The sequence below is a fragment of the Mauremys reevesii genome, linkage group 13, assembly GCF_016161935.1.
Source record: "Mauremys reevesii isolate NIE-2019 linkage group 13, ASM1616193v1, whole genome shotgun sequence".
In the NCBI taxonomy this organism is placed as follows: Eukaryota; Metazoa; Chordata; order Testudines; family Geoemydidae; genus Mauremys; species Mauremys reevesii.
The window spans coordinates 22,286,943-22,431,121 of record NC_052635.1 but is presented as its reverse complement, the minus strand read 5'-3'; the positions used below and the strand labels follow the sequence as shown (position 1 = coordinate 22,431,121).

The following is a 144,179-nucleotide window of genomic DNA, read 5'->3' as shown; positions in this document are numbered from 1 at the left end:
GATGGGGAGAGAGAGTCTTTGCCCCAAGAGCTTTCAGTCTAAACAGACAAGGGATGGGAGAATAGAAGCACTAATAGCCCATTTTACAAATGGGAAATTGAGGAAGAGAGAGACTAAAGGCCAGCTCCTCAAAGGTATATGGGCATCTAACTCCCGTCGATTTCAGTTGGAGTTGGGCACCTGAAAACCTTTGAGGAGCTGGGACTGGTGCAAAGTCAGACAGCGAGTGTGTGACAAAACCAGGACCTGAACCCTGAGTCTCTGTCCAGTGTCTTAACCACCAAACCATGCTTCTCCCTTGCAACTCCTGTATTTGTCATGAGATACATGGAATGACACAGACTGTCATATATGTGACCACTGGAGGAGAAGAGGGCAGCAAAGAGCTCACTGCACCAGTGGAAATTCTGGAAGGGGTTTTGTCTCAGGAAGGCTCACAGCATGTCTACATTACAGTGGCACAGTGCTGCAGCGGTGGCACCATAGTGTAGCCGCGGCGTATGTCAACAGAAGGTTTTTCGGTCAGTGTGGTTAATCCATCTCTCCAAGAGGTGATAGCGAGGTTGATGGAAGTATCAAACTACGGCACTCAAGGTGCAAAATTTTTCACAGCCCTGAGTGATATAGCCAAGTGGATCTCGTTTTTAAGTGTAGACCAGGCCTCTGGCTCTCTGAGCTCCCCAGCATCCAAGGAACGCTTGCCCACTACACAGTTGTTTCATTTGCAATGAAAGAGGTGCCCATGCTCAAGCACCTTTTTTACTTTCATGAGTAATGTGGCAAGCCCAAAGGTGCCGGGGCTCAGCCCTGCAAGCCCAAGCCCAAATTAAGCACTGCCAGTGCGCCATCGTTGAAAGGGGTGCAGCCTGTGCTCCCTCACATAGCTGGCTGGCCAGCCATAGGGAAGGATTATAAATTCACCCTTCCCAAGCCCCAGCCCTTCTGGGGTAAGAACATAGCTAGAGAACTCATTATGTTTGCAGGGAGCACTCCCTACACACAGGAGAGCACAGAGATTTTAATATGTTCCTGCACTGAAATCTATCAACTTCTTATGGAGATATTAGCTACAATACACACCTTGTGCCCTGCCTGCACAGAGCTGAGTAGCTTCTGAATGATGCTGAGCTCCCATTGACTTTGTAGGTCTTGCTGTAGCTACCTTTGCAGCTCCGATCATTAACAAAATTATTACTCCGCATGCATGAAATGCAGTTGTTTAATGCGAATAACTCAACATTTATTCCTTTTTTTCCCTGCAAAGACTGAAAGGCCTCAGTGAGGACTAGCCAGCTTCACCATTTTAAATGTTCATGTTTATCCACTGCTAAATTGTTTATGGGTTAAAAGTTACCTAAAATGGGGGAAATGTATTTGTCCCAATTTTTGCTTCTCTCCAAACATGGCTGATGGGATTTTTCACAAGATTTCCAAAGAAAGTTTCTCTCTGGGCTGAGGCTAAGCATGGGAAAGTCAGTGTGAGACCAGGACTGCTCCGGAAATGGTGAGCATATGAAAACAAAGGGTTGTCTATCTTCACTATAGAAAGCACTACCAGGTGCCTGCCATAATATATATATAATCATGTCATGAGATACATGTAACCACGAATGGAGACAGCCACCCCATAATTCATTTATTTCCAAAACCCTGGTACTTAGCATGGGCCTGAGCCAGAAAATTCTGATTCAACTTGAATTTCCTCAGAGTTCTGGCATGTTGTTACAGTGACAGGTTAGAGTCACAATGTTCAGTTCAGGTCCGACTCAGAACCTTAATTCTCCAAAAGCTCATTACTCATCTTTGCTGTGTGTGGCACTTACGGATTTCTGCCTATTCTGGCAACTTGATTATTTCCTTAGCAACTAATGTACTGAGATGGAGTAGAAGTAAAGTGAGGCTGGAAAAAGGACAAAGACTGAACAGAATAAACAGCATAAATAAAAAAAATAAAATGAGACAATGTAGAGTGTTGTAAAGCTTTTATTGCCACTTCTTTGGGAAGCCCAGCTCAGCACGCATGCAGCCATCCCAGCAAAGCGGTGCTAAAAACTTTATTGTATTGACTCACCAGCAGATACTTGTCTCTTTCCTCTCGCTGTCTTCACCTCTCAGCCCCCCCCATCTCTATCTCCCTCTCTCTTCTGTATTCATCCCTCTTTCCATCTTTCCATTCATCTCCCTCTCCTACTCCTCCCTGGTGTGACCAGGTTTGGTTCTCTCTGAACTTGGAGATAAATAAAAGTGAGGACATCCACAAGTACGCAACCCACCTGCCCTCAGATGCTCAGGTAACACCCACACTCATGGAAGGTTCCACTACAGGCAGACACCCACAAGAAGCTGGCCAAGGTTTTGGATTGAGTTAGATTCCCCTCTTGAGCTGCGTGACGAAGTGACCCTGTAATCCATTGGTGAGTGTCTGTTAAAAGCAGGGGCACCAGCGCACCAAGCGCTTGGCTGAGGAGGCAAGCTGTGGGGGGGGGGGTGGCCTGCCGGTCGCTGTGAGGGTGGCAGTCAGGCAATGTTTGGCGGCATGTCTGCAGGAGGTCCGCTGGTCCCGCAGCTTCGGCGACAATTCGGCGGTGGATACACTGAAGGCACGGGACCGGCAGATCACCCGCCGAAACGCAGCAGAATCGGTGTGATCAGCGGACCGCCCGCTTGGGGTGCTGCCGAAGACCCCCTGACTGCCATGCTTGGGGGCGGCAAAAAACACAGAGCTGCCCCTGTTTAAAAGTTCCCCTTTCCACCTGATCCACAGAGGATATGATTTGTTATGGTCAGTGCTTCACGTGGTCTGAAAAAAGTAGGGGAGGGGGAGTGGATCTGTCATAATCTGGGAGCAGCAACTTTGCTAAAACAGTGCTTAAAGTGTATCCCTCAACCACACGGCTCAATGGTTAAATTTTATTTCCACTGGCCCAGCTATACAGGCTTGGCTTTTTAGTTCAAGCTGTAGCGGTGCATGGTCTTATTCTGGAGGTCCCACAGTTCCATCCCCAGTGCGTGGCTGTCACATCCTCACTACGGCTTTCCCCAGTAGCCATTTCCATTCAGCTCAGATTACGAGAAATGTAAACTCTTGTGGCCACTTTATAAAAAAGGCCATAAAAATAATACAAGAAAATGGGAAAGATTCCCCATTGAAACCCTATTAAAATGGGGGGTTCCTAAGAAGAATTATGTAATTGATTTGGTCAACGTTCATGGAGAGGAAATGTTACTGGTGAGGAAGGATCTTGCTCTTCCCCCCACCCCCAGCAGCCCAGCCAGGTGGTTCAACCTTTGATGTGATCCTGGCCTCCCCGCTGAGTGAGCTGTTCCCGCAGATAACACAACACAGCTCCAATCACAAATGCATTCCCAGCTGCTGCAGCCGGCTTCAGACAGTTCGGGAAAGGCAGGGCTCTGGCGTGACTGTTTGGTAACCCCAGAGGGGCTGGGCATTGCCTGCCACAGAACCGTAACAAGGAATTTTTGTGCCTGAGGCAAGGGCTGGCTCTTCAATGATGGGTCCCTGAGTCCCTGTCCGAGGGAAGGACCTGCCACCGAATTGCCGCTGCTTCATTCATTCTTCAGCTGCAATTTGGCGGCGGGTCCTTCCCTCCGACAGGGACTCAGGGACCCGCCGCGGTAGAGCTGCGCCCCTCCGCTTTGCACGCCCGAGGCAAGTGCCACACTCGCCTCGCCCTTGTTACGGCACTGACCTGCCAGCCACTCCTCGCTCACTGGCCTGTGCTGACGGGCTGCCACTGGCGTCATTTCACTTGTAACTAACAAGAAGGGCAGGGCAGGGAGGAGAGGGGCGTTTTTTTTCATAGCAATGGAGTTCTCACTGCTAAGCCCTTTGGTCACTAATTTTCACTGCACTGGCGTGAGGTCATTTATCTCCCAGCTTGGGCCATGTCTTTATTTAATGCTCATCAAGCAGCCTCCCACTGAAATCAGTTGGAGTTTCTTCAAGACCTGCTGGCCAGATCCACATGCCAGTTACCGGGACAGCTGAGCTGTGCACTGTGGGGATCTCAGAACAAGCTGTGGGAAGAGGGATCCTCCCAGCCTAGTGACTCTACAGTTGGTACTTCAGACTCTGAGCTCCAGCAGTCCCCACTACTAATCGAATCCTCCCTCCCCAAGGGGAAATAATGACAGGTGGATCCACATAGTCACAGATCCAGGGGTCTCCCTGCCTCTCCCCCACCCCCGCGCGCACACACACTGTGATGGAAGGAGTCTCTGCATAGCTCCATCATGCAAAGGACAGGGAACCATAGCTTTGCTATGAATGGGCTTTTTTGAGAACTCACCTTATTGTTACAATCCTCAGCGAGGCACAAACCTCAGCCTAACAGCACCACAACACCCAGCACCTGTCCTGCCTCCTCCCAGGGCAGAATTGCCAGCCATGTTCCTGGACCAGAGAAGAGGCCAGATTTGGCCAGAAGGAGTGGCTCCATGGAGAGATTAAGAGTGATGGAATAAAACTTTCCCTGCAATATTCCATAGCCTCCAGGCCCCTCTGCAGATCCTTAGTTCAGTCCTCTGCCCCTCACAGACCCCGTGCGAGAAGAATCTCCCTGATATGTCAAAGGCAGCAAGCTACCGGTCCTGTGTGTGAGGCTCTGTATCTTCTTTCTCATGCCGGATTATGGAGGCAATCATGTTGCTCTGTGGGACACATGGGTTACTTTGCGCTGGTCTCCCCCCACCCCAGCAAACTGGAGTAAACACAAGATAGCAGCAAAACTGATGGAAGGATCAGAGCGGCTCTGGGGGGCATATTTAGGGGGTCTAGAAAGGAGCAGTCCAGGGGGCTGTCTATAAATCCCTACAATGGAGTAATATCTTTGGATTAATCAATGTCAGAAGGGACTGAGAGAGAGAGCGGCTCCGTATCCATACCTGGGAGTAAAACCATCCCATGTCAAAGACAAAGAACTCTAAACATCCTCGGACAAAAACATTGCAAAGACTAAATGAAAGTGAACACTGCTTAGCATGTTCATAGGTTGTGCCGCCCAGCCCAACCCATGCAAAATGCTGCTCGTGAGAATATCTAGTAACTCAAGCGTTTACTGAATTATTAAAACATCACAAAGGTTAAAAGCATTTAAATTCCCGTTTCATTTTACATATATTTTAAACTGTTCATTTATTTGTGCAATTACTTCACTCACTGTAATATGCAGTTAAGAACTGTGGTGGAATGTTTTCACCTTCTAATCTTTGAGCAGAGGGGAGTGGGACAGCTAACAATGTTAATAGGAATTAAAAAATTATTAGTAATAGTTTTACAAACATAGGAAAAATGTGTTTCTGGACACTAGGGCCCAAAATTTCAAACTAAAGTTAAGCACTTACAATAAAGTTTTCAAAATGCGTAAGACCCAGATTAGCAACGGTATTTAGGCCCCTAAAAATATAGCTAGGCGCATTTTTGAAAACTGCAGTGGAGACTCAAACAGGTCCTGGCTCATGGCCTAGCTAGACCCCCCACTCACATGTTCCCATCCTCCTCCTTGTCCTCCTTGTTGTTTGCACAAGGGGTTTGTGACTCAAGCTCCTCAGAGGTATCCACGGTAGTGTGTGTGGTGGTGGAGGGGGTCTCTGTTAAGTATGGCATGCTGCTCTTTGTGAAAGCAAGAGATCTGCGGCTTGGCACTGGATTGACTGCTGGCCTTCTGATATGCCTGCTGCCATTTCTTCGCTTTCACGCGGCACAGCTAGTGGTCCCTGTCGTACCCCGTCTCTTGCATCCCACATGCAACCTTCTTGCAAGCGTCAACATTCTGCAGCTGGTCTGTAGCTCTGCCTGCACAGCTTCTTCTCCCTGCAGGCCCAGCGAATCTAATGTCTCCTGTCTACTCCGAGCCAGAGTGTGTCTGGATCGTGTAGCCAGCATAGTCAGCTGGGCAGTTGCACTCAACAATGGAGAGCTGCTAGGTGTGCTCACCAAGCCAGGCAATCTGGAAAAGGCATTTAAAAAATATGTGAGGTTTTAAAGAGGTGTGTATAGGGAAGAGGGTGTGCGTTTCCGGTCTCTGTCACCCTGAGCAGTGGCGTTCATTATCTGTAACCAGAGCGGTCAGTGTTGGGCATTGTGGGACAGCTGCTGGAGGACTGTTAGAGTCAACAAAAAGAATGCCATGTCTACACTCGTTCTGTGTCAACCTCAGTACATCAACCTTGGCTCAACCTCGCTTGGGGAGCTGGTGTTACTATGATGCTGTAACGGGGTGCTTACATCGATTGGCGGGAGACAAATTTAAGTAAGGACGGGTGCACAACTAGGTTGACAGAAGGCTGCTTACAGTGACTTTACTTTGTAGTGTAGATCAGGCTTAATCTGAAACATTCTCAATGGCAATCCGCTGGTCGGGAAAGAAAGTCCCTGCTTGTAGCTTTCTGAACAGTTCTGTGTTCATACAGGGCTGCCCAGAGGATTCAGGGGGCCTGGGGCAAAGCAATTTCGAGGGCCCGTTCCATAAAAAAAAAATACAATACTATATTCTCGTGGGGGCCCCTGCAGGGCCTGGCGCAAATTGCCCCACTTGCTCCCCCGCCATGGGCGGCCCTGGGAAAAATAAACCTTCTGCATCTCGGCACAAATCCAGTTTTGAGAAGACTTCTTTACAAGGTATCACTGGTTCTCAGCATCAGCTAGTGCTAAAAGGCACTAAAGCTCATTAAAAGGGTTGGACAAATATGTGCCATCAAAACTGTTTCTGGATCAAAAACTAGGGGTTTTAAAAAAGTAGAAAAAAATCACGGACAACGTCTGCTTTCCTTCAAAATTTGTTGTGGTTTTTTTAATTGAAAAGCTGAAATTAGTCTGCCATAACCTGAATATGGTTTGGGGTTTCAGAAGTGTGTGGCCAAATATTTGCTGCTTGCTGTGTTTGATTGTTTAAAGAAACAATAAAAAAAATTCTGCTTAAAAAAAAAACCAAAACTTTTTGAACCACCTCAGCTTGTGACCAAACGCCTGAGCCCATCCAGTCAGAGATTTTTCCAGGTTTCTGATACTCTGCTGGCTTCCTTGACTCATATCTGTCTCCATAACTTCGAGTTCATTTAGGTTAGAACATAAGAACAGCCATACTGGGTCAAACCAAAGGTCCATCCAGCCCAGTATCCTGTCTACCGAGAATGGCCAATGCCAAGTGCCCCAGAGGGAGTGAACCTAACAGGCAATGATCAAGTGAACTCTCTCCTGCCATCCATCTCCACCCTCTGATAAACAGAGGCTAGGGACACCATTCCTTACCCATCCTGGCTAATAGCCATTGATGGACTTAACCTCCATGCATTTATCTGTTTCCTAGAGACTGGCTCCATGGGGGTCCCTCACAAACTGGAGACGGTTACTGTGGGTTTGTCTTTAGTATATCTTGTGTACATACTCCATGAACTGAGCATTTGAGCTTGTTCCAAATCTGGGATGAGCCTATGCTGTGAAAACTGAAATGCTCAAAATAGCACATGCATGTGAATGGACATAGGGTGTTAAAATTAAATTAACCCAGGGGTTCTCAAACTGGGGGTCGGGACCCCTCAGGGGGTCATGAGGTTATTACTGGGGGCCGCGAGCTGTCAGCCTCCACCTCAGACCCTGCTTTGCCTCCAGCATTTATAACAGTGTTAAATATATAAAAAAGTGTTTTTAATTTATAAGGGGGGGTCACACTCACAGGTTTGCTATGTGAAAGGGGTCATCAGGACAAAAGTTTGAGAACCACTGAATTAACCCCTCTGGAGCCTCAGGAAATGTAGGGGGGGGATCTCCCTTGGTAGGGTTGGGAAGGAGGTAGGTGGTGTAGGATATCGCTCTTCTCATGTGATCCCTCCCCCAGTGGCTAATTTTAAATGAAGCTACCCTCCCCTGACATGAATCTCCCTATGGCACTGAAATTAAATAGAGACTATAATTTGGCATTTGAGAAGTGAAAGGGATGGGAGCCCTAATGGAAAATCTAACAGCTTGGCTCTTCTGCAAGCCTCAAACTGCTGAATGAGCTTTAGGGTAGGGAAGGCTGTGCCTCCCAAACAGCCTGGCCCTGCCCCCTATGTGACCCCCCCACTTCCTGCCCCCCGACTGCCCACCCCCCTCAGAATCCCCAACCCATCCTGGTCCTTGCCCCCTCACCATCCCCCAGAGACCCCCACCACCACCCCGGAACCCCCCCCCTGCTCCCTGGCCCCTGACTGCCCTGACCCCTATCCACCCCACGCTGAGTCCTGACAGACCCCTGGAACGCCCACAATCCAACCCTCCCATTCCCTGTCCCCTGATGCCCCCCCAACCTCTGCCCCCTCCCTGTCCCCGGGACTCCCGGCCCTGGCCCTTTACCCCTGGCTCCCCTCTCACCTGGAGCCTCAGCGCATCCAGGAGCTTCGCTCAACAGCAGCAGCGCATCTCCGGCGGGGCCTGAGCTCCGCCCCACTCAGAGCCGCGTGGTCAGGGGGCGGGGCCCGAGCCCCTCCCCGCTCAGAGCCGCGTGGTCAGGGGGCGGGGCTGGGAGCTCCACACTGAGCTCAGCTCCCTCCGCTCAGCCTGGAGCTCGCAGCCCCGCCCCCTCACCACGCGGCTCTGAGCGGGGCGGGGCTCAGGGGCCCCGCCGGAGCTGTCCGAGACGCTGCTGGATGGGCCAAGGCTCTGGGAGGAGACGGGGCCGGGGAGGGAGCTTCAGCCATGCTCGTGGGGGCCCCTGCAGAGCTCGGGGCCTGGGGCAAATTGCCCCACTTGCCCCCCCCCCGGGTGGCCCTGTGTTCATAAAGATGCAGGCATCATGCATCTTCCCTGACCAACCAACACTGATGTTGATGAAGCGTCCCCGGTGATGCACCAACACTTGCATAACCATAGAAAAATAGCCCTTCCAGTGGATGTATCTGTGGCAAGGTAGTCTAGTGCCAAAATAGAGTTATGTGTGCTGTCTATTGCTCCAACACTGTTCAGGAACCCTATTCCTGCAGATCCAACCACTATGTCCTGCTAATCCTACTGGGCACCTCTCTGCATCTTTAGAAACCTGAAAACCTTGCCAGGGTGGGGTAAAGGAGCTTTAAGTTATGTCTTCACTGCAACAGATAGGTGTGTTTTTACATCCAGATAACTAACTCGAGTCAGCCAAATCCTCATGGAAAAAAGGCAATGTAGTTTTTACCTCAATGTAGTTAGTGGAGTCTAACCCTAGGTGGGGGGGTTATACAATTAACCTCAACAAGCTACATGAAGGTAAAAACTGCCTCTACCTTTCTTCTATGAGGATTTTACACTGATTTAGCTTTCTTACCTTCCTGCAGTGAAAACGTAGCTTTTGTGTAAAGGAGAATCTGGCCCCATATAGAGCCATAGAGTTTAAGGCCAGAAGGGATCCCTAGATCATCCAGTCCCATGTATCACCCTCCCATGTATCACAAGCCATCAACAGCACCCAACCACCCACTCACTAAACCCAACAATTGAAATGAGAGCAAAGTATTACAGCCCTCAAGAGACTAGACTTGTGTGCCACAAGCACCGAGGTGCACTAGTGCCCAAGGCACCTGCTATGGCATGGAAATTATTAAGTGATATATATTCAGCTATTCCTGGGAAGTGACCCACCCCCACACACTACAGAGGAAGATGCAACACCCCCACCCCCAAGGTCACTGCCAATTTGACATGGGGGGAAATTCCTTCTCAACCCCACCTATGGAGATCAGTTAGACCCTGAGCACGTGAGCAAGAACCAGCCAGCCAGGCACCTGAAAGAGAGAGAAAATGCACCTCAGAGCCCTGGCCCACCATCTCCAGCCATGACCATCCGTGTTGCTAGAAAGAAAAACATTGATGGGTGGTCATCCCTTCCTGATTCCTACTGGAAGCCATCTGAAACTGTGAACCATGAACTTTTAGGACCATTGGCCACAAACCAGAAAGAAAACAAGGATGCCAGGCCCTGCTCCCCCACCATCACGAGCAAACCCATCATACAATCCCATTCATAAATTTTTCCAGCTCTCTTTTAAAACTAATTAAGTTGGTTGCCTCCACAACTCTTATTGGGAGGTTGCTCCAGAACCTCATCCTTCTGCTGGTGAGGTTACACTGCAAATTAAGGTGTAATTGTAGCATGGGTTGGCTCTAATCTAGGTAGCAGGGGCAACAATAGTTGTGAAGACATGGCCGCACAGCCTTCAGCATGGGCTAGCAACCTGATTATGTACCCAGGTTCCTCAGCAGGCTTGTACCAGGGAGGCTGGCCCACACTGCAGTTGCCATGTCTTCACTGCTATCATTACGCACGCTAGCTACATTAAAGCTGACACAGGTCTGCCTATCCACACTACAATCACACCTTCAGCTGCAGTGTAGATATACCCATCATCTCTTTTGCTCCCTGTAACAAGCACACTGGTTGCCCCAATAAAGCTCAGAGAGGCTTCTAGTTATGCGGCACCCGTGGCTTTATTTACACAATGTTCTCCTACCACCAGTGTTATGCTATGTACAGAGCTTGCAGGCCTGATGATCTCCTCTCCCACAGAGTCTGCCCTCAGCCTAGAGACTGACCTTCCCCTGACCATTCCCCCTTCTTTTGGCTGCCAGCCAGTCTTTATCGCCCTTGACTCCTCAGGCCCACAGGTGCAGCCAGTTCTAAAGGCCAGGCACCAGGCTTCTCCCCAGCCCCAATCTATGTCCCCTGATTGGGGCTGGCTGAGCAGGGGCTAATTAGGTGCCTTTGCACCAGCACCCTGCTACACTCCCCTACATGTAAACTACCTGACTTCGCCCACCTCTAGTGGAAACATCTTCCTCCTTTCCACCACTGTGAAACACATCCTTACTACTCACATGTGCAACTCCAATTAGCTATTGAGATTGTATCTATTCAATGGCATTTTGTTTCCTGGATACATGTTACCTGTACCTTCTGCCCCCTCACACAGCATCTCTGCAAGCTCCACGCTATGGCCAGTTAGTGTGCCAACATTCCAACTCGCCAGTCTGAGCTTACTTTTCTGGGTAGCGCCTTTAACTGCATGCATCCAAAGTCGCACCATAGCGCTCACCTACTTCGCACAACACTTGGATGGGGGCACTGTACAGGATTTCTAGCTTACCCCTTATTTTCTTGATTCATTTCAGGATGCAGAGTATCTGTTTGTTGCCAATTTTTATGGCTGTTTGCCAGCCTGACACCAACCCACCTTTTTCAACCAGGCTTGGGACCAGCTATGGTGGATTTAGAGGACAAAATTAGAGCAAGAATCATAAACGCCTGGCTCAAATGGAAAGAGACATGTTGTGTAGTATGAGACAGGAAGATACCAATAAGGTTAAAAGGAAAAAATCTTGAAAATGGTGATCCATCCAGTTTTAATGTATGGCACTGAGTGTTGGGCAGCAAAGAAGAAACATGAGCAAATGATCCTTTCACAGAAATCGGAATGTTGAAACGGATGAGTGGTGAGTGGGAAAAAAGACCACACAAGGAAGGTGTATGTCAGAGACAAGCACAAAATACCGGTAACACCCATCACTGAAAAAATGAGGGAGTACAGGCGCAGGTGGTTTGGTCATGTTCAGGCCTGTCCACTGCATGGGTAAGAGAGTCCAACGATGTGACTGAAGGAAAAAGACAGCCAAGCCAAGCCAAGAAGAAGTGGTGGGATGTCACAAAGGAAGACATGGGAACATGTGGTGGATAGAGGACAGGGCGCTGAATTTTGGAGGGAGAGGACTAGTAGAGCAGAAGTTGATGGGATTAATGCAAGGAGGAAGACGATCTGGCCAATGGCAATCTCTGCACATTTTCTGTGAGCAGACACAAGCAGATTGCTCCTTTTCCATACGGGACTTACAACTCAGCCAAATCAACTGCAATTCTCACCCAGCCACCAAGAGTCACAGCTGCAGCCCATGCACGTTCTACCACATTTCTGCCACTGCCTGCTGGAGCGCTGCACTTCAAGAAAAGGCTGGGTTTTTCCTCCCCTAATAGCCACTTTTTTGTTTGCTTGCTCCCCGGTCCCTTCTCAACAATGGCTGAGCTAGTTTTGCTCACACTTAAAACAAAAAATCCACTCCCAGGCTGAGGAAACAGGTCAGACCCAGCCTCACAAGGATAAGCCTGTGGAAATGACCCTTCCCAGTGACAATGCTTGTGCCAGCTCTTGCAGGCCCACGCAGTGTCCCACTAGAGTCACCCACTCTGCGCAGTAGTAAAAGACGACACAAGTGGTGAGGCTGGGGAGAATCAAGCGCCTGGCTTCCACGTCTGTATGGCTCCAATTCAGGAACCATCCCCATTTACGACAGCACTTAAGCACATTCTGGCCTGAACAGAGCTGGACTTAAGCATGTGTCTAAGTGCTTTCCTGAATCGGGACTTAAGAGAGGGCAATGCTATTGATCTATTTCACAGCACCATAGGGAGCCTGACCTAAACAGCCAGAGAAATTCAGAGCTGGAGGCTGGATTAACTTTTCTGCTGCCACCACCATCCTTGCACTGTGGAACTTCCTTTATAAGGGCACGCCGGGGCAGCTCTCTGTCCAGGAGACCTTGACAACACCACTGCAGCGCCTCTGCTGACTGGGAGTGGAAGCAGAGGCAGGCAGCTTGGGAACGATCTCCAGCCAGTAGATCTCCCAAGACCCACAGGGCTTGGGGGCTGGTCTCCCTTCTCTGTTACAGGAGAAGCACTTCCCTGAATGAAGACTTTAGAGTCACTTCCACTACGGGAACCTCATGGAGTTTATCTCCCTCCTGCAGGAGGACACTATTCAGCCCACGTTCTTGAAGGAGACAGGTGAACAAGGGGGAAAATAGGAGCCTCTCCATTAAAGGACCCCTCCCACCTCCCAAGAAATTACTGATGCTCAAAGAAGGAAAAGGCTCAGGCAGGATATTCCAAAAATCAGTTTGGGCTTTAGGTGAACCATTCCACGTGGTCCAGACAAGGCAGCAGGCGCGACATCAGTAATATGCGGCTGCAATAAATGACTATGATTTCTCAAGGGCGCAGGATAAAAGGAATGCTCAGGCTCAGCAGTCCTCCTCCAAGCGTGCTAATGGCCTGAAGCAAAATGTAGAGCTCTAGCTTCTTCCCACTTGTGGCAGCAGCATTTCAGCACCGCAAACCGATGGGGGAACCGGGGCAGGCACAGAGCAGCCACTAAAAACATGTCATTATTACGACCAGATCTAAAACAAAGTTATGGGCTGGGGCAGCAGGGAAACAGCAGCAGTCCTCCCAGCACTGAAGGAAGGAAAAGAGCTGAATGGATAAACAGCAGGAGGGGTTGGCAAGAGACTCTCCCAAAAAATCCTTTAGCTCTCCCATTGTCCCTGGTGCAACAGAGGCTTCTGTGCAGAGATGGGAAAGTGGATGTGTGTCAAAAGTGGTGTTTTTTTCAGTAGTTAAATTAGGACAAAATGGTGTTAGTGTTGTAGCCAAGCTTCTCCCCACATCCTGTGCTCCACCCAGAAACCCATAATCACTAACGTTGCTGCTAAAATGATCATCTCTGGAATAGCCAACAATATCATCATTTAAACTGCCATCAGTGGATTTCAGTATTAACACTGCATTCAGAAGAGTGGGGGACAGGCTCATGCTTCTTCCAGTGTGTCTATCTGCAGGCTCCCTTGCCCTCTTAACAGGGTCTATGAGCCTTGATGTGTTTCACATTCTATTTTGAACAGTCACACTCAGAATGGGCACCACTATTTTAATATCACTTAAAAAACTCAGTGATCAGCTTCCTTTGCTGACATTTAGAAACGAGGGAAAAAGCAGTGGACCTGTGTGACAGTCTGTACCCTTATGTTCATCCTTTTTACAAGACTTTGATAAATTTTGTACAAAGTATGCCTTGTGAGGTAGTATTGGAAAGCTCATAATCTGCTGAACAGTATTGTCCTAGTAAAATATCTGTGGCAACATTGTATTTAAAGTTATAAGATTCTACTGTACAATATTACTGAGACATATTCCAAGTCTTGAAAAACAGCTTCAAACCAGATCCACAGAAACAAAAGACTAGCCAGCTCCTCAGCCAAGTGTCAGCATAATCAAATGGACTATTACCTAATTAAGCGGCCACGCTTTGGCAAGAAGAAGGGTGTTAGTGAGAAATTTACATGTTTGCAATGGAATGGCGGGAAATTCCCATATAGACAGCCTCTCTGTCTCCTGAAGCTCAGCTGGAGATGATTTTCAAAGAAAAAGAGGTCTATAAGAAAGGAGAACAGAGGCCTCAAAATATTCCTTCTTTCTCTCTATCCACAGCAAACACAGCAACTAAGGAACAACAAAACAGTTTTGAACTGAGGGGGGAGGAATCCTGTCTGACTTAAGTTAAGCCAGTCAGACTGCTCACGCCTGTGGTGAGAGAAATCTTTGCTTTGAATTCTCTTAGTTTGTTAAGTTATTAGTTTTTGTTTTACCTTTTATTTCTTTGTAACTAATTCTGACTTTTATGCCTCATTACTTGTAATTAAGGCTAAGGTTTTGTCATGGATATTTGTAGTAAAAGTCAGGGACAGGTCATGGGCAATAAACAAAAAATCACGGAAATCGTGACCTGTCCCGGACTTTTACTAAAAACATCCCTGAAAAAATGGGGAGGGAGGAGGGTCCAGCACCCTCTTCCCCCCACCCCCCGTGCCCCACAGTGGCTGGGAGCTGCAGGGACCCCATTACCCAGTGGATGGGAGGGGTCTCCCTGCCACCCTGCAGGGCTAGGAGCTGTGGGGTACCACCTGGAAGGTTGCTTTGCCACCAGCAGTGAGGAGCTGCAAGGGGGGCAACTTGCTTGCTGCTCCCTGCCAGCTGCGGCGGCTAAGGAGCTGGGGGGGGCCCCCACCCATAGCCACTGAGCAGCTCTGGGGTCCCCCTGCTGCCAGTGGCAGCGGCTGGGAACTTCAGGGGGTGCAGGGGGCAGCTGCTCACAGTGGCTGAGCAGTTCAGGGATCACTGATGACGTCGGCGGCCAGTCAGTTGCAGGGTCAGTTGCTGGGCAGCTGTGGGAGGGTCCCCTGCCGCCTGCCGAGACTGGGTGGCTCCAGGGTCACCCACTGCCAGCAGCGGCTGGTTAGCTGTGGGGCCCCCAATGGCACGGAGGTCACTGGAAATCACGGATTCCGTGACATAATCTTAGCCTTACTTGTAATCACTTAAAATCTATCTTTCTGTAGTGAATAAACTTGTTTTGTTGTTTTATCTAAACCAGTGTGTGTTTGGATTGAAGTGTCTGGGAAACTCCATTTGAGATAACAAGGTTTGTGAATATCATTGTCTGTTAATGAAATGGCGGATTTTATATGAGTTTGTATTGTTCAGGAGGGGCTGGGCAGTACAAGACACACATTTCCGGGAGAAAGTCTGGAACTGGGAATTTGCTGGTGTCACTCTGCAATGTAATTCAAGGGTGGCAAGCTGGCTGGCTATGGCACTCATACAGTATAGCTGGGGGTGATTTACATGCTGGAGGCTGTGTAAGAGCAGGCCAGGAGTGGTTGCTCTCACAGCGCAGCAGTGTAAAAGGCACCCCAGGTTGGAGAACTGAGGGGACATAGCTGTCCAACAGTCCAGATTGTACCCTGGGGAATGCCACAACAGCATATTACACAGCACAGAGGTTTGAAAATCCCAGTGGCCGGACATCCAAAGGAAGCCTAAGCCAGCTTGTAAAGGGGTAATAATCCCCACCTCTGCAAAACTCTGTGAGATCTTTGGATAAAAAGGGTGATGGAAGTGCAATGTATTATTACATTGTTCCTACTCTTTGCCCCTTGTGTGCTCTATGGTCCCTTTGCACTTGGAAATACAACTGTACTAAAACCACGCTGCCCACCCTACCTAAAGGGGCAGATTTTCTGAAGAGCTCAGCATGTTGAGTGAATGGCAGGTGCTGAGCCTGTTTGAAAAGATGGTCTTTGTTTAGGTGCCTAACTGGGAGCTTAGCTCTTTGGAAAATCTGGACCTAGTTATGGGAGCTAAGCACTTGAAAAGCTGACCCAGAGCTCTGTGGAAAATCTGGCCCATAGTTTCTCTAAGTATAAAAATCATTCCTCTGGAAGATGCTGCGAATTGAAAGCCCAGATAAATTGGTGTGACCTTGTGAATGAGATTCATTTCTGTGCTGATTCAAACATCATGTGAAGGACAACATCATCTCAGACCAGATAATAGGGATGGCAAACAGATTTAGTTCTCCGGACAGAGCTTCCGCTATTTATTAAGTAGATTTAGGACTTAGTATAGGAGGTGAAATTTAAGCCTTTGAACACACATTGCTTAGACCAACTTCACCAGCAGGAATGAGCTCCTCATGAAAAAATAATTAGTAATAGTGTCTCCGGGAGATTCTCTGGCAACATCACACGCATAAAGGTCCATCTCTTTCTTTTTTTCTCTCTCTCTCTCTCTCTCTCTCTCTCTCACACACACACACACACACACAGAGTCATTTTTTATCTATTTTGAGGTTTTAAACACAGCTTTCCTGAGTAAATCCGCTGACTTCAATGAAGTTATTCTAGATTGACACACATGGAGCTGAGATCAGAACCTGGCCCTCATTGTTTAATTAACATAGCAAAAATGGAGGTTAAACCCTATGATCTGAGCAGGAAACAGGGGCATCTGGAGTCATTCCAGGGTCATAACCAAAATGCACAAATGCCTATATCTTGAATATTGCTCCAAGTAACACAGCAGGGAGTTTGTACTTGTCGGAGCACACCCTAAGGAGCCACAAACTGGGCTCTATCCCTGGTTCTGCCGCAGTCTTGCTGTATGGCCTGCAGCCGCTCAAATTAGCTGGCTGGACAGATGTCTAGGAATGTGTTTGCACAAAACTCACTCCAAATGTGTCCACCTTCACCACAGAGATTTCCTGCAGGATTACACCCCAGCAGTAATGGAAGCAAAGGGACCCTTCTGCTCCCCCCAGCCATCACAGCTGCAAAATCACAGCCACTAGTTGTATTCCATGTAGTGACCCAGCTAATCAACCTAGATTGGATAACCCTGACATTGGCCCCAGGCACCGACCCTCACAAGGAGCTCCCCTCCCACTTCATAGAATGGACCAACCATATAAGAGAAGAACTTCCCCAGAGGCAAACTTGAATCCAGATGCCCTTAATTGCCTCTGGAGGAATGGATCCAGGCCTCTCAGGCCTGGGAAAAGCCAGTGTGGAATAACTGTGCTCACAACTAAGAGAAATCATCACTGCTCTCAGCTAAGCAAATCTCCCTGTAGAATGTAACAGTCTGCACAATCCTCAGAAAGCCAACACCTGATGCAGAAAAGCTCCCTGCTTCTGCACTGATTCCAGACTCCTGGGCAATCTCAATGACTTACTCCTGATTCATACCAGGCTAAGTGAGAGGAACATCAGCCTCAGAGACTCCTGTTTGTAGGGTAGTTTTCATTTTCTTCTGAGATGTTTATACTCTCTATTCTCATTACAAACCTCAGGACTAATATTTCCTGTAATTAAATTGACAGACCTGAGGGTCCCAGGTGAAGTTTTTCTGTTGGCTTGGATTCTAAGTGAAGGGTTCGTGCCAATTCCAGCTTTTCCTCAGATATCTTCTTCGGGTTTGGTTTCATTTGAGAGGGTCTTGGGCTGCCATTGAGGGTCCTCTGCGTAATACAGCAGCACATCCAGGCAGACTCCGCTCGTGCATCACTGGGTAGGAAACTCATAAAATTTGTGCTCTCCAGACAGGATTACTGTGTTGCTCTTCATTACTAATTGAGCAGTGTACTTAGGAGACTCCGTGAAGCACAAAACATCACTTAGCGATTTAAATGTATTCAAGAAACACACGTGGCAGGAGCAGCTGTCTTTCAGGGTGTCCTTCCAGCCAACTTGGATGTGACTTTTTGTGTTAACAGGGAAAGCTCGAGCTGGTGCTGCACAATTCTAATCTGAAGACGTGTGATTACTGTCAGGAGTCACAACTCATTCCTAAGGACACGGTGGTCTAACGAGACGGCTAGATTTGCATTTACTTAGCAACGTTGTACATGCACGCATTGAGGGCTCGTGGCTCTGGGCTTCGGAAATAGGTCTCATGTTGGTGAGCTAAATAAGCTGCTCTGATACAGCATGCAACAGACAGGAACTGCCAGCAGATCAGATGACCTCTCCTACCCAGCAGAGGGCAGTGGCGCACACAAACCAGCCCATTAATTACTAAGGTCAATGTGGTTCTAAATTGTTCTCCCAGCTGTTCAGAGGAGGATGTGGCTGTCCCTGATGACTGCTTTCAGCCAGCCAACTGGGTACTCAGTTGGGAGTGGGGAAGCGAAAAGTAATTGTTATTCTGAGGATCTGTACAATAGCCATATTGTATCAGGAAACTGTCATTTCCAAACTGCCAAAGAGGGAGGGTGGGGAGGTAGTGCCTCTGCCCAGATTAAATCAAGTCACATTTCAACTGCCTGACGGTTTTATCATCAAGCAAGGATAGTTGTTTCCCTGAAGCAGAGGCCAGCCTTGCTCTAAGGCCATTAGAGACAGGACCGGCTTTAAGCCGATTCCCCCGATTCCCAGGAATCGGGCGCCATGCCTAAGAGGGCCCCGTGCCTTAAGCGTCTTTTTAATTATTTTTTTTTACTCACCCAGTGGCGGGGGGGTCTGCTCTGACTCTTCGGCGGCATTTTGGTGGTGGGGGGAGGGGGTCCGCTCCAGGGCTTCGGCGGGATGGGGGGTCCACTCCGGGGCTTTGGCGGCATTTCGGCAGCAGGGAGGGTCCGCTCTGGGGCTTCGGCAGCATTTTGGTGGCGGGGGGTCCTTCAATGCCACAGAAGACCCGGAGCGGACCCCTCGCTGCTGAAGTGCTGCCGAAGCCCTGGACCACCGCCGGGTATTCAAATCGGGCCCCGCCCTTCATAAAGCTGGCCCTGATCAGAGATGTTTATACAAACAATAGGGAAGATTTAGGGTTGTCGTGTGGAACAGCAGGAAGTGCCAAAGTTGGGAGGCACTTGTTTGCTCTCTGCTCCTCCTACCAGCACCCACTGGCATCAAAGGGAACCAACTCCTGCCATGGAACAGGGACTCACATTGCACAGTCTTCGCTGGGCTTGGTTTCCTGGCCCCCGTCAGGGCTATGCAGTGTTATTCCCACATGCTCCCCGCCCCGCTCCCCAGACATCCTGCTTGTGACTCCTCAAAACTGCCTCTAAGCCCCATTCTCCCCCAGATGCCCTGTTTATATGACACCTCCCACACGCATGCTGGTTCCATCTCCTAAGGGACCTTCCCTCCCGCTGACCTAAGCTCCCTCCTCAGCAGAGGAAACAGACAGCACCTGCTCCCTCACAAGGCCCTCTGCTGACCTAACACCATGCAGCTGACTCATCACAAAATCCTCTTCCCCCCAGCTATACTGACTCTCGTAGCCTGAGTTGCCTAATGGCAGCACACGGGGTCTCCCCAAGTCCCAGCGTGATCAATCACAGGCAGAACTGCTGACTGCATCACAGCTCCAAACTCCCTCACCCCCACAGAAGGTCTATCACTGGAGCGCCGGGGGAACAGGCTGCATAGGATTGGAAAAGGGTGAAGCAGGTAACCAGGTGCCCTCTGCAGCAGCATCCCCTGCTAACCTCATCAGTTGTGCCTGATGCAGCATTAGCTCATGTAAGACCCCTAAAGAGCACAGCAATGGGCGTGCCTGAATCCCTGCCTCTGGCTGTTTGTCCATCCCTTTCATCAAGAAGTTGATTGAAATGTAACGTTTGTGTTTTTTAAATTAACATACAAACGGGGGTTCCAAGCTCTGCCCCCACTGGCTCCGGACGCTCCCTTGCACCGTAGCAGCAGGAACCACGGTAGGACAGATGGTGGTAGGTTCTGCCCCTCCCTTTATCATCAGCCTTCTCCAAGAGGTGCAAGGCCGCTGTGCACGCTGGAAGCTCCCTTTCATCTTCTGAGCACGTCAGGGCGGCGGCTGTTTGGAAAACGAAACCTGATTGTGCTCTGCAATTAAAAGTGAGCATGCCCACTCCCCACAACGCCCACCAGCCTCTGTCTCTCGCACGGCACATTAACGCCAGCGGCCCTGAGCACTTCCCGCTTTGTGCTGGGTGAATTCCAACTGCATTGTAGAGGTGGAACTCTGAGGCGGAACTTGCCAACATTAATCAGATGCAACGCTTTGGACGTCAGCTCAGAAAATGATTCTCCAGCTGGAATTTCTTAGGGGAGAGAGCACAAGGAGGGCACGTTACCTGACACCCCTTCCTGGACGCTCAGAGCTCGTTCCAGAAAGAAGAGCCTTCTGGGAAAGGCGCACGTGCTACCTTCCGGGGGCTGTTTTCTAAATGTCATGCGACGAAGCAGCCCAGAATGTCATGGGCAATAACATTCCTTATCCATAATTGATGTCAGAGCTGGTGTACATTTAATAATAAAGAAAGTGGATATTTTATTGATGACGAAATGGACCTTCTTGCTCAGATCCTTTTTTTAAGAACAGGACAACCTTCTTCCCTGGAAGTAAAACTAATATAGTCTTGGAAAACCCATATTATGAGTTTAGCTGCTTTTGGGGGGGGGGAAGGGGGGGACGGGACATGTAGGTGTTTTATTACCACAGTTTTACTTTCCTTTGGGGATAGATGACACGTTCCTAGTGGGTTTATGGGCCTTGCCTAGAAGAAGAGGAAATGACATAAAGGGGCATGTTCTGATCTCATTTACAGCCAGTGTAAATCTGGAGAAAGTACATTGAATTCTGGTCTGGTTTTCTACAGACAAAGAACTACCATGTGCAGCACTTTCAATATAAATGCTGTTTTTAATCTTTTTTCTATGAAGGCAAAACAGCAATATGACCCAAAGCAGCATCTCAGTATGAGTATCTCGGCTGTAGCAGAACTTGGTCATGCTGAGAAACAGAATAGCTGGCAGCTGAACGCTGCAAGCAGGAAGAGTGCTTAGAAATGTAAAGGTATCACCAGAAAACAAAGGTATCACTGTTTTCTAGCGAATACATCCCAACCCCAGCAGAACTCAGAGCAAAATCTGGCCTGAACTCACTGCACATCAGAGCAGATTTGTGCTGTAAACCAGTACCCATCGGGAAGAAACCCCAAAAGACACAAGTATCTGGTATGAACTTTTATGCTAGTGGTGCAGGTGACAGCAGTAGGCTCAAGATTTGGGTTTGGTTTGGAAACACATTCAACAATGAGGATGCTAATCCATAATAGCTAAACCTCCTGGGTCTGCAAAATCAGCCTGGAAATCTCAGGAATGGAGAGTCTCTGTCAAACCCACACAGATGTCCCTTTGCTCAGTTTTAATTTGTAATGAAAGAAGTCCCAGGGGGGCTCAAGCAATTAGGTGCTGGGGCTCAAGCAATTTTTTTACTTTAATAACTGATGCAGAAAGCCCAGAGGTGCGGGGCTCTGAACTGCCAAGCCCAGAGGTGCCGGGGCTCTGAACTGCCAAGCCCAGAGGTGCCGGGGCTCTGAACTGCCAGGCCCAGAGGTGCCGGGGCTCTGAACTGCCAGGCCCAGAGGTGCCGGGGCTCTGAACTGCCGGGCCCAGACGTGCCGGGGCTCTGAACTGCCAAGCCCAGAGGTGCCGGGGCTCTGAACTGCCAGGCCCAGAGGTGCCGGGGCTATGAACTGCCGGGCCCAGAGGTGCCAGGGCTATGAACTGCCGGGCCCAGAGGTGCCAAGGCTATGAACTGCCGGGCCCAGAGGTGCCGGGGCTGTGAACTGCCGGGCCCAGAGGTGCCGGGGCTGTGAACTGCCGGGCCCAGAGGTGCCGAGGCTCTGAACTGCCGGGCCCAGAGATGCCGGGGCTCTGAACTGCCGGGCCCAGAGGTGCCGGGGCTCTGAACTGCCAAGCCCAGAGGTGCCAGGGCTATGAACTGCCAGGCCCAGAGGTGCCGGGGCTGTGAACTGCCAGGCCCAGAGGTGCCGGGGCTGTGAACTGCCAGGCCCAGAGGTGCCGGGGCTGTGAACTGCCAGGCCCAGAGGTGCCGGGGCTCTGAACTGCCAGGCCCAGAGGTGCCGGGGCTATGAACTGCCGGGCCCAGAGGTGCCGGGGCTATGAACTGCCAGGCCCAGAGATGCCGGGGCTCTGAACTGCCGGGCCCAGAGGTGCCGGGGCTCTGAACTGCCAAGCCCAGAGGTGCCGGGGCTATGAACTGCCAAGCCCAGAGGTGCCGGGGCTATGAACTGCCAGGCCCAGAGGTGCCGGGGCTGTGAACTGCCAGGCCCAGAGGTGCCGGGGCTGTGAACTGCCAGGCCCAGAGGTGCCGGGGCTGTGAACTGCCAGGCCCAGAGGTGCCGGGGCTCTGAACTGCCAGGCCCAGAGGTGCCGGGGCTATGAACTGCCAGGCCCAGAGGTGCCGGGGCTATGAACTGCCAGGCCCAGAGGTGCCGGGGCTCTGAACTGCCAGGCCCAGAGGTGCCGGGGCTCTGAACTGCCAGGCCCAGAGGTGCCGGGGCTCTGAACTGCCAAGCCCAGAGGTGCCGGGGCTATGAACTGCCAAGCCCAGAGGTGCCGGGGCTGTGAACTGCCAGGCCCAGAGGTGCCGGGGCTGTGAACTGCCAGGCCCAGAGGTGCCGGGGCTGTGAACTGCCAGGCCCAGAGGTGCCGGGGCTGTGAACTGCCAGGCCCAGAGGTGCCGGGGCTCTGAACTGCCAGGCCCAGAGGTGCCGGGGCTATGAACTGCCAGGCCCAGAGGTGCCGGGGCTCTGAACTGCCAGGCCCAGAGATGCCGGGGCTCTGAACTGCCGGGCCCAGAGGTGCCGGGGCTCTGAACTGCCAAGCCCAGAGGTGCCGGGGCTATGAACTGCCAAGCCCAGAGGTGCCGGGGCTATGAACTTCCGGGCCCAGAGGTGCCGGGGCTATGAACTTCCGGGCCCAGAGGTGCCGGGGCTCTGAACTGCCGGGCCCAGAGGTGCCGGGGCTATGAACTGCCAAGCCCAGAGGTGCCGGGGCTGTGAACTGCCGGGCCCAGAGGTGCCAGGGCTGTGAACTGCCAGGCCCAGAGGTGCCGGGGCTCTGAACTGCCAAGCCCAGAGGTGCCGGGGCTCTGAACTGCCAGGCCCAGAGGTACTGGGGCTCTAAATTGCCAGGCCCAGAGGTGCCGGGGCTCTGAACTGCCAGGCCCAGAGGTGCCGGGGCTGTGAACTGCCAGGCTCAGAGGTGCCGGGGTTCAGCTCTGGCACAAATTAAGCACGGCCTTTACTGTGTCTGGATTCTGGTTGAGAGGAAACTTGATAAAAGGATCAAAGAGAGGGCGAGAGAGAAAAATTCTAATGCAAAAAACCAAGGTAAGAAATGGAGCAGAGAGAAGGCAGTGTGAAAACAAAGCAGGGCCTAGGTGTCTATTTTAAAGTCTCTGCACAGGACAAAGCAGGCAATCCCAGGCCTGGAACAGCCGCAGGAGTTTCAGGTATCAGAGGATGCAGTTCTGGGTCTGTGCAGCAGCCCTGGAGAGTAACACAGAATGTGGCAGGGAGGCAGCTGCAACAGGCACATCATTTGTTTCTTAATAACCCATCTGCCTAGTTCTAATAAATCAATGCCCATTTTTAAATCTCCAAACACTCTTTTTAGGGCATACATGGAAGCACGTATTAGGCCCCGGAAATGTGCTGAGTGGCCCCCAAATTCTCTAGCCCTCTCCCCATTTTAGAAAGTTTTGTTTGCTTTTCCTCTCATCGCAAAGTAAATGCCTTTTCCCCATGCTGAGCTGGAGGGGCTGGATTCGTTTATCTGAATGTTTTTTTCTGTAGAGCAATCCTAAGGGACAGAACAGTGCCTTACCTCCTATTTCAAGGGAGTAATCCAGTGCCAGTATCTAATTGCAAATGTGTATCACCTCCTCCCAAGCTTAACACTGCAGCAGGCTACAAATTTCACTGTGTTCTTCTTCTGTTAATGAAGACTAAAGAGGCGTCTTGTGCTGCTCATTACTGAACCAACAGAGCAAGGGAAAGCAAGGTACCCCTGCAGTCCCTTCCTCAGATTGCCACTTGGAAAGTGCCCGGCTGGCTGGATGCCATGACCTCAGCCCAGCCCCAACGCAGCACACCCTTGTCTATGGTACACAAAGACAGCTGCAGGCACTTCTTTAGAGTAGAGAGTAGATTATACGGAGAGAGAAGAGGAGGAGCAGGCCTGCCTGTGTGCATCTGTGTGATGAGGGAGGTACGGAGACAGTAGCCAGCCTAGCATCAAAAGGGATGCGGGGATCTACTGTGCAAAATATTTTCTCCCTGTTTAATTTTTGCCCCCACGGGCTCCCCTGCTGATTCCTGACAGCCTCACCCTGGGGAATTGGAGCTTTCTGTTGCCTCCTCGGTTGTATAAACCTACTTTAAACAGCAGCACGTCAGATGTGAACCCCCCTCCCGACACACACATCATTCAATGGGATACAGCCATATTCCTGGCCTCCTGTCTGAAATTGTTGCTAAACATCTGTTATAGAAGTACATAGGACCAGGAACCACGAGTCCCTTGCTTTTGGAATGGTGAGATGACAACTCTTGCTGACTCTATCCTCAATATCTGTACCTTACAGAGCTCCTCCCCCCACAATTTTCTTGTGTACTGTTTCCCATTTGTTGTTCATGAAATTAGTTTAAAACTAGCTCCAGCTGATGGCCTCCCATTGCAGCTTCTCCCCAAGAAAACATTCCTGTTGGGGTGATCACCAGGGATCCTAGAAATCCGTTTGTCATGGAAAAACATGGAAAAACACCAAATTAGCATTTTTACAGAGAATCTTTAGGTTTTACAGGTTGACACAAAATAAAAACATACACAGTAGAACCCCAGGCCACCAGCGCACACACAGGAATATAGGAAATGATGCCTGAGCCCCAGATGGCAGGGCTTGGCTCTCAGCCCTGGGTGGCAGGGCTCCTGCTGACAGATTTCATTTTCGTTGCAGAAAAACATGGATTTTTAAGGAACGGGGGGTTAATTGGAGAATTTTGTTTTCTTTATCATGGAAAACTAGGATCCATGATGATCCTGCACTCTGCTTTTCCGGGTGTAACAATGGCCAATGGAATAACTGGATACTGACCAGTCACCTTGGTGACCTCGATCCAGGTCAGCTGACTGAAGGCAGGAAATAAACTTAATTCTCTTCCCAGCACTCCTGTGCATCACCCTGACGACAAAGTATCAGAAGAAAGCTTAACTTTTGGCAAAAATGGAGCCAATGAAACCACCCGCATCTCCGGGTAGAAGAGAACGTGGCAGAGAACTGGAGGGAACAGGAGGCGATGTTTCCAAAATGGCCCAAAAGCAAATGGTATTGGCTAGAAATGTGAGAGGGTGAAATCCTCCACAGTGCAACATGCGGCATTGGATAGCTACACCACATTCCAGAGGGAGCATGAAGGGAACAGCTAACTGCTAGGCAAAATCATTCACAAATTTCTGGAACAGTCTGATCTATGCAGGAACGTCTCTTGAGAGAGCTTTTCTTTTCCTTTGGTTTTGTGCAGGAAACCACCTGCCAGATGAGACTACTGATAATTGTGTTACAGACCTATCTAATAAGGTAAAATCATATGAATTTGAAGCATTAACAGATGGACTAATTACAGACCACACTCTGTGGTATAGCGGATAACCAGGGCAAAGAAATATTATTGTGCAAAATGGATCTGATTTTTCAAAAACAGGTGGTGTGGCTATCTGCAAGGCTAATGAAACCTGAGCTTCCAAATGAAAGTGTTAGTAAGAAGCAAAAGAATCGAATCGCATCTAACTGAAAATGCACAATAAGTCATAAAGTCAGAATACAAGGGTAAACAAACTGCTATTTGCAATAAATATGGAGATAATCAAAGCACAGTGCAAGGGTCTCCTGCACCAGAGATGAAGTATCATGCAAGAACAAAATGCAAAAGCAACATACATTCATGAACATACAGTTGGAGGACAAAGCTCCAAAAAAGAGTCCTTTGATGGCTCTCTTAATGAATACATTTACAAAGCAAAGTTTGACAGATTTATCTGTGACATTTGAAAAAACAAAAAGTTAATTTCAAAACAGACGCTGGAGCTGAATTCACTGGACTCACAGCAAGCGTATACACAAAGCGGCTACTGGCCACCCAATAAACTATTTTTTTCTTATGGCAAGCACAATCTGAGCCTATATAAAATAATAAAGCTAAAGATGACATGTCCGTATGAGGACAGATACCACTCAGAAGAGTTTGAAATAGTGGAGCAGGAGGTCCCACGTGTGCTTGGGATGAAGCGCAACCTACAAGCACAGGTGATCAAACAGGTGCATAACTTGTCCACTATCATCCATCATAAATGGTGGCCATTCCTAAAAATCAGAAGAAACTTCGTAGCAATTAGACAAAACCTGTAACCATTGTGCTGCATGGGTGTTTTAAACAGAGGAGTTAACATGCAGTGGTTTATAAATTAGGTGCCAGATTCTCAGGACCAGGGGCCAAACGACAGTCCCAGGAATAGAGGAGAGACAAACTGCTTTCGCTCACTCCTTGAGCTAGGCTCAGAAGTTGGAATGATGTAGCTTACATGCTAAGGGGTCAGAGGAGGGAGATGTAGCAGGGAAGACAACTTGCAGATGGCTACAAGAAGGTGTACATTTAAATTGAAATAGCCACATGCAGACATTTTAGGTTACACATTCTTATGCCTCCTCATGAGCCCTAAGCTACACAAACTTAGACTCTCACTCTCTTACTACCAAGGGGCGGGTCCACATGACAAACTTGTGTTACGTTTGGGTTTGCCCATAACTATGAGCCATTGAGTTAGATGGTACAATGCTACCACGACTGCAATCACGATTTGCTAGCATGATCCTGAACACAACGTGTCCTTTTCTGTGCTAAGCCCCAAGTCAGCTTTGCGTCATCCACCTTGACTGAACACAACTGAATCCAAAACTAAGACAAATGCCAGACAAGCCTGTGGACCAGCCTGCTGAATTTAACTCTGTTGGGCAAATTGATGACACTGTCTAAAGTGAAGCTGTTGTTACACATTACCGCTACATCAGTGGTGAGCAGCGGGAAAGGTACAACAGGAACAGGAGTGCTCTGCAGCAGTCTGGACACGAACACGTGACAGTGAGATTTGACTTGAACTGCTGTGTGATTCGCTGTTTACTCTCTCCTAAGACAGGCCCAATGGGAGTGAAGAAAGAGGGCTCTCATTTACACCAGTAAACATTCCCAGAATCAATTACGTGCAACAGTATGAATTAGAGCAGATTTGTGGTTCATAATATTTTTTAAAAACTATTTCCAGTCTCAAATGTTCACTGTTTTCAGTCTACAATTATGTGCAGGCCAGTGAGTTTTAACCAGCCTGTGGGGTTGTTGGGTTTTCGTTTTGCTCAGATAAATACTTCTCTGTTCCCTGTCAAAATTAATGGGCCTTAGGTTTGCTTTCTATCTGCTCCTCTACATATTATGTTTATTTGGTGTAACTTGGTCAAGCTTTGCCCCTTGAAACAACCATTTTTTTCCCTTACTGAGCTTACAACAGAGAGAAAAATGTGTTTGATTAGGACACGGACAGAGAAACCCTGATCCAAGCATACAGATTGTCCCTTTAAATAGCTCTGAATTCAATGCAATTCGGATTTGAGGTGAAGCTTTTACTTAATAAACAAGCAAGCGAGGTGAAAAGCGTATCACCTCCTATTGCACTCACAAACAATATGCCTGGTTATTGGCTTCTGCATCCCACGTCTTGCTAGCACTAATGGGATTGCCTTCTTCCTTTCCTGGAAGCTGCTGTGGCAAAGGAAAGTGTTGGCTTGCAGAGCGGATAACGCACATTTATCACTGCCTGCTAGGATGATGCTATTGTCTCTGGTGACAATACAGGTGCACAAACCCAATTAGGATGCTCACAGTCTCACAAAGCCAAACAGAATGTTCTTCCCTGGTCCACTGGGCTTTAAAGAGCAATGCTAATGTTTCTCTTCTCTCCGCCTTGCCTTCAGAATGCTAATGTGCCCTGCTTTCCTTGTCTGGAGAGAGTGCTGGCACGGTGAGGAGGAACGGGAAAACTTGGTGACAGTTCAGGGGAGGGGCTGCATCCTGGTCCTGGGATCTCCATTCCAAAAGGAGTTGCAGGTGCTCAGCCCCATTCAGGGTCTGGCCCTTTTGAAAACAAGCACCTAGTTAGCATAGTATAGTTCTTGCATAGCTCCCTCTCCTGGGCAGGCACTGCAGTCCCCTCTCCAGTCCCCCACTGCATTCAGCCTTGGCAGACACTTTTAGCTCTCTGCTGGGGACTCACTGACTATACCCTGGTGGGCAGGAGCCCCATACAGCTTAAATTCAACTCCGCGTGCCATGGGGCTGTCACTGGCTGATGAACGATCGTTACCAATTCAACCCCAAGGCATCCACCTCCGTTTTCCTTCATCCAGTATCCCCACCAGTGCCGCAGTAACCCAGGATAAAATCAGCAATCCTCCAAGTCTCTAGCCTAAAGCCCCATGCCTGAGACAAGGCTAATCCAAAGGGACTCATGCACTGTAACCGTCAGCATTGCATTGCCTACCTCTTAGGTGACCTGCCGCCCACTGAAATTCACAGCACCGAATTAGGTGCCCAGGCTCCCCATCCAACGCATGGGAAATGTGCGGTGCCTGCAAATAGAATTCTCAGAAGCCAGCGATAGAGAGAGACACTCCAACCCCTTATAGACCAAAGCCCAGTGGTGAGGGCGCTCTTAAAGCCATCCGCAGTTTCCCGTTCTGTCTGGGCACTGTAACCAAGCAGCTCCCAGTGATGCCCACGCAGGAAAGCTGGGCGTGGGCAGCTGGCTTGGAAAGATGGTGCCTTTATGCAGGCAAGATACTGTAAATCAGGGGTAGACAACCTATGGTACGGATGCCGAAGGCGGCACGCGAGCTGATTTTCAGTGGCACTCACACTGCCCGGGTCCTGGCCACCAGTCCGGGGGCTCTGCATTTTAATTTAATTTTAAATGAAGCTTCTTAAACATTTTTAAAACCTTATTTACTTTACATACAACAATAGTTTAATTATATATTATAGACTTATAGAAAGAGACCTAAAAACGTTAAAATGTATAACTGGTACATGAAACCTTAAATTAGAGTGAATAAATGAAGATTCGGCATATCACTTCTGAAAGGTTGCTGAGCCCTGCTGCAAATAAACAGGGTGCTTAATTCGTATAAAAGCTACCAACCCACCCCTGGGTGCGGCGGGATGGGTGCGTGAGTGCGCGTGTGTATGGATGCCAGAGAGAGGAAAGGATAAGGCTGCGTTCCCGGCATGAAAGTAATTTATGGTAATTACTGCTATGTAATTAGCACCAGATTCCCATCTGGTGAGTTGGGCCACACAATGTTACAGTTTGATCCTGCACCACTTTTCCCAGCTAACTAAAAATCTAAACCTCTGTTTAGCAGCAAGAGAAATGGCATTTTTCAGCAAATCGATTTCATTTCAAAGTGCTGCTCTGCATTGGCTAATGCCCACGGCTGCTCCTCCGTTGTCAATAAAAAACGCAACAAGTGTATAAAGCCTCTCGTCGGAGATCTGGGTTGGGTGGGAAAAAGACGATCTCGGGCGTCTCTGGACTCTGGGACGGAGGCTGGGGCCGTGGGGCCGTTCGCCGCACACAGGACAGGAGGGATCCGAGGGAAGCGCGTAGGAGTCACTGCTGCAGGGTAGGCAGAATGAGTTGGCTTGGCTTTGGCTCCCTCTATACGCTGCCCAGCAGTTCTTGCTCACATGATGGGCCCGATTCTGCTTGGGAGTAATGCGGGTTGCCAAATTTGAAATACTTAAAAACCAGACACTCCAGCAGGCGTGTTGGAACCTCCCCTGTCCCGCCCCTCCCCATGCTTCCCCCACCCCCTACCCCCAGCCCGTAGGGTTGCCAACTTTGGTTAGCTGAATTCCTGGAGGTTTCATCACATGACACTATCTTTAATTAAAGATTAATCTTTAATTCCTGGAGACTCCAAGACAATCCTGGAGGGTTGGCAACCCTACCAACCCAGAGCCCCTGCGCTCTCCCCGCACCCCCAACCCAGGGCCAGCTCCACGTTACCTGTGGGGGGGGGCACTGTCCTCCCACTGCACCAGCTCCCCTCCGGCACATTCGTCCGCCCTCCCTGGCAGCCAGGCCCAGGCAGGGAGCGGGACGGAGTCACTCCCAGTCGCTGGGAGAGAGCCTAGCTGGGAAGGGGCAGCCGCAGCCGCAGCCGCAGCCGCAGCCCACTCCCTGCCCGGGCTCAGCTTCTGGGGACAGGGGCCGAGCATGCCTGGGGGGGAGGACTCCAGCTCGCTCAGTCGCTGTCCCTGGAAGCCGAGCCTGGGTGAGGGGCAGCCTGCCACTGCCACCCCCTTCCCAGGCAGCTGCTGCACTGCAGCGGGCGGCCTCCTAGCGGTCAGAAGAGGCTCTGGTCCCGCCTCTTCCGCTGCTCACCCAGGCCAGCTGCTGGGGATCACTTGACCCTGCATGCCCCCCCAGCACGTCGCCTAACTGGACTTTTGGTGTCCGGTCAGTGTTTCTGACTGGACACTGCCAGGAGCAACACTAGTGTAGAACTGGTGGGGAAAAGAGGAGAATTTGGTCCTATCTCTCTCTTTTCCATTTCCCTCCCCCTCTCTCATATCTCCCCCTCTCACCTGACAGAAACTGGCTGACTTACTTTCCTGGTAAACATTTAACTATAAACCTCTGTTATCAACCTGGAAGGCAGTTAAATGACACAATTAATGACACTTCACAGGTGCTGCCCATTCTCTGGTTCCCGATCCATTCCCAGCAGTGCCAGGAGTCGCGCCTTTCCAGTGCCAGCAGCCTGCACCGTGTCCCTGCAGTAATGAGCTCAATCAACCTACGAAGCAGCCATCCAGGGGAAATGACAGAATCTCCTTAGCGGAGGCCAGTTGTGGGAATTATTCAGAGCCCTTGGAAATGCTCAGAAGGGAGCAATGCCCTGAGTCATCTAACGGGTCTTTGCTCTATCTGAGTTCTGGGACTCCATGAATGTGTTCTGTGCCGTCCCAGGCCGCAGCTCGACAGAGTGCATTCACAGTCCTTTGAAACAGAAGGTCATTTATCGGAAAGCCGCTTGCAGCTATGCACATCTGCCCCACCCTGCACTTCTGCCATACAGCCCAGCACAGCATGGTCAGGCTAGAAGACAGAACCAGCTTGCAAACCGTTTTCATACACAGGCTACATACAGCACAACCCCTTCCCGAAGCCTGTTATCACAGGGAAGCATTTATATGGCATCCGAAGTGCCGTACTGCAGTGGCTGCTAGTTAGCATGAAACCAACACATGTTGTACAGTAGAAGCTAATTTTGCACTAAGAACTTATTTACATGATTCCCTCACCTCTCAGCTTTTGTGCAGAGGGGCTGCAGTTACTTTTAATACTTTGTTGTATTGTGCTTCATTTTCCTACACCCCTTGACTTCCGTTACTGCACTGCCCCCTGCTGGTGATCGTGAGGAATAAATTGTTCAAGCTCTGTTCCTGTCTTATGATAGAGCTGGGCAAAAAATTCTGACAAGAACAAAAAAAAATTTTTTTTTTTCCTAAAAAAATGAAGATTCAGCAATTCCCAAATATTTTGCAGATCTGTGTGGATTTTTCCAAATTGTTTCAGTTGGGGAAAAACACTAAAATAAACTTACAGTCTTAGAACAACTGCTCTGTTGAAGAAGGTCTCTTTCCCTTGCTGTAATGGAGGACTCTTCCTTCACTTTCATTAGTACAATCCTGGAGTGACTCCACATTCTACTGGTGGAAGTGAGAAGAGAATCAGGCTGTTCATGCAATAGCAATGGGCAGTTCAGAGCCTCACTTTGGAGCAACATACAAGAGTTTGGATGTTCATCCCTCCCTCTTTGAACTAAAAATCTCACAAGATCAAGTGTCCATGTGAGATCCCCTCATTTCAGCCATGCCAGAAGTGGGGGGACAGCAGCTTTCTCACAATATTTATGCTTTACACCATCAAAGCACTTTACACTCATTTACTAATTAGGCCTTTCAATACTCTTTGAGGTAGGTAGGGATGGTTTTATTATCCTTGTTTTACAGCCGGGGAAACTGAGGCACAGAAGATTACGTAACTTGCCCAAGGCCAAGTAGAAAACAGTGGCAGAGCAGAGATTAGGATTTGGGAGTGCTACATTCCCAGCCCCATACTAATTGCTCTAACCACCTTTCCCCCTTGCAGTGAGTGCTGCTGTTTTGGCACTTGCAGCCTGAACTCAGAAGGAAAAAGACAAACATATTTTTAATTAACTGCATTTTTCATAGCTCACTAAAGATCCTCTGATGGTTCAGGGCTGCTAGCTGCAGGGCTCAGGACATGTATAGATTCCTGGTTGGGCTGCTTGCCTGAAAGAGCCCCTGACAGACTCCTAAGATGCTAGGCAGGATGGCTCAGCACAGCAAGTGCCAGGTACAGGGATAGCCTGGACAGCACAGACACAGCACTTGGGGACATCAGATCAGGTTGGACAGAGACTCTGCCAGGATATCAGTTAGCAAAGCCAAAGACAGGAGAGTCTCACTCCTACACATTAACCACAGGCTGAGGCTGAATCTGGGGGACAGTTCAGAGAGATTCTTTTTTAAATGAGCTAGATCATCCAGCCTTAATACTTAGCCTGCATAAAACAGTTTCTTAGCCATAGCCACTGGCTGTCACACAAACTGGTGTTGGAAGGAGAAACAGAAATGGAGGTAAAGAGGGACAGGGCTTGCATTGGAGCAAATTCTACCCAGCCTGCTGAACTCAAGAGTCTGTTCTGCCCATAAACTGGAGAAAGGGGAAAGCCACTCACACAATGTGTCTCTCCCTCCCAAACCCTGCTATCTCAGCATCAATGCCACAACTTCAAGCCAACAAACGATTTCAGAATCACACAACACTGATAGCTACACTTCTAATACTGACTGGAGATTAACAAGTTAAAAATATAAGAAGAAAAGACCCAGCTACAACCATCTCCGAAAAACGTATGGACAAAGAAGACTGTTCAGCATCTCCTGTCCCATCTATTGAAATCCTTCAGTTCACTCCAGGGCTGCAAGTACGACAGGCTCTTGTGGCTTTTGACAATGAGAAATTTAAACCAGCAGCTCACCCACAAGCAGATGATTTGGGAAACTGGCCATTTTTGCAATATTGTCCTGTATTGTAACATGACTTTATTTACAACTTTTTCGCATGTTAAGGGACAAGGTCCAAAACATGAGCACATGCAAATCCTGGAGGAGTGGAAGCAACCATTCTTCATTCTCTATTGCTTTCTACACACAAAAAGTATGTAGCTGCCCATCCCTGGTCCTCCTCTTTTCCCCCCTACCAATCCAGGTCCTGCCACGTATCAAAGCCTGAAATTCAAAGAGGTATCACCCTCACCTCTGCCCATGGGAGCGATTTTACACCTGCAAGGATCCTATTTAGGTACCTGAGTTCCTGACTACACCCATAGAACAGGTACTTAGATGTCTACACTGCAGGTTTTATGCCTGCAAACTAACTGGGGAGTGAAACTTAATTGGGGATGTTCAGAATGTTTAGATATCTTAATTTTGCATTTCCATATTTAAAAGTATTTGGATTTTTTTAAGTTTAACCTTAGCTCAGAATTCCCTAGGTTTATAATGTTTGTTTGGGGATAAATACACCAACCCTGTAATGTATTTTACCCCCCATTACTGATATGTTCTCTGAAGCTCAACTCCATCTTAATGTAGTTATCTGTCTGGGGATTTCCTTGTCTTTTAAAAATAAAGTACTGACATTTTCATACACGAATAGAAAACAAGAAATGCAAAGAGAATGCTGCCATGTGGCATTTCTAGGAATTTAAGATATGTGATATCAACAATCATATATATTTTTAATTATTTAAATTTTAGGGCCAGATTCATCCAGGTGATCTTCAGTGGGATTCTACCTGTCCCTAGGGAAGGGCGCCAAAGGGGTGAGAGGATCGTGACGATTAATAGTTGGCTGAGGGAGTGGTGTTACAAGGAGGGCTTTGGGATGTATGGGCACTGGGAGGCTTTTGGGGACAGACAACTGTTCTCAAGGGATGGGCTCCACCTAAGTAGGGAAGGAAGTAGACTTCTAGGAGGGAGGCTGGCTCATCTGATTAAAAGAGCTTTAAACTAGACACTGGGAGAGGTCCTGATGCTCTCCACGCCAAATTTATACAATGGGAGTGAGGACAACAAGATAAGAACAGATATAGCCAGAGGTGTAAGGAAGAGGGGGACGGATACTAGATCTATAAGTCATACTGGAAGTACTGTGTACCTACCGAGTTGGGTGAAAAGAGTGAGAGGAGCCCAACAGGGAAAATTAGGATGTTTGTTCACCAATGCGAGAAGCTTAGGTAACAAAATGGAGGAACTGGAGCTCCTGGTCCGGGAATTGAAACCGGACATCGTAGGAATAACCGAAACATGGTGGAACGGTAAGCATGACTGGAGTACAGGTATGCAAGGGTATGTGCTGTTTAGGAAAGACCGATGCAAAGGTAAAGGTGGGGGAGTAGCACTGTATATCAATAATGAGGTGAAATGTAATGAGATAACTAGCAATGCAATGGATAATACAGAGTCTGTTTGGGCAATGGTCACATTGGGGAAGAAAACTACCAGAGCCTCACCCGGGATAGTGATTGGGGTGTGCTATAGACCGCCAGGATCTAGCTTGGAGACGGATAGAGAGCTCTTTAATGTTTTTAAGGAGGTAAAGACTAATAGGAACTGCTTGATCATGGGGGACTTTAACTTCCCGGATATAGATTGGGAAACAAATGCTAGTAATAATAATAGGGCTCAGCTTTTCCTAGACGTGATAGCTGATGAATTCCTTCATCAAGTGGTTGCTGAACCGACGAGGGGGGATGCCATTTTAGATTTGATTTTGGTGAGTAACGACGACCTTGTTGAGGACATTGTTGTAGGGGACAACAGTGATCATGAGCTAATTCGTTTCCAAATAAATGGGAGGATAATCAATAGTGCATCTGAGACTAGGGTGTACGATTTCAAAAGGGCTAATTTTACTAAATTAAGGCGACTAGTTAGGGAAGTGGACTGGGCTAACATATTTAGGGATCTAAGGGCAGATGACGCCTGGGGTTACTTCAGGTTGAAGTTGCAGGAGTTGTCAGAGGCATGTATCCCGAGAAGGGAAACGGCTCATAGGTAGCAGTTTTAGACCGAGCTGGATGAGTAAGCGTCTTAGAGGGTCATTAAGAAAAACAGAAAGCGTACCAGGAGTGGAAAATGGGAGGGATCAGCAAGGAAACCTACCTTATTGAGGTCAGAGGTGCAGGAAGCTGTGAGAAAGGCAAAGGACGAGTGGAGATGGACCTAGCGAGGATTAAAACCAATAGCAAACGGTTTTTAGCCATATAAATAGGAAGAAAACCAAGAAAGAAGAAGTGGGACCGCTTAAAACTTTAAACGGAGTGGAGATTAGGGATAATCTTGGAATGGCACAATATCTGAACGAATACTTTGCCTCGGTCTTTAATGAGGCTAATGAAGGGCTAAGGAATAGTGATAGAGGACCGATGGGAATGAAGATATGGGGGTAGACATTACGGTATCTGAGGTAGAAGCCAAACTTGAACAGGTTAAGTAAATCGGGGATAATCTTCATCCTAGAATATTAAGGATAATCTTTAATAAATCCTAAATTCGGGATTGTACCGACTGACTGGAGATTAGCTAATGTAGTTCCTATATTCAAGAAGGGGGAACTATAGGCCTGTTAGTCTAACATCTGTAGTATGCAAAGTCATGGAAAAATCTTAAAAGAGGAGTGGTTCCGAGCATGAGGCCGATGGCAACTGGGATAGATTACAGCATGGATTGGTAGATCATGCCAAACCAACCTGATCTCCTTCTTTGAGAAAGTAACAGATTTTTAGACAAGGGAAATGCGGTGGATCTAATATATCTGGATTTCAGTAATGAAGAATTACTGGTTAAATTGGAAAAGATGGGGATCGAAATGAAAATCCAGAGGTGGATAAGGAGCTGGTTAAAGGAGACTGCAGAGGGTAGTATTGAAGGGGAACTGTCCGGTTGGAGGTTACCAGTGGAGTTCCTCAAGGCCGGTTTTGGGTCGATTTTATTCAATCTATTTATTGCTGACCTGGGAACCAAGAGTAGGAGTGGGCTGATAAAGTTTGCGGATGACACCAAGTTGGGAAGAGGATCGGGATATTCTCCAGGGAGATTTAGATGACCTTGTAAACTGGAGTATTCGTAACAGGATGAAATTCAAGAGTGAGAAGTGTAAGGTTATGCAGTTAGGGATGTCTAACAAGAACTTTAGTTATAAGCTGGGACGCACCAGTTGGAAGTAACGGAGGAGGAGAAGGACCTAGGAGTCCTGGTTGATCGTAGGATGACTATGAGTAGGCAATGTGATGTGGCGTTAAAAAGCTAATGCGGTCTTGGGTTGCATTAGGCGAGGTATTTCTAGTAGGGATAAGGAGGTGCTAGTCCCGTTATATAGAGACCTCATTTGGAGTATTGTGTGCAGTTGTGGTCTCCCATGTTTAAGAAGGATGAATTCAAACTAGAACAGGTACAAAGAAGGGCCACTAGAATGATCCGAGGAATGGAAGGCCTTTCGTATGAAAGGAGACTTGAGGAGCTCGGTTTGTTTTCCTTAACCAAAAGAAGGATAAGAGGAGATATGATTACACTCTTTAAATATATCAGAGGATAAATACCAGGGAAGGAGAGGAATTATTTCAGCTCAGTGCTAATGTGGACACGAGGACAAACGGATATAAACTGTCAGTCAGGAAATTTAGGCTAGAAATTAGAAGGTTTCTAACTATCAGGGAGTGCAATACTGGAACAGCCGGACCTCCATGACTTTAAGATTAAGCTAGATAAGTTTATGGAGGATGGTATGATAGGATAACGGGCTTAGTCAATGCCACACTGGTAAATAGTACAATGGGTCAATGGTATGATATAACCTTTTCCAGAGGGTTTGGCTGGAGAGTCTTGCCCGCATGCTGGGGTTCAGCTGACCGCCATATTTGGATGTGGCCTGCATCTTGCAGGAGGTCAGACTAGATGATCATAATGGTCCCTTCTGATCTTGAATTCTATGATTCTATGATTTATGCACAGGCTGCTTCACTCCACACTGGAGCAGCACACGGCAGCCAGAGCAACCTGGTCAGTTAAACTGGATTTACAGCTGCTTCACATTGCCAAGGAAACACAATGTAGCTGGAGTGTATTACTTAGTTTCCACCCTCCTTTCAGCTCTTCACATTCCCCCACCCGTATGCTCCCCAGCTGTCTCTGAACTCCCCCTCCATATACACGCACACCCCACCCTTGTTCCCTCTCTAGTGAGTAGATCTGGTGCAATGGGTAGCTTTGGAACAGAACGTTCTAGGATTAATGGTCACTTTTTGTGATTGTTCATCACTGAACGTTTTTTGTTTTTTTTTTTATTTTAGGTGGGTGCATTAAAATCTCCTTCCAGAGACACTCACTATTAAATTGCCCTCTTTCAAAATGGCTGCCATCTCCCACTGTTCTCCTCAGGTCTAGGGCCAGGGGGAATAACACCAAGTTACCCTGAGCGTAGGTGATGTCCCCCAAGGCCATCAGGAAAGGAGCCGGTGAGTAGAAATAGTTGCCGTCTTTGCTAGGGGCAGTCTGGGGCCTCAATCCCATTGAGAGCAGTGGGAGCTAGCGAACATTTTTAGAAGGTCATGTTAAGTGAGAGCAACCTATGGCCTCAGTCCGATTGGAAACATTAGGGGATGGCGGCTATTTGAAAAGACAATTCCGTGTGAGTTTCTCAGAAGGAGAACATTATTCTTCAGTCTCTTCTGAAGGAGATGCTTTATTTTATGAAGATTCATAGTAAAAAGTCTAAAAAATTATCTTCAAAAACTTCTTGTTGGCTCAGAGTTCAGCAGTAGTCAGTCACCTCCCTGCCAATTCTGGTGCTGCTGGATCCGGTGGGAAGGGGAGGTGGTACTACAGCTGGGCTTTGGCCAGCACTCCAAAGCTAACACCCTATTCTCACTGTGAAAATTGTCATGGGCTCATTGCCATTCAGTCAGAGCTGCCACAGAGGGAAAAGTGCCAGCTTCTGAATTACTAACACCACCTGCTGCTCCCTCTGGGTTTCCTTTGAAGGTCACCCACCCAAGTAGTGAGTAGGCATCAGCCTCCTTACCTTGTGAACCCTGAGGAGATCACAGGCTGACATGGTATGGCTGCAGGCTATTCTCTTTCTCTCCGTAGTTCCTTTCTGTTCTGTACCTTCCTCTCATTGATGCATCTTCACCTCCCTCTGCCTGGAGTGATCCCTGTGGAGCAGCGCAGCAGCAGATGTGGTCCGTTATTCAGCTCAGGATTAAACTCTCTGCTTGGGTCATATGTGTGATTGTTTTCCCAGGGAGCGGTTCTCCTCCTCCCTTCTTGTCATATATATTCTTCGGTGGATAGTAAAATAATTTGGGTAGCAGACATCCAATCCAAACTTTTCCTGTGGATAATCAGTGAATCAAATGACCGTATGAAGAGGGCAATTTTTGTCCTCCTTGGAGAATTCACAGCAACAGATATTTTATTACCTGCACAGACTAGTCATTACCCGTGTGAGCTGTAAAGTCATTGAGACAACAACAGAGCCATTGACTTGTAATAGTCCTAAATCAGTTACCTATAATAAGACCTTGCTGAAGTTGTGCTGAATCCCAGCCTAAATAAATGTTTGACTATTGTGAGTCAAATATCTTCTGTTGCCTAATCAATGTATTTGCTTGCAAGGTCTAAAAGACAAGAATATATCAAAGCAGAGGACGCACTTACAAATACATATCCCTCTGATTATAATACTTGGCACTTCTGTATTTGCTTCTTTCAGTTTGTAAAAATATAATACGACTCTTTTCCTCTGAGGAGCACAGAATGTTTTACAAACATTACTGAACTAGGTCAAGCTAACCTCCCAGTTAGCATCTGGGGAGGAGGGACAGCTCAGTGGTTTGAGCATTGGCCTACTAAACCAAGGGTTGTGAGCTCAATCCTTAAGGGGGACATTTAGGGAACTGAGGTAAAAATCTGGGGATTAGTCCTGCTTTGAGCAGGGGGTTAGATTAGATGATCTCCTGAGGTCCCTTCCAATTCTATAATCTTTGTCTCCTCACTGTGTAGCTGATGGAGGCAATGAGCTTTCTACAGGTGGTGAAACTGAGGCTCAAAGAGGTTAAGTGTGGGATCAAACAGCCAGTCAGAACCAGGGTTCATGGTTTTGTTCTGTGCTTGTCCATGCCTGGGGCTCCTCAGCAGTACCATAATACAAATAATGAATTATTATGATAGAACCCAGCAGCTGTGATTCCCAGTCACTGGTCCAACCACCAGATTATACTGGCTCTCTAATAACTACTTCAAGCGCACTGATGTTTTACTAGGAGATCAGAAATTTCATTCCTTTTCTTCTGCTTGTCCTGGAGAGGCCAGAAAGTCACAGGAACATAGGACTTGCCAGACTGGGATCTGAGCCTGCCTGTCCAGGCAACAACTGTAGCCGGTACCTTCCCCCAGCTCTCCCAAGGCCTCGCCGAAAGCAGCACCTGGATGAAGAGCAGCTGGGTAAATAGGTCCTCAGCCTGGGGGCTTGGACTCCCCTCTGTGCTCCTGGATGACCAAGTAGCTACGGTGGCAAAAACACCCGCTTCTGCTGAGACAGGCCGGAAGGTTGTGCCTCCTCCAACCGGACACAGACAGGTCGTGGGGTTTCATGTATTCCTGGCCCCCAGGCCTCTAACGCTATCAGTAGATATACCCCTTTCCAATAGCACAATCCAGCACCCACCTCCCCTCCCCCTGCTTCTCCATCACCCAGCAGGCACCCATTCCTCGGCTGATAAGCTGTATGTGCCCTGAGGCTCCCGCAACGTGTAGTGGGGGAAAGGGCATTCAGGGAACTGGTGAGGCCTCAGGTTGTCCAGGCCATGGAGGGCCGGCTCCAGGCACCAGCCCAGCAAGGTGCTTAGGGCGGCCAAGGAGAAGGGGTGGCACGTCGGGCTCTTTGGCGGCAATTCAGCGGCGGGTCCCTCGGTCCTCTTGGAGGGAAGGACCAGCCACTGAATTGCTGCCGAAGAAGAAAGTGGCTCGGTGGAGCTGCCACCAATCGCGATCGCAGGGTTTTTTTGTTTTTTTTTCCGCTGCTTGGGACAGCAAAAACCCTGGAGTCGGCCCTGAGGCCATGGACCCAGGCCCCAGAATGCTCCCATCTCAGCATCTCTGGGGGAGGCAAGAAATGAGGGGGCACTTGTTAGCACAGCTGAGACAGCCCAGGAAACGTAACTAGCTAGCCAGCCAAGTCAGATGCTCAGCAAAATAAGAACAGCGAGGAGAGTACAAACTCCTCCTCCAGCACCGCTGCCTAGGAGTGACAGCGCTCATCACAGAAGACCACAGACCCCCAGAACTGATTGGGCAGCTATTGGCCTTCCCCGTGAACACCTTCAATGTGAGTGTGAGGGCATAGCCCCTGTCCTCACGATGGGCAGCTCCTCATACTTGACAGAGCCATTTGTGGTATCCAGTGGAACAACCCAACACTGTGAACTGGTACCAGTAGATATTATATACTGCTGACATTATGCACCTGCTCCTGAGAGCTGTGCCAGGCGAGGGGGCAGCAATCCACAGACATTGAGCATTAGCTCAGTCACACTGGTGTGTTTCACTACTGCAGACAAGATCTAATGGGCTGCATCCAACTCCCACTAACATCCTTGGAAAGACTCCCACTGGATCAGGATCACAATGCAAGTCTGAGACTACCCATGAACCCAGCCTTGCAGCTGGGCCATCTCTCTCCTGGAGGCTGCTACGCACCAGAATAAACCAGACCGCAGAATCCATGGGCCACAAATAAAAGTGGTGGAACTAATTGGTTATGGGTAATAAAGGTTTCTCAGCTGGGTGGCTCTGCTCCCCTCCCTCCTATTGTTGCTTTTTAGTTCCTGATTTCAGATTTTCAGAGAGAGAGAGAGGGAGGGAAAAAATGGTTTTAATTAACAGTGGCGGCTGGTGAATGTCTCTCCCGTAATGAGCTATGTTTAAAACATTAGCCTCTAATTTATGAAAATTTAATGCAGTTTAGAGGAGACGTCGAAAATATTTTACAATTGCAAATATTGCTTGGAGAGGCCAGGAGCTTTCAGCAGCGGATGGGCTCCTGCCAGGCAGAGAGGCAGCTACCAGGCAGGGCGCACTGATGCCACTCCAGCACGTGCTGCAAACACTGCCAGGCCCTCCCAGAACATTAGCGAATGTTGTGCTGGTGGAATATACCAGACTGAGACCCCTGCAGCCTGACCCTCACCCATGGCTCCTGCCCCATGCCTCTGGCTTGCTCAGACCTCCCCTACAAGCCTAGGAGTGAGAGACTGCCTTTTCCATCCCTGGTCTCAATGCTGAGATGCCCAATGAGGCGCCCATTTGTGTTATGTGCAAATGTATCCAAGAGGGACTGGAGTGAAAACCGCCAGACTCATTTCTCAGGGAACTTCCGTCAACATTCCCTTCTGAGCCTATGATTAATCCCAGGGATGAGAAGGGCAGAGGCAGGGGTGAATGGCTGGGCAATCTCTAAGTTTAGACAAAAATGCTTTCAGATAAGCAGAGGCTGGGCCTGGGAAACAGAAGAGCCCTTGTATGAACAAGACAAAGTCTGGAAAGCTCATAAATGGGCCCGTCTGTCCCATTCCTAGCTAGGAACCGAGCGGGAAGGAAAATATTCCCTTTAGGGCTCAGATCCAGGGAAGCAAGCCTGTGAATATCACATGAACACCAATGGAACTTCTCCTGTGCTTCACGTTAAATACAAGCCCAAGTGCTTTGCTGCTGCAGGCCTGCATAGATCTTCCCCACGCCAGAAGCTTCATGTCACCAGGGCCGCCCAGAGGGCGGGGGGGCAAGTGGGGCAACTTGCCCCGGGCTCCGCAGGGGCCCCCACAAGCATGGCTGAGGCACCCTCCCCGTCCCCTTCCAGAGCCTTGGCCCATCCAGCAGCATCCTGGACAGCTCCGCTGGGGCCCCTGAGCCCCGCCCTGCTCAGAGCCGCGTGGTGAGGGGGTGGGGCTGCGAGCTCCAGGCTGAGCGGAGGGAGCTGAGCTCAGCGTGGAGCTCCCAACCCCGCCCCCTGACCACGCGGCTCTGAGCGGGGCGGAGCTCAGGCCCCGCCGGAGCCACGCTGCCGCTGTCGAGCGAAGCTCCTGGATGCGCTGAGGCTCCAGGTGAGAGGGGAGCCAGGGTTAAGGGGCCAGGGCCGGGGGCGTTGGCTAAGGGGCAGGGAGTCCCGGGGACAGGGAGGGGGCAGAGGTTGGGGGGGGTGGTCAGGGGACAGGGAATGGGAGGGTTGGATCGTGGGTGTTCCAGGGGTCTGTCAGGACTCAGCATGGGGGTGGATAGGGGTCGGGGCAGTCAGGGGACAGGGAGCAGGGGTGGGGGGGTCTCTGGGGGTCGGTGAGAGGGCAAGGAGCAGGATGGGTCGGGGATTCTGAGGGGGGCAGTCAGGGGGCAGGAAGTGGGGGGGTCAGATAGGGGGCAGGGCCAGGCTGTTTGGGAGGCACAGCCTTCCCTACCCTAAAGCTCATTCAGCAGTTTGAGGCTTGCAGAAGAGCCAAGCTGTTAGCTTTTCCATTAGCTTTACCATCCCTTTCACTTCTCAAATGCCAAATTATAGTCTCTATTTAATTTCAGTGCCATAGGGAGATTCATGTCAGGGGAGGGTAGCTTCATTTAAAATTAGCCACTGGGGGAGGGATCACATGAGAAGAGCAATATCCTACACCACCCACCTCCTTCCCAACCCTACCAAGGGAGACCCCCCCACACACATTTCCTGAGGCTCCAGAGGGGTTAATTCAGTGGTTCTCAAACTTTTGTACTGATGACCCCTTTCACATAGCAAACCTGTGAGTGTGAGCCCCCCCCCTTATAAATTAAAAACACTTTTTTATATATTTAACACTGTTATAAATGCTGGAGGCAAAGCAGGGTTTGAGGTGGAGGCTGACAGCTCGCGGTCCCCAGTAATAACCTCGTGACCCCCTGAGGGGTCCCGACTCCCAGTTTGAGAACCCCTGGGTTAATTTAATTTTAGCACCCTGTGGCCATTCACATGCATGTGCTATTTTGAGCATTTCAGTTTTCACAGCATAGGCTCATCCCAGATTTGGGACAAGCTCAAATGCTCAGTTCGTGGAGTATGTACATAAGCTATACTAAAGACAAACCCACAGTAACTGTCTCCAGTTTGTGAGGGATCCCATGGAGCCAGTCTCTAGGAAACTAATACATTCATGGAGGTTAAGTCCGTTAATGGCTATTAGCCAGGATGGGTAAGGAATGGTGTCCCTAGCCTCTATCAGAGGGTGGAGATGGATGGCAGGAGAGAGATCACTTGATCATTACCTGTTAGGTTTACTCCCTCTGGGGCACTTGGCATTGGCCATTGTCGGTAGACAGGATACTGGTCTGGATGGATCTTTGGTCTGACCCAATATGGCTGTTCTTATGTTCTAACCTAAATGAACTCAAAGTTATAGAGACAGATATGAGTCAAGGAAGCCAGCAGAGTATCAGAAACCTGGAAAAATCTCTGACTGGATGGGCTCAGGCGTTTGGTCACAAGCTGAGGTGGTTCAAAAAGTTTTGGTTTTTTTTTTAAGCAGAATTTTTTTTATTGTTTCTTTAAACAATCAAACACAGCAAGCAGCAGATATTTGGCCACACACTTCTGAAACCCCAAACCATATTCAGGTTATGGCAGACTAATTTCAGCTTTTCAATTAAAAAAACCACAACAAATTTTGAAGGAAAGCAGACGTTGTCCGTGATTTTTTTCTACTTTTTAAAAACCCCTAGTTTTCGATCTAGAAACAGTTTTGACGGCACATATTTGTCCAACTCTTTTAATGAGCTTTAGTGCCTTTTAGCACTAGCTGATGCTGAGAACCACTGATACCTTGTAAAGAAGTTTTCTCAAAACTGGATTTGTGCCAAGATGCAGAAGGTTTATTTTTCCCAGGGCCGCCCATGGGGGGGGGAGCAAGTGGGGCAATTTGCACCGGGCCCCACAGGGCCCCCACGAGAATATAGTATTGTATTTTTTTTTTATGGAACGGGCCCCCGAAATTGCTTTGCCCCAGGCCCCCTGAATCCTCTGGGCGGCCCTGCATGTCACTCAGAAAGCTGTGGCAGAGCAGAGACTTGAAACCAGACCTCCTTACTCCTAGGCCAGTCCCCTAACCACTAGACCAGCCTTCCTTTTGTCACAACCCTATGCTCTGTTATGGTTTTTGTATGGCCAATTGTCGTTCTGCGGCCATCTTGTTCTGGTAAAAGGACAAGGCAGCCTCCATTTTGGATTAGGTTCTTGTTCCTCAGGAGAGAGCGGAGAGCTAATCTTGCCCAGCAACACCATGGTGTCGTGTGCAACCCTAAGGTGCGGTGTGCAACATCATAGTGCATTTTCCCACTCTTTTTGCCTGGTCATCTAGGGATCAGGCTAGTGCCTTGTGCAAAAATGCCAGTGTGCCGTGTGCAGATCCTGTTGATGTAGAGGGCAACAGCTCAGAGCCTGGAGGGTGCAGGAGCCAGGAACCAATCAGATGCTGACACGAGTGAGACCCTTCAAATAAAACTATGCTTCCCACCAAAATTTGCAGGAGTGTCCGCGTGTCAGCTGAAAGGCCTGATCATTCTTTCAGCCAGGGTCTCCTCCGGATATAGCTAGCTCGTGTCGTGTCTTTTCGGCTTAATTCCCATCAGCTCGCCATGCTCCCGGTGTCTGTACTGCTGGTCAGCTGCGCCTGGAGTGCGGTATTTGCATTCTAATTCCTGTAACATTCTGCTTGCTTAGCCTCTTCTCTTTTCCCCTCCTTTACTAGGTACCAAGTTGTGTATAGTATATGAAAGTTAAATTGTTGTATTTTACAGTATCTGGTTAATGATTGCATAGTTTGTTTAGTTTTGTGTATATTTTAGTAGGTAGTTGATTATAGACTGTTTCAAGTTGTGTAAGTTACTGCTCTATCTGTGTGTGGAGTGTTTGAGTCTGGGTGCTGTCTCCATCTGGGGATCAGCTGACCAAGGGGTTTCTGTCCCCGCAGTCTGAGTGAGTGGAAACTGCACAATCGCAGCCGCACCACACTCTGGGTAAAACCCTTGGTGTGAAAGCAAGGGTGGTTGAGGCAGTAGCCTGTGGGCTTGTTGCCGGCCCAGAGTGCCCGGGGTGGGGCAACAGCGGGGTTCGTTGCCCAGTGTGCGTCGCGCCAATAAACACACCAGGGTGGAGAAGCTAACACAAGTTTATTTGAGCTCAAATAAGGTGCAAGGGAGAAATAGCAATCTCAAATCCTGCACACCCGCACGCAGGCGGGGTCCCAGTATTTATACCCCCTTTGTTTTAATTTTTCTGCACTTTCCCACTGTGTGGGCTACTTTCTCATGCATATAACCTTGATTACAGCTTTCAGAGTAGCAGCCGTGTATAAATATCCCCTGTCTGTGTGTTCCATTCTATGCATCCGAAGAAGTGAGCTGTAGCTCACGAAAGCTCATGCTTAAATAAATTTGTTAGTCTTTAAGGTGCCACAAGTACTCCTGGTTTTTTTCTTGATTACAGCATTTGCTTTCCGCCTATTTTATTTAGTATTGGCTGCATCTAGTGCTAACCGGCCTTGTAGCTGCTAGCAGTCAGCACATAGAGGTTACAAAAGTTTAGTAAGGCTAACAGAAGCGCTTAACATGGAGGTACTTTGGTTCACATAGGCCTAGAGGCAAGAAGACTTCATTGACACTCGTGGTCTTCCATCCTCCCGAGTTACCTATATTTATGCCTAGTGACGCCAACAGGCTCCTTTTGTGTGTTGCACCGGGCATCGCTCTGACGAACCCGAATTTCCTTCTTGTGTAATTGGTGCATGTCTGTCTACTTAGTGTAAAGTAGTGAGCAGTGTAGATTTGTATGTTAATAATTTCTCAGGTGAATTTGTACTCTGACAATTTTTTTGGGGTGTGTTTGTATTTTGATAACATCTCAGTTAAAGAATTGCCCCTTTTCCCTGGTCCAAGTTGTAACTCTCCCCCAAATAAACACAGCCACTTGGCTTTAAACTTTATTCTGCTCCAGCTTGTTTTTCTTCTCACAATAAAAAGCTGTTCGAACCCGTATCGGTCTCGGACACCTTTCTGCTGGTGTAAGTGGGTGCAATGACACGGACTGGCCTTCTCCAAAGCCCAACGATTTCTCACGATAGGTTTGGTGAGTGCTGCCCCTACAGCTGATGCCTGAGTCAAATTCTGCTCTTGTCAATGGGAGTTTGAGGTTGTTAAGATCAGCAGAATCTAGGTGACGTTGATACGTGCCCAAAGGCGCCTGATACTGGCAATGTGGTGTCTGCTGACTGGAGCTCTGCATTCCGGGACCACATTGTTACCAGACGCTCTCACAAGCAGCAGCACTACACTGCACTGCTGGGAACAGGCGCTTGGTACACACATCTGCAGCGCTGAATGCAGGCAGATGCAGCACATGTCTGGGAGGAGAGTGACATCTGCGGGTGGGCCACTGCCACAGCCTTGGTTGGCCTCCATTCTCATCCTACAGGGGACATCGGGCTGTCTGATTGATGAAGCTGGATTACTAGCACCCGTGCTGTGGCATGGCCTAGAAGCCTGGATTGAGGATCAGGGCGCTGTTGTGCTGTGCAAACACATAATTGAAGGGCAGATCCTGCTCCAGAGGCCAAATGGAGTTTTTACTTTTTTGGTAGACTTGGGCCCCCACGGCAAAGTTTGGCTCCAACTGAGCCCACAATTCAAGGATGTTCATACTTGGGATTGGGTCCAGGCCCATCACTACTTACTCCCTCTGATCAGTAGATGCCCTTTTCTGGGTCCAGTGCCTATAATGTCTCTGGTTTACAAGGAATCTATTTATACCGGGTCTCCCACTGGTCTCCTGTGTCTGTGTTTGGACTCACAGGGATCCCAGCAACCGGGATCATGAGCTGAGCTTAGGGTGACGAGACAGCAAGTGTGAAAAATTGGGACAGAGGGTGGGGGAGTAATAGGAACCTATATAAGAAAAAGCCCCAAATATCAGGACTGTCCCTATAAAATCAGGACATCTGGTCACCTTAGCTGAGCTGCAGAGAGAAGGCAGAGATGGGCAGCATAAGATGCTGTAGGTCTCCTGTGGGCCCCAACAGCATTGTGGGAAATGTAGCACTAGAGGAAGTTTCCCGGGCTTGCAGAGTATTTGTCTGCAGTAAATGAAAATCCGGCAACACTTCCACCCCCGCACTTCAACTCTCCTACTCCCCAGGCCTTTCCTCAGCCCCAGGAAGTATCAACTAAAAGCAAAGTTTTGGGCTATTAAAAGAACAGCGTCGTGTGGAGTCTTTTTAGGTTTTAGTCCCTGAGACCGTGTCCGTCACTAGTGAATTGTGCTGTGTTTCTATTCAGTCAGCTAGAAACCCTTGAGCAATTGGAAACCTGGCCAGCAGCAATGTCTCTTGCTTCCAGCAAAATAGGTGAAAATGCACCAGCAGCTACAGCTTTAGTGTGTCTAACAAGAAAAAAAAAAGGGAAAAAACAGCTCTGTTTAAACAAGATTAATATACATCAAGGAAAAATGCTTATTATGCATGCATATTCCGCTGCTTAAATTGCCTCTGCTTAGCCACTTTAGGAATAATAAACCTTAAAAGCCAGCAGATTAAATCAAGAGACGGTACATCTGACTATTTTTTAATTCTCTGTCCAAAGGTTTGTCTGGAATGGTGCAGCTTTGCCTCCCAGTGTTCAGATACAATATAGCATTTCTGTGGCATTAGCTAATCTCCGTTTATAAATTGCATTTCCCTGGTCCCTGTGTTAGTGGGTGTGGGCAGGGGCGGCTCTAGGCCCCAGCACGCCAAGCATGTGCTTGGGGCGGCACGCCGCGGGGGGCGCTCTGCCGGTCGCCGGTAGGGCGGCAGGCGGCTCCGGTGGACCTCCCGCAGGCGTGCCTGCGGAGGGTCCCGCGCGGGACCAACGGACCCTCCGCAGGCACGCCTGCGGGAGGTCCACCGGAGCCGCCTGCCGCCGTACCGGTGACCGGCAGAGCACCCCCCGCGGCGTGCTGTCCTGCTTGGGGCGGCGAAATGTCTAGAGCCACCCCTAGGTGCGGGAGAGCGAGCGCTACAGCGAGGCTGAGGGCAGCAAGAAGAGGATGAAGGGGAACATTTTCTGAAGGCTCTAAGTGCCATTTTTTATAATTTAGGCACCTAAATACCTCTGAGGAGCTGGGCCTATCTGCCTCCTCAGGCACCTACAGCCACCATTTAGGCGCCACTGACATTTCACATCCCACCCAGCTGCTGCCTGAGACACTAGGCACCCCACTTTCCATGATTCTACTTTCCCACTTTCTATGATTCTATGACTAGGCACCCCACTTTCCAGCTGTGGCCACCACAAAGCTGCCTATACCCTGATGCTGCCTCACTGCTGACAAGCAGCACAGAGCCCCAGTGCAAACCAAGCCCTGGAGGCTCTGCCAGGGGATTCTCGAACGAGGTGGGGGAACGTCTGTCTCCCCTGTAGGGCCTGGTCCCGTAGGTCCCCTCTGAGTACACCGTAGAGCTGATACGTGCCAGACAGCACAGCAGGAGCCGCGGATACAGGCTGGCAAGAGATGGGGTGCAGCACGGCACCTACTAAAGACAACCAGGTGCACAGGGACATGCAGGAGACAGGCAGACAGAGAGAGAAGGTTCTGGCTGCAGGGCATGGCTACCAATGCACTTGAGCCAAGTCAGCCCTTTAACTGCAGGAGAGGGTTCACAGGTGAGGAACCCGAACAGACGGGGGCACCCATCTCTGGCCCATCTGCTGGGGCACCAAGTGAGCCGCTTAAGGTATGTTCAGGCTGCAATGGAAGACCTAGGGCACAGCCCCAGCTGGCCCAGATCAGCCTAGCCTGCGGAGCTATGACATTTCAGTGTTTATGTTCAGACTGGAGCCTGGGCTCTGAAACCCCATGAGGTGGGAGGTCCAAGTTCCTTATCTCCAGCCCAAGTGCAAATGTCTACATTGTTATTTTATAGCGCTGCCGCCCCAGTCAGGCGCCGTGACTCAGTGCAGCAGGTTTTTTACTGCAACATAGACGTAGCTGTTGGGACTGTCATGTACCCCTCATACGTGGTAGGCTGCTGCTAGCAGGTCAGGCCTCCGGACCAGATCTGATCTGGACTCGCTACTGCGCTCCCATCACAGAGAGAAAGACAAGAGACGCGTTCTCACTCAGACACTTCAATGCACAGCTATGTATGGCTGCTACCCGCCCAGGTAAGGGATGTTACACATGGTGCCACCTACTGGCTGAACATTATAATACAGTTTTAGAATTCCAACCTGGCTACATAAGCCCCTCTCCTTGGCATTTCACTCCTGGCTGTCTTAGGCAGCTCCTAGCTCAGCATGCCAGCTTCTGAACATCCCTTTCTCAGATGCCTTCCCAGGCATTGTATGGGGAGCCTGGACACCTAGTTTAGGGCTGGGGGTGCCAGGGCACCTAGGAGGTACAATGCTGAGTGGAGAAAGCCTGAGTTCCTTTGATATGTGCCTTCAGTGCCTAACTCCTTTTGGCTTTCAATGACTGACACTCCCTAGTGCCTAAATCACTTTTGCAAATGGGACACAGGCTCTTAACTGAAAATTGGACCCACGGCCTGCACGGCAAACAAAATGGCCCCTGGCTGAAGTTATGGGCCAGATTTTCAAGCGCTCAGCAGGCAAAAGGGGACAGATTTTCATAGGTGCTCAGCTAATGCTGGGTACGGAGCTCTTCTGAAAATCCAGTCAACCTGCATCCCAGCTTCGGAGCTCTTCTGAAGTTCTAGCCCCAGTCTCTCACCTTGTAGTGAAGGGCCTACTTTGAAACGGCCAAAGTGGGGAGGAGGGAACAGGAGGTGGGAAAACCCTTTTTGATTCTATAGCAAGAGCCCCGTGGCAACACTGGGACACTAATGCCAGTATAACTGGCCCCAGGAGGCTCATCTCACAGTCATCCTCCAGTGCAGTGAGTCCCACACATGCACACTGCCCCCCTGCACAGGGCAATCACCACTGCTTTGTGACACAGGGGCCTCCTTGGACTCACCCCCACTTGGACTGGCCTTGGCCACTCACATACGAACCATCTGCTGGGGGGCCCACCACAGTCTTCTTTGGGTGGGCTGGAGCAATCTGCCTGCTCCCACCAGCAGGAGTGGTGCCAGGGGGTTTCTCCTTCTCTCTAGAAGTAATGGCAGTTGCAGGGCCACTCACGACTTAGCAGCCAGAGTGTGTCTGGGGGAGCAATGCCCATGGTGGGGAGGTGTGGGCAGGGCACCCATGTCACTTAGAGATACCATGCCCTTGAGACTCACTACACACCTCTCTCAGCTATTGTTTCAGGCTTACTGCAAACTCTGGCACTTGTTATTGCATCAGTTACACTCGAGTCAAGTTTCCAAACATTTCTTCCCAACCCTGAGAACTAGAAACTTCCTTGTTGTTTTTAAATGAGGTTCAGTGCTCCGATTTGCTGACACAAAAGTCTGTGGGAAGCAAATTTCAGGACTCTCACAAGAAGGAGCTAATTGAAGGCATGTTCACTTGGGGCCCAGTCCAACCAACACCCATTAATGTCTCCCAGCGACCATAGTGAGTGGTGCAGCAGGTCCCCCAGTCTGTCAAGGTGGTGCTGGAAGGCTGCCAGCCCTAGGCTTGGGAGGTAAGTCAGGGATGCATGGTCTGTGGTGTACAGTCGTTGTGGTGGGACTAAGGAGTGGCACAGTGAATGGAGGGGTCCGGGGCATTGCTGATGGCTTTGCTTTTCATTTAGTTGTTTTTCTGGGCTTGTGTCAGGTAAGTTGTATATGAGCAGCAACCCTTACCTCTGTGGTGTCATTTCCTTGCAGAACCAGTCACAAACAGTAAAGAATTTTTGTGGAAAAAGGAGAAATAGAAATAAAATATAAATATTTGTGTTGTGCAGGTTTTGAAAAAGGACAATTTTCAAGAGCATTTCTGTGGTGGGTTTGTCTGCCCCCCCCCCCCCCACACACACACATTGTTTCCTTTCTATATTTTGCCAGAGAAAAGGGAGGACAGGGGAGGCAAAGGGAGCAGAAAAAGGTTTTTAAAAATTGTATGAAAAATGCCACTTTTCAAGTTAAGAAATAGCATTAAAATGAGTTTGATCCCCAAGGTTTTTAAAAACTGTTTAAGCCATAGGCTCCACCCCACATCCAGAGCTGTATACGCTCTAGCTCTCTCTTCTTCCACCCCCCACATCTACCCTCTTTTGTATCATCCTAAAAACCATCAATCATTTTTTAGTAAACATTTTTTATTAAAAGTGCTACAATTTTGGCATAAAACAAAATTCTCTGATAATGTCAAAAGTGAACTTTTTCTTCTTCTTTGTAAAGGTCAAATTTTCAATGAATAAAAAATCCAAAACAAAAAAACCCCAAAACTTTTCATTTGAAAAATTCCAGCCTGTTCTACTCACAGCTAATGGAGATACTTGACTTTTCTTTTAAAAAATAATTGTTTGATTGTGAGCACGGGGGAAATACAGATGGAATACTACATGGGCCTTGGTAGCAACTCCATAGTTAAATCAATACAGAGATTTCCAAAAGTGACATTTTAAAGAACTGTAATTTAATAACTTTGTCAGAAAATTCAAAACACACCAATCTTTAGAATTTCAAGTACCTTCTTTAAAAAAAAATATTTAAGACAGAACATGCTAAAGGGCCCATTATCTTCAAAGGTAGCCTAGAGATGAGATTTCAGTGAGTTTAAACTGGGATGAACAGTGGAAGAATCAGCTTCTCGCTTTTCAAGACCATTCTGGACAAAACCATGTCTGACATGGGAAGGCTGAATTTCTTAAAGGATCCATTTAAAAAAAAATTAAAATTTAAGTCTGGGTGGAACTGAGTTTCGATGGGACGTTTGCTCCTCAGTCAAAGCATTCTGGAAAGCTCTCGTTCTCACTCAGTGGATTCATTTGTAAACTCCCTGCACATCTACTCTGGACTCCAAGAGGAAATACTGTCAGTGGGGGGTGGGGAGGAGAGTTACATTGCATTCTTCCTACCTAGCAAAAAGACTGCAGGGCAAAATTCAACTAAATCTTTACAGGTGAGACAGAAAACCTTCATAATTAGGATGGTGTGTACAGGCCCCTGTTCAGGCCGAGGCTCCGTTGTGCTAGCTGCTGTACTTACATGTAGTAAGAGAGAGTTCTTCCCAGGAAGTGTTTACAGTCTAGATGAACAAAGGGCTGGTCTACACTAGAAAGCTAGGTTGACTTAGCTATGTCACTCCGGGAGGTGAAAAAATTAACATCCCAACCGATATACTGAAGCCAACCTAAGCCCTAGTGTACACTGTGCTAGGTCAATGGAAGGAGCCTTCCTACCAGCTCTGAGAGAGGATTTACCCTTTCTGTCACAGTAAGCGTCTATGCTACACTAGAAATGCTACAGCAGCACCAATGAAGACGGACCCTAGTGTAGACGCATCCAAAGGTAGGAGACCCCAATTGTCTGGTTTTGTGCTATCAGAAAGAGTAAGAGCTGCTGAGTGCCTTAAACCAGTGGTTCTCAATCAGGAATATGTGTACCCCAAGGGGTACACAGAGATCTTCTGGGGGTACCATACATCAACTCATCTAGATATTTACCTAGTTTAACAGGCTACATAAAAAGCACTAGCCAACTCAGTACAACCTAAGATTTCATAAGAACAGCCATACTGGGCCAGACCAAAGTTCCATCTAGCCCAGTATCTTGTCTTCCAACAATGGCCAATGCCAGGTGCCCCAGAGGGAACGAACAGAACAGGTAATGATCAAGTGATCCATCCCGTCACCCACTCCCAGCTTCTGGCAAACAGAGTCTAAGGACACTATAGAGACAATGACTTGTTTATACTGCTCTGTATACTATACACTGAAATGCAAATATAATATTTATATTCCAACTGACTGATTGATTATAGGGTAAAAACGAGGAAGTCAACAATGTTTCAGTAACAGTGTGTGAGACACTTGTATTTTTGTCGGCTTTTTGTAAGCAAGTCGTTTTTAAGTGAGGTGAAACTTGGGAGTACGCAAGGCAAATCAGCCTCCTCAAAGGGGGATAGTAGTATGGAAAGGTTGAGAGCCACTTCCTTAAACCACAAAACCATCCTTCCTCCCCAAACACAAAACCCCTGACACAGTAACGGGTCTGAAACACACCCATCCTTCCCGTGTGGGGGAGGAAGGGAAACATTTTAATCCCCCAAAAAAGACTGTGATTTCTGTCCATATAAAACTCGGAGCCTCAAACTGGAGCAAAAGGTGAACTTTCCAGCATAAGCAGAGGAAGAGACCCCTGGGAAAGTCCCAAGGGAGCCAGAAAACTAGCGGACACGTGAAAGGACCTCAGACTCCACTCGAGCAGCCAACATGAGCACTTCAGAATGACATTTGGAAGTAGTTTCCCCCCATCAGTAGATGAAATGCCAGATAAACACACCAAAGAATACTAGCTCTTGGCAAGCTCTGGGCTGACGAGATAAAGCACGCCACAGATAATCCAGCTCGAGCTGAAACGTGGAGAACGAGAGAAAGGGCTGGGATGCAGTGCCGAGCATCATTTCTAGGCAGCAAGCCAGTTCCGAGCTGTGATGCACATTTCTATGTGAAAATTAAATCAGGGAAGCAGTTTATTGACAATAAGGTTGAGTGTAATCTGAATGTGAGCTGGCTTTAGTGGGGGAGCAGCCTGCCTGCTGAACAGAATGAAATTTAATCATGGCGAAAAGGAACCCAACTTTTTTTTTAAAAAGCTGCGAAAGCAGCAGAGAGCTGCTGCTTCCAATTCTCTCAGCAGGAGTGGTAATAAAGGGGTTTAACCTATTACATTGATTAGTGGGATTACAGTTCTCTGATTGAAAAGAAACTCATTCCTAAAGGCAGGCTAATTTCATAAATACTTGGCAGCCGGGGGTTACAAAAGGCTGATCAGTTTTAATGACAGGGCTGGGATTTAAACATGCAGCTGCAAAGGGATTAGCGAGAGCTGCATCTGGTGAATGGAATCTCTGCTGATTCCATGGCATCGCCACAATAACCAACACACCCAAATGGGAAGGGAAAGTGACATTAAAAGCCTCATTCATAGAAATCACAATGGGGGAGGCAGCACTGCATCATCTCCAGGTCGCTGCAGAGCATAAGCCAGAGACTGGGGATGTTGAAGTGGCCTCCAGACTCTTGGCCCCAACTCTGGAACAACTAAAAGAGAGAGCAGCCTGAAACCCAGCCCACGGTTTGCACTGATCCCACATGGAAGCTGGGCCAGAACGCTGGGAGCTTCACAGGAGGAGTGCAGGCAAGATCAGTAAAGCTCAGAGTAAGGGACCTTACTAGCCAGGCTTTAAGGAGCCCCCAGTAGCCAGGGCCACGTGGTGCAGCGCAGACCGCACGTGGCTGTCACTTTATTCGGGGCTCCATGGCAGCAGAAGCCGAGTGACTCTTTGTTACAGCCTCTGCGCTCCTTTCACACCCCAAAACATTCCTCCAAGTGCTGGCCTGAGGCAGGAAGGTGGATGCTGCAGCAAAGCCGCTGGGCAGAGAACCTCACGCTTCCCAGCAGGCTCTCTCTCTTTGTACAGGTTTTCTCACAACTTTCCCAGGCTCCCTGGTGCCAGTCCAGACTATGGCTCTGTCAAGCCCCACACCACCTTTAAACATAATTTGATACTGAGCAGTTACTCAGGACCATAAACGCACATCTGAGGGGGTGCACTCAGTAGTCACAGGTGAAGATACAGCTGTAATATGACCTAGGTACAGGGCTACTTGGCATCACTGGGTGCCACAGATGCTTGGCACCTCAGGGAAAAAAAAATCAAGCCTCAAGTGTCAAATTAGGAGCTCAAAACCTGAGGCGAGCAAATGGAGAAGCCATTTGTGACTTACAAGCAGACAGTTGGGCCAGTGACAGAGCCAGAAATACAACTCCCAATCCTCTCCTCTACCAAACCACAGGCAGCTCCTGAAAGGGAAGAGCTGCAGATTGAAGGTAGGAAGGGATTGACGGTGGGAGGACATTGGTCAGGAGTGACAGAAAAATGACGTTCAGATTAGCATTTTAAATGGAGATGTGCGAAGGCTCAAGGAGAGATTTTGCAGAGATTTATGCCACCCAAACACTGGCTTTAATTCTTAACTGAAACATTGAAATGTTAGGCTCTGCACTTGCTCAGACTGCAGCAATTAATAAAGCGAACGAAGGAAATGATCCCTCTCCCTTCTGGTCCTTTGCATTTAAATACATGGAAGGCTGGAATTAAAATTCCTTTGTTCATCTCAGGGCTGGTCCACACTAAGAAGCGGGGTCGAACTAGGGTATGCAAATTCAGCTACGTGAATAGCGTAGCTGAATTCGAAGTACCCTAGCTCGAACTACTCACCCGTCCAGACGCCGCGGAATCGAAGTCCGTGGCTCCAAGGTCGACTCCGCCATCGCCACCGCCGTTTGCAGTGGTGGAGTACCGGAGTCGACCGCGGCGCTTCCGGAGTTCGAACTATCGCGTCCAGATTAGACGCGATAGTTCGAACTCCGAGAAGTCGAACTCACCGCGTCGACCCGGCTGGTAAGTGTAGACTAGCCCTCAGTGATAAACACAGAAAAGTTACATTTGGCTTCAAGCACATAAAAAGATTCCTGTTCCTCACATCCAGGAGAGCAGAACAAAGCAGGGTTAGCTCAGACAGAACACAGCCGATTCCTGGGCTCAAAGGTGGGGGTCTGCCCCTTGTGTGGTCACAGCTCCAGCTGACACTCCACCCAGAGAAGTAAACCAGCTGGTTTTGGCCATTGGTCAGATTCTGATGGAACCTACCCTAGAAGCTCTTTTTAAGAAGCATGTGTACACTGCCTAGCACAAAGTGGTTAGTATTACAGTAGCACTTAGAGGCTCTTGCCAAGATCAGGGTCCCATTGTGCATAGATATGGTGAGAGCTGCCCCAAAGAGCTTACAATTTAAATAGGTTGAGCATTGGCACCGACTCCATGGGTGCTCTGGAGCTGGAGCACCCACAGGGAAAAATTGGTGGGTGCTCTGCACCCACTGGCAACTCCCCACCCCCTCCCAAGCGTGCCACATGCCCGCTTTTCCCCCCTAACTCCCAGTGCTTGCGCTGCAAAACAGCAGTTTCGCGGTGGCAAGAGCTGGGGGGAACGTGGCACGCTCGGGGAAGAGGCAGGGCTGGGACAGCGATTTGGGGAAGGAGTCCAATGGGGTAGGGAGGGGGCAGAGTTGGGTCAGGGACTTTGGGGAAGGGGTTAGAATGGGGGCAGTGCAGGGAAAAGGTGGGGGCAGGGTGGGGCCAAGGGGCACGAACACCCACCGGCGCCAGGGAAAGTTGGCGCCTATGAGGTTGAGTATGGCTCTGGTTCCTCAATGGAGGAATGCTACAAGCATAGAGATAGTGTGCAAGGCAAGTCAGAGTATTGTGTAGCACATCAGATGGGGACTAGAGAGGAGAGGGGTTGTCCAGTTACATACCTGGCTTAGTCACTCTTCTAATTTTGATTCCTCACTCTTCACTGCCTTAATGGATTCCTGCTTTGGCTTCTTTCCTTCCCCCAGTCTACTGCAGCCAGGCCTCAGCTCAGGCTCTGGTCTCCTCAGCTAACCCGAGGTGATCAGCACTTGGATGGACGGCCAAGGAAACGCCAGATTGCTGATGAGTCTAAAAATTGCACCAATTCATTCTGCCTATACTCCGTACTGAATCAGGCTTACCCTGCATAGGGACAGAGGGTTCTGTGCTACTGGAACATAAGAATGGCCATACGGGCTCAGATTAATGGTCCATCTAGCCCAGTATCCTGTCTTCTGACAGTGGCCAGTACCAGAGCTTCAGGGGGAGGGTACAGAACAGGGCAATTTTGAAGACACGCACGCGTCTTCCCCTCCTGGCTTCTGGCAGTCGGAAGTTTAGGGTAGCCCTAAGCATGAGGTTACAACCCTGACCATCTTGACTAATAACCACTGATGGCCCTATCCTCCATGACCTTATCTAGCTCTACTATGAACAGTTATAATTTTGGCCATCACAACACCCCATGGCAATGAGTTCCACAGGTTAACTGTGCATTGTGTGGAGCTGCCCTCTGCTGCAGAAGACCAAGGTCCAGTACTAATGGTGCTCTTTTGCAATTCTGAATTCATGTTTTCATTGGCCCGGCTGTACTACCCTGGGAGCTAGCTCAGCGGGAAAGTGATGCCATGCATTGTTGAGCACTGACATCCTTCTCTACCGCGTATATGATGGAGTACCTTTTCTTTTTAAAAAACGTTTTACTACCATATACCACTAATCCCTGAGAGACACCAAACCAGCATTGGAGGCCAAGGAACAGGTTAAACTTTGAAGCCTTGCCTACACTCTGAACATTACCCATTACTGACAACAGCTGCGACTCATTGGGTGCTGAACCTAATTTAGCTACAAGTGCTGACAAAAACAAAACAAGCTCCAACCCCATTTCAGGACCCAGCTCTTATCCAAGCTTTCTGAAGAGGAGGCAAGCACTGTTTGGCCTTTGCTGTGCTTAGAGTTAAAAACATGCTCAGCAGCAGTTCAGTCCAATCACACCTGGAACTGACACTGGCTGCCACTTTCCTGTCCTAGACAAAGCTTAACTGACCCAGATACAGTACCTCAGCATAGTGAGTGCGAACCACTTCCATTTACATGGGGAGAAAGGAGACAGCCATTAATTCTCTCAGTACTGGAGCTATTATCCTCGCAGTCCACAAACAGAGGCCATGTATACGCTATGGGGTCTCTACGGGCATAGCTGCAGTTCCAGAGCAAAGCTGGCATAACCCTGTAGGGTACACCCCTAGGAGGAGGATTTTTCGTCGCTGTAGGGACACCACCTCCCTCAGCAATGTTAGCTAGGTTAGTGGAAGCATTCTTCTATCCACCTAGCTGTGTCTACACCCAGGGTTAGGTCAGCATAGCTCTGGCACTCAGGACTGCAGATTTTTCACACCCCTGGTCACCGTAGCTACAACCACCTAAATTTTAAGTGTAGCCCAGGCCAAAGTGGGCCATTTAACTGCCAGCTAATGCACAGAAATGCCATTAATTCATCCAGTAATGTTCACACTGTACTCAGCATCAAGGGCTTTGACCCAAGTGAGGTCATTTTAAATTAAAACCAGTCAGGGAAGGGTAAATGACGCGTAGTCAAGACGAACAGGAGGGTGATTTGCAGTTATAGTGCCTAGTGAGAGCCCCGCATAACCACTTAACATTTCCATTATGCAGGGAGTTTGCAATGGTTGTAGCCTTATGCCCATGCGGAGGTGTGCGGTTGCATCCTAAATTCAGCTCCAGGAGTTGGGGGGGGGATAGCTCAGTGGTTTGAGCATTGGCCTGCTAAACTCAGGGTTGAGAGTTCAATCCTTGAGGGGCCCACTTAGGGATCTGGGGCAAAAATTGGTCCTGCTAGTGAAGGCAGGGGGCTGGACTCAATGACCTTTCAAGGTCCCTTCCAGTTCTAGGAGATTGGTATATCTCCAATTATTACCTTTATATAGGTAAGAAGCCTATGAAAGCAGTTTGCAGAGCTTACTACTTCAGCTCCCAGAGGGGGAAGAGGAGGAAAAAGTTCAAGATCAAACAACTCTACGCATATAATCTTAGCCACCAGCTGAGGTGAACCATGGATTTTAAATGTTCCTAAAATGGTCCTGGACAAAGTCTATCGTTAACTCTATCACCTGCGGGAGCTCCCCCGTAAATCATTCTTGATTTCAGTGGTGCTACCACAAGAGTTCAGTCCTTACCAGGTTAGCATTACATGATTGCCCTAACCCAGGCCATTAGCCTGCATCCTTTGATTCAAGGCCTGCGTTCAGACCTGCAATCCCTCAGGTGTCGGCTTGCCAAGGTGGGCCTTTATCTCTCCAGTTCCCTTTATTTCCTGCTGCAAGCAGCACAAATTGCTCTCCTTGAACATGAGGGTGGCATTTTCCTGCAGCCAGCCCCCTTGTCCAGGCAGCCCAGCATCAAGAACAGAGATACCCCAAATGAGCATAAGTGTTCAGTACCAGAATCAGTGCCAAGAAGTTAGATGAAAACAGCTACTGCTTCCTCTCTCTCCACTGTTTCACACCAGCTTCTATTGCCTAGAGCTGGGATTAAACATCCTCATAGCCTAAAATCAAAGATTAAATAGAGTAATCTCCATCAGCACACTTGTCCTACACCACTCTTCCAACCCATAAGCCTTACTGGTCCCCCTCCCTCAAGGGCTTTCAAAAAAAAGCAAGGCTTCTTAGCAGCCCAATGCTCTTGCTGTTCACGCTTGAAGATAGAAGAACTCTCAGATGAAGTCCTCTTAGAATTCGTTTATTTAAATTCACATGAAATAATTAGGCTGCCATTTTCTAGGAGTAGCTACCCTTGCTGGGACTTTTGGAGATGACTCACTATCACCACAAATACTCAAGGGACATGAATGTGGATGGTCATTCCAACAAAATGTAAGAATTTCCTTAACCAAGCAGCACAGGCAAGATTTAGAAAAATCCAAATGTGCTCCTTGCTCTGCTTTACAAAAGCTGCAGACCAGAGCAATACCCTGGCACACCTCCAGGGAGCACGAGTTGCCTTTTTAATTCTCCCACATTGCACCCAAAATGAACCCGGGGCAGAGGAATGATGTTGTAGGGTAAAGCAAAGGTATTAACTGAACCACCTAAACCTGGACGGGCAAAGAGTACTCTGAGTAAAGAGCTTGAAGGAGGAATTGTTACAGTCTGTGCTCTGGATGTACTACAGGATGGAACCAGCAAATCTCTGCTGGGCCAAAGGTCATTACTCAGAACCAGGTACCAACTGCCTACTCACACAGCCTTTAGCCATGAATGAAGAAGCTATTTTGGTAAAGGGAGAAGCACATACCCTAAGGCAGCTCTTTTGCGGCAGTTTAACAAGATATTGGAAACCCATTTACACCCTCTAATTGTCCTTCCTTAAAATGGATAGATGACTCATGGGATTTCACCTGCAGGAAATGCGCGACAGCCTCTCTGTAAGTCCAGCTGCACAAGTCTGGGCATGTGCTATGGCTGAGAGGTTTGACCATTCCTCCTCTTCTGCAACTGGCACATGCAGAGGTCAGGGCCAGCTTTAGGAAGTGCGGGGCCCAATTTGAACAGTTTCGACGGGGCCCCAGCAGGGATGACAAAGAAAAAAAAAACACTTGTAAAAAACACGTGGGGCTTGTACTCACCGGGTGGTGCTCTGAGTCTTTGGTGGTGGGTCCTTCACTCGCTCCAGGTCTTTGGTGCCACTGAAGGACCTGCTGCCGAAGTGCCGCCAAAGACCCAGAGCAAGTGAAGGACCCACCACCGAAGTGCCACCGAAGACCCGGAGCGTTGCCAGGTGAGTAAAAATTAAAAAGGTGTCTCTAGCCAGGGAAGGGATTCTCACTGGGTGCGGGGACCTCTTAGGCGTGGGGCCCGATTTGGGGAAATTGGTGGAATTGGCCTAAAGCCGGCCCTGGCAGAGGTGGTGCTCTCTGCAGACAAAACCCAAGCAGGAAGTCTCTACACAGGCCAATTCTGGGAAGGCAGCAACAGTGCATGTTATGCCATTCCAACCTGGGAGATCTCAGTGGATTAGGCCAGCCTGCATTATTCTCCTGCTCTGAAGCCAGACAATAGGCACTTCATGTGACTGAAGAACTGTCTAGGAAACTCATCATAGGATGACAGGCTCTCCTCAACACCAGACAGCACTTAGCTACAAAAGGGCTTCAGAGACATATCGCTCTCTGTCACTCTAGTTTTCCCTGATTAATTTGCTAAATGACCTTAAGGTCAAGCCACAACTTCTGTGTCCCTGTTTCCCCATCTGTACAGTGGGGATAATACCACCTTTGAAAAGGGCTGAAACATCTTCAGGTGCAAAGAGCTAGGAAGGAAAGCATTAAAGACATCCACCAGGCTGGATCACATTTTTCCCCTACTGTGAATGTTGGGAGGTTCCTTGCTGGTATTGCACGTACATACAATAAAGCAACTAAGCTTTCGCTAGTGCAACTGTTTATGCTGGAAAAATAAAGGTTTAATTGTACCTTTAAGAGGTGAATTGAGGGATTTAGCATTCTTCTGTTTGGCTACTGTAATATATAGTAGTGGATAAGCAAGACAAAGCTGGCACAACCCTGCTAAAACTGCTAATTCTTTTAAGACAACATGACACTCATTTCAGGTTACAAAATGGCATATTTTGGAACTAGCATTGGGGAATTAGCTTCATCAGGAAAAAAGGCTAAAAGAAGTAAAGCTACGTTTTAGTCACAGGAATTTTTGGTAAAAGTCACGGACAGGTCACAGGCAGTAAACAAAATTTCACAGCCCGTGATTGGTGCATGACTTTTATTATATACCCCTGACGAAAACTGGGGAGTGGGTGCGCTCAGGGGGCTGGCGCTGCAGGGGAAGGGAGTGGGGGGCGCTGCAGGTGGGGGTAGGGTTGACTGGGCTGGGGCAGGTTCCCTACCTGGCTCCTAAGCTCCACGCACTGACTCTGCTCCATGCCAAGCCTCGGTTCTGCAGCTCCCATTGGCTGGGAGCTGTGGCCAATGGGAGCTGTGGGGGCAGAGCCTGCTGGCAGAGGCAGCACATGGAGCTAGTTGCTGAGGGAGGGGAGCCTCCCTTCCAGATAAGCACCTCCCCACACCACAATCCCCATCCCTGAAACCCCAAACACCCAAACTCCTGCTGCTGGGGGGCCCGAGACCATCCCAGCAGCAGCCATTGCGCCTGGCCTGGGGGCTGCCCGAGCTGCTCAGGTGGCCCCAGGGCCAAGCACATCGGGCTGCTACAGAAGTCATGGAATCCGTGACAAACATGGAGCCTTAATCCTATTTACAGCCACAGAAAGATTAGCTTAGGAACAGTTTACCTTCTTTCAACATCATTTGGCTGATTTCAGAAAAGAAGACTTACCCACAGAATGAGCCTGGACTTTTTAATAAAAGCAGGAGTGAGTGATGTTTATTTCCTTGTTTTATTCTTTAAGAGCCTTGTTTATAATTTCTGGCTGTTCACTGATGTAGGCAGGGGAAGGGGGGGGGAAGAAGAGTCAGGAATACAAAGCAGAAGTAAGGCTCCTGATGAATAATTAAAAGAACTTCACATGTGCTAGACAGACACATAGTATTGACCAAAATAAGTCTTCAGAGGAGACTTCTTCAGGTGAAGGTAAAAGTGCAGGGCTGCAAGAGAGACCACGGAATTGTTCCAGCTGCCTGGCCAACACACAGGAGTTATGGTGTTCAGTTCCAATTCTTGCAGTCATTTTTTATTGCAGGAGTTGCATTCTCTTCTTGTCTGAAGAAACAGGGTGATGGTACAGATCGGAACACATTACTGACTCAGCTCCACCCTCCACAAGCTTGGGGGCAGCTAGCAGTTCCACCATCTGTGCCTCTTTGCCTTCTTTCCATTTTGGGTTTCTGGACTTGTTTGTCAGTAACTGAGGCAACAATACTGATGTTAAGGTAATGACTTACCTTGAGGTAGGCTTGCAAATTTCCAGCAAGGAGTTTCACTGCATTTAGTGCTCAAAGCATAAATCCTAACGGAAATATTAGTGCTCTAAAACACAAGATCTTCTTACTAGCACAGAATGTGCAACAAATCATGAATGTCAAAGATAACTTTTATGATAATTTACGGTAGGGTAGGCAGAGAAATATAAAGCCAAAGCTATGTGTTCAGCCTTTAAATCAGTTGCTTCTATCTCAAACACAGCAGCTCCTAGGGCCCTCTGACTGGAGTCTCAATCTGTTGTTCCAGCATTACACTAAAACAGTCAAGAACAACAACTTTACAGGAACACTCCCAATCATTTTGCTCAGCTAACATTGGAGTTTGTATGATAAATGACCTGACTCTGTATCTGTCACAATACTGGCCATAGCTACAATTATGGATTCAAAGATAAACTGATGCCAAAAAGTCTGTTTGTTCCTCTATCAGGCAGGAGCAGAAACCAAATTTAATGTAAATTAAATTTCTTTAAATCTAATAAAAATAGATAATTGACGACACTAGCCGAGAATGAAAATTAAACAAGGTATTTAATACAGTGCAAACCATAGTTTCTTAATTAAAATAGATGTGTGCATGTATCTGAATGGGTTACCAGTTATCACAAATAGCAATGAACACTGCACTGCTACATAGAAAAAAATGTACAGCTGGATTTTAAGTGTAAATCTCCCTTACTTCCAAAGTCGTGTTTATCAATTTCAAATCAATTTCACTAATTAAAAATGGGAACAGCGACTAGGTCAGTGCAGTGATAGGTGATCACACAGTCAAAGGAAATAAATACAGAGTGCAAAGAACTAAAAACCTAACGCATTCTTATATCTAAACATGAGAAGCCAATGGTGGCTTATGACTTTTCCTTTTTAAATGTCTTACAAGACTTCTAGACACACTTTCAACTGACTTAAAATTACAGGCTGCATTTCAGGTCATTTAAATTCAATATGCCCCAAACTCTACAAGATGAAGATCCAGCAGTGGCATTAGCATAGTCCAAAAGCTGAATGTTGGATTTTGCAAATATATTTTATTTTACAGAAATTCAACATCATCAACTGCAGGCAACTTTCCCCGACACCCTTTGTTTCCTTTGCGCAGACCGTGCTATGCAGAGTACAGCAATGCAGTGCCCACTGCTTTGGGTTAAGATTAAAGAGAGAAAGACATTTTGCTTAATGTTTTGTCCCGAACACACTACACGTGCACCTAAACCAGGTGGCCAAAGTCTGTTATGTTTTTCCAAATGGTTGCTGCTGTAGTTACATGTTTCCAGCCCAAGCTTCCAACTCTTTCATGTCATCGTCATCCTCCTCTTCTTTCTTCTTGGCTGTAGCATAAAGAGAGTGTGAAGAGTTAGGAGCGGATACCTTGATGTAACCCCATAATGTCCTGCTTCACCTGGACAGGTGGCTCTGCACTGCACAAGGCACTAGGTCCCACAGAAGAGCAAATATGCCACATATGGTTTTCAGTTACAAGACTTATGTGCCATTTTAAAAGCTAGCCAGGGTTAAACTTCCCGAGGCCATATTTCAAAAAGAGAAAAGAAAATCGTTTGTGAGAAGAATGCAAATGTGCATTTAATCAGAGTGATACACAAGCATTGCCAATATTTGTCACAGTCACCAAATCTCAAAGCATGGGAAGATGTAGACCTGTTTAGTTTAGGAGCTCCTTTGGAGCCATGTAAAGTTTAGGTAGCTAAGCAGTAGCCATTTGGCAATGGATGGTTTCTTATTCAGCGTGCTTACACCAACCACTATGGATTTGGGGCTATTGGTCTTAGACTGATTTGAGTGCAGCACTAGCTGGAAGAATAGATTGAGTTGGGAGCCAGGAAATACCAAGTCCTAGCCTAGGATCTCTCAGATTTCCTGTGCTGTTTCACCTCTGGCTCTCAGTTTACCTCTCTGGAAATGAAGGCAATAGCTACTGACAGGAATATTGGGAAGGTTAGTTAAAAACTGTACAGTGCTTTGAAGATATAGAACACTAAGCACTACAAGTCTCACCTTAAAAATTTCCAAATACTACACTTTCCCCAAAGAAATTCCTAATGCAGCAAGATAGAGAATTATTTTTAATTTAAAAGATATCCAGTCTCTCCATATAATGAATCCAACAGTAGCTTACAGTATGGGGTGTGTGTGCGTGCGCACAATTTGTAATACAAAACTGGCACAAATGGGAAGTTCCTGAAGTTCAACCCTTGAAAGGGGAGGAGCCAAGGGATGGTAAGTCTGTTTCAAGGTCTCTCCTGTGGCAGAGTCCCCCAGATTAAACGGGCATGGAAGAGTAGAAATCAAGATAAATAAAAACTGATTTTTAAAAATATCAAATTGAGTTTTGTATTTAAATAAATATTTTCTTTTAAAAATAAGCCTGTAAAAATTAAATGTGAAATTATGACAATATGATGAACCTTACACTTATTATAATCTATTTAAAATCATTTAAATAAAAAATATGCTGCAGTCAGCATTCACATTTTAATGAATTAAGGGGGTTGCTTTTTTATTACACACAGAATTGGGGGAACATCGTTAACTTTTAAGCTCAACTGAAGCTTTATAAATATGGTACAATATCTTACGTTGCATATCTGTATTTTCAGTTTTGATAATAAATTTAAATACCAGCATTTGCTTCATCATATGTCAGTGCTTTTAGTTTCTGTTGTGCAGAAAAGTTTGTGTCTTAATTACTTTTGGTTTCAGGTTAGCTAGGAGGTGCAGAGAAAATATTTTCTTCATTTGGACTAGTTCGTTCAAAGTTGAGAAGCCAACTGAGCTGAAAAAGCAGAAAAACTCATTTTCCTCTTCTAATCTATGAACCACCACCAGGCAGGAAGAGGATTCACAGATCCTAAAGTCAGAAAGGACCATTGCGATCATCTAGTCTGACCTCCAGAATAACACAGGCCAGAGAGCTTCATTGAAATAATTCCTGGAGCAGGTCTTTTAGAAAAATATCCCAATTTTGATTTAAAAATCATCAGTGATGGAAAATCCACCACGGCCCTTGGTAAATTGTTCCAATGGTTAATTACCCTCACTGTCAAAAATTTATGCCTTATTTCCACCCTGAATTTGTCCTACCTTCAACTTCCATCCATTGGATCGAATCATAACTTTCTCTCCTAGACTGACGATCCCATTATTAAATATTTGTTCTCTGTGTAGGTACTTGTAGACTAATCAAGTTACCCTTAACTTTCTCTCTGTTAAACTAAATAGGTTGAGTTCTTTAAGTCTGTTACCATATGGCGGGTTTTCTAATTCTTTAATCATTCTTGCGGCTCTTCTCTGAGCCCTCTCCAATTTAACATCACCACCTTTCCTGAATTGTGGGAAGCAAAACTAGACACAATGTTCCAGCAGCAGTCACACCAGTGCCAAATATACAGGTCAAATAACCTCTCTACTTCTATTTGAGATTCCCGTCTTTATGCACCCCTAGATCACATTACCTCTTTTGGCCACAGTGTCCCATTGGGAGCTCATGTTCAGCTTATAATCCAACATGACTCCCCAGTCTTTCAGAGTCATTGCTTCCCAGGATTGAGTACCCCATTCTGTAAGTACGGCCTGCACTCTTTCTTTTGGGATGTATACATTTATATTTAGTGTATTAAAACACATATTGTTTGATTGCGCCCAGTTAGCCAAGTGATCCAGATCACTCTGTATTAGTGACCTGTTGTCCTCAATATTTACCACTCTCCCAATTTTAGTATCATTTGCAAACTTTATCAGTGATGATTTTATGTTTTCTCCTAGGTCATTAATAACAAAAAAATGTTAAAAAGCATAGAGCCAAGGGCTGATCCCTGCAGGACTCCACTAGAAACACTCACTTGATGAACATTCCCCATTTACAACTACATGTTGAGACTTATCAGTTAGCCAGTTTTTAAATCCATTTAGCAGGTGATGTGTTCATTTTATATCATTCTAGTTTTTTTAATCAAAATGTCGTGTGGAACCAAGCCAAACACCTTATAGAAATTTAAGTATTTTACATCAATTTTAACTACATTTATAATCTCATTTAAAAAAATACCAAGTTAGTTTGACAGGATCTATTTTCCTTGAACCCTTGTTGATTGGCATTAATTACATTACCCTCCTTTAATTCTCTATTAACTGATTCTCATATCAGCCACTCTATTATCCATTAACAGACCTATAATTACCGGGTCATCCTGTTTACTCTCTTTAAAAACTAGCACATTAGCTTTTTTCTAGTCTTCTGAAACTTCTCCAGTGCCCTTAGACTTTTTGAAATCAACATTAACTGTCCAGCAAGCTCCTCAGCCAGCTCTTTTAAACCACTTGGATGCATGTTAACTGGACCTCATTAAAAGTATTAACTTTAATAGCTTCTGTTTAACATTCTCCAGAGATATTAGTGGAATGGAAAGAGTGTTCACTATATGATGAAACTACATCATGTTTTTTTGACCAAACACAGAACAGAAATATTTATTGAACACTTCTGCCTTTTCTGCATTATTATTGCTAATTCTATCATTTCAATCTAGTAATGAACCAAAACCATTGTCAAGATTCTTTCTGTTTAATACATTGTAAAAACTCCTTATTGTCCTTAACAATGCTGGCATTGGATTTCTCCTTGTTTATCTTTGCTTCCGTTATTCATTTACTACAATTCTTAACTTCTGATTTAGGATGAGATCTTTTAATTCTAAAAACTTGAAGGACACAGGGCTAGATTTTCAAAGGGATTTGATTTCAATGGGAGTTAGCCACCTAGCCTGCTTAGATAATTTCAGAAATACTGCTAGTCACTTAAATATCTTTGAAAATCTGGCTCATGGTGACCAGAAATAATCCATCAATTCACTAACTACGGTTACTTCCTTTGTTTAATAGGTCAGTTTTAAATGCAAAACAAGAAAAAAAAGTTGATCAAAACTTATATATACACACAGCACATTTAAGACGTTTTTATTGGTTAAATAAAACAAATTTTAAAATGCTATTTTGGTACTTCTAATTGACTCCTAATTGCCATCCAAATGCAGCTTGCCACAAATCCCAAGTAAAAAAACCAAATTGCCCGATAAATAAAAAACGCATCATTCACCATTTTCTAAAATAATCAAAAATTAAAAATCTGAGTAAGTGAAGCTATATCGATGCTTAAATAAATGTGTACAGATATAGTGTTTCTTGTTTAGCAAAAAGAACCCTATATTTGGAGGCAAATGAATGTTTTAGTGATTATGCCAAATAATAACAATGAACCTCTCTTAAGGAAAGTAATTAAAAAGTAAACATGCTAAATGGATTAAAATCAATTATTTAAATAAAAAATTACCTGCTTCCTGATTTAACTCATGTTAAAAATAGATTTAAGTCAATCCACTCTGATAGAAATTTCTTTACTCCTCTGTGAAATGATTTTCTCTGAAGTAAAACATACTTAACAGTTATAAAAGAGAGAAATATAGCAGGCTATTTAGCCTACCTATATTGAATTCAGGCAGAGAGCTGCTGTACAGAAATAGCTGCTATTTACAGGTCCTCACCAGCCGTGAGAAGACAGCACTGATGAGGTGAATGGATACTGAAGTTTCTACACTGTGGTTTTATAATAAATGCAGTAAAACTGTGGCACAGCTATAAAGCAGGTCCAGGAAGGTTATACGTCACATCATGGACATTAACACAGGCCAAAGACATTCCATGTCTGCTGGATTTCATTAGCTATGACTTTTACTCTACATACAGGATGCGGAGGAGTTGTTTGGAACACAATATTATTAACTTTGAACCAAAACTGTGTAAATCTAACACTTCTCCCCATTCTAGACCATACAGTTTTCATGTAGGCCCGAGGAGAAGTGAGAGATGGAGGCAAAGATTCTACAGTTATACCTTCCTAGTGCAATTCAGAGAACAACACTGGTTTTTCCCTCTCCCTCTTTTCCTTTATTTTTTCCTATTAATGAGTCAAATCCTGATGCTGAAAATGAATGGGTCCAGCCAGAGCTCAGTCTATGGAACATTAAGTCAGGCTAAGAGGGAAAGGCAACCACTAACGATGAGAGAGTTGCTCTTCAGCCACCCAACTCCATCCCTTTCCACTGCTTCAGAGTGAGTGACTGCTCTCACATAACTGCCATCTAGGCCTGATGGGGCACTGGGAAGTGAAGTCTGGGAAAGGCAATTGGCAGCGAGGGAGCTCCTGAGGGGCCTGAGTGACAACGACCATCAAGGATAAACAGGGAGACAAGGAGCACAGGCCAGGCCCTTATAAACTATCTCCACTAACTAGGTTTTTGGGTGTGGGATCACAATAAGCTTCCACTAGAACTAGGCTCCTCTTTCTACTTCCTGACAACAGCTCTGCAGTGTCTTCATCTCCAGGGGTGCAACAATGGTTGCTGCATAGACAAGAACCATGGAAGGCAGGACCCAATTGCAGAACTAACAAAGAAACTCACCACAACAGAATCAGGCCAGCGTGGAGCTTCTCTATGTACCAGTAATGCACATGCACCAACTAGGATTTGTCCTTGTGATTTGCCTCCCCAGAAGCTTTTGCTCCAAGGTTTTGCACAAAACTCAGTTTGGTGTCATCTGATTTGAGTGCCATCTCTAAGATAGGGACCCCATGCACCTTGGGTAGTCAGGAGTCAGCATTATTCACCCAAAACAGAGTGCTATGAAAATAGATGGGTCAGCTAAGTAAGACCACAGCATCTCAGTACAGGGGCAAGAGGCAGACTCAAAGATCTGCAAGCATGGTTCAATCAGAGCACTGAGACCAACTTACAAGACTAAATTCCAAGGGCTATTTCTCACTCCCTTGCTTTTACCTCTGTGTTTGGTCTTGTCAGGATTGCTTCCCATTAAATCAGCTGCCATTAGTGCAAGACTCCCAGCCTTCACTTCTTCCTCCTACATATCCATTCTACCTTGAACTTTGTTTTTTAAAGGTACTATAGGATAAACTGGAAGTGCAGGAATACATGCTAACTGCTCCTGTTACAGCTATTAATTTTCATAGATCTAATGAAAGGAAATGAAGGATCCCTTGAGAATAATACATCATGTGATTCATGAAGCAATTCCATATTAACTCTACAAGCTGCTTGTAGCCAGAAAATTCAAATCCTTATTAAGAGCTGCTGATTTGATGAATACACATGTTAATGAACCAAGCTGGCTTTGGCAAAGGCAAACAATTACCTGGCTTTGATGGTATTGCTATTGAGGGCACATTTGGTAGTGGTACTGTCTCGGGACCACTGATCTCCAACAGGTTTTTGTCTAGTTCTTCCTGTTCTAGTTCCTCCAATTCTGCCATCAGTTCATCCTAGTATTGTAAAGGGAAAAAGAATAATTCAGATCACACTTACCACTAAGTAGCATAAACACAGACAGACTCAGCTAGGTACATTATCACAGAGGATGGCCTAAATGACCCCAGCACATGACCCTCAAACTGTGAGGGCAGGGTCTGAATCTCAACCCTGATCTGAATTTACGGCTTCACTTTCTGATGGGCACAGAATTCTCTGCTCCAAAAGCCTCCAAAATTTTGGGGGTTTGAAGTCCCATCCAAGTTTTGTAGCTGCCATGTGCACAATTTTCTGAAAAAGACTACTTGCTAGGAGAAATTTTATATCCTAGAACTTGCACTGTTGTCTGAATGCATGCAAAACTCAGATCACTAAGAGATGGGTTTTAATTTAAAACAGTGCAACTCTTGAGCTGTTTTACCTCATCAAAGTCTTCCCCAAATCCTACAGGCTTTGAAATAGCTGTTGAAATTTCATCTGCCAGCTCCTGCTGTTCAGCAATATCCTGCATCAATTCGTCTACTTTATCGATATCCCTGTAAAGAGAAAAGAGTACAACATGTTAGGTCATTAATCTGGTTTGCACTGCCCACTGACAGCATTTGCTAATTCTGTGGCAATGCTAATTCCACCCTGCGATGGCATTTCAGCTGTGCATGACCTCACATCTCCAGCCATTGCAGCTCTCCTTCCCTCAACTGCTCCACTCTGCACAATCTCCATTCTCTACTCCCTGCCAACATCTTGGCATTTTTACCCATTTCAGGAAGGTATGAAGCTTCCTCTAAAGCACATGCCATTTCTGCTGTGTGGATTGGACAGGAGGCGGTGCTCATTCCCTTTCTCCCTCATTCCCAGCATATTACCTACCTCCCTCATGATTCTAGAAATCACCTGTTTGCTGTTCTTAAATTTTTCTCTTTGGCAGAAATGTAGTGCTGAAAGATGGACTGACAGCCCTGGAGGACAAAAGCTCCCATTTACCCTCAGAAAAGATATAAACACATGGCAAGATGGACTGATCCCACAAAACCATTTCACATAGGCAGCCAAGCAGCCCATTGGCTCGCAACTACTTTTGGTTACTACTACAGATCTAGGTCAGCTTCAACTTGTCAGGGGTGAAAGGCTCCGTTACCCTATTATCAATCCTTTAAGCCATCAAGATCCAATTATCAGTTTGCTTTGAACTCTAATTCTTAGTGTAACTCGGCTCTATTTGCTTTAGTCAAGGATGGACAAAAAAAGTGCCTTCACAGGACACAATCATCATCATCATCAAGTCCACAGTTAAGGGTGAGTTGAATTTTTGACTTGAAGCCGAGATTTAACCTCTTATATATGAAAAATACAAGATGTCCCGTCCCCCGCAAATTCTACTCCTTACTCTCGGAGCACAGAATGACTTCTGAAAATTTACAAGCAAATTCATTAGTTTTAATTAAATAAAAAATGGGTCCTTTAAGAAACCTGGCACCTGTTTTGTCATACTTTTGTCCCCAACGATCTTAATGGAATAATGCAGACTTTTACAACTTTCCGTATACTTAACTCACTGAAATCTTGTGCACGGATTACATGTAAAGGTTTTGGGTTTTTTTAAGCATTGTCATTCACACTCACACACCTATTATTCTCCAAACTCAATACACTTCAGAGAATTCCACGAAGAACTGCCCTCTTTCAAAATAGCCTCTTTTCCCCTTTGTTCTCAATGGGACTGAAGCAACAGACTACCCTTAACAAAAATGGCCACTGCATCTATTCACCTACTCCTCAGTATTCTTCTCCACCTCCTGACAGCATAGGGGGCTATCATCTTTCCTGAGGTCAGTTTACCTTCACTCCCATTGGGGTCAATGGAATGTGGTGGCATGGGGCAGGGGTCGCTTGCTAAAGGAGTGGGTGGATCGGCTTATGTGGCCTGCATCTAGCAGGAGGTCAGACTAGATGATCATAATGGTCCCTTCTGATCTTGAATTCTATGATTCTATGATTTGAAAAGAGGGCATATTAACTGAGGTCAGCACATGGCCTCATTATCATTGCAAAAAAATGGGGGATGCCAGCCATTTTGAAAGAGTACAATTCTTCATAAATTTCTCTGGAGAATATTTTACACACTTAATAACATGGGGTCACTATATGGCTCAGTAAAGACTATTTAGGGGCCTTAACTATGCAGTCCTATATCTGAACAGGTTTGGATTCTTTTAAATTTAACCTTAGTTCAGAGTTTCCTGGATTTGCAAATATTGGCTTTGTGTGAATTACAACATCTCTGTAGTTTACCCTTAGTCACTTATATGTACTCTCAACCATCACTCCATCTCAAAGTCATTTTTGTTTCCAAATTATATTGAGTAGAAGAAAAAAACGAACAGATTATGCACCCCTTTTAAATAAGCCTTTTCAAAAGTGTACAGGTATTAGATGAATCTGTGACCAGTACATCTCTGAAATCACTTCTGACTACTATTGACACTATACTTTAGCTAGACAAAATTGTGTGTGCGCTATTAATGGCCTCGTACGGCACAAAATGTTTCTGGGTTGAAAAATCCCATCTTTTGTAGCTTGATCAATAAGCGAATACACCTAGTATTATATTTTAAACGTTTTAAAAATACTTTACTGCTTTGTCTGTAACCTCTGCAAAAATCAGTTATTTCATGCCACGATGATGCAGAGTATTTTAGCAGATTGCATGGGACCTGATCCTTTATTCTCTTTCTATAATTTCTGGTTTGATTTTGATAAAGTGAACATTCATTCAAGGATACAATATGAAATTTCTTACATGTTGTCATGAGCAGCTTTCATAGCTTTAGCAGCCAGGCCCATATTCTTGAGCACTTCAGTATTGGTATTGGCATTTTCAAGGGCTTCCCTCTGGAATTCAATTGTTGATAACGTGCCATCTATCTGCGCCAGCTGCTTCTCGTACCTCTTCTTGCGTTTTAGGGCTTGAAGAGCAGCTAGATGAAACAAAAACAAAAACAGGATGTATGTGATTTGTGTCCAAAATAGCCATTCAAATGTGTACAAAATTCCATTCACAAAACAGAACAATGTTTAATTCATTCTATTGCTCATTTGCTCTTCTATCTAGTTTAATTAAAATGTGTTACTGTTTTGTGATTCTGCCTAAACAAATGTAATGGTAGCCAAGCCTCTGATGTCCACTTCATGTCAAAATACAGACTATAAACCAGCAATCACAATGTTGGCAGTCTAGATGCTCAGCATGGATGGTGCTACAGGGTACTGTGTTTTATAGCAAACACCATGTTTCAAAACATAAGCATGCCTATTTAAAAGTAACATCTTCCTCCATCTTTTCCCATAGAACACACAGCAGTCCATGGTACAGTAACTGCCAAACATGGTTTTAACTATGATGCAGGCTCAATCAGCAGCTGCAGCTAGGCAGGAGTGACTGGGTGAAAGCATTATATACAGTAGAACCTCAGGGTTATGAACACCAAAGTTATGAACTGACCAGTCAACTACATCCCTCATTTGGAACCAGAAGCAAGCAATCAGGCAGTCGCAGACACAAAAAAGGCAAATACAGTGGAGTACTGTGTTAAACGTAAACTACTAAAAAAAAAAAGGGAAAGCAGCTTTTTTCTTCTGCATAGTAAAGTTTCAAAGCTGTATTATTAAGTCAATGTTCAGTTGTAAACTTTTGATAGAACCACCATAACATTTTCTTCAGCGTTACGAACAACCTCCATTCCCCGAGGTGTTCATAACTGAGGTTCTACTGTACCTCGCTTCCTAGTATCGCTCCTGTTTGAATAAGAGCAGTGGTCAAGGAAAGCTCATCTTGTATAAACACATTTTACATCTCCCCTGGTGTAAGGTCCCACCCACATTGAACCTTCTAAATATGATTTTTGTAACCAATAGAGGTGCTGTCTCTGTAACCCTGTTCAGTTTGAGCCTGCACAGCAGCTTTTCTGCTGAGTTTCTTTCTAGATCTACACAAACATGAACAGACATTACTAAGTGCTTTCTACGAAGGTATGGGCAGATGAGCTATCCCACAATGCCTTTGCATGAAATCCATAGATACCAACACATGGGTCTGAGTACTCTGTACAGAAAGCTGGGAAGAAGGAGAACCAGTCAAACTGGATACACAAACCAGATCATGGTTTTCAGTTCACACTAAGCACTCCACTCCTCCACCCCCAGTGCATGCGCACATGTGTGCACAACTAGTTACAGGAAGATAATACCACCCGACTAGATCACTGGCAAAAGTGAAACTCGACTAGCTGCTCTGTATCATTCATTCATGATGTATGTGAATTAGAGCTGGCTGGAAAATGGAAATCCCTCCCTGTTAAAAATTACGTGTTCTTAAAAAAAAAAACCCCAAACTGAGCCAAAATGGCAAAAAATGCGACATTTTCCCAGAAAGGGATTTTAGAAAAGCGCTGTTTCAGGTGAACCAACATGGAAATTTTAATTTGTCTGAGAAAGTGACGTTGACAAGAGCTTTGCAGCCCAGCAGCAGGACAGGCAGAGTGCCTGGCCACCCAGAGAGCTGAGCAGAGCATCAGGAAGGCAGAGTCAGGTGTTCAGCACTGGCAGCTGCCTGTAAAGCTTTTGTCAAAAGAGACCTTCCAAGCAGGCAACTGGAGATCCATATTTTGATTCCCTGCCCAAAACTAACCCTCCCATCCCCCCACCCCCAAAGTTTTCCACACAGAAAATTTTGGTTTTGCAAAGGGTGGTTTTTGTTGCAAATCATTCCAATAAAATAAAATAAAAAGTATGACCAACTTTAGCGTGGATATAAGGTGCCTGCTGTAAGTAGTTACAAATTTGATTACAGGTTGTAGTGTGAACAGGGCCTACCGAAGGACAGATTGGTTGGGTATCACCACACAAAGAAGAAAGGAACAAACATAGTAAAATACTGGGCACAACCACATAGACATAGGCATATTCCTACTATACCTATCCCCTTAGATATACATTATGAAAAAAATCTACGTTAGAAACAAGTGCCCCTTGCCCCTCCATGACCAAGTATTACATCTCCCTCCATCAGGGTCCTTTTCTAGCTATTTCCAACCAACCAACCTGTGCTTTGGCTGACAGATACAACACAACCTCTCTGACAGAGTCATTGTTTAGATGAAACAACTAATTACCCTAAATGTTATTTCCAGCTACCTTTGTCAAAGAGATCAATAATCCAGTTCTCAATATACAATAGACTTGGTAACTTAATAACATCTATCTGCTTAAGAAATAGCATCAACTTGGACATCTACTCAGACTCTAACCTGAGGACTGCAGTTCTTTCCTCCAAGATAGAGCTTAGCATCTGAACTGAGACCTGTGTTGCATTTCACTCCATGCATGTCCCTTTTGTTCAAGTATCAGAGGGGTAGCCGTGTTAGTCTGTATCTGTAAAAGCAGCAAAGAATCCTGTGGCACCTTATAGACTAACAGACATTTTGCAGCATGAGCTTTCGTGGGTGAATACCCACTTCGTCAGATGCGGGTATTCACCCACGAAAGCTCATGCTGCAAAATGTCTGTTAGTCTATAAGGTGCCACAAGATTCTTTGCTCCTTTTGTTCAAGTCTCTAGCCTCTGTGAAAGTCTGATCAAAAGAGGTTTATTGGGGAAAGGTGTAGGAAATGTATATTGAGATGTCTCAGACATATATAACACACAATATCCTGTTGAGGGCCAGTTTGTGACAGAAAACTTGTCGTTTACACATGTTCATTAGAAGTGAAGAAAAAATAGAATTTCCAAAATCCAGTTCTAAAACCCATCCCCTAAAAATGCTATTTCAGAATTTGCCTTTCCTGGCTGTAGTGCTGGAATTTAATTGTGGGAGAGATTCCCCTATCCCAAAATTATAGCCTTCCTGAAGAGGGACAGAATTCCTCGTCACCTTTTCTAGAATGACAGTTTCAATTGACACAATAAATGAGTGGCTGCAACACAGGTGATCAGGCTGATCTCCTAGAAGCTGACTGTACATTTACAGGGGCCTCATATGTACTGTTGGGTCCTGTCCTGGTGGGTAAAAGGAGAATTATCCAATTGTATTTAGTTGAAAACACACACCTTTTTAGCCCATCAAGATAAGGCTCCTGGGTGGCTGCACACTACACAGCCCTTTTGTTTTGTAACCCTTGGATTATTTTATCATTACTCTGAAACACATTACAAAACAGAAAACTAGGTACAGTTACAATTAAAGCTGCCAAGCACAAATCAAAAGAACAATTGATCACATCCATTGAAACAATCTAAACAGCCAGTATGAAAATCAAAGGCCACACTGCCCATTTTGAGTCCAGCTTTGCACAATTCATGCACATACTGCTAAAATAAATATTTCTGTGACTTGCTTCCCTCCTTGACTGGTGTCCCGATTTTAGGACCAATCCAAATTCCATTGACAATAGCAATAGTCTTTCCTTTGACATGAATGGCAGTTTGACTGGGCTTTCATATAACAAAATCTAGTATTTGCTCTGCAGTATCATGCTGGATGCTACTGGTGCCTGCTTTATGCCATATCATAAAATTATGTGCAATACATTAAACAAATATTAGAGATAATAATAAACAGACTAAAGACAATTTAATTTTGGAATGATCAAATTATCTTGCTCAGAAGGAAAAGCCTGCTATTTGGATGTGCTTGTATTCAGTGTGATAGCACTAGAGAGAAATCCGAGAAACAAAAGGTAGGATACTCAGAACTGTTAATTTTGTGGAATATGTAGACTGCAAGGCCAGAGTTCTTACAGCTGTTGTATAAACAAAAGTACGGTATTACAGTTTACGTACAGTTTAGTGAAAGCTATGGGATAAATACATAAGGTTCTTTTAGACTTTGTACTTACTGGGAGTAAGTTGTTACAAGGACAGAACTCCGGCTATATGGGCACTAAACATTGAGAGTGTGTTTTTAATGGTGTGTGTATGAACTAGGTATCAGGTACTAACCAGAATTTTCTAACCATATCTTTCTATTTCCATTCCATTCATCTCTATTTTCTTCTCTCACCCACCCTTCCCACCCCAGGAGTGTCTGCTCAATGTATTTCACTCTAATTGCATTTACTAATCTTAAATCATTTGAGATTTTTTTTGTTTTGTAATTTCCCTTGTTTTTGTTTGTTTGTCTGGTGGTAAACCTCTCATTTAGTAAGTCAGGCTCCTGCTCCTGCACATGAAAAGGTCTGTATTATGTCTCAGGTAAGCTTTATTTGACACTTAAGTTCTCTCCAACCCTGGTTCTCCAGTCAATCTGTAGTGTCCTGATCCAGGACAGTCCATGCCCCAGCATTAGCCCTACTTTCCCATGTTATCCCCTAACTTTTTTCTAACAGCAGGAATGTCCTTATACCCAGTAGTGGTCATGACCTTGCTTTGAAATCTCACTACTCAAGTTTTCCACAGTCCCTTCCATTTTGCCTGCTGCAGGATTATGCTATGAGAAAATGTTAGAAAAGACTTCTATGTTTAAGTGATGTTGAGGTGGGAAGGAATACAAATAGGAATGTAAGAGCAAGTAAATGCTGTCTTACTCATATATATACACATGGACCACACTTTTCAACACTTGGACAATTCAGGGTAATATTTACCCAGTCAAACAACATCTAGATGGAAAGCACTTTTTTGAAGTGAAAAGAGAGATTATACAACTGGTTAAATATCATTGCACCTGGCATTAAAAAAAGTGTACTAAAAAGGTCAAACAAGACACTGAAATGTCTCTAATTGAGAGGAATGCACCTTCCTGTAGTTTAGAGGTTATTTAATAGCAGCTACATTTCCACAACTATGTTTTAATCCAATTTAGAATTCATACCAATTACAACTGGAATATTTTATTAAATTGGAGAGATTATGAAACTCTGACAGGCTAATTTGGGTCATTTCACATTCATTTTCTCCTGTGAGTTCTATTAATTCATTTATCCGCCTACAATAGGATGCATTTCACATTCCGGATTTTTCTTTTTTTTTTTTTGCGGTAATCAGCTCTGCCTTTTCATGGCTTTGCTTTCACAGATAAACCAAGGCGCAGAAGTCAGACTGTGAATACAAGTGAAGAGAACATTCTGTGCTACACAAAAATATCCCCACCAGATCTTTCACATTAGAACATTACGACTTCCAAGCAGACATGTCCTCCCAGTATTTCTGAATTTTGGTTCAGTACCTAACATAGAATTAAAATATCCTTATTAACTCTAATCTATATCTAGATCTTTTTACTTTTGACCTATAACATATAAAATAACCATCAAGATACAAGTGAGACATTAATTTTTTGCACTTGAAAAAAATTTACACTCAGGATGTTTGCAGGCTGCTTTAATAGGCCAGACTCAGTGGCAGTCAAAACTCGAGTCTAATTCCCAGACACACTAGAGTTCTATCCTGCGATCAAATCCACTAGCATGTGCCCTGAACCCATTCAGAAGCCTGTGTATTGTAAATAGGAATAACTGACTTAGAAGTGATAGACAGCAAATGATTATGGCAACAGAAGAGGCCACAATTGCTTGGCTAAGTCATGTCATTGTAACTTTGTACATATATACCTCTACCTGGATAGAACGCTGTCCTCGGGAGCCAAAGAAAAATCTTACCACGTTATAGGTGAAACCACGTAATATCGAACTTGCTTTGATCCGCCTGAGTGTGCAGCCCCAGCACTGCTTTACTGCGTTATATCAGAATTTGTGTTATATCGGGTTGCATTATATCAGGGTAGAGGTGTACATATGAGCTCCTGTCTTCCTGTCTCATGTGTTGCTTTCTGTTCCCCACTGTCTTCCTCCTGTCCTATCTCCCTCTGTTGGCTTTTCACCTGATCCTGAAATCAACTGCACTGCAAAGATGAAATGGCCCATCCAGCTCTGATAGGCCTAAGTACCACCAATGATGGAGGGGGACATGGCCAAACCAAACAGATAATGTCCCTGATTAGAGAGGCAAGCTGGGGTCCAGAGCAACAGCTATCATAGCTGACCTGCCCCAGTCCAAACCATCTGTTTGTAACTGACCAACTGCCCTATATCCTGAAAAGACCAACAAATGCTGCATTTCCCCCACATTTACTATTCTACCTCTTCTCTCCCTTCTGTGTGTCTGTCTTGTCTAAAGGAAGAAAGAAATAGCGTTCCCAACTCAAAAACTGAACAGAACCAACCCTTTTTTCCCCACCAACGACGGCTGTTTGACAGAATAAAAGACTTTAACCAACATTCACCCTCTCCAGAAAAGGTTCTGGTTTCATAGGTTTTGATTACGTTTGTTTTGCATAATCACTCCATTTCTGTTTCAGTATTCTTGTCTTGTTTGTATTCTTTTCCTTTTGTGTATTTCAATCAATACATTTTTGGCATGAATTTCCAGCTGCATTGCCATGGTACTAAACAGTCTGAGGTCTCTGTATATCTAACTTTGTTTAAAAGTGTTTCATGTTGGACAGTTAGTCATGTTAATGCCATTAACTCTTTGGCTCTTTATCCCAACATGCCCTAACTGCTGGGCTATGAGGTATTCTGAGGCTGGACTCTGTCCCTCCTGTTGAAACTGCTCCACTTTGTCTGAATAAGTAGTCGTGGGGCCAGAGAAAGTGAGCATGGTTCTCTAGTCCAGTGATTATGGCACTCACTGGGAAGTGGGAGGCCCAAGTTCAAGTCCCCGTTCCAGTGACTATATGAAGTGGAACCATTACAAAGGAAGGACTGAGCGCCCTACTGAAGAATATCCCAGAACCCAGTGTTCAGGGCACTCTCGGGAGATGTGGGTTCAAATCCCTGTTCCACATCAGGCAGATGGAGGAACTGAACCCAGGTCTCTCACATCCCAGGCAATTCTCTAACCACTGGCTAAAAGTTGTAAGGGGGCACCACCACCTCTTCTTCTGACAGCACTGCTTTGTATGAGGCCTGATCTGTTAGGCAGCCTCCGAGCATACATGGGCTCTGCAGGTTAGATGGAGGAATGCCTAGTTTGAGGATCCCACTGGAGCTCAGGCATAAGTTAAGTAACCAGACTGAAGCAGATGCACGCATGCCCAGTGGCAGATTTTTTTGGTGACTAGGAGACTTTACCAGTGGAAACTTAAGTGCCTAGGGTATTTAGCTGCCTACAGGATTAAGCAGGAGCTGAGCAGGGGTTTTGAGGATCTAAGTTTTAGACTTAGGCACCTAAATCCCATTATGGATCTAGCCCTGATACCCCACAATTCCTCCACTTTTTCACTTTTTACATGGTTCAGAAACTGCAGCATTGGCGATTTTCATACCTGTAACTCTCTGAAAGGATGGAGAAACCACACCATGAGTTTATACACTTGTTACCACAAGTAAATTGGTGTGTAATGATGACAAGGTCAGTATTTCTCCAAGATTATCAAACAGATGCATAGCAGATTAGCAAAGGTCCACCATAACAATTCAACTGCAGGACTGGAACCCAAATATGTAGATTGCACTAGATGTGAAATGACAGCTGTGCTAAAGGTGACCACTGAAGGATGAAAATTGAAAAGATTTCTGTGATATACAAAGGAGGCCTGAAAAGTGGGGTGGGGAGGAGGTTGTTTTGTTTTAAATTCCCCCGCTTTTTCTTTATATCAAATTCAATTCTTGTTTAAGGTTTATGACATCAGATAGAAAGAAGTGAAACCAGATTGGGAGAGTAAATTATTTTTATTCAGATGTTTAAGAACTTATTTTAACTACTACTAAATGCCAAACAAAGTTCTGTGAGGCCACACTCCACCCATTCAATTAAGGACTGATTCTTAGAAGCTTTCAGTGTAGATGCACTCAAGGTTCTGGAAGGGTATGAGGCACTGCCATGCAGCCTTAACCGAGTTAACAGAACTTTTGGGCAGTGACTTTCTACTGTAAAAATAAATGGGTGTATTTGTCTGTGTTTGGGACGGAGAAGGAAGGGGAGAGAGAGGAGAGGTGGAGTCTTTCAGACCATAGGCGGTGTCTTACTCAGATCCCGGGTGATGCTCAGCCCGCACTCCGCCCCAGGCCCTGCCCCCACTCCACCCCTTTCCCCAAGCTCTCACCCTTGCCCTGCCTCTTCCTACCCCCACTCCACCACCTCCTCCCCTAGCACCTCCTGCATGCCACTGAACAGCTGATCCATGGCAGGAGGCACTGGGAGGGAGAGGGGGAGCTGATCAGCAGGGCTGCCAGTGGGTGCTAAGCACCCACTTCTTTTTTTCCCCCATGGGTGCTTCAACCCCATATCACGCACAGAATTGGCGCCCATGTTTCAGACCTCTTTTACACATAATCCAAAACAAAGAATGATACAAAGCCAGAAAGTGTTTCCTTTTACAGGCCACATTTAACCTGAAGTGTGCAGAATTGAATCTAAGCTGTTCTCACATGCTTCCAAAAGTCCACCAAGCATTCTGCTTGTCCTAATTCATGCAGAGAGCTGCCACTTCAGTTAAAAACACCACAGTTATGAGAGAGTTGCTTTCCTATTTTAATGCACTATTTCACATGAGCACAGAACAAAACAATACTTCAAATCAAAAGAATAAGCTGTCTTAGATTGCAGTATTTTAATTTATGAAATGTTCAACAGTGAAAAACCTAATTTCTCATACTCTTGTATCTACCAGCGTCTTGGGTGGCTAACCAGAAATTGTGAAAAAAATATCCTCTGGCAAACACCACACCCAAGAAATCTGCAGGGAATGGGGTAAATACTGTTAAGATGGGGGGAAAATTCAACTTAAAATGGGAAACTAATTATAGTCTTTACTGCAACGATTGTTGTGGTAGCAGGCTTTTTATATATTGCAATCAATGCTTTAGGATCCCCACAGTATTTATTCTCAGGTGTATATTCAAGATGTTTTTGTTCTGATCTACAGCAATTCTATATGTGAACTTATCAACTACAATGTTTAATTCTGAAAACTGATGAGCAGTTATGCCACATTTTTCTAAAGCCTGTGGAACAGTCCTTGCTATCTGCATATATACTTATTAAGCTGTGATGTGTTGTCATGGTAGATAATATAATTGTATTAAAAAATTCACAGTGAAGCCAAAACTATAAATATTTTATCAGGAAGTAATGATAGTAGCTCCTCTTCTCCACAGATCCACTACCATCACTTCATACAAGTATAAGACACCTATGAATTTTTCCTCTAGCATATCAATATTTCACACACACAAAATAAAGAAGCATGTTTGAAGTTAAAATATAACACAGCCCATCTTTATTCTTTATGAAGACTGCTATTACATTAGGCAGCCATGAAAGAGTCAGCCCTTGGGATCTGCATATTTAATTAAGCCTTTGCTGTTTCCAAGATAGTAATTACAGCAGTAGACAACCTAACCTAATACCCAATTTAATTTACTGTGGAATTGCTTAAGCAGAAACAACTGTAGCCACACATTATGTTTAAACATTTATTCTCTAGACCACGGATTGGCTGGAAGCAGCGGCCAGTACATTCCTCGGCTCACGCCACTTCCCACAGCCCTCGTTGGCATGGAACGGGGGACCATGGCCAGTGGGAGCTGCGATCGGCCAAACCTGCGGACACTGCAGGTAAACAAACCGTCCCGGCCCACCAGCAGAGTTCCCTGATGGGCCATGTTCCAAAGGTTGCTGATCCCTGCTTTAGACTAACCAGGCAAATTTCCACACAAGACAAAAAATTATTTGATGCTAAAGTGTCCCTAGCCTCTGTTGGTGTCCCTAGCCTCTGTTTGTCAGAGGATGGAGATGGATGGCAGGAGAGAGATCACTTGATCATTGCCTGTTAGGTTCACTCCCTCTGGGGCACCTAGCATTGGCCACTGTCAGTAGACAGGATACTGGGCTAGATGGACCTTTGGTCTGACCCGGTACGGCCATTCTTATGTTCTGAAGTAACCACCAGTACAGTTACGTGAAGGGAACATAGATTTAAGTTTTCTTGTCAATGCACCAATTTCTTCAAACATTCTCACTCTTTTAGATTAAGAGGCTGTATTTGATCAGCTCTTTGGGGCAGGGACCTGATGTGTTTTCTGGGAAGTGCTTAGTACACATAGTATTACCTATTTTTATAGAACCTAACATTTCCACTGGAGATTAGAGCATGTGGAATAAAGACATTGTTATGCACAGTATATACTTGTGAGAGCGTAACTCTGTTAGTACAGCACCTAGCACCCGGGCCCGCACACATTACTGCAATATTTAATAGGGTTGTAAATCCAGCTGGCTTTGGGAAGTAGATATTAGGGCAGAGGGTGTGTCTATTACAGGATTACCCAAAGTGGTTTTGCTTCTGTGCAAAGAAAATTCTGAAGAAAATAGATATTTGCATTTACTAACAGCCCAATCCTTCAGTCCCTCTGCATACAGAGCTCCCTTTGACTTCAACAGAAGCTCTGTACACGGAAGGACTCTGGGAACAAGCTTAGAAAGATGTTATACCACGAGTTGGTTCAGTGGTCATTTTAAATGATTGTTAGCTCACTGTAACAGGATCACATAGAAAGCTCTGACAGATTTCCACAGCCACTTCCTGAAAAAGAGGCCTGGGCTGATACAAGAAGAGACAGTTAACAGTGGGTTTAGAATTTTGCCATTTACACAAAACAAAACAAACAACAAAAATCAACTGAAGTCAAAGATTCATCACTAGAGCATTCACAACACCATGATGGTCTCTCTTCACTGAGAGAATTAAACCAAAGAACAGCAAAAATATTCTAATGCACCATCACACAGGACCATACCAACAGTCCATCTAGATCAGGGGTGGGAAAACTTTTTGGCCTAAGGGCCACATCGGGGTTGTAAAACTGTATGGAAGGCCTGGTATGGAAGGCTATGCCTCCCCAAACAGCCTGGCCCCTGCCCCCTATCCACCCCCTCCCACTTCCTGCCCCCTGACCGCCCCCCCCCCCCGAAACCCCGACACATCCAACCCCCCCACACTCTTTGTCACCTGACCACCCTCTCCCGGGACCCCTGCCCCTAACTGCCCTCCCGGGACCCTACCCCTTATCTAACCCCCCTGCTCCCTATCCCCTGACTGCCCTGACCCTTATCCACACCCCCATCTCCTGACACACACACCCAGAATCTCCGCCCCAACCAACCGCTCCCTACTCCCTGTCCCAACTACCCCCCCCAGATCCCCTGCTCCTTATCCAACCCCCGCACTCCCTGCCCCCTTACCATGCCGCTCAAAGCAGCAGGAGCTCGCAGCCAAGCTGCCTGGCTGGAGCCAGCCACACCGCCATGCTGCCCGGCAAGAGCAGCAGGCCAGAGCGCTGGTGGCACGGCGAGCTGAGGCTGCGGGGGAAGGCGGACAGTGGGGAAGGGGCCCGGAGTAGCCTCCCCGGTTGGGAGTTCAAGGGCCTTGCAGGACGGTCTGGCAGGAGGGATGTGGCCCGCGGGCCGTAGTTTTCCCACCTCTGATCTTGATTAATATCTTATTTCAGACAGTGGCAGATACTAGAGAAAAGTTTTACAGCCTCCACAATTAATTATGCACCAACATACATTCAGGATATATTTCTTCCTAACCTTTGGCAGTTTGTGGTCTGGCTTATGACCTGAAGCAGGAGGATTTCTGTCCATTATAAAGTTATCCTATATAATGTAATGGTGGATAGAATTCAACTAAATCTTCTTGTCATCTATATCTAATTATTTTGAATTTTAATAAGTTCTTTGGTTCAGTCAAACTTTATGGCAGCAAGTGCCATCAGTTAATCTGCAGTAAAAGAAAGCATTTCCTTGTATTAGTTTTAAATGTATTGCCTTTAATGTGGTTGGCTGCTCCTGGGCTCTTATTATGTGACACAGCAAACAGGAGCACTGACTTCTCTATATCATTATTTTAATACATCTGTCATCCTGTAACCGTTCCAAACTGAGTAGACCTAGGACCTCATTTTCATTCACAAAGGCCTCTTTACTGCTCTCCCAGAGGGAAGGCAAGACCAATAAAAAGCAGCTGGATCAGAGGCAGCTAGCTTTGAATGCCAGTTTCAATTGCTTGAAAAAAGAAATTTTAAAAGAGGGAGGTTTTTGAATTTAAAGTCAGACTTATTAGCATGTTGCTAGTTCTTTCCTTTTTCAGGTCTTCAATTGCAAAGTGGATAGTACGTTTTTGTTTCTTTATTTTCCCACTTGTTAGCAGAATTTCAGTTTTTACAGAGGATTTCTTTCTACTAAAATTTCACACTTAAAATGTTCCACTATGATGAAAAAGGTTAATCCAGGGCCTCATTAACAACCTTACAGTGATAACACCACAGATTCAAAAGACAAGATTAATAACCAAATAGCCGTGCTCTCTCTGCAGCCACCACCACCTTTCAATTCAGGAACTTCCACAAGGCAAGAAAACGGGAAATGCTTCAGTCAGGCTAACCTCCTCTACCATGGTTTGGAGTGAAGTCAATGCAATAGGCCATGTAGGTAACTTTTGAAAATCCCACTTTAAGGATAGAATTTTAGATTCATGTTTGAAAATTTTGACCTGCATATAAAAAAGCTCACGATAGCTTTTTATTAATGTAATAGAAGTCTGAAGTTTTCATGATAAATACCTCAGCAATTTAAGGGAAAAAGAAAAGATTTTAATAAAAATACTGTTTTAGCCGCAGATGCTGCACTTATCCACAAAGCTTACCTTTAAGTCACTGAGCAAGCTCATTGTGTGTGAAGTTAGGGACCTGCTTTAGTGCTTGTCGACTCAGGGCCTTAGCATTTAATATTTTATTTTTTGCTTATAGCAGTTTTAAAGTACCTTATTTAAATTTTATGAAATGCCTCTAATGGTAATATATTAGAATTTACCAAAAAAACCTGAAGAACCTAAGAATATATAGGGTTTCATATACCCACAAATCCAATTTTGATATCTGAAGCGAAAATGTGTCAGGTTTGGGGAAAACGGAAGAACTGTCTGCATTAAAAAGTACTGTGAAGAATCTGGAGTAAAGTTCTGTTATTTTACTTAATACCGAAACAGACGCGCTGTAAAGATCTGCGCATGAGTGAATTTACAGGATTTCCCTCTGAGCCTGACCTTCATGATTTTATCTACCTACTACTTACACACCTTCCATCTCTGTTGTCCTGCAGCTACCATTCCTTACCACAGAAATCAGGATCACATACTTGATATAAAAATACTGAAAGACACATGGCCCAGCAGAAACTCAAGGTATAACACCTTTGGTCAGTAAGACTGAGGAGAAATTTAAAAACTTAAACCTACTTGTTACTTCACTCTAGAAAGTATGACAACTTGAGGAAGTATCTTATCAGAAGAAGACATCCCACTAAAACAAACAAAGGAGGCAAACGTATAGATTTGGAAGGAAAAAAACCTCTAAAAGCAAACTCAAAATAAGGGTATATCAACTGTCATCCATACAGAAAGACTATAAAATGGACACATTTATTAAACCCATCTATCCTATTTGCCTGTCTCTTCTGGATAGATCCCACTGTTTTCTATAATCCACATAATAACCCTAAACACCAGAGTAATGAATACTTGAAAAATATCAAAAATATGTATAGATTACTACTGTACAACTCTCTTCTACACAGATACTTAACATAACAACTTAAGCAACTAAAACAAAGCATGCATTAATTTAGCTGTTCTATACACATTTGAGTCCATATTCCTGGTGCTCAAATCACAGACAAGAGTCTGAATCATCAACAGAATCCCATTTCAAAGGCAGCAAGAACAAACAGTGGGTGTCTCAGACTCGGGGTTTGGCAGTGTTAGAGCGTATTTTAATATCTCAGGTAACTATTCTGGATCTCTCAGTCTAGCAAGACCCAGCAATTTATCTTCAACATGTCAAAAAACTCCTGAGATGGGATACTAATTAAAACAAATCTTGACATGCTCTCCAACACAACATGTATAGATTAAAAACAAAGCATAAATTTCAAGGCCAGAGAGGACCACTGTAATCACGTAGCCTGACCTCCTGTTCAACAGACCATAGAACTTCCCTAAAATAGTATAAAAGCCCAACAGCAACAAGTTATAGATAAAGTGATCTGGTTGATTTTATCTCACCCATTGAGCACAATCCTTGTTTAAATATGATTTTATAGGGCACCAGATGGCTCAGGGGATTAGTAAAAGAGATACAGAACATTCACGTCTGCATAATTGGTCATTCAGTGGCATGTACCAAGCAGTGCTTATCTCGGTCCAAGTCCAGTTTTGATTAGACAAGTGTCTGCTTACATGATACAAGAGCCAGCACCTCAACTCCCCACTCAGTCCCAGAGGGGAGGTGGTCGCTCTGGGACATAGGGGGGAACCTTGCAGCATCAGTGCCACAACTCTTCTGTGGATTATGGCACAATAGCAGCTATATTATAGTTATAACTGAGGCAGACTTTCCTTCTCAGGCACTTGTAACTGAAAAGTTATCCTTGAACACCTGGAGCCTAGTGCTGCAGGGCATTTCTGCAGACAGAGTACTTACCTTCCATTTTAACTGTGTGGTTTTCCACATCGTAAAGAATAAAAACCAAGCTTTCAGGAAATGCTGTTGCGATTGCTTCCTGCACAGAAGAGAAAAAGCACGAGACCACTCGTACACTGGCAGGGGAAGGAAAGGGATGGCGCACAATCCAGGAAGGAGTCAGAAAAGACTATGACAATATGATTCCTGATTGGTCACTGACTGAAACTTAAATTCCAGAGTGAGGAGGAGCAACAGTCAGGTTTAAGCATATGAAGTTGCAGATGCTGGTTTGGAAATAAAGCTGAATGCCTAAAACCTTTATACTGGACACACAGAATCTGACTTTCCTCTAAAAATGAACACTTTACCAAGGTGCAGAGCTCCAGATACGTACATACAAGCCCAAATGTTTCAGAATGACAAACAGATGAAGTTCTGACGCATCATTCACCAAGCTAAATTATATATAGTAACAGGTTTCAGAGTTGTAGCCATGTTAGTCTGTATCAGCAAAAACAATTAGGTATACTTGTGGCACTTTAGAGACAAACAAATTTATTTGGGCATAAGCTTTTGTGGGTTAAGACCCACTAACAAATTTATTTGGGCATAAGCTTTCGTGGGCTAAGACCCACTTCGCCTACAAAAGCTTATGCCCGAATAAATTTGTTAGTCTCCAAGGTGCCACAAGTGCTCGTTTTTATATATAGTAAGTGATTTTTCTAGCTCAAAAAGCTTCATACTGTGCCTAGTACACAGTAAGACTGTTTCCATTTTAAAAGGTACCAAACATGTTTAACACTAGTATACAGATATTTGAATTAAATAGTATACAGACTGATCAACTTTCAGTTTCCAATTAGAAAAAAAGTTACAAATTCTAACAATACAGAAGACAACTCTAGCATCAAAAAGCCACATTACCAGGTTGTTCAACTATGATACTAGACACAAATATTCCTTTCCCCACTGCCAGCTCAGAGTGCACTGCTAACTACTGTACAAGTTAAAGAGAAGTCCTTGTATATGGTTAAAGAATTTTTTTACACGAGTCCTATAAAAACTTATCAGAACGGCAACATAAACTGAAGCCAAAAATGTTAATACTTCACATTTGTATACCACCTTCCATCTGAGGTCTGCAAAGCATTTCAAACCACTGATTTAATTAAACCTAACACTGCTCTTGTGTAAAGCTAGAAAAACTCATCTACTAGTCGTCCCTGCCAATTTTGAGGGGGTGACATCAACAATTGCTGAAAACGGTGTGAAGCCATTCCAAAAGTGATCTGATAAAGTGATGTTTTCCTGAGTGTGCAGAAGCCAAGCCAACATCATCTGTTGCTCCCAGTCCTGGGATACAGCTGGAGTGTGAAATTAACAGTGGTCTGGTCAGTTTCCCTAGTATCAGTGCTACTGATTAGAATCATGGCAATTTCACACCCTGCCAGAGGAAAGTAGCAGAGGTTGTCATTTAGGCTATTTAGAGGGGACCACAACCCAAAAGGCTAGGGAGGAGTAGAGCAGTAGATGCCCAGACTCCCTTACAGCAGCCAAGTGGATCAGGGCTGGGAGAGAAAAAAAGCTGCTCCCTGCCAGGTGCATGGGCTTCTATTTATCTATCACCCTAGGCAGAGGCTAATACATGAGATAAAGTCCCCAGCACCAATCCTGCTCCGCCTTGCAGCTGTGGGTAGGTGCTGAGCTTTCACCAGGGAAATGCTAATGGCATTCAGTGATGGAGCCCCGACTTATCTTTCACTTCTGCCTCTGTCTAGTAAGAGCCTAGTAAGATTTTCCGCAGACCTTTCCTTGTAAGGTAGGCAATGTCCTCATTTCAAAGTTAAGTAACTTGCCCACATTTAAACAGTGAGGCTATTAGACCACAGAGCTGGGGAAATGGAGAGCTGGGTTCTAATCCTGATTATGACTACTAGCTACTACTGCCTTAGGCACATTAAATATGCTACAGCCCAAACAGAAGTTATGAGTTTAATGCAGAAATTACTGGGTGAGGTTCTTTGGTCTGTGTTATACAGGAGGTCCCTTCAGGCCTTAATGTCTATGCATCTGTGGAAAAACAGCAAAGCAGTATAAAAATACATGTATGAAGTACTGTGACAGGAATCAAAGCTTGGACGCATGGGTGGGCAGAAATGCTGCCAGACAAGAAACTTCCTCATTTTTGTGTAGTTCCCCTTTCTGAAATTAAATGCTACCATGGGGGGCTGCTGTGGGGTCTTGTCCCCTGCCTCCCCAGGGATGTTACATTTTATTATGTCATGGTCACTATTACCAAGTGATGCAGCTATATTCACCTACAGGACCAGATCCTGTGCTCCATTCAGGACTAAATCAATAACTGCCTTTAAGCTAAGCAGACAATTTGTGACAACAATCAATATTCCCTGGACTTCCTGTATGAAGTGTTAAATCCTCAGATATCTGATATCAGTTCAACAGGTGCTTATAGCTCCAAGGCAGCTGTAAACACCATCAATTCATAACCTCCTTATCACACCCTGCTAAGCAGTGAACCACCAATTTCCATAGCAAGCACAGTAAGGTTGTTCCTGAAGGCTACAAATCATGATTATTCAGCTATTATTCATTCCTGACACATTTGGTGACTAACCCACCCAGGCCATTTTGCACTCTGAAGTGTAATATAATCACAAAGCTAAAATTAGTAAATTGAATCACCTTTTCCACTATGGCTAGCTGCCTATAGGGCACTGGATGTGAATTTTTCACCACTGAGGGAAGCTTTCAGCATCAAAATTCAACTCTTGTTCACTCTAAAATGAAGTCAATCTTCTCATCCAGTCTGCCATTGGAACATGTCCAGATCAACTCTGGGATAGTTTTGTTTGAGAAATGAACAGGCGAAAGTGGACTAGAGTGAAAGTTCTTATGTACAAAGAAAAAAAAACAGAAAGGAAGGGGACGTAATTACACAAACATTTGATTGCTGTGTTTTGAGGAAGTCTGTACACAAGAGTTAAGCTAGCCTATGTCTCAAACACACCTCCAGCCTGGAGAATCTGTACTTACGTTTGGTGAGTGGACCAACAGAAATTTTAATAATTTTACTACATTGGAAAAAAATGAGAACAAACATTCATGCTGGATCTGTACCAACAATCATCTAAGTGTAGCACTGTGACTCTGTACACCTCCAAAGCACTACACTAATATTCATTTATTAAACCTCCTCACATCCTTGTGAAGTAAAGTGAGCATTATCCCCATTATACCGATAAAGAAAATGGAGACAGAGGCTGATGTTAAGTGCCTTGACCAGGTCATCAAGTATGTCAGTGATTACCGCTGAGTTTGGAAGTCAGGACTTCCTCGGTCCCAATTTACATCCTAAAACTGATTGCCTGCTATAACGAAAATTTAAGCCACAGAACAGACTTCTGGTGTACATGTCTAAAAGGGGATTCAGGGTGAGGATGGAAAAATTTAGTAAATATCAGTATTAAAAGCATATTTAGCAATACAAAAAAATAAAATCAATAATTCTTGTTAATGCATCAGATATGGTTGGAATATAATTCTATCAAAATGTTTACATTTTAGCATTCTCTAAATCATACCAGTCACAGCACTAATCCATATGATCACATCCTTTCTCAAATAGCTGGTTCAATTCCTATACATACATTTAAGTTGCTTTACTTTTGATGAATGATGTCAAATAACTTAAATAAAACCATGCATATTGCTTGGCTAACATTGCTTTTACATGTGTAAAAAACAGAATTCTATACAGATCTACAAATCCATTTAAACAAAAAAAAAGTCAACATGCACAAGAGTGCATCTGCCGAAGTGGGTATTCACCCACGAAAGCTTATGCGCCAATAAATCTGTTAGTCTATAAGGTGCCACAGGACTCTGTCGCTTTTTACAGATCCAGACTAACATGGCTACCCCTCTGATACAAGTTTAAGAGTGAAGTTCACACACTGCTTAAGCCTGGCAAGGTGCTGAACACCCTCAGCTTCTGACTACAACCAGAAATGGAGATGCTTGGCACCTCATAGGACAGGGGTTCTCAGTTCGCAACATGAAAAGTTGGTTTTCTGTGGATTTTCACCCACTAACTGGCTGAGAGCTCAGGCTGTCAGTGCTGGGGTGAGGGAAGGGCCCAGCTGTAAGCCCGGCACCAGGCTAACAGGCAACAGTCAATGTAAGCAACCCAGTGTCTATACCGGGGTAGCCAATAGGCAGACTGCAGTCTGAAACCAGACTGCCACATGTTTTTCAGTGGACCATTGAGGCAGAGGGGATGCGCTGGCAGGACATCCATGGGTCACATGCTCCCCCCACCCCCATTTCTCCAGACACCTCTGAAGGGGGAAGTGAGGAGGGGCGCTCCGCCTTGTAGCAGTGTTCTCCGTGTCACCAGGAGGGAGCAGGGCCGCTGTTTGAATTTCTCCTCCAACCCCTTACAACAGGCTGCTTCACCTTCCTTGCTACTGGAGTCCCAGCACTGCTGCCTGCTTTGCAGGGCAAGGGGGGAGGGGGGGAAGCAGAGGCAATGCATGGGACTCCAGCAGCACGGAAGCGGGGGAGGAGGAGCTCAGCCAGCCACCCTGCTGCCTCCTCGCTTCTCAGGCTGCACGGGCACAAAGAGTGCCACTGCCATGGGGAGTGCTGTCTTCTTGCTTCTGGGTGTCCCAAGAAATGGGGGGCAGATGCCCTACTGCTAGCCACAGCTACATGTTGCCTCTGTGTGCAGGCTGAAGCTGAGCTGGAGCCATGCAGAGCTGTGTTTGTGATCCAAGCAGTCCCCATCCCATGCTCCCCACCCCCGAAGCCCAACCTCCCACCTCGGCCTCATGCCCCCCGCCTCCAAGCGGTCCACAGAGCCCCCCACCCTGGCCTCATGTCCTTCCTAACCCCCGCCCTTTGGGGCCAGTTCCCAGAGTCCTCTCCAGTGCCCACCCCTGCCCCAACCAGCCTCTTTCCCTCCCCAGGCCACCTCCATGCAACTGTTTCTGCCACATCCCAGCCTCCCCCACATCTCCCCAGGCTGCTATCTGAAGTCTCCTTGGTCCCTGCCCTGAAAGGGGCATCTCACCGCTAGCTGGATCATAGTTCAACAGTTTCACTGCCTGACTCCAAGCTCAAAAGTACTCGCACACATTCACACCATTTTGCTGCCTAGATCCCAGCCCATACTCATTCCTTTCCCCTCCTGCCCCATCTCTGCTACTTGGCTCAATAGAGGGCATGGAGGAATATTTGGAAGGGGTGAGCAGCAATGCCAGCCGGGTCAGGACAGCCTTGTGTCCTGTTCTCAGTTTAAGGAAATAAGGTCACCTAACAACCCTGGGCAGGACAGGCAAGGAGTTGGCAGACAATCCGGGAGTTTGGGGGGGAATCAGTGGGTTACGGGAGGGGAGCTGGGTGGGGGGTCTGAACCTTGACAAAAAATAACTGACTACCCCGGTCTACACAGACATTGTGTCACCCTAACTACACTGACCTAAATGCTACACCTCTCACAGAGCTGGAGTTATTAAGGTAATGTAGGGGGCAACTTACATTGGCAGGAGTACCATGCAGAGCTGACATTTACAGAGTTAGAGTGACATAAGCTGCCTTACATCGACCCAACTCTGTAGTGTAGATCGGGTCTAGGATTTAAGACTAGAAAATGATGTTAGGGACTTTAACCCCGACAGCGAAATTCGTTGTCTGTTCACAAAGAGACAGGCAACACCATAAACCGATCAAATAGCCTTATAACAGGAAGACTAGCAAAAGGCCTGTCTCCAGTGAGAACCAGCCCCTTTTACAGCTTAGCATTAGCCTATATAGACAGTTTTATTACGCTACGTCATACATCACTATCTTGAGCAAAACCCACCCCCCTTTGTTTAACAACTTAAAACTAGACACTTTTAATATACACACATGCCTAGACTTTATGTCTACAACTTTAGATTATTAATTATATCTTAACAACACCCAAAAGTTAGAAATACAGGGGAGTTTTTAAACAAACCTATAACTCAACCAAAAGTTAGAATCTGAACCGTGGGATGCTAGAGTTCCTTATCAGCTCTTCAAACACTGTCCTTAGCACAGCTAATGGTATGCCAGCCATGCAATCCCTGGTTTATCTCAGGCTTGTCTCACGTTTTCCAGGGCTCTGTAAAACAATGCTGCTTTTCAATACTTTTCCACTCTGGGATTACCCAAAACCTTTGCTAGCCTGATTTCAGTCAGGTTAGCATAACTGTTTTGTCTGCTATATTTTCATTCAGGCCTAACAATGATAAGGGCAGAGACTAGTCACTCAGTGTAAGTATTATTTCATATGTGTACCATAAAAACAAATAGCAATATAACAGGAAGACTAGTAATTGGGTTGTGGAGCCCTAGAAAGCTTGTTCTGCTTAACTCCTGCTCCATGATCATTGCTGAACCTAGCCCCAGTGTCATGTACCTGAATTCGTGTTCCTGAAATGGAGTATGTTTTAAAGTCTGTCAGAAATACCTTGAATTTACGATTAGAACATTTTAAGTTTATCAAGGAACAGCACAAACAGAAAGTACAATACATTTGCTATGGATTCCCTCCCACAGTCCTACTGCCTCACCCAGTTGTACAAGGAAAAAGGCTTACTCTCTCACTACTTTCAATTCAGGGCAAGGTTGAAGCACACTGATGGGGCATCTAAGACCTTGGCTACACTTGAGAGTTACAGCGCAGTAACTCACTCCCTGTCCACACTGGCAAGGCACGTACAGCGATGTATCTCCGTGGCTACAGCGCTGCAGGTACTCTACCTCCCTGAGAGGATTAACAGCTGCTGTGGAGTGGCTCTCCTGAGATGCTGGTGCTCCAGTGTAAACAGAGAGTAACGCAGTGATTGACCTCCGGAAACTCTTCATAATCCTTTTAAGTGAAGCTGTCTCTCTTGTTCCTCTGTGGGCTCTGGGAGCTGCTTATCAAAAAAACCCAAACACAGATACTGTTTGCATTGAATGAGTAGAGGCAGGCAGGGGGGCTCCCTTTGGAAGGCCCACAGCTAATGTTTGCTTGAAGGAGGGGGTCCCTTTCCCCCGAGAGGCTGCTTATCTGGTCTGTGAAAAACAAACAAACAGCTGCTGTTTGCTTTCAGTGAGTGAGAGGGGGTGGAGGAGGGAAGGGGGTCGGAACTTGCAAGGCAGGGTGCTGACAGTGTCCGCTCTCCAAAAACCCACTCTCTCTCCCCCCATACTCCCTGTTACACTCCACCCCACCCCCCTTTTGAAAAGCAGGTTGCAGCCACTTGAACGCTGGGATAGCTGCCCATAATGCACTGCTCCCAATGCCGCTGCAAATGCTGCAGAAGTGGCCACGACAGTGCGCTGTCAATGTGGACAGACTGCAGTGCTCGCCTTACTGCGCTCTACGAAGGCTGGTTTAACCCAAAGCCCTCTACATCTGCAAGTGTAGCCATACCCTAAGGGACCATTCAAGGTGAAGTGGTGCAATCATTAGGGGGGGAAACTGTGGGCGGAAAGGGGTTAGTGGATTACAGATTGTAGTAATAAGTCATAAATCCAGTGTCTTTATTTTGTACCCACTCTGTGGAAAGAGAATTTCAGTCTCTAGGGCTGAAAAACTGACACTGGATTCAGTTAGAAGAAAAAAAGAATCCCTGCCCTGAGTAGAGGAGAAAAAGCTAGTTTACGGAAATTCATAGCGTGAAATGCAGCATGTGTATTAGGGTCTATAGAAAAGCCATTAAATCCCACAGCCTCACAGGATCCTACATATATTTGCCAACATCATCTCTGGATTCAACACATTCACCCCTAAACATCTGAATAACCAAAAGGTTAATCATGTAAGACAAAGAGGCAAGAACTGATGACAGACTTATGAACTGACCAGTCAACCACACACCTCATTTGGAAGCGGAAGTACACATTCAGGAAGCAGCAGAGACAAAAAAAGGCAGGCAGGCAAATACAGCACAGTACTGGGGTAAACATAAACCACTAAAATAATAAAGGGAAAGCAGCAGTTTTCTTCTGCGTAGTAAAGTTTCAAAGCTGTATTAAAAGTTGAAAACTTTTGAAAGAACCACCATAATGTTTTATTTAGACTTACGAACAACCTCCATTCCCAAGGTATTCAGAACTCTAAAATTCTACTGTACTGCTCAACAAAAGAGTAAGTATCTCTGTGCTCCAAAAAGTCTTTAGAATAAGTCTGCAACTGCAGAAGTGCCAGACTTTACTAGCCATATTGTAACCTCTGGGGATTCAAGGAACCTTCATATTCTGAGACAGGACTTCAGGTTTTGGGTGGCGGCTAAAAAAAAAGATCAAGTACAAGTGTATTCTGGAAGCTTTGTATCCACAGCATTCAGATACGGATTAACTAGACTAGGTGCCCCCAGGCTGAAAAGTGAAACTTCCTACCTGTTTGATCTAGTAAATATTTCCGAACAAACATTTTCATATGCTGCTGCAATAAAGTGAACACTTAAACGGTTACCTGTCTCACAACATTGTGTTTACAAAGCTTTAGCACAACAATCCACAACAGCAGTTTGTCAGTATCCTATATTACATGTACTATGTAGCAGTAAAGCCACAGAGCAAAGCAGAACCCTTTTCTAAGGACAATGTTAAGATAGCTACTTAGTCTAAATTCAAAATTTGACCAATGACCATTCAAAGTGAAGTGGCCCATTACCCCCATAACACACCTTTAAAGATCCATGGGTCCTACACATTCCTATCACAACATGTGGTGTACCTCATCCAGTGCATTAAATGCCCCAACAACAACTATGAGGGTGAAACCAGAGTATCGCCATATTTTCGAATGAACTTGCACAGAAAAATGACAAAACAAAAACACCCTGCCACCTGAAGGGGAACACTTCACAAAACGACCACTCCATATCTGGCACTCAGTCCTCATCCTCAAAGGAAATCTGACCACCACCTTCAAAAGATGAGCCTGGGAGCTTAAATTCATAACTTTGCTAGACACTAAAAATCATGGTCTTAATAAAGATACTGGATTTATGACTTCTTATAACACTCTGGAATCCACTAACCCCCTTTTTTGTCATATGACTGCAGCAGGATTAATGGGCCACTTCATCTTGAATGGTCCCTTATAATATGTGTTTACTTATTCTCAACAATGTCCACCTTGTATCTAGCTGTGACTCTGAGTACATTTCCCAAACTTAAAGAAAAGCTCTGTGTAGCTCGGAAGCTTGACTCTTTCACCAACAAAAGTTGGACCAATAAAAGATGTTACCTGACTCATCTTATCCCACTAAGACAAATTTTAGATATATATTCTTGGTGGCTCTTTAAATGGTCAATAAAAGCACTTAAGCTAGAAACTGACTATACTATATACTGTTACATCTGTACATTTATAGCTCTCCAGGAACACGGAAACCCACTTAGCAAACAGCAACTTATAGTCACCTGAATGCAAAGCAGCATTGCACTGTATGCTATCTCCCGTTACAATTTAATGAAAATCCAAAAGAAGGAACAGATCAGGGTGGATAAAAATCAATGATTTAAAAAAAACAAACCTATTTTTTATTTAAATCGCATTTTTTGATAAAATGCTTTTTGAGGAAAAAACTATCTAAAGATAGTTTTAACTAAGCTACATTATAGCTCAAAGCTATCTCATCATGGAATAGAAAGTATAAATTCTAATTATATAGTATGATACAATATATTCATGTACTGTTTAAGAAATTTTTTGTAAATGAGTTCCAATAGTTCATGGATTAGGGACTTAATCTTATGGGGCTCCAGGGGCTAATCTTTCTATCTACCCAATGGGACTCAGTGCTCAGTCACCATCAGAGATGCTTAGTTCTGCAGTTCTCAAACTGTGGAATTGTGTCTCCAGAGATAACATGCTTGTTAACAGCAAAAATGTTTTTAAATACATAAATCAATCAATAATATATAGAGGTGAGAAATAACAGACCTCAACCCTATTGTCCCTCTGCAAATTTGTGTACACAGAGTCAATCCCTTACCTCTCTCTAAAAATGCAAAAAGTTTCAAAAACTTCAATGAATAGAAGGTTGTTGGGGGCAGAATAGATCTGGACAAGGAGAAGAAGTCTGAAGATAAATGTGAGAAGGGAGGGACAGGCAGTAGAAACAAAAGTGAAATTGTTTGAGCAGCATATTCCAGAAGTCTTGAGGTCTTTCTGAGTGTAGACTTCATTGATTTGAGATCTACCATACCATTCTGTCACTAGAAGGGAAAACCTATAATGGCAGCAGGCCATAAAAAAGATTCAGTTTGGGAATAAGAACCATTCAAGAAATATATGTTTGCTGATGATGTTTTAAAGAAAAAGTCACACCAGTGAACTGGTGGAAGTCACTTAAGCACTTGGATTCAGAGACTGTTGAAGTGACAATCTCAATTTTAACAGCAGTAGCTTCTTCTGCTGGTGTAGAAAGAATATTTTCTTTCTTTGGACTAATTCATTCCAAATTGAGAAATCATTTGGGACCTGAAAAAACAGGAAAGCCTGTTTTTCTTTTCCAGATTATGAACAAACAGGAAAATGAAGGTGAAGATGACTGAATTAGCTGCCAAGTATCAGAGGGGTAGCCGTGTTAGTCTGGTTCTGTAGAAGCAGCAAAGAATCCTGTGGCACCTTATAGACTAACAGACGTTTTGCATCCGACTTGCATCCGAAGAAGTGGGTATTCTCCCACGAAAGCTCATGCTGCAAAACGTCTGTTAGTCTATAAGGTGTCACAGGATTCTGAATTAGCTGCAGAAGCCAATATTTAAATTTCTCATATTGACCAGGCTGACATTGTCTATTTAATTTTGAGGTTTTTTCTTAAATATTTCAGTTAACTATTTTAGTTAACAACATTTTAACAAAAACAAACCTGATTTTAAAAAATTTCAATGTTTAAATTCAAAAATTAATATGCTTGTTTTGTTAAAATATTATATGGTTGCTGTTGAAGAAAAAAAATCAAGAATACATAAGGTGGTTTTAGTTAAATAAAACAATTTAAATATCTGTCTGGTTATGTTCTCCTCCTAATACAGCATGGCAAGAAAATCTTCCAAATATTAATGATTAACCTGTTGAATTGGAGATAGTTCACCTCCCAATGACTTCATAAATATCCGCTTCAGTTACCTTTGGTAACTGAAATAACAATCATTTATTTTCTGATATAGGTGTAAAACTAATCTGAAAAGCTTTCAAAATAAATCATTTTAAAAATGTATCGTGTGTACCTTCTAAAAATGAAACCTACATCTATCTCTGAGTTGTTAAGAATATGTATTAAGGTTATAACAACCAGCAAGAATGCACTTTTATGTAGAAATCCATGATTAAATGGAGTCTTCCTAACAAGTGATTTAAATCATGTTTTATATCAATTTTATTTAAATCAAATCAACGCTGGTACAGATATCTACAAATTCTTTGATTTAATCTGTTATTTTTTTAAGTCTGCTCTAAACCAGCAGGGACCTTTATACTAGGTAGCTTCTGTACTTTTCTTGTTACTTGAAGTTAAGTTTCCCAGCTGTAAGACACTGCCAGTAATGCATCCAAGCTCAAATTCTATATTATCTTTCTGGCATTCCAATAGGCTATCTTCTACACGGAAACAGAAGTCAGCATTATACGAGCCACGTTCACCCATCATGACATAATCATCATGTGATAAGTGTATACTTTAGAACAACTTCCTAACATAAAAACCTGCCCTTCCCTAATTGCCACTATAGATGAAAATTTGTTAATATAGTTTATGTTTTACATTTTCAGATTCCCACCCCCGATCAGACACAACCACGGCAGCCCCACTTACTTCCCTCTCCCATAGACTCAATTTGGGGGTCCTCTACAGCTTTGTCAGTCTACTACAGCTTTATAAGCTCCTAGTTACCCAGTTATTAAAACAAAGTGATCAATAAATACTCAAGGACATGCATAGTGCCTTCTATCACAGGATCTCAAATCACAAGTGTTAATTAAGTTTCACAATGCTCTTATTAGGTTTTAACCCCACTTTCCAGACAGGAAAACAAAGTAAGAAGTGGGGAAGTTACTTGTCCAGGATCACACAGCAAGATACAAACAGAATCAGGACGAGAATCTAGACCTCACAACCAATCCCACAGTGGAGCCACTAAATCATGCTACCGCTGATGGGTTTTACATCTACCCTATCAAAAAGGAATACTTACACTTTCAAATGGACCAGTTTTAGGAGATCAACAGCAAGTCCCACCACACTGAAGCTGATGACAATTTTGTCTCATCCACACTAGTGGATAATGTTTGCAGCATCAAGTGCAGGGAGACCCACTGTCAGCAACAGGTCCACTGTCAGAGTAAAAGCCTAAATATTTCCCTAATGTTCATACACATACAGAATGCTAGTTCAAATTTACTAAATGCAGACAATGGTGCTGTACAGAAAGACATATAGAGTTTCTCCTGTAAAGAATGTACAAGTAACTTACTCCTTCATACAGTGTATACAGAATGGGCCCAGTGAACCGAGGTTAGACCGTGGTATGTTTTGTTCTGTCTCCAGCCATTGTTAGCAGGGAAGTCAACCAATATAAACGGAACTTAAACTAAAGCTTTATAAAACAAAGGCCTGGGAAAGTATCCCCTACAAGTCACCATTTGATAGGATCTCTTCAGTGTACCTAAAAAGAAATGATCCTGCAGTTCACCTGACAGGGCAGCCAAAGCCAATAGCTTGTGGAACTTAATCCTAGAACCCACAAACAAGCTTGACTGTTCAAGGGATCAAGATTCAAATTAGGACTAGATATCAGTAGGATAGACATAAAGCTACTTTGGTGGCCACCTTCCCTCCCCACGCAGATCAGAAAACAGTCAAACCCGTGCCAAGGGCTGTGTGGGCTGAGAGAGCAGAGGGCTGAGCCTTGGCCAGAAGGAAGTGCCATGCCCAGGGCCTCGGGACCCCAAGGTACCACCAGCCCAGCCCGTCCTGCTCCAAGGCCCGGCCACGCCACCCTGGGTGCTGAAGGAGAGCACAGCCACGGGTCGGGGCTGAAGGCCCAGAGCAGGGATGGCCAGAGACAGCCCAGCCGGCAGGGACCGGTGGCTCCACCCCACTGCGCTGCGGGCCGCCATCAGCCCCTGCGGGTTTCCCCTCTCCGGCCCGGCCCGGCCCCTCACCCCGCTTGTTCTTGGTGCCGTGCTTGCGGGCCGCCACCAGCTCCTGCTCGATCTTCTTCTCCAGGAACTCCTGCTTCTTGCTGAGCATCTCCTCGGTGTCGCGGAGCCGCTGGATGGCCTCCTGCGGGGTCGGGCCCTTGCCGGCGCCCTTGCCGCCCGTCCCGAACAGCTTCCCCAGCATCCCCGACATGACTGGGCCGCGCCGGGCAGCGAGCAGGAGGAGAGAGCGGGACAAGGAGACGGACACCGGAGAGACCCTCGGCCGAGACCTCGCAACAGCCGCTCCCCGCGGAACACAGCGGCCCCCGCACCTCAGCCTCGGCTGCACCCGCCTGACTCACCGCCTCGCCCGCAGCCGTCACTCCGCACCACGGCAACGGCGGCACCCCGCCCACGCCACGTCTCCCAGCCCCCACCGCGGCACCCCGCCCCCGGGGAGCGAACCGAGCAGGGGATGCTGGGAGCTGTAGTCCCCAGCTCCGCTCTTGCCTTCAGGACAGCGTTGCATGCTGGGAGCTGTAGTCCCCACTTTTGCTCTCGCTTTAGGGCAGCAGTGCATGCTGGGAGCTGTAGTCTCAGACTCTCATTTTACCCCGAGGGAGCTGAAGTTCACATTGACCACCCCACCCGCCATGACATCATCATCATCATGTGATGAACCCACCGTAGTAAACTTCGTGACGCAAGAGGTATCGACCGCACCGGGATTTCCAGCCTTCCCCTCTCCCCCAGCTTGCAGGGCGCGGTCGGCGGGAGGAACCGGCCAGCGGGGCCTGGTGCCTCCAGCCTCGCTCCCTGCGTCGGGGCGGGGCGGGGCGCTGAATCCATGACAACCAGAGCCCGCTCGGACACCCCCGGCTTGGGCCGCGGCCTCTCGCGGCTGGTTAACACGTGTTACAGCGCGGACCAGCTCCCTGGCAGAGCTGCTGGGGGCCCAGGGGGCTCCCGGACCAGACCCTGGCCACGCTGTAACTCCGAGGGTCGCCTCTCAAAACCAGTAACTGGACATTGCTAACATTTCTTCCGGCCTCCGCCTGCCACGCCTTTGCCTGCTGCGCGCCGCAGACTCCTGGCAGCTGTGGTTATACAAACCGTAAATCAGAATAGCACTAAACTTTGTGGGTTTACTCACACTTTGAATAAGAACGGGCCAGCGGCCGGGACCCCAGCTGGCAGGAGCTGGCAGATGGAACCCCAGACCAGCCCCGCTCAGCCCACTGCCGGTCTGGGGTCCCGGCCACCGGCCCCGCTCAGCCCTCTGCCGGTCTGGGGTCCCGGCCACCGGCCCGCTCAGCCCTCTGCCGGTCTGGGGTCCCGGCCACCGGCCCCGCTCAGCCCACTGCCGGTCTGGGGTCCCGGCCACCGGCCCCGCTCAGCCTGCTGCTGGCTGAGTGAATGGAACCCCAGGCTGGCAGCAGGCTCGGCGGTGGCCAGGACCCACAGCTTGCCATTAAAAAAAAAACCTTTGGCACAGGTGCTTTTCCTCTTATGTGCTGACCTTAGAACCTAACCCCTGGATTAGATGTAACTCCACTATTCATTTTTGAAAGTTTATTATATGCAATGCTGGAGGGGATGGGAGAAGGGGGGGGCAGGGCCAGCTCCAGCTTTTTTACCGCCCCAAGCAGCAAAGGGAAAAAAAAAACCATTGAGCTGCTGCCAAAGAGGAAGAGAGGGAGTGAAGGACTCACCACCGAATTGCTGCTGAAAACCCAGACATGCTGCCCCTTTCTATTGGCCGCCCCAGGCACCTTCTTCCTTTACTGATGCCTGGAACTGGCCGGGGAGAGAGGGGGCCAAGGTGGAAGTTTCACCTAGGGCACAAAATATCCTTGCACCAGCCCTGGGTTGGAGCAAAACAAGCAGAACAACCCATGCTGGACTGTTTCATAGTAGCCAATCTGGGAGAATTAGGAAAGGATAGACTTGAACTTGCAACACCATTATGGCACAGACTTATCCCTAAAGAGGCCTGGAGCCTGTAGCTGCAGAACAGAAAAGACTGAATGGTAGGAGAGAGAAGTAAACCACACCACCTCTGGGAGTTCACCCCCTAGTTATTAATTCATCCTTCAGCTGGGGAGGGAGCAGGCAATTAATTCTTTAAAAAGAGGTTCCCGCTTTCATTCTAATATAGCCAGAGTAATAGCAAACATACAAGAGTTAGACTACCTACAACTGTGATGTTGGCTGACCTGAGAATTGGGGCCAAGTCAATAATACCATGAGAAACTTCCCAGAAAAATGCAGGTGCTATAGAAAGTGGTCCTGGAAGATCTTCTTTGTGAGTCACTACTGAATTAATGTCCAAAGATGGTGCTAGGGAGTGTTGGTGGTATAGGAGGGGACCATCCTTCAGTTGTGACATAACACTGATGCCGAGTAGGTATAATCATTACAGTGCCCATGGACTTTTTCTGGAGGGGCACTAGCACCAGTTTTGTGATCTAATTTCAATTTTGCTGGGTCCTTCAACTCCCCAGAAACTTTCATTGTATATACTTTTTAGTGCCTTACCTAAATTATACTATACTGCTAAAAAGTGGCCATATTGCACACTAGAGGCAGCTGCATTTCAATGACGGATGACACAATTCTTGTGTAGAATTAACATTGCACATTGTATAGTGTGGGACAAATGGCACAATATAAATAATAGTTAGCATGTGCCTGGTGTTTACACACAATACAGACATTAAACAGATCCTCATGTTATGCTTGTGAGGTAAGTATTAGCCCCATTTTGTAGAAGGGAGGTTGACAAAATGGTTCATACTCATCCCTGCTAACTCTAGGGAAGTGTGAAAGCTCAGTTAAAGTAACTTGAGCAAGGTCATAAACCATATAAGAGGAAACTGGAATTGAGACCAGTGCGTAGCATGTCGACCAATACTATGTTTTCTTGTACTCCCCCTATATTCTGTGTGCAGCCATCTGTTATCTCTTGTCTTATACTTTAGATTGTAAACTCCTGGAGACAGGGACCAGCTTCTTGTTCAGTTTGTACAGCGCCTAGCACAATAGGATTCTGGCCATGACTAGGGCTTTAAAATGCTATAATACACTGCACTGTGCCCTCTTCACTGCTCCTCTGCATATATGCAGAAAATTATTAAAAATAAAGACAATTAAAGATCACATGTTTTAGAAGACTTTTTTCTAATGTAAACCCTGGTCTCTTCCTGGCAGATCTCTTTCTACATCAGAGTTTAAATTTCAGGCAGCAGAGCTGCAGGCACATGAGAATGTCTTTAAAAAAATTACAAATCAATCATCTTTCTATACCATCCACCAGAAGGAAATAGGATTCACCTATATCTACCTATTTCTTGAGGGAGTCTCAACAGGACATTACAGCAGCTTGTGGAACCAGCTGTCACAGTCCAGATTGCTACTGTGCAGCCTGAGAGATGGCACAGCCTGCTCATTGGCTCTCCTGAGATGTAATTGGATTTCACAGCCTCCACTAGCCATGCAAGATATTCACATGCTCAGAGCTTCTGAGACAGAAGCTCCACCATAAATACAGCTCGTTTTCTCTCTTGTTCCAAGACCTTTATAAACCCCGTTCTCTATTTCAGCATTTAGATTTTCCCTCTAGAAGAGCCGGCCAAGCTGGGTGGAGAGCTGGTACTTGGAAGTCAGTGCTAGTTTTTGGATGTAAAGGTAATAAAATAAGGCAGCTTTCCAAAACACAGACAAGTGAAAAACTATGAAGAATCCCTCAGCCTCTGACTTTTCAAAATCATGTTACTTGAAGCCCTGTTTGTATTGTCTCTCTAAGACCTGGACCACTTTCAATACAGGCGGATTGGACAAAATTGCTTTTAGCATCTCGCTGAACATTTGACTGGCTACCCTATGATCACAACTGGTTGAAAACAGAGGTTAGAATGGAAGGCCATCCCTGGGATGCCATAATATACACAGGAAGAATGAAACACCCACATACCAGTCTCAAACCAGGGATGATTGTAATGCTGCAATAGGTGCTAGCGGCCACATAATTATGCCTTACACTGTGGGCAGATAGAGAGGGAAAGCAGGAGAGGTATATTTAGCAAACCATTTCCCGGTGGTGGTTCTGTCTGGAAAGCTGGGTATTTCAAACAAATTTTAGGCAAATAAAATCTTGCCTCTGAAACGGATGAAGTTTCATACAAAATGCTTGAAGGCAGCTGGACAAAAGCAGCAGGAAATACTGAAAAGGTGTGGGCACTGGGAGCAAAGGGAACCTGTAGGATGGGAAGCAGGAAACACCCTGAAAGGAGATGCATTAGACTGTGCAATAGTCTCCCAAAGGAAGGGGTAGAGGTCACATCATCCCATTATTCAGCCCTGGAGCATGTGCTGTGAGGGAACAATCTGACACAGGCTGCCCTGGGATGGACAAGACAACTGTGTTCTGTCTCTGATGTCTGTGCATTACTGCCTCTAGTTTAGCGTAATACATCACAAGAGACAGGAAGGACGTCCCTGAACTACCTGCTGTGAGTAAGCTGCTGCACACAGGACAGGATGCTTGTGGTCAGCCAGGTCCAGAAGACCATTGCATAGTACCATTATTATTACTGCTCTGGTTGTCTGAAACTTATGCACCATTTCAGCAGATTTTCTACAAGCTCTTCTCATGTATAAGGCGAGGAGGCTGGGGAAGGAGACGCCATTGCCAGGAACTTTTCTGAACAGTGGACAGCTCCAAAATGAGAGCCTACAACACCACAGTCTTCCTACAGACCGTGTAACAGTTAGCAGCTACAGGAAATGCAACCTTTCAGGCTCTTGGGCATACTGCAGCACTAGCGAGGCCAAGTGTTACTGCTGGAAATGCTGACTGTTGTCCAATTGACTTTTACTCTGAATCCAGGGCCCAGCACAGAAGAGAGATCCAAGAAGGAAGCTCCAGCACTGTAGTCATCTAAAATGGCATTAGACAAAGCGGTGGAGAAGCTGGTGTAGGAGCTAATCCCAAATGAGGATAGGGTAAGAGGGAGCTCTCGTTCAAGCTCCCCTTCCTAATGATCAGGCCTTGTCTGTGGCAAGTGAAGTATTTGTTTCAGGCATGCTCTGCTGTTGTCAGAACAAGGAGGCTGAAGCCTGGCTGGGCAATGGAAACTCATTTGCAGAGGGGATCCCAGCAGGTTGGGGAGGGGAGTCACAGCCCTTACTGCCCATGTCCTACCTGCTCTGTGGAGGCAGCACTTTGGTCTCCTGTGCTCTCCATGTGGCCCTTTTCACCAGCACTAAATGAAGTTCATTTTAAATTAATTTTCCACCTGCCTGCACTGAGCTTCTCTGGGTCAGGGAAGGATTGACAGAGGAGTTCCTCTGGTGCTCATCAGTCCAAATCCATAATCAGAGCAGCTGCCAGAGTCGGGAGAAGCTCTCTTGCCCCGTGGAGCAAAGGGCTCCACTGGTGCAAGGAGCAGGAGTCAGCGCAGACAACTGAACGTGGTTCTTCCCATGTACTAACTACAGGGCTGGCCTCATGTTACTCAGAAGTTTACACCTTCTGTCTTTCTATCCCCATCAACACGTTGTCACATCAGCTCAAAGCAGTGAAACTAATGCAAAACAGCAGCCCACAATCACATCTCCCCTTCCCTGCCAAGATCCTAGCAGGAAGAGGAAGATTTCTAGGCTCATTCGTTCACCACGTGTTCCACGGCCCCTACTTTCCTCTCATTTTGGAGAGATGTTTTCCTCCAGCAACCACCTGACTTTTTGCAGGGTAGGGGTTTGGGGGAGAAATATATTTGCTGAGTCAGGATTACTCCAGGCACATGCAGGGGAGTGGGGAAAGATCCACTGTTCATGGAGTCAATGACCGAGGGCTGGATTGAAGGCTGAATCACAGTCACATAAGGCACTGAGAGGACACACCTGCTCCAGGGATTCACTAGCTTCCACACTGAAGCTGCCCATGACTTGGAGATGGAGTTTGGCCTGAATCTTGCAATTCTAATAGCTAGCAGGGATGCTGGAACAATTTGTACAGTGGAGGTGCTGAGAACCACTGAATCAATCTAAACCCTGTATATGATAGAAACCACTTCAAGTCACGGGGTGCAGCAGCACCCCCAGCATCCCTAATTCCAGCACTTCTGAGGGAAAGCGTGGAGAAGCCCAGGGTAGCACGTAGACCAGCAGACTGGGAGTCAGGCAATCTGTGTGAGCTGGGATAGTTCACTTACCTGCCGTGCTGTGGTTCCCCGCGGGACAATGGAAGGAGTATTTAGCTGTTGTGAAGATTAACTCATCTGTGTCTAAGGCATTTTGAGATCCTTGGCTAAAGAGTGACACAGAAGAGCTAAAATACAGTGACCATCCTGGCAAGAACTTGAAACAGAAGAGGAGAACACACACGTACATGCACTCAGACACACAACTGTGGGCACAATGCCACAGCTGCTGGCCATCCCGACTTCACGCAGAACAGCTGCAGCATCAGGCCCATCGTATTTATACACACACACACAGTACAGATAATACAGCCTTTCTGCTAACACACACACACGAGAGAGACACTGGCAGTGTCTATTAGGGTATTTATGAACAATGTTCCCAAAGGATATCAGGATGCACTTGCTTCCAGTAGGAAGGATCATGTATTTGCACTTGGACACATCCCTCCCCATATATGGGGCAATAATACGGATTTTACAATAAAAACATGAATGGGGCAGACGGTGCTTTGCAAAGCTTTCTTCTCATGGTCTCTACCATTCTTCCCACCCTGATTCAGGGCTCCTTGTCACCCCTCCCCCGCATTGTCACATGCTGAACGGGGACAAGAAAATGTAACCATTCCCCTCTGGACCTGCTGGCCATCACTGGCTTCTATGGAGTCATGTACCTTGGTAGGTGGAGATGAAAGTCATTGTCTTCCCTACCCATCTCCATCCCTAAGAGTTTTGGTCTCTGTATCACTGTGATTCAGACACTTCAGCCCATCTCACCGTGAGTCTGGCAACCCCAGCAGTGGGTGAAGAAAATGTGGATCCCCTACCACTCACCAAGCACACACAGGTCACAATTTTATCAGTCCGTAGTCTGAATGTAAACAGGGACAGCCAGCATGGCGCACGGTACATCTGTGCCAGTCTGCAACTCTGCCAGGGCAAGACTGGACGCGATGCTGCTGGGCTGGCCGGGGACTACAAGGTCCGAATCTGCAGCTGCCGACCCACCAACCACAATGGACAGGACTGCGTCTGATTCCCGAAACTGTTCTTTGTTGGGGCCACTCTCCCGGGGGTTCTCCCCCTCTGCACTGTCCTTCAGCTCTGCCAGGGCCAGCTGGCTGGGAAGAGGAAGGCCCACCTTCCGCCGAGCTCCCCGCTTCTTCTGGGCCTTCCTGAGCTGAAGCTCTTTGTCCATGGCTGAGTTCAGCCTGCACTTGTGGTCCTTCATATACTTCTGGCGCGTGAAGCCCTTGCTGCAGGTGGGGCAGCGGTACTTGTAGTTTCCAGTGTGCGAGCGCTGATGTTCCACCATGTGGGCCCGCCGACTGAAGGACTTGCTACAGTACTGGCACTTGTGGATCTTCATGCCTAAGCCAAACACAATACGAGAAAGAGCTTAGTTACAGAACCCTCCTTACAGGGTAGATGGACCTGTTAATCACACTGCCACGGGGCTCAATAGTTGTCTCTGCTCTTCAAAGTCGAATAATTTTTTAACTATTGCTTGGCAAAAACAAGACAAAAATCCCCACTCAAAGCTCCCAAAACACTTTTATTTGATGCTCTTTTACTGCTTAAAACAATCACCCCCGCCCCCCAAAGAGATCAGATTTTTTCATTTTCTATATTTAAAAAAATGCATGTAAGCCGAGAATGTGTATGGCAGATTGGAGCCTGAAGTGATTTGGAACCGTAATTTCAGGGTTTATCGTAAGGACAGCATTGCTCCTGCCCCTAAAGAGAGTTGAGCAATATACCATGGAAGCAATTTCAGGAGAACACAGTGAAAAGTGAAACACGCGCTCTTAAACTTAAGATTTTCCTGGTTTAGGAACCGTAAAGAAAGTGAACTGATTTTTTGAAACTCCTTAATTTCATTGGAGGAACAAACTGATGTTGCATCTACAGTGCATACTCCATCCAGCTGCTCTGTTCAGGGCTCTGGACGTGACAGAGACAGCGGAGGGAGAGATCTATAGTTGTGCTACTTGTTAGACAAGAATTGCGGCGCTCCCTGGGAGCTTGTTTCTAGGTGTGTGGATGTGGAACTCAGACAAACGCTCATCTGAATCCCTAGAGATTACTTCTGACATGGGGGCATTATTGGGTATGGGGCAGAAAGAGCATTCTGGGTATTAATATGCAAATGAGTACACCTAATATCCTGGCTCTGCTTCAGAACTCCTATATCCCAAGCTGGCCACATGGTTTATTATTTGTATAGCCTCAAATGTGCATGGCTCTTAGACACAGCGGCAAACTGAACGAGGGCTCTTCCAGTAGGCCTGCAGTAGCAGGGGTAGAAATCCCAAAGCCAGGGGCTGTTTGCAGAGCCAGTGAGTGACACTATTAGTTTTACTGCATGGGAAACTCCTTATATTAGACTGCGGAAAATCTCCCATGGGAAGTGGTGAACGTCTCATCATTCAAGTCATAGCTGGACAAAGCAGGAGAGTATCCTTCAGGGAAGAATCCTGCATTGTCAGGGGAATGGAACGGATTGATTTCATAAGGACTTTGGCATCTCTTGCTTCTCTGGATTCTAGGACAATGTATTTAGTGGGTGGAATCAATGTAGACTAGTGTTATCCAGCAACAGTGCCGAGAAGGGTAAGAGTCCTACTATTCATTGCTATAAAGGGTACTAGTAATCCACTCGCTTGACAGTTCGTAGGCATCTTACCCCTACTACTCCTCTGGTTGAAAAATAAAGCCAGGAGATGTGCACACTGGCCTCCTGCCTAAGAGGCTCTCTAAGCACTTAGGTTGAATTCAAGCAGCATTTTCATTCACAGCTATGGGCAGCAGGGGGAGAGCTACAGTCCCACTTACCCGAATGGGAGAGTATATGAGCTTTCAGCTTGTCTGGCCTGTTGAACTCTTTATTACAGCCTGTGTGGCTTCTGTAAGAATAAAAATCCCAGTAACCAGCTTGAATTGGGTGGGGGCTGGTAAGGACAGAAAGAGGTACATACATTAGCTCTCAGACACCATCCCTCACCACCCATGTGCCGTGGAGAGCTCTGGGTGTATCCACCGGGTGTTACGACAGGGCCCCCACAATTTCATCCTCCCAACCATGGTACAAGATGAGTGCTGCAATGTGGATGTACATGGCTTCCACTGGAAAGCCACACGGTGCTCATCACAGGTCCCCTCACAGAGAGGTATTAACAGTGCTTCAAAGCAGCTGCAGGCAGAAGCAGTGTTAAGTGTTGCAAACTGACTGGGATGGGAGAGGAGTGGGGAGAAGCCATGTGAATTGAGGCCACTGAAGAAAGACTATGTTATGCCAGGGGCCTCTCTCTTGTATCTGAAACGTACCCATTGGTGCTGGGATGTGCAAGGGCCTATAGCTGGAGTTATGGCCCCAGGATTACCAAGGCTCGGAAGCCATCTTACTCCATATTAACTGGGAGATAGGATGTATCTCTGTGTACAGTCTCTAGTTATAATAACTGATGTCTTCTCAATTACCCTTCAAGGTAGGGGACTCCGCCAGCCCAAGCAGCGAGGACAACCATTTCCTATGTTCCAAGCCAGACACCCCCACCCCTGGGGACCATGGACAGTTGTTGAGAGGCTCCACATTTTTTAAACAGAAGACACATTCAGTGAACACAGTGCCAGCAAAAGGCATCAGACTGTGCCCCAAGATCTCTATCCACGCAGAGAGCAAGGGGCATCTTCCCCACCCTGTCCTGCCAACAGGATGTAACCCTGGGCGGGACGGGCATATCTCGGTCAAAGCTTTAAAGACACTTTGAAGTGGAAATAAGAACCCTTCCCAAGTGCCTCATGCATTAGGCAACACTATGTTTGATGGCGGAGTGCATGGGATTTATACACATTCAGGCAACCCCTTGATAATATCTAGCACTTTTAAGTGCTCTACCAGTGTGATGTGATAAAACCTCACAACCTTGCCAGGAGGCCGTAGGATCAGCCCCATCTTACACAGGGAGAAACTGAGGCAGGGATGAAGGGAGTGCACCAAGCAAGTTGGAATTGGGAACTTGCTGGTTCCCAGCTCCCTGCTCAAAATCACTAGAGAGCATGGAGCCTCCCCAAGAAGCAGTGGGTTGTTTGGTGCCACACGATAGGGGCTATCCACACACTCTGAGAGCTTATAACAGCCCTTTCATTGTGCAGCCTGAGGGAGACCTTCCTTCCCAAAGCACAGTGTGATCTCAGGAACAACAAAGCCAGCTCTGCTCCTGGCTGCCAGGGGTCACTTGGTACATACGAGAAGGGACATTTGTACTTCTTGAAAGGCTCATGGATCAGCATGTGTCGCTTCAGTTTATCTTTCCGGTTGAAGGCTGCGTCGCACACAGAGCACTTAAAGGGCTTTTCACCTGTGCAGGACAGAGACACAGTCAGGGACATACAGGCTGCACTGGGCTCCAGGGCTTATCATTGCTCTAATAACTCTTTAGTCCCTCCACTAGGGCAGCAGCGTCAGTCCCCTGCTTTCCCTGCAAGCTGGGTCACCCACTGCAGCACAGAGACTTAATAGCCATGTTGTGCAAAGGCCTCTCCTCTAGCTACATCTGGCCCAGAGCTCTAGGAGCAGAAGGTTATGGAGCCAAGTGTATTTCCTCATCCCTTGGGCTGACAAGTGTGCTCAGCCCCAGATGAGGGGTTTGCAGGAGATCACCTCTGACCAGTCCCTAGCGTGTTAACAGCAGGTTCCAGGGAGATAGCTGTGTGTAAAGCCCAAAAGTGATGAAGTGATAACTCTCAGGGTAGCGGACACAGGAGACTATAACAAATCTCCACTTCCCTCCCCAAAGGGCATGTCCCTTTGCCACTTTCTGAAGACAGCGCAGCTTTTCCAACCTGCCAGCATCACTTGCTCCCCATGCTATGACAGGGCAGGCAGAAGAATCACAGGGAAGCATCATCTTCCATCCCAATGAAAACAGAGGTAAGACTCCAGAGGCGAATCACCTCCAACCCGCCCTCATGTAGCACTGTTCCCCAGAGAGCGAACCCCCCATACTCCATCAGGCCCGAGCGCGTTTGGATGTGCTCTGATTCCGAAGTAGGACAGGAAGGCCCGAATCATGAGTGCAGAAAGAAGTGACTCCTTCTCACTCCCACACCTATCTCTGTAGTGCAGTGGTTCTCAAACTTCTGTACTGGTGACCCCTTTCACACAGCAAGCCTCTGATTGTGACACCCCCCCTCCTATAAATTAAAAACACTTTTTTATATTTAACACAATTATAAATGATGGCAGTGGAGTTTGGGGTGGAGGCTGACAGCTCGCGACACCCCAAATAATAACCTCAGGACCCCCAGTTTGAGAACCCCTGCTGTAGTTCCTCCCTGAAAGGCTCCAGGTCAGCAATGCTCCCTCTGGCCAATGGGTGGATGGCTACACCTCCCATTAAGTGCTCCTCCTCCAGGCCAGCGCTGCTAGTCCCAGCAAGCCTGAGAAGGGAGGAGGCTGGCTGTGTGCTGCACTCCCATCCCACAGCTGGTGCTGAGGTGAGATCGCCAAACTGGCTCAACAACTAACCCTGGCTCAGCAGCACGGTATTACTCTGAAAAGCAGCCGACACCAAAGGCTGTGTACATCACTACTTACTCCGGAATCAAAAGAGCACTGAATACTGATCCTCGCTAAATACCATCCAGACAGCTCTGCCCCTTGGGGGTTCCCCAGAGGCCTGACGCAGCGGAGAGCATGCACGAGGAAGCACATACCTGAGTGGATGTGGGCGTGCAGCTTGAGGTAGTGCTCCCGGCGGAAGAATTTCTTACAGATCTGGCACTTGAATTTGCCCCCTCCTCCATGCGTGGGGAGGTGCCGTCGCAGGTACCTCTCACAGGGGAACACCTGTGAGCACAGAAAAGGAGGGGATTGTAACAGGATGGTCTGCCCTTGTCAGACCCAGGGACCCTGGGGCCCAGCCAGCCCTGTTCTGCGGCAGAGCCCCATTAAGAATACGTTGGGGCTGGTAATTTGCCAGGGGTCAATATTGGGGTTTGCTGAAGATTGTCAGTGGAACCAATCAATGGTGTCCTGAAGAAAGGGCCTGACCAGACTGGGCATAGCATTAATCCCTCCCGGGCTGGGGGATTGGGCCAGCAGCTCCCACAGACTCAGAGTCTGCTCCCCATAGGGGGCTGGAGCTCTCTCTGTGGGAGCAAGCGCAAGGGGTGGTTTACTTAGATAAAACCCAAGGAGTGAAGCTTAGAGGAGGCCTGCAGAACTCCATGAGGAAAACACAAATACCGCTTTAAATCAGCTTCAGATGCTAAAGCAGCGCTGGCTGCAACCCCTGCAAATAGCTTTTATAACAAGATGGACATATTTGAGAAGCACCCACTCTGCCCACTTCCTGGGGGCAGTACTGAGACCAACTGTGGCAGAGGCCCATTGCACTTTGTACTAACAGTACCGTGCACCCCCCCGATCATCTCCCATCACAGGGTTCCAAAGCACCTGTCCATTAACGGGTGACATTTGCCAGGCCGACATTATTAACAGTTCATTTCACACACGAGAAAACTAAAACACACCAGTCCAATGATTTGCAGATGACAATACCACCAGTCCGCATGAGAGCTAGGCAGAGAACCCAGCACTCCTAGCTCCCAGTGCTGCGCTCTCACCACTACGCTACACTCCCTCCACACAGACACAATCTTAGTAACTCACAAACTTAGAAGCAAAAAAAGTTGCCCAGCTACAGGGCTTTCCAAGAGCAGGAGTCTCAGGCTGCTGTCCCTGCGTGTTGTGAAGTCCCCCAAGGATCAATGGGAGAGGGGGAATGGACTGCCCTACATGCAGATGTGAAAAGCAGCAAGCTAACCCTAACACGGCCACAGCCTTGTACAGAGAGCACCTGTCTCCTTGGGGGACAAAAGACGACACATAAAGAAAGATGGGTTACTAACCATGGCGGGTGTGCGTTTCCCCTTCCCGAGCTACCTCAGTACAAAGTGGTCACTCTGAGATTGTTCCTGCCCCCACTGCAGGATTTTCACCTCCTTAGCTATAAACAGAGGAGCAAGGGTCCATATTTTAGTCTAGATTTTCAAATAAAGTGTATTAGAATTCAACACCCACAATTCTGCCCCTCCACCCCCGGGGGTGATGTGATCAGAACGTTCCCCAGCCAAAGGCTGCCTGGGTGTCCAGCTCCAGTCACGCTATCAGGACAGGCTTGTCCTTTCCAAGGACACACAGCATTCATCCAAAAGAGGAGAGGGCAACAGTGAGAGGGGCACACAGAGGTTTATTTGGACGGGAGACAAATGATGGGTTAGCAAGCGGGGGCTCTACATCCTTCCTCCTGTAGGCAGGATGTGCCTAGTGGTTCAATGAGGGAACAGGCTAACGGTCACAGGGGGGGCTGACGGAGAAGCCAAGAAACCACACTAAAGCCGGCCTCGCTCCTCTAGCCATCCCTGACTCTGGGAGGTGAGGCAGGCCAGCGTAACATCCAGTGTTCCTGTACTGTAAAAGGGTCAGATCCTGTCAGGTGCTGAGCGTCCTCCGCTATCAATAGAGTATTTGGGGCTCAGGGCACTCAACTTTTTTCAGGATTGAGGCTCAATATGACGCAGGGTTGGGGGATGGCAGGAAATTGGAGAAAAGTTCATTGATCTGTGAATGGGGTGCAGCAGAAAAGCTGGCACTGAGGGGAGGAATGGACTCTGCTCTAGAGAGACAAGGGGGCAAGAACACACACCTCCTCCCTCTCTTGAGAAGTCCTAGAGGACCTGCCAGTCTGTACTGAGGTAGAAAGGGAGAGGAAAGGGAGACAAATTCCCTCAGAAACTCAAACATCTCTCCAGGGCCATCTCGTGCAAAAAGCCCCACCCACCTTCTGGCAGTGAGGGCAGGGGAAGTTGTGTGTTGCCGTCTGCAGATGATGCTCCAGCGCTTCTGGGGTGGAGTATTTATTTACACACTTGACACACCTGAATGAGGTGAGACAGAAGAGAGTATGTGAGCAAGGACCAGCCACGGCAGCCATACCATACCCTACCTCTGCAGACAGTTATTCACCACGTACCTTCTCTAGTCAGTTTTCCCAATGTTTGGTTAAAAACAGTAACAGAACACAAAGTATTTGGAGAATAGAAATAACCTCCTCCTCCCCCATCCCAGCCCCAGGAGTTTGTAAACCTAGATTTCCACTTCAAGGCTTCTGCTAATTTAAGAATCCTTCCCCTACCCTATTACAAGAAATACAGAATGGAGGGGCAAGGGGAGAAATCAAACCTAAACAGAGCCCAGCCCTCTTAGAAAATCACTCGTCTCTTAACTCACTGCAAGATGAACCCCAGCCTCTCTACAAGTGCAAGAACAACTAGAAATTACAAGCCTTTCTAAAGAGCAGCAGTCACATAATATAATGGTATATGATCCAGACAAGGCTCCCAGATGCAATCCAAGAAGTCTCTGTGCTCTTGCAATCTTCCCATCAGCATTTCCATAGCACTGTAAGTGCTGTTCACAGAACACAGAGCAAGGCACAAGAGTCTCACTTGCTCCCTCCATCAACCAATCTATCAGCTTTCAGGTCAACAAAGCCCGCTATGGTTTAAAACGAGAATGAGACTGTTGTGGAATGGCCACGTTTGCCTGGACAGAGCTCCCATGCCCCCTGCACTGGTACATAAGTGACACCTTTTACTGCAGATGTTGATTGTGATTAATTCACCCAGGTAGCCAGTTCACTCTCCATATGTAAATACAGCGAACGCCAACAGCCACATCTGCACCAGTGGCACCCAAGACCTGACTCACATTCTGTGCACAGTGTTTGGCCACAGTCGCCAGGCAGTGGGGCACTCAGCTATGCACCATGTGCGCCCAAGATAATCCCAGAGGCTGAAAACGATGTCCCACATGCTTCCCCTCGTGTCCTTTCAGCGCTTGGTCTGAGAGCACACGCCCTCGGCCTGAAACGTGAGGCTGTCACTCTCTCCTACCGCGCCTGGTAACCACTGTTCGGATTGCTACCGTACTTGTACACGGCCACGTCCTTCTTGGGGCTGTGCTGGGGCAGCAGGCTGTGGGAGTACTGGTGGACGCTCAGTTCATACAGGGAGGGGAAGTCCTTGCTGCACAGGTGGCAGCGATAGCTCAGCTCCTCCTGGTGGTTCTTGATGTGCTCTAGAAAGGACTCTAGCTTCTGGAATGTCTGAGCGCAGCTTTTCACCACACACTTGTACACCTGGAGGAAGAGGTAGGGATTTATGGGAGGAAGGGAGAGCTACTAGAGTGATGCACATTGGCAATAAAAGCAGTGCGATTCCCCTGCCAACACATGCGGTGTACTCTAAGGTGAGGGCGTAAGACTCGGACTCCAGACTCCCGTATGCTCTTGCAGGCTCTGAAACTGCTTCCTTCAGCAAGTCACTGAGTGGGCAATTTTCCAAAGCGTCTAAGTGACTTAGCAGCTCATTTCACTAAAAGCCACTAGAAACCATGCGCCCAAGTCACCAAAGATCTTTTGAAAATCCCACCTTTAACCTCAGCTTTCTCCATGTGTTACAGGGGGATGGTGATATTTATCTACTCGTTGGGGGGGTAATTAAATCACCGTGAAGATCCATGAATTAAAGATACAGGGGGAGATTCCAAAGTCACAAACAGCAGTCAGGTGCCTAATTCTCGCTGACTTTCATTGGCCGTTAGTTGCCCTATTTCCTTCCGTACCTTGGAAAATCCCACACTACACACTGTCAAATTATTATTGCTACTAATTTCATCCTCTCTTGCTGGACCATTGGTTTTTCCCCTAGTTTGGATAGCGCTAAATTAGCCTGGCTGTGTTTATGAACAAAAGCAGCAATTCAGTCCCCAGGGTGCCACAGTCCCTGTTTACGCACATCCGTTATGGGAGCAGCACTCCAAAAGCAGCACCCATTCACTAACCCCCACCCGGTGCCAGCAGCAGGAGCACATGCCTTTGTTAAATGTGTTAACTGCCTTCTGTTCAGACGTTCTTGGAGATGGTGGCAGAAGATTTTAAATAAAACAGTTCTGCAATGTAATGGTCACAGTCACACTGTACCAGTGTTACTATGGGTCAGATCTGAGGTCTAAAGAAATTCACAGCACCTACCAGTTAACTTCACTCTTCCCTAGGAGTAACTCATGGGGTTGGTGCTCCAGCCCCACTGTGCCCATGCAGCAGGCAACCCAGCCGTCTCCAAGCCCAGTTAGCCCAAATGCACTAGAGCTGGTCAGTAACACACACAGCTGTTAGCCAAATGCTGGGGAGCTCTTCCCTGATAGCATCTTCTCCCAACGGATAGCCAAGACTCTGGGAACCTGCAGCCTCAACATTACCACAGCTGAGGCTAACAGGGACCCACAAGCAAGACAACAGCCCCAACAGGTAAACCCAAATGTCCTCCCTCCCACTGAGCTGGGCTAAGTCCACCTCTTTTTATGATCAGTTCTATTGTTGTGGCATTCAGAGGCCGCCCAGTCAGGATCGGGGCCCCTGCGAGCTGGGTGTTGTAAATACCAAAAGCAAATGAGTGGGACAGGCCAAAGGAGGGAGGAAAAGGGTAATAGAAATGAGATCACATGATTCCATAGACAGCTACTCCACAACTCGATGGTTGCTGACCATTTTAAAGTGTTCTGGATTTGGTTTTTCCAGCTCTCCCCGGCTGCCAACTAGCCTGCCTCTTGGCTGATTTCTCCCAGTCAACACAGCAGGGCTGGGGCTCTGCTTGAAGCTGCTCTTTTCCAATCCAGACCCACACAAGGAGAGCCACGAAGCACAATGCAGCACTGCAGCAGCCGGTTTTATGACCTGAATGCACCCGATTATAACAGAGCCACGAGAACTCTATAAAGACAGGCATCAACTTGTGCTGCGGAGAACCTGCCATGTTCATTCCACGTCTACCTGACCCTCACTGATAATTAGACCAAGGCCACTGGAGCCAAACTAACGTCTCAGTCTGATTACCGATGCGGGCCCCACAAGCACGAGTGTCCACAGTGCGTCACCCACCTGCTCATTCTTGTGCTGCGTCATGTGCGATTTGAGCTGGAAGTAGGTGTTGAACTTGCTGGGGCAGAACTGGCACTGGTAAGAGCTATCAATCAGGACAACCTGCTTGGCTTCCAGTTTTCCAACCTCGCTCTCTTCTGTGGGGGCCATGGCCTGAGGCTGCTGGGGAGAGTTCCTGGAAGCCTGGCTTAAGCCTGGAGGAATGAGCAGAGGCAGAGAGAAAGACAAATTGACGCATCCCTGAGGTCAGTTTTTTAACAGCTTTGAAAACTGACCAAGGCCCCAGTCCTGCATTGCCATGTGACACTCAGCTTTGGTCTCTGGGCCCGCCTCCTGCTCCCTTCCTAAGTGCCGATTCTTTGGGCTAGACAATTCAATTCCTCTAACCTTCCCTTTACAACAGATTATCAAGGGCCCCGATTATTCTGGCTACCCTTCTGTGACCCACTATTCTTACCTGTCATGCTCCCAGCTATGTGCCAGCTGTCTCATAGAAAAGAAAGCTCAACAGGCCCCTGACGATCTAAGGCCATATTCACTCCTCCTCCAAGATTTGCTCAGTGCAGGAGACGAGAGGCATCAGCTAGCCAGTTATGCATCCCTGATTCACTAGCTGCCTAGCTTCAGTGTACATCAGAGCAGCCCCTAGACTTCTGTAACTTATGCCAGCTGGCTATGGCCCCATAGGACCACATACCCCTTGAGAACTAGCAGAGCTGAATCATGCTCTGACCCACCCTCCATGCCACTGTTCAGGGGAGGTTGGTGTAAACATTGGCTACACCACTGGATGCCAGCTGGGAGCTCCTCCACACCAAGTGAATTCTGAACTGGCCCGTTAGATGAGACTTCACCACCCTGAGCAGTGCAGAACAGCAAGCCAGAGCACACAGGGTTGCACTAGCCCACATGTCTGATCTGTGGATTAGTCTAATAGATGCTGCTAAATGCTCGGTCTCCAGATGGTGGCATCACTGGCATTAACTCCAGAGGAAGCTAACATGAGAGAGAAATGGGTGGGAAGGAGCTTTGGGAATGAGGAGTGTTCAGAGATCCTGGGAGTGTCGCTCTGCTTCCTAGTAGGCAATTTCTAAGGGTAGCACACCTGCATTCTCCTCGTCCTCTTGCTGGTTGGGGTTCAGTGCCATGACCTGCACCGTGATGGAGTTGCGGGAGATGGTGCACCCGAGCCCCGGAGGCCACACTTTATGGGTCTGCATGTGCTTCTTCACGTTGGACTTCTGCGCGAAGGCTCGGCCGCACACGATGCACTGGAACGGCTTCTCACCTGTGTGGCTGCAGGGCAGACCGAAGCACATCAGTGAAGATGCATGACAGAAGGTGGTGGCCTGTAAGCATGGATCACAGGGGGGCAGCTGTCCCAGGAGTGAACTGAGAACCTAGCTGCTTGGCAGATTAACTCCTGGGCATCACCAGCAAAGGGCTGGGAACCTGATCAACTGGCGTCAATGGATTTTGTGGGTGGAGCAGGAGAAACAGGCCTTACATACAGAACACAGAGTTACAACCCAGGGGTGGTTTGAGGGAGGGGAGGAGCTCTGCAATGGAGTCGGAACATTTATCCTCACGTTTTTCTGCACTGACCCAATAAGCCACTTGACCATCATTGCTTGGTTTAGAATAAACCCCCTTTCTTCTGCTCCAGCATCAGAGGATCTCTTCTTGTCCCCCCACTCTGCTTCCAGCCTAGGAAGAGGGAAACCCTGTCCTCTTCCCTCTCTCTTCCCCCCACCCCAAATTACAGGGAGGGAGACCTTTCTGCTCTCTCTTCCTGTTCCAGGCCCAGAAGCCACTTCTGATGCTTGGTGGTCACCATGTGAGGGGCCCCAGGATGGGCTTGGAGTTTAAATGACTCCTGCTAGCTGCCCATCAAGCTTTTAAATCTTTGCTCAGGGCTAAGACTAGAGTTTTTATCCTTCCTCTTCAGGCATCGCTCTGAATTTTCGCTCCCAAGGGGCAGCTCTGGAGGTGAAGGTGGCTGGGCATTCCAGGTAACAGGAACTGTGGACGTTCTCATCAGCTAGTGAGCAAAGAGGACTCCAAAACCAGCTCATACTCAAAAAGTAGAAGATGCAATTACAGCTCACGCCTCCTGTGCAATCAACAGCCTGCCCCACTTGGCCATCCCTGCTGCATTTGGGTTAGCATCTCACTGTTACCTTCTGATGTGCTGCTGCAAGTCAAAGTTCTTGGTGAAGGCCTTGTCACAATAAGTGCACTTCAGTTTGGGGGACTTAGGTTTCCCTGAAATAGAAAGAGTGCATAATGGGAATTAGCTACTCCAATTCAGTTGCATTCAGGACCAAGGAACATTGGATGGGATATGAATGGCCACAACACAAGAGTTTGTCCCATGGACAGTAATAGGTGCCAATTCTACTTTTTGTATAGCATAGTAAGAGTACACTGTGTTGTACATTTGCTAATAGAGTCTCGAGAGCTTCCAAACTAAAAGTGCAACGCAATGGAGACATGATGGTCTAGGGGTTAGAACAGGGGCTGGCCATAAGGAGACGTACCTTCTTGCAGCCCATTGTCATTTTTGGAACGCCTATTTTTGGAGGTCGAGGTGGAATCAAAACTGGCCACGTTTCCTCCAGCCGCATTGGTCAAAGGAGCAGCAGTGTTAGTGCTTTTGGATTTGAAGCCCTGCTTCCCTGGGCTGTACACTGGAGGGGAGGGATACACAGGACTTTCCACACACTGGCTTGGCACCTGGAATAATGCACCAGTGAAAATACATTTGCTAAGTCCGTGGAGAAGTTGCCATGCTAGATCATTAGTCTGTCTAGTCCAGGATCCTGCCTAACTGGATCAAACCAGTAATCTGTTTCTTTAACCAAAGGGAGGCTAAACCAATGCACAAAGGGCAGCTCTCAGGCTGAACCTTGCCAAGTATTCAGGAGGTATTAGCAAGACCTGGACACCAAAGTATAAACTCTCAAAACAAAGAGCTAGCTAGTCCCCGATTAGCATCTCTGCTCTCCAGAGCTGATCACCCTCAGCCTGGTCTGGATTCAAACCCGTGATCCTGAAAGTGGAAAGCTCAAGGTCCTGTTACCAACCCCAGGAAGATTTCTGAAGGAAGTTCTGCTGTGCAGATTCCAGTTAAACAAACTGACAACATTATTGGAAAGGCGAAGGGTGTAGTTAGCAAAGCAGACCAAGTCATCAATCTGGAATAACACAGTTTGAGGCCCTTTCTGAAAAGGGCATCTGGAGAAGTTTGGCATGTCCTCTCCTACCGCATACTCCCCAGTCTTGTTTCAAGGTCTCAAGTAACATGGCTGCCACCACTTCCCCTGGAAGACTATTTAACTGCCTGAGGAATCTCACTGTCAGGATATTTTTTCTGATATTCAGACTAAGCTTTCCTGTGCTGAGTTTCGGCCTACTACTCCTAGCTCAATCCTTTTGCAATGTCTCTGCCTTCCCAGCAGATACCCTTTCCAATACTTGCAGGCAGTTATAGGAAATCCCACCCCTTAAACATATCTACATGTGTTCGGCTCTTTTAATCTCTCCTCATGAATCAATCCCTCCAGTCCCTTAATCACTCTCATGTTCTCCGAATTCCCTTCAGCTTGTTGACATCTTTCTGCTCATTACTTTCCCACAGAGGAAATACTCATTGATTACAAGACAACCTAACACATCTTTCCCTGACTCTAATTTTATGACAAATTGCATTTCTAATCTAGCTAACTCATGAGCAGCATCTTCTCTCCAACTTGTGAAATGGGCTTGCGGGAGCCTTAAGTGTCATGAATCGGACAGAAGGTAGAGCAGCATCTGAGGGATGACCATGGCTAAGCTCACAATATGAGGCCAGGGACACGGCTTTACCTCTATGGGCGGATAGGGCTGCATCCCCAGCGTCTGGATCTCCACTGTGCCATTTCCTGCCATAGGAGCAGGTGCGCTGTACACTTCCACCACCCGGCTGCCACCAGTGCTAGGCTGTCCCGGTGCTCCCAGTGTCTGAGCGGGAGGAGGTGGGGGCTGAGGTGGAGGAGGAGGTGGGGGTGGCGGAGGAGGTGGGGGCTGGGAAAGGTATCCAGCTCCTGCGTGCATACTCAAGGTGCTCTGAAAACCGGAACAGGAGACAAACAGAGAAGGCATTAAAAATGCAGCACAGGTCCAGCAACCTCCAGCTGGAGTTGCAGAGGCCTCACTCATGACATAATTCATAATTCACTGTCAGATTGGCAGACAAAGCAAACTCTGGGCAAAATGCACTTTTTAACACAGATGTGGGCACCTTACTAAATACAGTATCTAGTTTCTCAGGAAGCAATGAGCAATCGAACAACCACCTATATACCGCGCATGGGTCAGATTGAGAGGGTATGCAGCAGCTCATACTGCCACTTTTCCCTGCTGATGGTCATCTTGTGCTCTAGAATCCAAGCATTTGCTTCATTTTCTTTGTAGCCCTGCTGAGTACAAGGAAAACCCTCAGAATGCAAAGAGGGTAACCAGTGCAGGACACCTGCCAAAGTCTGCAGACAGCATTAAACAACAGCTCTGAGAGAGGTGTCCCATTGATCCCCCTGGTCGTTACAAAGATGGTCCCTGACGGTTACACTGTAACATACACATTATTTCATGGGGGATCATAGCACACAAGAAAGAACCATGGATGATCATATTATGAAGAGCGGCACAATCTGCTGCGAGAGACAGTGTGAGTGAGCAGATCTTGGCATAGGCCCATCACTTGTTGTTTTCCAACCTGACCTCTGCTGTTGTTTTTGAGAAGATGCCCAGGCACCAACATCAAAGCAGCTCTCTGAACTGCGCAGGTGGCACTGCCAGCCAGAACTCTTGGCTCCCTCCGCTATTCAGCGGGGGACTCAGTCTGTTTGGAAAGCGCACTCCCCTTACCTGCACAGAGGGCTGCACCGTGGGCATTGGTTGGTCCAGAGATGTAAAAGCGGACATGGCTGACATCAGCACCTCATCACTGACTAAGATATTCCCCTGCACTAGCGTCTGGATCAGCGGAGATGGAGGAACCGTGATGTATGTGGAAATTTGCTGAAAGAATGGGAAAAAAAAGTGTTGGGGCTCAACACTAGAACAAGAGAAATAATCTCTGAAATGCCCAGGGAAGGAATGAGGATGTGCTCTTTACTAAACCGACGAGTCTCTGCTACCTCCAGCTCTCCTCACTCGACTGGCCACACTAGAGATCTACTGGTTGCTACTGTTTGTATCTTCACCTACAGGTCTATCCTGCCATCCTGTAACAAACAGGGACCCACACTGGGCTAGACCTTCCAATGCGCTAGTTCAAAAGGAATTATTTTGGGACAGTTCTCTGGCCTGTGCTATACAGGAGATCAGACTAGATGATCACAGTGGTATCTTCAGGCCTCAGAATCTATGAATGAATCAATCCTGGGAGACCTGATGGCTCAGGCGATTGGAGATGGGATGGGGAGTTGGCTATGGGTTTACAGTTCAAACCACGTTGGTTATTAAAGGTGACCTGGGGAACAAATAGCATGAAGACCTTCAGCAGAAGCTCTGACTAACCAGGTGATGTGGTGAATTCAGAAAGGCCAGGGACTAGATGGCCAGGAAGACTGTACTTCCTTCTCACCCCTAGAGGTGCTCCCATAAGGTCACAATTGAGGTACATTGGGGGCGACAGCATGGGAGAAGATTTTGCTCACACTGTCCCTGTTCTGTGGTTATGATGAGGACTGATGCCTACTGAGTCGGCAGCGCCTTTCCCCAGTGCTAGATTCACTTTAAGGGGGGGGGGACATTTTTTTTTAATTCCTGGAGAATTCCATCTTTTTGGTTGATTTGAGGAGCAGAAAGTATGCTGTGTGTATGAGGGGTACAGGAGCACTGTAGCAGAAGATCACCTGCATGAATTCAATTCCGGCGAAAGGTAGGTTTGGGGTAGGAGGAAGATTTTTGTTTTTTTTAATTCTCCCCAGACCTGGCACACTGGGATATATGGAGTCGTGCGTGGAGACTGGGCGCTGAAGGAACCAGGAGGCAGATCCAGGGATGAGGATGCCACATCCAGCACCCTCTCACTATGTATGTGTAACTGGATTCAGTAAACGTTCACTCCTGGGTTCTCTTGCCCTCCAAAGTCAGTGGCACAGAGACCTCCAAGCATGCCATGTAGCTACCTGCCGATTGGCACTCTGAGCCTGCTGCACAGATGTGATGGACGGAGTGTACACGCTGTTGGTAGCCAATGAGACAGTGGCCAGTGAAGGGGTGTTTCCTTGGCATTGCTCCCTCTTGTGGGTCATGAATGCCGGCAGCGAGTTGAACTGCTTCTTACACTTCCCACACAGGAACACGTCCTCGTCATCTGCAATCAGAAGGGAACAGATCATTGATTTGGCTTCAGGATCCTTCTCCTCAGACTATGGAGCTACCTCAACTATAGTTAGGGTCGGAAAAGGGACGATACAATTTGGTGCTTTCCTGCTGTTAGCCCCACAGAGCTGTGATAGCTAGGAGAGGGTGAGCTGAATTCTATTCTGCCTTGTGCAGCTTTAGCTATTTTGTCAGCTGAGCTCTAGCTACAGAAAGTCCTACTGAGGATGAGAAATAAGTAACTGAACTTTGCATTCCTCTAGCTCCTTCTGAGTACATCAAAAAGGCTCAATGGATCAGGTTGAGCTGTCTTTAGACAGATCAGCCGCAATGCATGGAGGAGGGAGAGGCTGATTACACAGCGTTCACTTGCATGTGTTTGGGGAAAGGTCACAGAATAATTCTGCATCTTCCAAGTGAGCTCTGATAAAACACTGACTGGCCTACGCCTTCCGATTTTGGGGAGAGCAGCTCTGGAGCCTGGTATTGCTGATAAAGGGCTGAAGTGAAAGCCAGATTTTCATAAGCATTTAAGTCAGCAACTACCTTGACTGTTCACCTAAATTAGCTACACAATGATCTGTCCCCAAATAATTGAGCAACCTGAGCGTTTATTGCAGCAAGAGGTGTTTGTGACATGCAGAAAGTTCCCCTCCCTTCATGCCTTTCCTGAAGTGCATGGCCTGGACCTGTTGCTGAGACCAACCCCAACCCACCCTCTCTTCCTCTGGGCAACCGCAGACCTCTGTGACAGGCACCACACAGTATGTTCTGTATTGTCCCTCTCTCCCCTTATGTTCTGCCTTGTTTCGCTGAACAGACCATGAGTCCTTAGGAATTAGCACATAGCAGTGACTCTCCACCAACCGTCTGCAGACAACTGTTCTGCCAAACCATTTCTGATGGTCACTGGGACAGAGGGTGTGGCAGGAAAGGCAGCCCACCAGAGTCTCTTTCTGCTTGCACATGCAAGGAAGAGAGGGGCTCACCCATGGACTGAATGGTGGTGGAGGTGTTGACATTTTGACCGGATGGATCTGTAACTGCTCCCTGACCATCCAGCAGGGACTGAACAGCCAGCACTGTCTGATTATCCATTCCTGAAAGAGAGACAGAAGCAAGGGTTAACAGAAACATCCAAGCAGGCCCTCTGGGACAAGAGCTGGTTCAGTGAGTCTGAAACCTCACTCTGCACCATCTGAATGTATCCTACAGTAAACACAACTTAAAAGAGTAACGCTGAAAAGTGGCTCCCACTCAGGGGCCCTATGTCTCCCGCTTAGTTCTTCTTCCTTCACTGAGCTCCACTCCACCCCCACTGCCACCTATTCTATGTGCTAGTTAACCTAAGAGAGAAAAGAGATCCTAAGAGCAGAAAGCCAGTTCGTCTTTCTTTATATGGTCATGGGAGGAGTGGGTAAGAAGAGGCAAAAGAACATCTGGCAGCTGAAGGAGAGAGCTGGTTTTTGGGGAAGCTATTCCCAGGGAAGGCGAAGAGTTTTAGCTGCAGAAGGGGGTCTGATCAGTGGCACTTGCCACTTGGAGGTGCAGAAACATTGGAATTTAATAGATTTTAAGCTCAGACTAGTTTACACACAGAGGGTAACTCCGGCCGGTACAGTTACTCACAAGCCATGTGGTGCAGTGGCTGAAACTTGGGGTTTGTTGTGTTAAGAAACCTGAGCTCTGGGCCTGCAGTGAGCTTGCATAAACTCTCTGCTAATGTATTTTTAAAAAGGGCAGGAATGTGCAGCAGTTCTTCCCTGTCTTCTGGGCCAAAGTTCATGGCTTAAGTCAATAATAAGGGTAGGGAATTGCATAGGAATTGAAACAGCACTTAGAAGAGGTAAGATTTGAACTCCTAGTCTCTGCTTTCCCAGTTCAAGGAACTTTCCCTTAAGCTAGAGCAACATTTGTAAAGAATGCCTCAGTTAGTGTCTTTCCCATTTTAACAGGTTTCAGAGTAGCAGCCGTGTTAGTCTGTATCCGCAAAAAAAACAGGAGTACTTGTGGCACCTTAAAGACTAACAAATTTATTTAAGCATGAGCTTTCGTGAGCTGTGCTGTAGCTAGCTCATGCTTAAAAGAAGCCAGTGATGGCATTCACACTGAGGGAGATTTGCCATTCAATTAAAAATTGGCACGTTCACCTTAGCACAAATATTTTTTCCATTGTAGCTACAATGTTATTTAAAAACTCTGTAGACAAACACTAATGATGTATTAACTGAGACAAAAAACAGCCAAAGAACAGCTCCCAGAGCGATTTAGATTTCTTGCATGCCTGCGGGAGGTGAGCCACCGCCCTGCCAAATTCAATTCATTTTTCATCAAGCCATGACAAATTCAAACAGCACTTAGTTTACAAACTAAAGGTTTAAAGCTCCTGTTAATACTGAACCTTAACACTGTCTTAACTATGGTGATGCTATTGCTATACCACAATCAAAAAGAGCAAATAATCTTATAAGGTAAAATCATTTTCAAATAGTACAGCTAATGGGCAGATCCTGATGAGAAGCCAATTAGTAAATAGCATGAGGAGAGGCTTGAAAATCCTGCAACTGATTGCAAAGACATACGGAAACATCACAGAGAAGCTGCTCTGCTTTCCTTCTATAGGTCCCCTCCATGCCAGGGTTTAGGACAGGAAGTGAAAAATATAATGTGCAACAGAAACTGCAAGGAGAGTATTTAGATCTGCAGGATATACTTCTCCAGGACTGCCAGGGTGACATCCCAGGTGCCAAGGGGCCTCCATAAGGGAGAGAGAGGGACTCTCACCAACTGCACACACACACACACATCACTTTAAAGATTAGCTAAGAACTCACTACTCCTGCATCACCCACATGGAGCTAGTTAATATACTCAAGTAACTGAACCATCAAGAAGTGCTGCCTATGCCTTAACTGACTAAACTGATCAGTCTGCCTGTGACCCGTTCGATTTCTCCCCTTCCTTGCCTTTTGTTTATTAACCTTCCTTGTTGTGTCTCATTTGAACCTATGGCTCCATCTTACACACATTTACTGCCAAGCATAGTACTCACTCTTGGGGGTAGCTCCATTGACATCAATGGGATTACTCATTGTCCCAAGCACTACATTCAGTGACACGTGCAGGACTGGGACCTTATATCATAAGCTCTGCAGAGCAGGGGCTGTTTCTTTACTAGTGTCTGTAAAGTACACATCACACTTCATCGCACTGCAACAAATAACAATAGATCTAATACCAACCCCTAATGGGAGCTTGGGGGTGTTCTCTCTAAACAATTATTGTAACTGTTAAATAAGAGATAAGATCACCCATTTTGCAGCCCTTGCCCCAGAAACTGATTTTGAGGAATGGTCTGTTTTATTCATCAGATTCCCATCAGGAAGCAGACAGGATGAGTCCCAGTTCTGCCAGTTCTCTGTGTGTAATGAGATATGGTCTCTCTTCTTCATTTCCCCTTCCAAGAAGGCAGCTTGTAGGGTGCAGCATGGGATGCCCCAGAATCCCAATACAGTTGCTGTAGGTGGAATGCGGGGTGAAGAATCTCCTACACCTGCTGGGCAGACAGCCCAGCTGGAGGCTGGGCAATTTGCTTCAGAATTATCCCTACGAATAAAGGTGAGAAGGGTGGGTGGAGAGCCTTCCCCTCCCTCACACCCCAATCAGGAGCATATCTATAAGTAAGGCTACAATTTAGTCATGGAGGTTGCGGAAGTCATGGAATCCGTGACTTCAGCAGTTTGCAAGGTTCCCCATCGCCTGTAGGGTACCCCCGGTGCCTCTGGCAACCCCACAGTGAGAGGTGGGGTACTCTGCAGCTCCCAGCTGTTGTGAGGAACCCCCAAGATCCCAGGCTGTGGAGGGACCCCTGAGCTCCCAGCCGCCAGGGGCAGCAGAGAACTCCCAAGCTGGCAGGTGGCAGCTGGGAGCAGTGGGGGAACTCCCAAGCTCCCGGGTGGTGGTGAACCCCCGAGCTCCTGGACGCCACGGGACCTCGGAGCTGAAGACTGCGGGGGTGGGGGGTGCCCCACGGCCCCCAGCTGCAGCAGGCAGCTCCTAGCCTCTGTGCAGCTGCCCTGCTTCAGGCGGTGTGGGGATCCACAGATCCCCATATTGTCCCAGACATTTTTAGTAAAAGTCACAGACAGGTCACAGCTTCCCTGAATTTTCCTTTTTTGCCCATGACCTGGCCTTGACTTTTACTAAAAATATCCGTGACAAAATCTTAGCCTTATCTATAAGTCATCGTGTCAGCTGCACCTCTTCTCATCAGTGGCAGATTCTGCATACTCCCCTCTATCAGTTTCACATAGGAGGGAAGACTGTTGAGAAAAGACGGTTACTCACCGTTGTAATTGTTGTTCTTCGAGATGTGTTGCTCATATCCATTCCATGTAGGTGTGCGCGCGCCGCGTGCATGTTCGTCGGAAGACTTTTACCCTAGCAACTCAGTGGGTCGGCTGGGCGCCCCCTGGAGTGGCGCCATCATGGCCACGGATATATACCCCAGCCGACCCACCCACTCCTCAGTTCCTTCTTGCCGGCTACTCCGACAGTGGGGAAGGAGGGTGGGTGTGGAATGGATATGAGCAACACATCTCGAAGAACAACAGTTACAACGGTGAGTAACCGTCTTTTCTTCTTCGAGTGATTGCTCATATCCATTCCATGTAGGTGATTCCCAAGCCTTACCTAGGCGGTGGGGTCGGAGTGAGACGTGGCAGAATGCAAAACTGCCGAGCCGAAGGCCGCATCGTCTCTAGACTGCTGCACCAGAGCGTAGTGCGAAGCAAACGTATGGACCGATGACCAGGTCACTGCACAGCATATCTCCTGGACCGGTACGTGCGCCAGGAAGGCGGCTGAAGACGCCTGAGCCCTGGTAGAATGGGCAGTAAGGTGGCCCGCTGGGACATGGGCCAAGTCATAGCACGTGCGGATACATGCTGTCAGCCACGAGGAGATCCGCTGAATGGAAATGGGAAGGCCTTTCATGCGGTCCGCTAAGGCCACAAAGAGCTGGGGGGACTTACGAAAGGGCCTTGTGCGGTCAATATAAAATGAAGCGCCCTGCGGACATCCAGGGAGTGTAATCGCTGCTCCCATGGAGATGAATGAGGTTTAGGGAAAAAAACTGGGAGGAAGATGTCCTGACTGGTGTGGAAGGCCGAGACCACCTTAGGGAGAAAAGCAGGATGTGGCCGCAGTTGAACTTTGTCCTTGTGAAAGACAGTGTAAGGAGGGTCTACAGTGAGAGCTCGGATCTCAGAGACCCTCTGAGCCGAAGTAATGGCCACCAGGAAAACTGTCTTCCATGACAGGTATAGTAGAGAACAGGTTGCCATCGGCTCAAATGGCGGACCCATGAGCCTATTGAGTACCAAGTTCAGGTCCCAGGTAGGGGCGGGGTGACAGATCTGAGGGTAGAGACATTCCAGCCCTTTACGGAACCTAGCGACTACCGGGTAAGAAAACACCGAGTGCCCACCTTCGCCCGGATGAAAAGCAGATCTGGCTGCTAAGTGGACCTTCAGGGACGATAAGGCCAGGCCTTGTTCTTTAAGGTGCCACAGGTAGTCCAGGATAACTGGCACGGAGACCGCCGTGGGCGCAAGAGCCCGAGAGAGACACCAGAGCGAGAAACGCTTCCACTTGGCCAAGTATGTGGAGCGAGTGGAAGGTTTCCTGCTGCTGAGCAGGATGTGCTGCACAGGTGCGGAGCAGCGTAGCTCCAAGGCGTCTAGCCACGCAGGAGCCACGCCGTGAGGTGGAGAGCCTGGAGGTCCGGATGGCGGAGACTGCTGTGTTCCTGAGTTATAAGGTCCGGGCAGAGGGGAAGGGTGATCGGCGGGGACACAGAGAGGCTGAGCAGCGTGGTGTACCAGGGTTGCCTGGGCCATGCCGGAGCGATCAGGATCAGACGAGCCCTGTCCTGACGGAGCTTCAGCAGAACCTTGTGGACTAGTGGGAACGGGGGAAATGCATAGCCCAGTTGGGGAGTCCATGGGATGAGAAATGCGTTCGAGATCGACCCTGGTGAGTGCCCCCAGAACGAGCAGAACGTTTGGCACTTCCTGTTCGCACACGTCGCGAAGAGATCCACCTGGAGGAAGCCCCACTTGCGGAAAATGGCGTGGATAATGTCTGGTCTTATGGACCATTCGTGGCACAGGAAGGATCTGCTCAACCGATCCGCGAGAGTGTTCCGAACTCCCGGGAGAAAGGATGCCACCAGGTCGATCGTATGTGCTATGCAGAAGTCCCATAACTGGATGGCTTCTCGGCAAAGGGGGGGAAGAGCGGGCCCCGCCCTGTTTGTTGATGTAGTACATGGCCGTTGTGTTGTCCGTGAAGACGGAGACACAACGGCCGGACAGAAGCCTGCGGAACGCCTGACACGCGAGGCGGACCGCTCTGAGTTCCCGAACGTTTATGTGGAGCGAGAGCTCCTCTAATGACCACAGGCCCTGTGTGTGCAGCTGGCCCAGGTGGGCTCCCCAGCCGAGGGAAGATGCGTCCATCGTTAGAGACAACGTGGGCTGGGGCGGGTGAAAGGGCAACCCTGCACACACCACGGAGGGGTTCAGCCACCAATCGAGGTAGTGAAGCACATTCGGCGGCACAGTGACCAAGGTGTCTATTGAGTCTCTGGCCGGACAGTACACCGAGTGGAGCCACATCTGAAATGGGCGGAGCCGGAGCCTGGCGTACTTGGTGACGTACGTACACGCCGCCATGTGCCCCAGCAGAGCGAGGCCAGTGCGGACCGAGGTCGTGGGGAAGGCCTGAAGGCTGCGGATGACTGCAGTTAACGCCAGGAACCTCGGCTGAGGAAGGCAGGCCTTGGCCAGAGTGGAATCCAAGGTCGCGCCTATAAAGTCCAGCCTCTGCGTGGGAACCAGGGTGGATTTGTCCACGTTGAGCAGCAGGCCGAGGCTCGTGAACAGGTCCTGTGCCACTCGCACATGCTCCCTGACTTGTTCCCTGGAAGCCCCTTTCAGGAGCCAGTCGTCCAGGTAGGGAAACACGTGGAGCCCTTGGCGCCGAAGGTGGGCGGCTACCACTGCCATGCACTTCGTGAACACTCGAGGTGCTGTGGAGAGGCCGAAGGGAAGGACCGCGAACTGGAAGTGTCGACGGCCCGCCACAAAGCGGAGGAATTGTCTGTGCGGAGGGAATATGGCTATATGAAAGTAAGCGTCTTTCATGTCGAGGGCAGCATACCAGTCCCCGGGGTCCAAGGAGGGGATGATGGTCCCTAGGGAGACCATCCGGAACTTTAACTTCAAAAGGAAATTGTTGAGGCCACGGAGGTCGAGGATCGGCCTGAGACCTCCTTTTGACTTCGGGATTAGGAAGTAACGGGAGTAAAATCCTCTGCCCCAATCTCTCTTTGGTACCTCCTCCACTGCTCCGATGCTGAGAAGCGTCTGCACCTCTTGCAAGAGGAATTGCTCGTGAGAGGGGTCCCTGAAGAGGGACTGGGAGGGAGGACGGTAAGGCGGGGTAGAAGCAAACTGGAGGTGGTATCCGTGCTTCACGGTGCGCAGGACCCAGACATCTGAGGTCAAGAGGGACCACGCAGGGAAAAAATAAGAGAGGCGGCTGAAGAACAGGGGGAAGGATCCCGAACTGGGAAAGGTATGCTGTCCCCGGGGGTGCCTTCAAAAGGACGTCTTCGGGTCCGGCTGCGGCTTAGAGGCGCCGCGATTTTGGCCTGATTGAGGGCCGGAATAGCGCCTGCGGCCTCCTCGTCCTCGGCGTCTGCTAAAGTCTTGTCCACGTCTAGGGACAGAGTAGGGACGGAAGTGTTGAGGACGGTAAGTGCGGCGCTGGGTGACAGGTGTATGAATACCGAGGTTACGCATAGTAACCCGATTGTCCTTTAGGCTCTGAAGCCTAGGTCAGTTTTCTCCGAAAAAAGGTCCTTTCCCTCAAAGGGCAAATCTTGAATGGTGTACTGGAATTCAGGCGGAAGGGAGGAAGCCTGCAACCAAGAAATGCGCCTCATGGTAACACCTGCTGCTTAGGTTCGGGCTGTGGAGTCTGCCGCATCCAGGGAGGCCTGCAAGGATGTTCTAGCCACTTTCTTTCCTTCCTCCAGGAAGGCCTTGTACTCCTGGCGGGAATCCGGGGGAAGCAACTCCCGGAACTTTGCCATCTCTGTCCAGGTATTATAGTCATAACGACTCAGTAACGCATGCTGATTTGCAACTCGGAGTTGCAAAGTGCCCGCTGAGTATACTTTACGGCCCAGGAGGTCCATCCTTCTGGCCTCTTTGGACTTCGGTGCGGGGGGCGGTTGACCATGGCGCTCTTTATCATTTACCGACTGGACGACTAGGGAGGAAGGAGGAGGGTGCATGTAAAGGTACTCATACCCCCTGGATGGCACCATATATTTCCGCTCGACCCCCTTAGCCGTCGGTGGAATTGAAGCCGGCGATTGCCAAAGGGTATCTGCCTTGGCCTGGATCGTCTTAATGAATGGCAGGGCCACTCTCGTGGGTGCGTCCGCTGCCAAGATGCTGCACACCGGGTCCTCAACCTCTGGGACCTCCTCTATCTGTAGGTTGATATTTAGGGCAAGCCGCCTAAGGAGGTCCTGATGGGAAGTGAGGTCGACTGGAGGTGGACTCGAGGATGACGCGCCCGCCACTGCCTCGTCAGGCGAAGAGGATGATGATACCCCGGGGCCCAGGACACCCGGTATCTGCTCCTCAAGCTGAGGTTCCTGCTCAGGAGGCACCGGGGAGGTGACTAGAGGTGGTAACTGGGCGTCCCCGCCCGCTGGTGGAGGACGACTAATTGTGGCCTCGGGGGCCCGACGGTCCGAGGTGGCGGCCCGTGAAGGAGCAAGGGGAGCACCTTGGGCCTGATGGTACGCCCAAGGTGTCCAAAAGGGCCACTGCTGACTACTCTGCATATCAGGCTGCGGTTCCTGAAACAGGCCCTCCGGTACGTCTGCCTCCGGGTCTTGGGAATAGTAGCTCCCCATGTGCGAGGAAGCCGAGGGATGCCTGGACAGCCATGGTGGGGTGGATAGGCCTTCAGCCGACGTTCCCACCGACTTGGTACTTTTCCGCACCGCAGAACGGTGCCGTGACCGGTGCCGAGACCTCGACCGGTGCCGGGAAAAGTACGATGGCGACCGGGATCTAGAGTGGTGCTGCGAGTCCGACCGGCGCCGTGTCGAGGAGCGGTGCCGGGACTGTGAGCAGCGGGAGGAGCGAGAACGGTGCCGGGACCTGGAACGACGGCGGGACCGCGACCGGCAGCGGTGCTGGGCGCCGGAGGAGGCAGGATGGATCAGCGTCGGCTTCCCCATCGATTGGACAGCCCGCACCGGCGGTGCCGGGGACGGTGCTGCATCTGAGAGCGCTATTAGGTCCTTAGCCACCTCGCAGACCTCCGGCGTAGAAGGCACCATCAACTCAACCATGGCAGGTGCCGGGGAGACAGGAGCCAGACTCAACGGTCCCTGGGGAGCCGGAGTCGACGGCAACGGCTCAGGCGGTAGGACGGTGGTTGCAGGCACCGTGTGGTGCGGTGGAGCCGTGCCCTCGTGCCGCACCGCGGGCGGTGCCGGGGCGGCAGGGGTCTTAGAAGTCTTCGCTCTAGGTGAGAGCGAGCGCCTCTGGCCTGACTTAGGCACTGACGACATTCGGTGCCGAGAAGGAGCAGGTGCACCGGTGCGGCCCGGTGCCGAAGATGAGCTCTTTGCGTCTGACGAAGGTGCACTCGGTGCCGAAGACGGAGGGGTTAGAGCCGCCTCCATGAGGAGCTGTTTCAGTCTAATGTCCCTCTCCTTCTTTGTCCGAGGCTTGAAAGACTTGCAAATCACACACTTAGAGGATAAGTGCGACTCCCCGAGGCACTTTAAACAGGAGTCATGCGGATCTCCTGTAGGCATCGGGAGATGGCAAGCCGAACATGGCTTGAATCCCGGGGAACCGCGCATGAGCGCCGGCCCCGGTGCAGGGAGGGCAAGAGCCCGAAACCCGACTAAACGTATTAAACTCTAATATAACAACTATAGAAACAACTACTAACTAACTTTTAAAACTGATTTGAACTATATACAGGAAAGCTACTGAGAACGCTAGGGAGGTGAAGGTCAGCTAAGCTGCACTCCACTGTTCCAACGACCGACACGGGCGGTAAGAAGGAACTGAGGAGTGGGTGGGTCAGCGGGGGTATATATCCGCGGCCATGGTGGCGCCACTCCAGGGGGCGCCCAGCCGACCCACTGAGTTGCTAGGGTAAAAGTCTTCCGACGAACGTGCACGCGGCGCGCACACACCTACATGGAATGGATATGAGCAATCACTCGAAGAACAGCAGCATGGCTCTGCAGCTCCAGAGAAGGGAGGGGAAAGCAGCTGTTACACAATTCATGCTCCTTTACAAATCCACCATGCGTTCCTTTCCATACTGTAGGGAACTGAACATTTCAGGAGCGTGCATGTTTTGTTTTGTTTTGAATTTCAAGAGAAACCAATATTTTAAAATACACACATATATTTACAATTATTCCCCTGCAGTATTTGCAAGGGAAACACTGCAGACTCCTGCTAGTGCATCAGAACCAGAGTGTGAAATTTTCAAGTCTACTGCAATGTCCACGTGGAAATAGCCAAGCAGCAGGAAAAGTAAGAAGAGAATTGGACACCTAGAATTCTATTTTAATAGTTTATGTTGATAATTAAAATTACTGAAGCTCAAGAATTTTAAAAACCTAATTCCTGTCTTAATATTCATGCCAGGAATGCCAAGCTCAGTCTGGGAAGGGGGCCAGATTACATTTTTAATAGGGCTGTCGATTAATCGCTGTTTTAATCGCACTGTCAAACAATAGACTACCAATTGACATAAAATATTTTTGGATGTTTTTCTACATTTTCAAATATATTAATTTCAATTACAACACAGAATACAAAGTGTACAGTGCTCACTTTATATTATTTTATTACAAATATTTGCACTGTAAAAATGATAAAAAAATATTTTTCAGTTCACCTCAAGTACAGTAGTGCGATCTCTTTACTGTCAAAGTGCAACTTACAAATGTAGATTTTTTTTGTTACATAACTGCGCTCAAAAACAGAACAGTGTAAAACTTTAGAGCCTACAAGTCCACTCAGTCCTACTTCTTGTTCAACCAATCGCTAAGACAAACAAGTTTTTTTTTACATTTACAGGAGATAATGCTGCCCACTCCTTATTTACTTCACCTGAAAGTGAGAACAGGTGTTTTCATTGCACTTTTGTAGCCGGCATTGCAAGTTATTTACATGCCAGATATGCTAAACATCTGTATGCCCCGTTAGGCTTCAACCACCATTCCAGAGGACACGCTTCCATGCTGATGACACTTGTTAAAAAAATGTGTTAATTAAATTTGTGACAACTCCTTGGGAGAGAATTGTATGTCTCCTGCTCTGTGTTTTACTTGCATTCTGCCATATATTTCATGTTATAGCAGTCTTGGAAATGACCCAGCACATGTTGTTCATTTTAAGAACATTTTCACTGCAGATTTGACAAAACGCAAAGAGAGTACTACCAATGTGAGATTTCTAAAGATAGCTACAGCACTCCATCCAAGATTTAAGAATATGAAGTGCCTTCCAAAATCTGAGAGGGACGAGGTGCATGAGGGAGCATGCTTTCAGAAGTCTTAAAAGAGCAACACTTTGATGCGGAAACTATAGAACCTGAACCATCAAAAAAGAAAAATCGTCTGCTGGTGGCATCTGAGTCTGATTTGTCTTGCATACCCCACATTTTACCTTACTTTAAAAACTACTTGCTTACAAAATCAGACATAGTTTGCTGTGACACTTCTGCATTATTACAGAAAAATTGCTTACTTTCTCATTTTTACCATATAATTATAAAATAAATCAATTGGAATATAAATATTGTGCTGTACATACATTTCAGCGTATAGGTCATGGAACACTACAAAATAAGTCATTGTATGAAATTTTAGTGCTTTTTATGTAGCCTGTTGTAAAACTAGGCAAATATCTAGATGAGCTGATGTACTCCCTGGAAGACCTCTGTGTACCCCCAGGGGTACATGTACCCTTGGCTAAGAACTACTGGACTAGATTATCAGAATGGTCCCTTCTGGCCTTGAATCTATGAATCTCTTAGCCACCCCATCCATCCATTACCAACCTGATTCACACTGCCACTTACAGCACATAATGCACCAATGTCACAGAGTGATGAATGAAAGATCCACATTTATTTTTGAGGGGCTGAAAGGGAACTGGCTTCAAGCCCTACAGGAAGAGGGGAGGGATAGGGGGGTAAGTCCTGCTCTCTGAGCCTGGGGGGGTTCTCTTAGGAAGAGAGGGTGGGATGAGGTCTCATTAGAGACAGGAACTCCCCAGAGGACGGGACTGGGTTAATCAGTAGGAGGGGCAGGAGGAATCCCCTGAGTCCTGAAGGCTGGGTCTCTCAGGAAGGGGAACTTGGAGATAGGGGGGTCTCCCTAGGACAGAGGCCTGCACAACTCGTAAAGCGATGAGGGCCATATTACCCCAAAGAAAACAGCTGAGGGCTGAACCCTCTGGCCCCACCGACCCCCCCCAGTACCGCAAAGCCCCCCTGAAATGCTCCCCCCCACAGCACCGCCCGCCCCACGGAAACAAACCCTCCTTCCCCAGCGCTGCCCCACCGAAACAGCGGTATTGAATCTTGATAATATGTTATAGCGGGCCCCTAAGGTAGTATAATTAAGGTAAAAGAAAAATGTCTTTTTGCTGGTAGAATAAGATCTTCCCCCCACTTTGTAATCAATTGCCCTGCTGAATGAATGAGGTGTGAATGAGGAAGGCATGGAAGGCAGGCACCTCCAGACAGCTGCAACCCTTGTAGAGGGGATGGGAGCCAGACCAGATCAGTAGGACAGGTCAGCCATTGACTCCTCGCTCGCCTCCTCACCCCCCCACTTCCCCGGCTCGCCTACTCAACCCCCACCACTGTCCGCCCGCTCGCCTCCTCAGCCCTCCCTCCCCTGCCGCCAGCTCACCTGCCCCCCGCCGCCACTGCCCGCCTGCTCGCCTCCTCAGCCCCCCAACCCCCCTGGCTTGCCTCGTCACCCCCTGCCACTGCCCACCCACCTCTTCAGCCCCCCTCCCTTACCCGCCGCTTGCCTACTCACCCCCCACGGACCACACAGTGAGCCCACCTTCTCATCCCCCGTGGGCCACACCGTGAGCCCCCGTGGGCCGCATGCGGCTCCTGGGCCGCATGTTGTGCAGGCCTGCCCTAGGTCATACAGGAGCAGGATCTCCCTGGGGGCTGGGTCTCCCAGAAGGGGATGAGGTATCCCTGGCCCTCAGGGCTGGGCTGTCCCCGGAGAGGAAAGGGTCTTCCTAGCCCTGGGGTCTCCCAGCAGGGGACATGGGTGAGGGGAAGTTCCCAGGGAGGCATTGTTCCAGGTGGGCTGGGTCTCTCTGGGGGGTTTCCCAGGGTGGGGGGCTCCCTGGGGAGCACTGCTCCAGGCAAGCTGGGTCTCCTGAGCTGTTCTGGGGGCACTGCACCACACAGTCTGGGTCTCTGAAGGAGGTTCTCCAGGGGGTGGGCACTGTACCAGGCCAGATTTCTAGGGGGACATGCAGGGGGTGGGAGGTCTCCCAGGGGGGACCAAGTTGGGGGGGATCCCCAAGGTTGGGGGACAGTGCTCCAGGTGGGCCAGGTCTTGGAGGGGTTTCCCTGAGGGGGGCACTGCTCCAGGCAGGCCAGGTCTCTGGGAGGGTTCCCCAGGAGTGGGGAGAGGCACTGCTCCAGGCAGGCCAGGTCTATGCGGGGGCTTCCCCAGAGAGGTGGGGGGTACTGCTCTGGGCAGGCTGGGTTCAGGGGGGCTTCCCTAGGGGAGCGGGGTACTGCTCTGGGCAGGCTGGGTCTCTGTGGGGGGTTCCCCCAGGTTGGGGGACACTGCTCTGGATGGTTCCCCTGGGGATGAGGGCGTACTGCTCCGGCCTGACAGGGTCTATGGTGGGGGGTTGCCACAGAGGTGGGAGGCACTGCTCCAGGCGGACTGGGTCGATGCCAGGGGTGGGTTTCCACAGAGGTGGGGGTGCACTGCTCCAGACAGTCCCCCCAGGGATGGGGGGGGCACTGCTCCGGGCTGGCTGAGTCTGAGGTGTGGGGGGAGACCACTGCTCCAGGCTGGCCGGGTCTATGCCAGTGGGGGGTGTACACTGCTCTGGACGGCTCCCCCAGGGATGGGGGGAGCACTGCTCCGGACGGTCCCCCCAGGGATGGGGGGGGCACTGCTCCGGACAGCTCCCCCAGGGATGGGGGGGCACTGCTCCGGCTGGCCGGGTCTGTGGGAGGGCACTGCTCCGGACAATCCCCTCAGCGATGGGGGGGCACTGCTCCGGACGCCCTCCCAAGCAATGGGGGGGCACTGCCAGATAGCTCCCGTCCCCACAGCGATGAGGGGTATGAGGTGGGGGGCACTGCTCGGGCTGGCCGGGGGGTGGCACTGCTCCGGATGGCTCCCCCGGGGATGGGGGGCACTGTTCCAGATGGCTCGGACGGTCACCCTAGCGATGGGGCTGCACTCACTGCCCGGCTGGCTGGGTCGGGGGACACTGCTCCCCAGCAATGGGGCGGCTGCACACAGCTCCCCAGGGATGGGGGGGGCACCGCTCCGGCTGGCCGGGTCGGGGGGGACACAGCTCCGGATGGCTCCCCCAGCGATGGGGACTGGTCCGACGGCTCCCGGGATGGGGGCACTGCTCCAGATGGCGGATGGTCACCCTAGCGATGGGGGGCCGGCACTGCTACGGACGGCTCCCGGGAATGGGGGCACCGCTCCGGCTGGCCGGGTCGGGGGGGACACTGCTCCGGATGGCTCCCCCAGCGATGGGGGGGGACTGGTCCGGACGGCTCCCCCGGGGATGGGGGGCACTGTTCCAGATGGCTCCCCCGGGGGTGGGGGGCACTATTCCGGACGGTCACCCTAGCGATGGGGGGGCTGCACTGCTCCGGACGGCTCCCCCGGGAATGGGGGGGCACTGCCCCGGCTGGCCGGGTCGGGGGGGGGACACTGCTCCGTACGGCTCCCCCAGCGATGGGGGGGCTGCACTTCTCCGGACGGCTCACCCAGGGATGGGGGGGCACTGCTCCGGACGGCTCCCCCAGGAATGGGGGGCACTGCTCCAGATGGCGGACGGTCACCCTAGCAATGGGGCGGCACTGCTCCGGACGGCTCCCCCGGGGATGGGGGGCACTGCTCCAGATGGCTCCCCCGGGGGTGGGGGGCACTATTCCGGACGGTCACCCTAGCAATGGGGGGGCTGCACTGCTCCGGACGGCTACCCGGGAATGGGGGGGCACTGCCCCGGCTGGCCGGGTCGGGGGGGGACACTGCTCCGGATGGCTCCCCCAGCGATGGGGGGGCACTGCTCCGAACGGCTCCCCCGGGAATGGGGGGGCACTGCCCCGGCTGGCCGGGTCGGGGGGGACACTGCTCCGGACGGCTCCCCCGGGGATGGGGGCGGGCACTGCTCCGGACAGTCCCCCGGGGACGAGGGTGACACTGCTCCGGGCGGCTGCAGCGGGAGGATGGCGCAGCCTCCTGCCTCTGTGCGCGGCTGTTCCAGGAACCCTCCCCCGGCCGGCCGGGTTGCCTGGGGCGGCCCCGCGACCGCCGAGCCCCAGTGCAGCGGAGGGAGGGGAGGCGCCCGGCGCGGAAGAGCCGCGGCCGTGCCTGGCGCTGCGACGCCCCCGGGAGGTGCCGTGTCGGCCCCGCAGCCCGCCCGACCCGGCCCCGCAGCCCGCTACCTTCCAGCGCCTCGAATATCGTCTGCGCCATCTTGGAGCCGCGGCGGCCGGGCCCGCGCCGCCTGAACGGGCATTGTGGGAAGGGATTGGAGGCGCCGGGCCGGCCGCCAGGGGGAGCCTCGCGCCGGGGTCTGCAGAGGGTGGGCGGTGGAGCATGAAATGGGGGGTAAAGCCCCTATGGGGGAGCTGGGGTGTCCCTGTGGGGGGATGGGGTATCCATATGGGGGGTAAAGCCCCTATGGGTGATGGGGTGTCCCTATGGGGGGATAGAGCTCCTATGGGGAATGGGGTGCCCAGATGGGATGTCCAGTGGGGTAAGGGCCCTATGGGGATGGGGATGTCTATAGGGAATAAAGCCCTTATGGGGGTGCTAGAGTATCTCTGTGTGGGTAAATATCCCATGGAGGGACGTAACTACACCGACAGTACAGCTGAGCCGGCCAGGTGCAAGGACAAGTCATTGGTATTGAACCGTCACAGACACAGAACCGCCCTAGATGTGCTCAGCATGGACTGTTCAGTACCGTTGAGTCAGAATGCAGAGCGCTGAGCGGGAGCAAGCGCCGAGGGGTGCATTGCTATTGGGGTTACAATAGAGAACATCCACATTAGAGCACTGAAAGGCTCCAGAATTGTAGCCCTTTCAAAAACATTTGCTTGGCAGAATGAAAACTGGAGCCAGATACACACACAGGGATACAAATAACCTTGTGGCCATTTCCTCATCTGCCAAAGTTGGTGCCTCCCCTAATTTAAGATTTCTTGACTAAGTATACGATGCTAGCAGCGCAGGCCTGAATTCTAACCTCACTTGTTGAAATTGGTTTACCAATAGCTGGTGTACTGGTCTAACTATGGATGGAGGCCTGGGTTACAACTCCATAGTTAAAGTTTGAGTAAAGTAAGAGATGTTGTGTGTGTAAAAACAAAGAATCTCTCCTCCCCAAACTCACAGCACTTTTTAAGAATGAATTTGCTGAGAACATATATATAGGAACCTGTGAATTTGAGTTATAATTAATTAGAAACTTGGTCGTTTAAGAAATTTAGCATGTCATCAGTATTTTCTTTGGGTCAGAATTTTAAAGGTATTTAGGTGCCTAAAAATGCAGATAGGCATCTAGTGGGATTTTTTTCAAAAGCACCCAGAGCTCTAACTCCCCAAATCAATGGGAGTTAGACCCCTAGGTACATTTGAAAATCCCACTAGATGTCTATCTGCATCTTTAGGAAACTAAATACCTTTAAAAAACAGGCCCTTTGTCTTGGATGGTCTTAAAAATGGAATAACAGACTTTAGAGGTTCCATATGGTTAAACATAACAGATCTTGTGCGTAGGCTATATTTGAAGAAATTGGGGTATAAATAGGCTAAGGGTGGGATCCACAAATGTACTTAAATGCCTGAGTCCTGCTGTTAGACACCACTGCAATCCATAGAACTCCCGCTCATTTTCTAACCCTGTAGGTTCCTAATTTGCTCAGTGCCTGCGTTTTTATAGTAAAAATCCCTGGATACAGATGTTTCAGCCTCTAAGCATGCACACTGCAGCCCCATTCTAGAGATCCCACCCTAAGTGATTAGCAATTGTATCTAATTACTATAATTGTATTAGCAGCAAAGAGTCTTGTGGCACCTTATAGACTAACAGACATTTTGGAGCGTGAGCTTTCGTGGGTGAATGCCGACGAAGTGGGTATTCACCCACGAAAGCTCACACTCCAAAACTCCTGTTAGTCTATAAGGTGCCACAAGACTCTTTGCTGCTTTTACAGATCCAGACTAACACGGCTACCCCGCTTATAATTGTATTGGCTACAGAGAAGCTCAAGACAACAACTCAGGTAGTTTTTAATTGGAGTCACTGTGATAGCCTATATAGTTTAACCATCCCTCCTCTACAGCTAATTGACATTCAACAGGTCTACTGGTTGTAATGACTCAGTTGAATGAGACTGGACGTGTGTCAAAAGTTCTCATTGGTAGATTAAGACAGCTTCTACGGCTGCATATTAGCTTGGGTGTTAGTGCTTGAAATAGTAACTACTGTGCCCTCTAGTGATAACATGAAGGAACTACAACCACCAAAGAGCATTAATCATAATTGTGGTTACTACATCATGTCGTTACAGGGCAGAGATAAGGTTTTGGGGGTGTCTTAACTGTGCATTTCTTACCTTAACACGTTTGGGTTTCTTTTAAGTTTAACCTTAATTGTGAATAATGCTAAGATTTATAATGCTTGGTTTTGGGATAATTACAGCATCCTTGTAATGTTATTTACTCTTAACTAATAGATACATTCTCAACCTTGGTTCTATTTAATATAGTTTGTTGTCCGTGAATGATATAGGAGATTTCAAAATGCTTCATTTTGCAGACCACTGTGTGAAAAACCCACCTTCCCTCCCACCACCTGTCCCCCGCTGCTTCTTTCTCAAAATATTTCAGTATGCTGGCCACCAGGAACGACCCTTCAGGCTACAGCTTGACCATTTAGAGTCAAATGCTGGTCCTGTTGAAGTCACTGATAAAAGTCTCAGTGGACCAGCATTTGGCCCTTAGTGGAGGGATGTCCAACAAAGCACCAACAAGTTATGCAGTGACAGCTTTCAAGGAGCTCAAGAACAGTATCAGCTACATTTACTGCTAATAAAAATAGATACCCGGGACTAGAATACTTGCTGATGCTTGTATTTTCCCTGTGGAATAGAAACTGCTTGTTGGTTCAATTCAAGCGGTAAAAAACGGAAGTTATAGAGAGAGGATGACAAATGTTCAACCTGAGAGCTAAATATGATCCCTTTAAGAATCCTGAAATGATTATATTTGGCCCTCTGGCTGCACTTTGGGTGTTCCTAATTTAGGCCCCATTTACACGATAGATGTTGCCACTTTTAATCACTGCTAAACACGTGGTATTGCCCTGACTATGTTATAACACATTTTGATCTTGCCTGTGTTGATAAGACCAAAACAAGTTATAATCAGTTACAACCCTGCCCTTAGTCTGAGCGCCCATCGTGACAGTTGCTGATACTCCCCTGTGAACTGCTGCAATCAACTTTGTCTCCATCCCTCAGCAACATCAGAAAAGTCCTTCTAAAGACCATGCAGGCCATAACTCTTTCCCAACCCTCCTAATGTACATATGCAATAAGAGGACAGAAAGGTTCAGACTCAGAGCCTTGCATGAGAGAGCCCTCAGAGCAGAACAGCAATTGGCCAGTACCACCTTTGAGTTCTCTCAGAAAAATGTAACTTGAAACCAGTGGGGGAATGGCGGCAGCATTTTATCTGATGGGGGGTGAGGTGCTGGATTCTTCCTCTGGAAGACACATTGATATGAGAAGGGAAGCTTGTGCTGCCATGACCTGTGCTGTTGGGTTTGCCATCTTTTTGGTGTTTGCGTTTGCAAACATAGTTGTTCTGGGATGATTATGTCGTAACAGCACAACATAGCAAATCAATGAGATGATGATGTAAACTTTCTCATACAATAGAGGGAACACACTGGCTAAATCCATTAAGCCTGTTGAGTGCTGCAACAGTGAAACTGGCTGATTCCACAGTTCAGGATGATAATGAAATTGATTGATCCCATAATGAAATTGGCTGGAGGTAGAATCAGGCCAAACCTAGACAGAGCCAGAGTGATGAAATTGACTGATATCACCATATACCTAGGGTATGTCTACACTACGGGATTATTCCGATTTTACATAAACCGGTTTTGTAAAACAGATTGTATAAAGTTGAGTGCACGTGGCCACACTAAGCACATTAATTCGGCGGTGTGCGTCCATGTTCCGAAGCTAGCGTCGATTTCCGGAGCGTTGCTCTGTGGGTAGCTATCCCGTAGCTATCCCATAGTTCCCGCAGTCTCCCCTGCCCATTGGAATTCTGGGTTGAGATCCCA

The 144,179-nt window shown here is 47.5% G+C and overlaps 2 protein-coding genes across 2 annotated transcripts; both read right to left on the bottom strand.

The window, feature by feature from the left end:
- Positions 1-63,326: 63,326 nt before the first annotated feature.
- On the bottom strand, positions 63,327-101,224 carry CHMP4B (charged multivesicular body protein 4B). Its single transcript, XM_039498567.1, has 5 exons — positions 100,890-101,224; positions 72,952-73,129; positions 70,573-70,687; positions 70,039-70,165; positions 63,327-64,145 (listed from the first exon to the last, which is right to left on the bottom strand). The coding sequence occupies exons 1-5, from the start codon at positions 101,077-101,079 to the stop codon at positions 64,078-64,080; spliced, it is 678 nt and encodes a 225-aa protein (XP_039354501.1). The 5' UTR covers positions 101,080-101,224; the 3' UTR covers positions 63,327-64,077.
- A 6,180-nt stretch (positions 101,225-107,404) lies between these two features.
- On the bottom strand, positions 107,405-140,366 carry ZNF341 (zinc finger protein 341). The gene is made up of 15 exons (XM_039498566.1): positions 140,260-140,366; positions 125,439-125,549; positions 124,254-124,441; positions 122,986-123,138; positions 121,945-122,184; positions 120,618-120,813; positions 120,258-120,342; positions 119,183-119,373; positions 118,078-118,271; positions 116,069-116,277; positions 114,919-115,015; positions 112,790-112,922; positions 111,321-111,432; positions 109,907-109,977; positions 107,405-108,442 (listed from the first exon to the last, which is right to left on the bottom strand). The coding sequence occupies exons 1-15, from the start codon at positions 140,288-140,290 to the stop codon at positions 107,931-107,933; spliced, it is 2,523 nt and encodes an 840-aa protein (XP_039354500.1). The 5' UTR covers positions 140,291-140,366; the 3' UTR covers positions 107,405-107,930.
- Between the last annotated feature and the right edge of the window lie 3,813 nt (positions 140,367-144,179).

Coding starts and splice junctions, on each gene's coding strand:
- CHMP4B (XM_039498567.1), bottom strand. CDS start 101,079: ATGTCGGGGATGCTGGGGAAGCTGTTCGGGACGGGCGGCAAGGGCGCC. Junction 70,688..72,951: donor AAAGCTGCTCATGACAACAT/GTAAGAAATTTC, acceptor TTCTCTTTACAG/GGATATCGATAAAGTAGACG. Junction 70,166..70,572: donor TTGGGGAAGACTTTGATGAG/GTAAAACAGCTC, acceptor TTACAATACTAG/GATGAACTGATGGCAGAATT.
- ZNF341 (XM_039498566.1), bottom strand. CDS start 140,290: ATGGCGCAGACGATATTCGAGGCGCTGGAAG. Junction 124,442..125,438: donor CACCACCATTCAGTCCATGG/GTGAGCCCCTCT, acceptor TTCTGATTGCAG/ATGACGAGGACGTGTTCCTG. Junction 115,016..116,068: donor AAGGACGTGGCCGTGTACAA/GTACGGTAGCAA, acceptor CACCTCATTCAG/GTGTGTCAAGTGTGTAAATA.